At 41.6% G+C, this 130,297-nt stretch overlaps 5 protein-coding genes across 15 annotated transcripts in view; 1 reads left to right on the top strand and 4 right to left on the bottom strand.

The window, feature by feature from the left end:
• Window positions 1-9,843: 9,843 nt before the first annotated feature.
• On the bottom strand, window positions 9,844-27,178 carry STYK1 (serine/threonine/tyrosine kinase 1). 3 transcript variants are annotated; one of them, XM_029963978.1, is made up of 11 exons: window positions 27,139-27,178; window positions 21,651-21,969; window positions 16,676-16,780; window positions 15,677-15,823; window positions 14,635-14,883; window positions 14,159-14,340; window positions 12,865-12,948; window positions 12,393-12,601; window positions 12,219-12,259; window positions 11,228-11,324; window positions 9,844-10,420 (listed from the first exon to the last, which is right to left on the bottom strand). In XM_029963978.1, the coding sequence occupies exons 3-11, from the start codon at window positions 16,740-16,742 to the stop codon at window positions 10,216-10,218; spliced, it is 1,281 nt and encodes a 426-aa protein (XP_029819838.1). In that variant the 5' UTR covers window positions 16,743-16,780; window positions 21,651-21,969; window positions 27,139-27,178; the 3' UTR covers window positions 9,844-10,215. The 3 variants fall into 3 exon arrangements, with proteins under 3 accessions (XP_029819838.1, XP_017939192.1, XP_017939194.1); XM_018083703.2 differs by having other exon boundaries at window positions 21,651-21,916; window positions 27,139-27,175; XM_018083705.2 differs by lacking the exon at window positions 27,139-27,178 and adding an exon at window positions 19,447-19,571 and having other exon boundaries at window positions 21,651-23,294.
• A 237-nt stretch (window positions 27,179-27,415) lies between these two features.
• SYCE3 (synaptonemal complex central element protein 3) lies at window positions 27,416-30,276 on the top strand. 3 transcript variants are annotated; one of them, XM_008930822.2, is made up of 3 exons: window positions 27,416-27,586; window positions 28,268-28,376; window positions 29,480-30,276. In XM_008930822.2, the coding sequence occupies exons 2-3, from the start codon at window positions 28,268-28,270 to the stop codon at window positions 29,638-29,640; spliced, it is 270 nt and encodes an 89-aa protein (XP_008929070.1). In that variant the 5' UTR covers window positions 27,416-27,586; the 3' UTR covers window positions 29,641-30,276. The 3 variants fall into 3 exon arrangements, with proteins under 3 accessions (XP_008929070.1, XP_017939123.1, XP_017939122.1); XM_018083634.2 differs by having other exon boundaries at window positions 27,416-27,769; XM_018083633.1 differs by lacking the exon at window positions 27,416-27,586 and adding an exon at window positions 27,843-27,947.
• Window positions 30,277-33,651: 3,375 nt separating this feature from the next.
• YBX3 (Y-box binding protein 3) lies at window positions 33,652-52,529 on the bottom strand. Of its 2 annotated transcripts, none has more exons than XM_018083631.1 (9): window positions 52,472-52,529; window positions 48,005-48,068; window positions 46,340-46,373; window positions 42,010-42,099; window positions 41,246-41,368; window positions 37,622-37,719; window positions 35,836-36,007; window positions 34,639-34,739; window positions 33,652-34,214 (listed from the first exon to the last, which is right to left on the bottom strand). In XM_018083631.1, the coding sequence occupies exons 1-8, from the start codon at window positions 52,512-52,514 to the stop codon at window positions 34,674-34,676; spliced, it is 690 nt and encodes a 229-aa protein (XP_017939120.1). In that variant the 5' UTR covers window positions 52,515-52,529; the 3' UTR covers window positions 33,652-34,214; window positions 34,639-34,673. The 2 variants fall into 2 exon arrangements, with proteins under 2 accessions (XP_017939120.1, XP_017939121.1); XM_018083632.1 differs by having other exon boundaries at window positions 37,622-37,716.
• A 12,140-nt stretch (window positions 52,530-64,669) lies between these two features.
• On the bottom strand, window positions 64,670-101,834 carry PACSIN2 (protein kinase C and casein kinase substrate in neurons 2). 5 transcript variants are annotated; one of them, XM_018083667.2, is made up of 12 exons: window positions 101,742-101,834; window positions 85,643-85,753; window positions 77,480-77,636; window positions 76,537-76,772; window positions 75,739-75,894; window positions 74,571-74,746; window positions 74,014-74,134; window positions 73,076-73,081; window positions 72,022-72,146; window positions 71,164-71,277; window positions 69,982-70,178; window positions 64,670-66,516 (listed from the first exon to the last, which is right to left on the bottom strand). In XM_018083667.2, the coding sequence occupies exons 2-12, from the start codon at window positions 85,700-85,702 to the stop codon at window positions 66,404-66,406; spliced, it is 1,461 nt and encodes a 486-aa protein (XP_017939156.2). In that variant the 5' UTR covers window positions 85,703-85,753; window positions 101,742-101,834; the 3' UTR covers window positions 64,670-66,403. The 5 variants fall into 5 exon arrangements, with proteins under 5 accessions (XP_017939156.2, XP_017939155.2, XP_017939158.2 ...); XM_018083666.2 differs by having other exon boundaries at window positions 71,164-71,280; window positions 101,742-101,833; XM_018083669.2 differs by lacking the exon at window positions 71,164-71,277 and having other exon boundaries at window positions 101,742-101,833.
• Window positions 101,835-115,588: 13,754 nt separating this feature from the next.
• Window positions 115,589-130,297, bottom strand: part of TTLL1 (tubulin tyrosine ligase like 1) — a 14,896-nt gene continuing 187 nt past the window's right edge. The window contains exons 2-10 of one of the 2 annotated variants that reach the window (XM_018083694.3): window positions 128,476-128,611; window positions 127,009-127,217; window positions 125,075-125,255; window positions 123,791-123,925; window positions 123,540-123,648; window positions 121,098-121,241; window positions 119,175-119,261; window positions 118,112-118,275; window positions 115,589-116,738 (exon numbers count right to left, since the gene is read on the bottom strand). In XM_018083694.3, coding sequence (XP_017939183.1) covers window positions 116,609-116,738; window positions 118,112-118,275; window positions 119,175-119,261; window positions 121,098-121,241; window positions 123,540-123,648; window positions 123,791-123,925; window positions 125,075-125,255; window positions 127,009-127,217; window positions 128,476-128,588 — 1,272 coding nt within the window. In that variant the 5' untranslated portion in view covers window positions 128,589-128,611 and the 3' untranslated portion in view covers window positions 115,589-116,608. The remainder of the gene's footprint in view (window positions 116,739-118,111; window positions 118,276-119,174; window positions 119,262-121,097; window positions 121,242-123,539; window positions 123,649-123,790; window positions 123,926-125,074; window positions 125,256-127,008; window positions 127,218-128,475; window positions 128,612-130,297) is intronic. The other variant, XM_018083693.3, reaches the window with a different exon arrangement.

The following is a 130,297-nucleotide window of genomic DNA, read 5'->3' as shown; positions in this document are numbered from 1 at the left end:
GAGCCAAAAAAGGCAGGAGTCAAGCTGCAATGCACTATGTAAGAATGTACATAAAAATGATTGAGGGGATGGTAATATAGGTTAGAATCTGAAATAAGTATTGTTCCATTTTCCAGTGGTTGTTCAGAGGTAACGTTGGAATATTTCAGCTTTCACTCACAGTTCATTTGTTCCTGGGGGCATATAACAGAAAATGAGCAGTGACAGGTCTGATCACAGTCTGCATTTTATTACTTCACACTTACATAATAAGTTCTATATGCCAGTCTCTGTTCTTTCAAAAATACTGATCTATTCAGACTTCCAGTGGCCCAGTGCGGTAGTTCTTGTTTTCTCCAGTCTGCTGCTGGGGAAATGGAGGTGCAGAGATGTGGACTGACTTGCCCCAAGGCCATACAATGAAACAGAGTCAGGACAAAAAAAAATAGCCTTGTCCTCCTGATCCTCAGCACTTTTAATAACAAGCTTATACTCTTTACAAAGTAAAATTTGAGTTGTGGATCCTGTATATTCATATTATCTTTAATTAATGAAAGAACCCCCTGATCATCTCTGGGGAGAGACTGTTGTAACATTTTGATATTCTGCCACTTGTAGCCTGGAAAAGCTCTGATTTCTTTGCCAAAACCAGCAACAATAAGGTGGTCCCTGCTCCTGACATACTGACAGGAAAACACTGCTGAATTGTCTTTGAGCAGCAGCTCCCTCCAAAGCTCATTGTTTCATTTATCAGTGCCTTCTTTCTCTGGAACAAAAAAAAAAAAATCACAGTGCAAGCCTGGAAAAAGTGCTTTTTCTTCTTGTCATTTGCCTTTTTTTTGGATTTTCTGGCAACTTAAAAGTACTTAGCATCTGCTCTCCTGTTTTATTATGAACAGGTTTCATAAAATTTGCAAACTTTTGGCTGTTCCAGAAGGCAGAATCAGGTGGATGTTTGGACTGATTTCCGAGCTCCTGAAAAATCACAGAGCTGCTAAGGCAGGTTCCTATTTTGACATGTTCTTTTATTGTAATATTCTCATACTTTCCCAGAAAGCAGAAAACACACACAAACATGGTTTCCCATGTGGAATAAACTGCAATTCGATGGAGTGCCCTGACACTTCTCTTTGACTCAGGGGTTGCGGGTCCGTTGCTCCCACAACTTGGACATTTTCTCTGCTTCCTGCAGCTGCTATTGGGGTTGTCCAGACTACAAAGCTACAAAAATCTCCTCTCTAGCAGCATATTTCTCAAACAAAATAATGAAGAAACAATTATAAAAGGAAAGTAAGCTGTTGCTCCAACAGATTTAAGAAAGAGCCCCAGCCACAAAAGGGAGGAGACGTGAGGAGACACATGAAAGAAGTCATTGCTGGGGACATCCACTGAACCTGAGCTGGGGGGAGAGGAAAAAACCTGTTTACCTAAATATTTGTTAAATTGTTTTGGGTTTTATTCCCTCAGTGTCCGAGTCATTAACCAAAAGTTTGCACTAGTTGGCAATAAATTGAATAAAACTCCCCAAGTCAAGGCTGCTTTGGCCATGACAAGGCCCTTAATCCTCCTGGGCAAAGTGTCCAAGGCTGCCTGGTGGCACAGCTTGTTCGGGCAGCAGTTCCAGGTCATCATCAGCCTTCTGTGTGGTGGGGTCCCTTCCCTCAGGAGGGGGCTGACTGCTGTCTGACATGGCCAGGAAGTCACAAATTACTTCGTTTTCAGGTCAGCCAAGGCTGCTTTAAATTTAGATTTAATATGTTAATTAATGGTCTCTTCTGGCTACAATTTGGGGATAGTGTGTTTTCTGTGGAATTTTGTACTGCCTCTTAAAAAGTACAGAAAAAGAGATGGGGTGAACTAGAGTGAGACAGAAAACCCCCAGTTATTCTGGTTTTCCACTTTTAGATAATTTTATTATAAGCATTTTCTATTAAAAACTCATGTTTCAGTCAAAGAACCCAAATAGCCACTGCTAATGTAACATATTTATTTGTCTGCCTGATGTGGGGTGTAGGAGTTGTGAATCTCAATAATAATAATAATAATAATAATAATATTTATTATTAACAAGTTATTATGTCTTAATAAATTGTTGTTTATTAATAAATTATCATTTGTTAATACATTAATGTTTATTGATAAATTATTATATGGATTTATTAGTAGTAGTCTGTATAAAGATGACTCTTCCACACTTTGGAGATTCACAACTCCTACACCCCATAAATATATCCATATATAATCATAATTATTATATTAAATTATTAGGTATTAGTATTTTATTTATTAACATATATATTATTATCATTATTATTATTATATATTGTTGTATTTTGTTATTTGTATATTTGTTGTATTACTGTTAAATTTATTTATTACTAATATATTTTAACTATAAATAATAATAATAGTAATAGCAAAATAATTATAAAGGACCCAAGACATTAAGTAGGACCCTACATTAACTGGATTCACTGCTATGAAATTTAGAGTCTGTAATCCTCAAAATACTTGGGAATCTCTTCTGCCAAGCTTGTGCTTTATTAGTAAATATGATTCAATTCAACTTTTTGTACAAAAATATATTAATAGATTTCATAATTATCTCATTTCATTGTCATTTGAAAAGAAAAAACAGAACAACAGAATTAATTAGCAGGTCTGACTCACTTATGTACTTTATTTGATGACAACTGACAAGATTCTAATAAAGAAGTAATGAAAAAAAATTAAAAGGGAATTTAAATGAATTAAAAATATAAAAATACCAGTCTGCAGAAATAGCATATTTAATTGGGACTTTATTTCAAACATATTACTTAATTAGTAGTTGATTACTGTTGCAAAGCATATTTTAAAGGTTCAAAGTGCTCAGAACTGCCAGGTCTGACAGAACAGTGCTCATCCACATCTGCTCCTGTGGGAGGTTGATAATCCAGGGCTACTTTACACATATGATATTTCCTTCTGCTTTCCAAACTAGCTGGATAAAATAACACCTATACTCAGCAGTCCTCAGCTGAAAGTTCCACCCCAAACCAGAATACTGGAATTAATGGATATTTCACCCTTCTCATACCCCAAACGCTGGCAATACTGAAGTCTTTTATTTCCCAGCAGAAAATCTTCAAAGTTCAGTGACAAAATTCCTTTCTTGACTTGGGGGGAGTCGAAATGAACCCAGGAAAGCTTTGTGTTGGTTGTCCCTCCTCCACTTCCCATTTCAGGCATCATCAGTCTGGCACACGATGCTGAGAGGTGATTTTAGGCTGGGCAGATTGAAAGAATATTAAGTAAGGCTGCTACTTCTTTCCTTTTTTTTTTTTTTTTTTTTTGCTGTCTGTGGACCCAGCTGGGAAATAATGCAAGATTTGGAAATGAAGCTGGAAACTAGACAGAAAAAACCCCCATGTTCTAATATTTCCTAACATGTCCTACGGGCCAGCAAGGCAGCAGATGGGAGACACTTGTCTGGGTCTGACATGTGTCACTATGTCAGGGTGTTCACAACCTTGTCCACTGAAAACTGCTGAAAAATAAATCAGATTATTATAACAGATGGCTGTTAATAGCTCCTGAGAGCATCCTCCCCCACATTTCCAAGCAAGTGCCCTCCACTGGACATGTCCACACAGCATTAAGTGTCCCAGACCACAGGGAAAAGTTCCCCACTGCCTTTGTGATTAATATTATTAGAGTAAAAGTAAAAATTCTTTTAAAATAACTGCATTATTTAACCTTTTTTTCCCCTCAGGTTTGGTTTTTTTCTTTCCTGGCACTGTGTATGCAATGCTTTCAAATTGTATAAAATACCATCAGAAAAAAAATCATGCTTTTAATCCTTTATCACACTGAAGGCAGAGTGGAACAGAAAGTTAACAGGGTTTTCACCAAGACAAAAAGCTCAATAATCAGGGGAGGCTGTCAGGTGGCAAAATGCTTGAATGGGCATTGTAAAAATATATGAGGGTTTAGATGTCAGTCTTGCAAAATTACAAACAACAGGCAAGGCATTTTAAACAGGAGAGTGCTCCTCAGAGGCTGAAACAACACCCCAGGTGAAAAGAATTTAAAAGCCAAGGATCCTGCCTGGTTTACTTCACATTCTGCCAGGAAGAAACACAGAAAATAACAGTATTTATTGAAGTATTTGGAGCACCTCTGCTGTTTGTCTCACATGCTGTGTTAGTTTTTTGTAACTCAGAGCTATTAAAGAAAACTAATGAACAAAAACAGGTAGCTTTGCAAAGTGTTTATTAACACTTTGAGTCCTGCAATGGAGTACTGGAAGAAAAAGAGGAATGAAAATAAGCTTCCAAGGGCAAAATCTTCAAGGGAGATGGACCCAAATCCATAAAGGTAAATACAGCACCCTGCACAGAAATAATTACCACAGAAGACGGAATTTGTGATCAAATTATTATAATCCAAAGCAATTTGCAACAAGAAAACCAAACCAGCATTTATTAACATTTGGAAAGCAAAATTACTGGATATCAAACTGTAAGCCACAGAAGACTTCAAAATTAATTTTCATGACATCACCAAATGAGCAATTTAAAGTTTTGCAAATTTTCTTCTTAAATCCACGTTTTTTGGAAACACAAATGCAAGGAATTCACTGCCTTAGCTGAGAATTTGGGCTGGAATTGCACAAGTCATCCTTGGGTTTTGTATTTTTTATGTGTTTTCCCTCAGAGCCGATGGAAAAATGTCCCATAAACAGCTGTAAAAACCCCCCAAAATAAGCCAAAGTGTGGGAATCCTAAAGCTGCCACATCTTCAGCCTCTGTTTTAAATGAGCCTCCTGGACAAATCCTCCAGGTTTTGTTCCACTGGGGGGGAGGTTTTGAATATAAATTATTCATTTACATAATTTTTGTGGATCTCAGTGTGTTTTTCAGGGTCAGTTTTGCCTTATGATGGGGAAAGGGGATGTGACAGCCCCCAGCTCCCCACGTGAGCCGAGATTCCCACTCTGGGACAGCAAAATTCCTGTTACTAAAATGTGACAAATCCCTCCACAGTTTTGATTTTTTTTTTTTTTTTACTGATATGTACATTTTTTCCTCTACTGATCATGTAAAATATCTGAGCAAATTAAGAATTTTGTACGACCCTTGGCCACTTTTGTATGTCTCCTTATTTAAAGGTAGGACACGGAGTCTTTTGATGTGATTTGGACCTTAAACATCAGGTTTACACTGGTATTTTATGCCTTAAATTACACTGGTCTTTTTACACTGGTAGAAACTTATCAATGGCCCAAAGGATTGGTTAGAAAAGGCTTCACCAAACCAAGATACATGTGGGATAACCCAGAAAGAGAAACAGGAATATCTCAGTTCTTACAGCAGCCCAAATGCAGCAGATTCCACCTGAGAGCTCAAAGCACATTAGAGGACAGTGCAGCTGCTCCTGTCACCCGAAATGTGTGAAACTCCACCTGGAGTTGTTTTAATTTGTGTTCAGATTCACAGCTGCCTCTCTACAAAATCAGATTCCATGGCCAAGTCCTGTTCCTGCATCACGGGAGGGCAGCCGTGGTGAGACCGGGCAGTGCTGCCACACAACGTGAACTGCAGGGAAATGAGGGCAAACACTGCAGGCTGTGGGGTTTTGTCACACGTTGTTTTATATCAGAAACCCTACTAGCATCCTTTATGAACCCGTGTGAAGCAAAGACAGCCCCAACCCTGGAAGAAGGGGGGTTTTTTGACACCCATTTGGTCTGATGTGTGAGAAACTCCCCCTGCTGAGGTGAGAGGCTGCTGCACTCAGGCAGGACTGATCCAGAAGGTCAGGAGGCCACCTGGGAGCAGCTCTGGCAACAGGGGCTGCTCTAGCCAAGGGCAAAATATGCAGTGGTGGCAGCAGGGGAAAGCAAAACCGGGTCTAAAGCACTGGTGGGAAGCTGGAAATGAGCTTGCAAGGGGAACGAGCTTCTAACTTCTGATGGCTAAAACATGTTTGTGTGGAGCTGTGGACGTGGGAACGGGAGAGCAACAGCTCTAAAGTGAAACACAAAGCTACAGAAGTAGAGACCAGTCACTAGTGGGGCTCCACAGGGCTCCAGGAATGGCTGGAGCTGTGTCAGGCAGGTTTAGGTTGAATATTAGGAAAAGGTTCTTCCCCCAGAGGCTGGTTGGGCACTGCCCAGGCTCCCCAGGGCAGTGGGCACAGCCCCAAGGCTGCCAGAGCTCCAGGAGGGTTTGGACAATGCTCTGAGGGACAGGGTGTGACTCCTGGGGTTGTCTTGGGCAGGTCCAGGAGTTGGACTCGATTTTTGTGGGTCAATTCCAACTCAGGGCATTCTGTGACTATGATTCTATGAATTAAAATGCCTCTTGCAGAAGTGGGTAACAGTGGGGGCTGTTTAAAAACAAGGCAAGAGGAAAACCTCAGGCCACCTCCTCCTTTTAGCATAGAAAGACCTGTTAAGGAATTCTATAAATATGAGCCCAATTAATGTGAAAAAAATAGCATTTTTTGTGCCTTGGAGAGTTGGGGGGGATGTTTGTGAATTATTGATATTGCTTGGTGGTGCAACACCTGCAATAAATAAAACCACAAGCTGTAGGAGGTAGCATAAGCAAACACACTCTCACATCCTCATGCCTAAATCACAGCCCTCACCAAAAAGCCATTCTGTGAGTGCAGAAGAGGGAGTACTGCAGTACCTCTCTTCTGGGTGTTTAAGTGGGAATCCTTTGCTACTTGAAGCAGGAAAAAAGATTTTAGAGATCAAAAGGACTCTTAAAAAGTTCATTTGTGGTTTCAGGAAATTCCAACATGGTGAAGCCAAATCACACCATGAATATTCAATATCTGTGCATCCTGTCTGTTGTCACTTTTTGGACCATAACCTTTTTTCCCCTCTCTGCCTGTTCTGGACAGGACTTTCCTCACCTTCAGGAGATCTACTGGTGCTCATCAGCCTGTCACTGATGATCAGATGGCTGAAGAAAGGTGGCAGAGATAAACCTTGATCTGTAATGAAAGGCACACCACATTCGAGAAAAACAGTGAAACAATCCACTGTTTTCCAGTCTCCAAGCCTTTACAAGCAGGTACATTAAATACTGGTCTAATAAATACTCAAATGCATGTCATTTATATGCTGTGGTGTTAACTGCTCCTAATATAATAGATATATAATTTCAATATAATAATTAAAAGTTTGCATTTTTCATGGGAACAAAATATTCCAATTAAACAAATAAAACAAGGGCTGGCATTGAAAAGCCATGATTCTCCACACAACATCTGTGAAAAAAATGTCACCAGGCCCTCAGTGGATTCACTAAGGAGGAATTCATGAGTCTACACTGATGCTAAAAATGTAGCTGCACGAATGGAGACTGCTCTGTGGAAAAAAACTTCTATATAGACTACTTTAATTAGCATGAAGTGTGGTTAAACTAGGGCAACTCCACATGTATAATTCCTTTCATGCCACTGTAAAACTTAATCTGGTTTAGATTCACTCACTTCCAAACCAACCTTGGGAAAAGACAGTCAGCTCAGAATAAGAATGAGACTGAGAATGAGGCCACTTTATTGAAGGGAAATTAAATTAGACCTTTTCATAGAGCAGGAAAATGTCTTTCTGTGGACAAATTCATGAGCAGGCTCTTGGCACAGATTTGCTTTCAGGGGAAACCAAAGCAGATCTTTTGTTGGAGGCTGTGAGGTGCTCAGCATCCTGAATTCCCATGGATTCCCTTGATCAGAGCTTTGACAAGAGAAACAAAATATGAGCATTTGTGTAAAGCAGGACTTTGCTTTCTGTGCTCTGAGAACAGGGCTGTGTTTGTTACCTTTAGCTCTCTGTTTGACAGGGTTTATTCACCAGCTCTGCAGCAGCAGTTCTGGCATCATGTTACCTGTCTGAAACACCTTTCACAGCAGAGACCTTTGAGAATATCCCATTCTTGGGGTCTGAACCAATTAAATGCTTTTTTTTAATGAATAGTTTATTCACCTAAATGACAGGTAACTGTGAATTTGACCTAAATTTACCAGGCAGCTTTGAATCTGTTTTCAAGTGAGGGGAGAGAAGAAGATGTTTAATTTTAGCATTTGGAAAAGAAGATGTTTCCATTCTTTATATCTGATTTACACCACCAGTGGTTTATGGACATCAAGGTGGCAACACCATAAGAGAAGTCAGAAAGGTAACTGAGCCCTCTTTGGTGGACTTTGCAATGTACAGTGGTGATATACGTGGACTTTGCAATGTCCCAGTGTTTAGTGGTCATATAGATGCTGTAGGAACTCACATGACATTTATTTCTGGATGGAAACACAGTTTCTTACAAAGCCTAAGTGATACAGAAAAAACAACCATGTCATTCATGTTACTTTGCATTCAAAACAGAAAACTTCTTAACATTGTTTTTAGAAGACCAATAAATTTTGATGGAAACCAGGTTTCTTTTTACAGCTATATAGGTTTAATATCTAAAGTGGTGGTTGAAGATTTCCTTCAGGATAAACATTCCCATTTTGCAGAGAAATCATTTAGCTTTTTCACACCTTAAATCCTACATGGCTCATACACCTAATTTTGGTCTCATGGGATGCTGCAGGTCTGCAACTGGTTCTGGAATTATCAGGGATTCAACTACATGAAATACTGAAAACCAATTAATATAACCAACTGCAAGCAGCCTTTTGTAGGTCTCTGTGCCCTTCAACTTCAAACAAGAGCCATTGGAGGGATACTGAGTGAACACTGAATCCACTCCACACGGAATGCTAAAATGATTCCTTTAAAGTGCATTTACTCTTTTTTCACAAGAACCTGTAATGCTCAAAGCACCAAAACAATGAGAGAAGAAAACCTTAAGGCACTGTCAACTTAGAAACCACAAACAGCAGAGGGGAGAAGAGGAAATTTGTTTCACAGGCTGATTCTGCTTCTTTTGGAATGAAGGCAAAATGCTCACAACTTCAAGTACCTCCAATTTTTTACCAAGTCTGCATGCCCATTAAAATCAATGATCAAATATTGTCAGATATGAAGGGCTTTGCTCGGTTTTGTTGTTGCTGTTGGTTTTGTTTGGGGTTTTTTTGTTTGTTTGGGGGTTTGCTTGTTTGTTTTAACACAGTACCCACTCTCCCATGGGAGTATAAAGCACTGGAGAGATCCCAGACATTTACTGAACACTTCCCCAGCACATTCCCCAACACATCTACTTCCCTGAATGCCCAACTGACGCATTTCCTGGGACAGAAAGGAAAGACTTCCAGAAACCTCAAATGGGTTGAGTCTGGCTGAATTTCGGGTGCCCCTCCAGCCACTCCCTGACTCCCTCCTCTCAACTGGACAGGGGAGGGAAAATCCAACAAAAAAGGTTCATAGGTCAAGCTAAGGGAGAGATCACTCACCGATTACCACTATGGGCAAAGTAGACTCGACTTGGGGGAAATTAATCTATTGCTAATCAAATTCGGGTAGGATAATGAGAAATAAAACCAAATCTTAAGGCACCTTCCCTCACCTCTCCCTCGTTCCCAGGCTCAGCTTCACTCCCGGTTTCTCTGCCTCCTCCTGTCCAGCAGGGGGACCAGGAATGGGGGTTGTGGTCAGTCCATCACACGGTGTCTCTGCTGCTCCTTCCTCTTCACGGGGAGGACTCCTCATACTCTTTCCCTGCTCCAGTGTGGGGTCCTCCAGGAACTTCTCCAGCCTGAGCCCTTCCCTCGGGCAGCAGTTCTTCACGAGCTGCTCCAGCACGGGTCCCTTTCCACAGGGTGCAGTCCTTCTCCAGAGTGGGCTCCTCTCCCCACAGCTCCCTCCCAGGTCTCTGCTCCAGCCCAGGCTTCCCACGGGGTCACAGCCTCCCTCAGGCATCCAGTGTGGGCTCCTCCAAGGGCTGCAGGTGGAATCTCTTCTCACAGAAGTCACCCCTGTAGTCCACCCCATAACCAAATCCTTGCCACACAAACCTAATACACTCCTTTAACTCCAGCTTCTCATTACATTTTCTACAGCTCCCTAAACACAGTTATCTCCCAAATGACCACTGGCAGAATGATATCAACACGTTGATTTAATAACAATGCTAATAGCTTGTTGTGTCTGGCCTGGAGGAGAGATTTGAGATATATAAACACGTCTGAAAAACAAAGGGATCCCTTCCAACACACACACCTCATGCTGAGCTTGCAAAATATTTAGGAAGGGAAAACTCAAGTGACTTCTCCTTCACCAGCACGTGGAAGGGCCCTTCAGAGGATGGTGTATTCCCTCACTACACTGTGCACATCAACACCAGCAACATCAGCATAGAGTTCAGGCACCACTGGCTCAGGCACCTGCAGAACTGTGTGGCCATTGCTGCTCTTCAGAGCTGTTTTCAGGGACCAGAGGAGCTGTGCTGGAGAAGGCCTGTTAGCTGCATCCCACTGCCAGCAGGACTTCATGATGCTGTACCTGTAAGATGGAGAAGCAGGGAAAACACTGGGAATGAGAAGCAAGTTTTACCACAGTCAAGTCATCTCATATTTAAAACGTCCAGAGAACTCCCCCTTTTCCTCCTCCATGTGAAGTTCTTTCAGTGACCCTTCTCCTCCTGCCAAATCCTTAGTTTGAATGGGTTCTTTAATCATCAGTATCAGTGATACACCAAATTCAGCTTCTCACACCATAGAGAGTCACATCTGTACTAAGATTTTCATAGGCAGCCACATAATAATGCATGGGTGTGCAGTTGTTTGCCAGGATGTCTACTGGGATTGTGGGAAATGGGAAGAATATCGTCTGGCATCCACTTTTGAAACAGCATGATGGATGAAAAAACTCTGAATATTAAAAGAAATTATGTCTTCATACAAGGAAATGTGCCTTAGATCTTCCCTGTGGATGCTGTGCTCATTTCAGGGAATATCCCACTACTTAGAGGAGAAAGATTACTCCAGAGTAGTCCTGCACCTTGCAAGGCAGCAGTGGAGCAACAAAATGCAAAGAACAAGTATGATTTTCACAAGAAGGAAGCAGAAACAAGTGGGATTTTCAAAAGAAGGAAACAAAAACAAGTGTCATTTTCAAAAGAAGAAAAGAAAGGTTTTGGCCATCAAGGGTTTATGCAGCAGAACCCAGTGAGGAGATGTGGCAGACATTAGAACAAGTCTCAGCTTAGTCCAGACTTAGAGATTTGGGGTAAGATCTGGTTTTCCATGTCTCACTTCCATTTAGCTCTGCAGATCTCCTGTTCAATCACCCACAAAGCAAGGGGCTTACATGGCTTGCTGGCAGAGTGAGGGCTGCTTCATGATGTTCTGTCTCTGCAGGTGTGATAAGATGTCAGGAGGTGGCACCTCAGGATACGGTGGAGCACCTGGAAGGACAAAAGGAGTAACAGTAGAACTCAGTGGCAATGGTTGCAGATAACAGCTGCTGTGCAAGCTCCTGTGCAACAGAAGGATCATGTCATCTGGATAACATGACCTCAGAAGAAAGGCTGAAAGAAACTGCAGCTATTTAAGCTTAACAAGCCAAGATGAGAGACAGAGATATTTGATTTCAAGTATAGGGAGAATATTCCACAAGGAGGATGGGAAAACAACAATCTTCCATGTTCATGATGGGTGAAACACATAAACAACAAGTTACACTTCACCAGAAAAAAAAATTCTAGTTCATACAATAGAAAAAATTTCTTGTCAGGGGGATGAAGTACTAGAATAGAATATTTCACCTGTTCTGAAAGACTTCTAAGAGAAAACAGAAGGTAAAGTGACACAGTATAGCTGATCCCATTAAGGGGAAGATGGCTGGATGAACTCAATGTGTTCTGGCCTCTCACAGCCTGTTTTCCTCTGATAAGAAAACATTTTCCTCTTATAAATAACATGTAGAGAAACTTCCTTTGTTGAAAGTGAAATGTTTTGGAGGAATGTGCTGCCTTGGGTAAGTCTGTTGGGATTTTGACTTACATGATTTTGAACTGACTTTTTCAGTTGTTGTTCTGAAACAACAACTTCGATATGGAAAATGAAAATCCAGACAATGAAAATCCCTTCCCTACTAAGATCCAGGTTTTTTTCCCTGTCACAATTCACATTGACAGAAAGCCTGAAAGGAATTGTCAAGACTTTGCAAGTTGGAAAAAAAACCAGGGTGCTTATTTAAGTGGCCCAACCTTACATGCTGAAATCTGAGATTTTGGGTTCTTGTTAATTTGCTGCTTCCTTAAAAAAATTTTTTTTTAATTATCACAAAATCTCCTTACCTAATGTAATCATTTCATACAGTAGAATTCCAAAAGACCACCTGCAAGGGAAGAAAACAAAGCAATGTGGAGCATTATGCTGTGACTGGATACGCCTTTGGGACATGAAAATGATACATAAAGGAGTGAAAGAGACAGGTCTGACAGACTTCTAGTCCAAAAATTAATCCCTACACGTCTGCCTTGATGCTGGGGGGCTTCCTCAGGAGCCTCTCTGGGGCCTGCCACTTGACTGGCACACCCCGTGTGACCGAGGGGGCACCACGAGCGTGGGTTTCATAGGCCAGACCCAAACCACAGAGCTTGGCAGAGAAGTTGGGATGGAGGAGGACATTCCTGGCAGCAATATCACCATGGAACAGCTTCTTCTCTTCAAGGTAAGCCTGGGAAGTTGGAAAAGAAAGAAAACCATGATCATTTCAAAAGGAAATTTAGTTGATATAAATTTTCACTCAGTTCAAGCTTGTCTTCCACGCTGTGGAGTAAAAGAGGGACATACTCACCAACCTCATGCAAGCACAGTGGGCTCTGCTTTAACAAAGCACACATTCTCAGTGCTTAGGCCAATAAGGCTTAGGCACTGTGAAGATTTGTGTTGCAATCAAGCAAGAAGGAAAAAAAATGCAGTAAATGGGAGCAGACTTACCAGGGCTGCTGCAACCTGCTGTCCAACTTCATAAACTTGCCTCTCAGTGAGGTCATAGGGGATCCCATCCATTGCCATTACATCCTAGAGACAAATTTGTTTGGTTCCAACAAGTGACATAGCAGTAGGATAGTGGGGAATGCTTCCTTCTCATCTCATAAAACGAGTACTATCTAATCTTATGCTCCCACATGTAATTTCACAGTTGGTCATAAATTGACTGAAATGCAGAATCCCAGGATGTGCTGAGTTGGAAGGGATCCCTCAGGATCACCAAGTCCAATCCTGGCCCTGCACAGGACATCCCAGCAATGCCTGAGAGCATTGTCCAAACATCTCTTGAACTTAGACAGCCTTGGTGCTGTGCCCACTGCCCTGGGGAGCCTGTTCAGTGCCCAACCACCCTCTGTGTGAAAAACTTTTCCTGATATCCAATCTAAACCTCCCCTGATATCTGGGTTGTTTTTTTTTTCAGCTTGAGTTAACATTTCCAATGGGCTGCATATTTTCATACTATCAGATCTCATACTTTCAGATTTTCATTCCTCATCAGCAATGGGTAGATATGGAGCCATCATTTACATATGTGAAACTAAGATTGCTTTTCCACCTGTGCATCATTTCATTTTTAGCCATGCTGAATTTCATTTGTTCTTTTTATTGGTCAGTCTCTCAATCTGGGAATATCCTTCTGCAATTCCTCTGGGTCAGCCTTTACTGGCTGGAATCATCAGCAACCATCATCACCTCACTGTCATCCCATTTTCTAGGTTATTAATACATGCAACAATCAGCACCAGGTCCTAGACAGTTGAGCTCCCTCCAGTGAAAGTACCAACCTTTCACTCTTATATTCTACTTCTTGCCTTTTAACCAATTAGTTATTATTTAATGACCTTCTCCCTGGTGTTGTAACTGCTGTTTCCTTAAAAGCATTTGGAGTGGGACATTATTTCAAACTTCGCAAATTCAGGCACCTGTATCAATTCTCACTCTAATTCCAGTGCCTGCTCTACCCTTCAAGGAGGTCCAATGGTCTGCAAAGCTGGACTTGGCTTTACAGAACTGTGTCAGCTTCTCCAAACTACAGAATCTCAATAGAGGAACCCTCAAATTCTATTCTAGTTTAGACCTGGGTGGAATTTCTCTGGGGGATGGAAATAGTTTGGACTGATAGAGAGGGATGCATGGAGAGATGAAAAGAGTCATCTCTGACTTATGGACTATGACTTAGGGATAAATATGCACCTAAGGAATTTAAGAAGCTGTTCTGTCATCACTTCTTTTGACTCACCTTCCGACACATCCACAGAAACGTCAGCAGGTCACCAAGAGACACATCTTCCATGATCATATACAGTGGGAGTTTGTCTACACAACATCCAACCAGCTCAACCAGGTTCTCATGATGGCCAAGATCTTGATGGAATTTAATCCTCCCCAGGAAATCTTTTACTTCCTGGGGACTGCCCAGGCCTGAAGGAACAAACCCAAACAAACAGAACAAATGAAAAGTACAACAAACAAACCAAACCCCCACACAAAACCCAAACAACAACGAAAACAAACAGCAGCAGCAAAGAACAGGGTGAGTAGCTTAAAATCAAGATGGTCAGGAATCTTTAATCCTACCAAGACATTCCCACAAAAACACCATTCTGACTGGCTGACATGATACTGAACACAGCTTGTTCTTGCCCAGTACTGATGGCAAAGTTCTTCCCAGCATCAGAGATCTGTCCCACGGGGGATCCTGACCACGTGCCTCACCTTGTAAGGCTTTCAGCACCACAGTCCTAGTCTTCCCAGAGCTCCCAGTTTCCAGCTGTGCTCTGTAGATGCTCCCACGGCCACCGTGTTTTATCAGCTGGAAGGTGCCTGGCAGGAGTTTCTCTCGTGGTATCTGCAGCTCCTTCAGAGTCAGGGATGCAGATTTTAGCAGGCTCTCCACAGATGTCTCACTCAGCTGCATGCAGCCATTCTCTGCTGAGCAGAATTCCTGCTGGTTCTTTGTCTTCACTGACAAAAGCAAATACAGATGATGCACAAAAACAGGAAGATGAACTCTTGCAAAAGGTGGCAATGCTCACCCTTCTATCCTCTTTAATTTTTGCTCCATAGAGTTTTGGAAATCAGGACAAAGTAAGGAACTGTTATTGTACCTTACTTACCCTGGCGCCTGAAAAGGAGAAAGAATTTATCTCCCATTCTATGATGAAAGGCAGAATTAGTCTGGAAATTTCTTCTATATTTAACTACATAAACTTTCTAGATCAGACACATTTGTACTTCATTCCTCTGTGCTCAAGCAATGACCCTTTTCTTTTATTACCAGCTCTGAAAGGGACATGCACGGGGTGTTCCCACAAAGGCCTTATCTTTATTCTCAATTATTTCCCTTAATATGGGCTTAAGAGGCCTCTACATACCCAAAATCAGTTCAAAACTGTATATTCATTTCCACACAGCAACACTTTGCACCAACAAAGCTTTCCTTACCCCCTCAAGAGTTCATATTGTCTCCATAAGAAGTGGGAGAAAGCAGCTTGAAATTGCATTTCTTAAATGACAGCACGGAAAATGGATTAACTAGATGTGATCTACATCAAAATTACTGCCATTCATAATTAATTATGTAAAACCCTCCTTGCAGTAGCCTCTAGAAGGCTGTTAATAAATACACCTCCCAGCTCTCACGTGTATGTTAAACAGCCTATATGACATGGTGCTTTAGATTTCCTCAGACCCATCTATACTGCTGCTATCCATACTCTGGTCCAACCAACCTCTGGTTGAAAGCCCTGGTTTTTACCTTGGGTTCCAGATGGTGGGGGGGGTTGCTCCTGCTTTGCTCTCAAGCCTCGACAGTGGAGCCAAAGGATCACAGTGAGCACGATGACAAAAGCCCCCACGAGGAGAACTGGGACAACGATCACCTCAGGTTGATATTCACGCACAACTGCCAGCAGGGAGAGCACATGGAAAGCCAAGGAATAAGTGGTGACAATCCATCTCAGTGACTTTCAACCCCAAGAGCACGTGTTCCAACCTCTGCTCCTTGGAAGAGCAGCTGGACACTGTTAGTGCTGCCACCCCCTTGTTCAAAACTGCCTGGAATCCCTTATTTAGATGCCTGAATGGAATTGTACCCATTCGTAAGCACCATCCACCACTGAAAGAGAACCAGCACTGGCAGAGGGACAGCAGGGAGTGGGAAGGGCTGGACATTGCTAAGCCATCACAAAAACACACGCAGCTCCAGCTCCAGCTCCTTCCATTAAAATTACACGGAGCATTTTAAAGGAAACAGGGTGTGGGCACCTGCTTTGGGGTTTGACTGGAAGACGTTGCAGATAAAAAGGCTTGTGAAGGGAACTATCTTAGGTCCCCAGATTTTGAGGTGGTGCTATTTTTGCACAGGCCAAGACCATATTTCAGTTCCCAAAGATGCCAGAAAGTCATGAAATCAAAATCTCCCAAAACTGGCCCTTTGGGAAACTGCAGGGAACCTTTAATGACTATTGCATGTCTAATTCAAATTAGACAAATGGCCAAAATGATGTGAGATGAATCCTGCCACAAAGGCTGCACCCCCATAAAAGTTTCTCCCCTGAGACACAATGAAAGCTCAATCCCAGCTTTCTGTGTGGGCTGGGAGGCAGGTGGAGGAGGGGAAAGGACTTGGTCCACTTTTTAGCAAAGGTGGACTCCCTGCTCAGCATGTGAAAGCTTTGCTATTATAAAGGTTAATAAGCTTTATTATTAAACTATTAATAAGCTTTATTATTACAAAGGAATCTGGGAATCTTACCACACAGCTTGTCATTGCTGCTGCATTCCAGGAGCATTCGTGTGAACCTCTTCACATCCCCTGCCATGTTCAGCTACAAGCAAGGAGGTCTCCAACCTCTGCCTTCTGCACAGAGACAAGGAATAATAACAAAATTTATTAGGAGAAAGGATGATTATGAAGCAACAAATGAACTGAATATGCAGCTTTCTACCCCTTATAATAATCTTCACTGAGCACTGAAGCTGTGATAGGGACAGTCTGTGTGGTGCTGCACTGACCATCAGAGGACCTGGACTGCTATTTCTAAATTGCAAAAATTAGTGCAGTGAATAGTTTGATGACTGACAGAAAGGCAAGGCATGTACATATAGTCACTGCTGCTTATAAACACTGCCAAAAATTTAAGACATAACAGCTTCACACACAGTATCCTCCAGAACATTTCACAGGCATTGTGACTTATCCTGCAAGCAATTATTTTGGGCTATGAGTTTAAGGCAATTAACCTCAATGGCAAATGTTAATGACAATATATGGCATTGGTTTTATGGAATTCGGTGATGGAACATTAAACAGAGTTTGTTCTCATGCTTAAAATTAACGAGTGAAATTATGCTGTATCAGTGGCACAACAGAGGCAGTGGACAGAGGAAAATGGAATATATCTGTGCTTTAAGGTATCACAAAAATTCTCTCTCCTTTTTTTATTTAATTGGATTGGATTGATATGCCAGCAAATTCACCTGGTTCCAACCTATAACACATACACACACTTACACACAAATTCTCTCACTCTCACATACACAGAGACAAGAAAGACACATCTGAACAGACACAGAGAAATAGACTTTAGGACCATTAGCCAGCAATCAATGTATAATTTGAGTCATAAACAGTCCAAGCTCCAAGTTTGATTAGAGAAGCCCATTTCCACTCCATGTGTCCCATCATTTTGTAAAGCTCAGGAAGCAGGAACAGAACTTGTTCTCAATAAGATAATTCTGAGGTGCCTTTCAGTGCTGCTTTTCAGGCTGAGACTAAATGAATTCTCACACTTGGGCTTTTTCTGCAGCTTACTGGTCTAACAGTAACATTACTGCAGTTCTTACATTCCTATCCTCACAACAAGAATTGTAACTCAGAAATCCAACTGTAGCTCAGAAATCCACAGAACTCCCATTATACATTTAATACCTTTTGCAGTGTACCAGTAGGGGACACATGAAAGTTATGTGGAACTAACACATGGCAGGAATCACATCAACAGTGCTCAGTTACTTATTTTATTATAAGAAGACAGTTTGTCAGCACCAAGCCAGGATAAAGGGGACAAAAACACCTCAAAAGGTTCAAATTCAGACTTTGCATTAGAGAATTGGTGCAATTGCAAGTAAGAGCCAGCTGGTTCCACTGGGGTTTTTTAGTATTCTTTTACCTACACTGAATGCCACTCCCTGGACTTCACAGCATCACAGAATCATTAAGGTTGCAAAGGACCTCTCAGATCAGCAAGTCAAACAGCCAAGCCAGCACCACCACCATGTTCACCATTAAACCACGTCCTCAAGTGCCACAGCACATGTGGCTTTGAACATTTCCAGTGGTGGGGGCTGCTTAAACCAGTTCAGGAAGCTCAAACATTGAAGGTGAATGCAGCTGAGCTGAATTAAGTGCTCAGTGATGCCAAAAGAAGGGATTACCTCTTCCCTTTGCTTTCTTCTCGCTCCTTGTTTTGCTCCCAGCTGTGCAACTGATAACATGGTAGACTGATCCAAACCACTAACCCAGCAGGAAAAATACACTGTTTCTTTTGCCATGGTGGTTTCCTGCCCTTTTAGTGGTGGTGAATGGCTAATTCATCTGAAGCTGCACTGTGAGACCATTCCCACACAGATCCACAGGCACTGTGTGCCAGCATAACCCTTACTATGATTTATAGAGCCCCCTGGTATATATACATTCCCACTTGTAAACTGTCCCCTTAGCACTGGCAGAAGCATTCACTGGATCAGGAAGGTGATCTGCCCTAAAATAACCTGTTTTCTCTCACATTTTATGGCCTTAAAGTTCTCATCAGGCTCAGTTTATGCTATTTAAAGTGCCAGGACTAAGATTTAAGAAGCCTGAGTGACAAATACTGTGGTGAAGACTGAAAAGAAATAGAAATATCAAGTCTTCCATGTCCATGGAATATGTGGGAACAGACAGCTGGAATGCTGCACACGCAGAAACTGCCTCCTGCTTGCTCCTGCCATGCTCAGGAAAATAAGCTGTACATAATCACAGTAAGTAAGACAGCTTTGCCACTGAACATGTCTGACCTGTGAACTAACAGCAGTTCCCACCATCAGTGCAAACGTGTAAATCCTTGTGCAATGATTAGCTACTCTGTCCAAAGAAACAGCTGGCTAATCTAATATGACAAAAATAAAGGCCAACACTCATTTGGATCTTCATTTAAAATGTTCTATGAGCTGACATGGAATTAATGCAGTTATTTCTCCAGACTTCCTATCCCACATTAACTGCACACCACTTTATTATAAAAGTATTCTTACACTTGTTCTCCATGCACTGATTGTGAGGACCAACTGGAATATAACTAAGGAACAGCTGAGCAGTTCCCCACTTCAGTCCAGCATATTGCCTGACAGATAAAAGACAAAATAAATCCCTTAACCACGATGCTTTCTACTTAATTTCTTGCAGTGGTAGAACTTTACTCCCAAGCTTTTTTCCAGTCACCATTTATTATTTTATTTTATTATTTTCCTCCTCTTTTACATGACCTTTGAACATGGGCACCAGTCAAGGCCCAGGCAACTGCTCTGCACGAGTGCAGTGTCCTCCTGGCTGAAAGGGAATTCCAGGAGCCACCACGTGTGGGCTCAGGACAGCCCAGCAGCTGTGGACACTGAAAGGGAGAGAAGAGGGAGAGGAAAAGCGCCATGGAGAAGCAAACAGAGTGAAACAGAGGTTTCTCCCCTTGCCATGTCCCTCTTTTACTAAAAGCAGCATCCAAAGCAAATAAAAAACAAGTCTGACAGGTTTCAAGACCAACAGCTTGATACAAAAAGCTGTGCATTTGTTAGACCACATATTCTGTCTCTTTGGCCTCCAGAAGACCTGAGGGACTGTTTCCAACAGCCTGGCAGGTCCTGAGACCTTTGCAAGGTTTCCCTGGCCCATGGAGCCATCTCATCTCTCACTGCAAGGCACCTGGGGGTTACCAAGCAGCACCTTCAACTGTGTTGGGGAAATGGGAAAAAACCGGGAAATTCTGACCAGTCGGCCCAGATTATAACACACCAGAGTCACCTCTGTCCTTGTGACCAAGGATTACAAAAATGTGGCTGGCTGTACTGGTTGTACCACTCAGCTACAAAGGTTTAGTTGTATAACTCCCTTTTGAAACAGCTGTAACACCCTGTAAGAAAACAAAGTGTTTCAAAAATCACCTACAGTGACAAAAGGTTTTCTCTTGGTCCAAAATTAGAGGCAGTACTTGAACATCAAACTCAGGCCAGCTGCTACTGAAGAAGCCCAGCAAGGGAGTGAAAGAAAATTAGGCTGACCACTTCTGAAGAGCCAGACCATGGAGAAAACAGCAAATAATGAGGTCCATGCTGCTATTGGAGCAGGTGGATTACTTAGGGCCAACTTGGCTCCTTTTCAATACAGCAGAAAAACTCAGATCACCTCACAAAAATTAATTTATTTGTGCCTTGTAAGGAATTCTAAGTACAGAAATGGAACAGAACCTGAATGGTGATTAAGACAAAAATATTTTTTCCTAATGTAGACACGGCCTATTATGGTTTCTGAAAAATTAACATGTATCTTAATTACACTGCCCCTGAATTAAGACCACAAAAAGTACTTGCTCAAAGGTAATCTGCAAAATAAGTTAAAATAATAATAATAAAAAGAAAAGCTGAGGAATACATTAACCTGAAGCCCTTAGAGTCTGGGATTGAAAAGCCTAGAGGCTAAACTCCCAACAGCACAGTTTTACCTATGACTTCCTTTCGTGAAGTCAAAATCATACATTACTTTTGAAAATGTCTCCTTACAGACTGAACTCTGATTTTGCTGGGAGCTGCTGGTACTAAGCCTGTACCAAACCCTAACACAAACTCAATACAGATATTCTGAGTAACTGTGACAGCAAAAGCTGTGACAGAATATAATAATGAGTTTTTTCTGAAGGATCATGCATACACGTAGCTCTTGTTGTAAAAAACCTGCTGTGTGATAAAAATATTACATAACATCACATTGCTGCTTAATGGCTTAAGAAATGGAAGATTAATCTGCTTTCATAAATTCACAGCCACCTGAAGCTGTGTACACAACTTTAGCTTCACAGTTTCCCAAGTTTTGGATGTTTCTGGGTGGATTTAACATGGATTTTGTTTATAATTTAATTTTTGCTCATGCAAACAGGTAAACATAGGAAAATGTATAGATATCTGCACCACTTTGGATTAGAGTTCACTGCCTCACAATCAAGCACCAGTGATGGAAGTAAAATGCTAATTAGTTCTGAATTCAGCCCTAGGCATGTATTACTCAACCAAACACTGAACATATTTATCCACACATGCATAGCATCACCCTGCACCGTTTCAGTGAACTGAGACTAATTTTATATGAAACTTAATTACTTTGTTAATTTCTTCCTGTTTAAAAAGTGCCCATAAGCTATTTTGTTCAAATCAACCTGCGTGTAGAGGACACACCTCTCTTATTTTTTTCCTCAAACCCCAATACCGTCATGATCACAGAAATTTATAAGTAACTTCAATACAAGGAGTAAGCACATATATATACAGATATACACACATATATATAGTATACACATATATCCACAGGCATCTAGACTTCATGGTACAGCTATATTCTAATCCAGGTCACATTCACGTTACTAAAAGCCTTTTTAAAAAATAAATAGTCATTAACTGCTCCTCCAGAAGTGTTTTCTCTCACTCACCTGGATTGCACCACTTCTCCTGCCCCGCAGGAGTCTTTTCCTGCTGCTGGTTCCCAGTTCGTTCGAGGCCACTCCTAACGAAGCTGATGATTACCTTGGTGTGGTTGTAATTCTTATGACTAAGTTCCTCCTTCACTGATTTTTCTGCCCCAGACCCGCCCAGCTTCAGTTCTTTTCTTCCCAAGGTCTTCTCAGCTGTCTCCCCAGGGATGTCCAACACACAGCTGACAGGCAGGGTCACACTTGCCAAACGGGTCTGCCTGCTCCTGCAGCGGGTACAGAGACAGGCAGAGTCCTCAGGCACCGACCTGGAGTGTGACTGGAAAGGCAGACAAACACGGGTGAAGAGGGAGAGGTTTATTACATTATTATTTAAGGTAATAAAAAGAAATTGGGCGCTTCCAGTCACAGGTTCACGTTCAGAAAAAATGGGTTCTTGGAACAGAAAATCCACATAAAACCCCTAAAGACTCTACGTGCTGAAAAAGCATCAGGGACACAATCTGCAGGTGAAGAAAGAGATAAAAAGGTTAATAACAACAAAACGTGCTACAAGAGGCAGCAGGAACGCTGGCTTTTCTCACATTCTGCCTTGTCCCTTGGTACCCCTCCTGCTCAGGCTGGCCAGGGATTCTGCCAGCATTTTCCAGCCCTGCAGTCAGCTCTGCCCTGCTCTTTCCTCACACCATCCTGAGCTCCCAGACCAGACCAGACAATATTCCTGAACTTGCCCCCTGACTTTTTCCTGCCATGATGCCCTTGGGGTCTGTTGTGCTGTGCTGGTGCCCTCAGCAGCCGTGGGGTGTGATCTTCTCAGCATTTTAGTGCTGGGGACTTTCTTCTGCAAGTCCCAGCTCTTGGCCTGCCCTCCCCTGTCACTGATGAATCCTGTGTGAGGAGTTCCAGATCCCTGAGTCCTGGTTATATGAGTCTACACAAGATTATCTGCTTGCCTACTCCAGGCAGTTGTATTAAAAGAGTAAACAACTGTTGAGAGACAAAGTTCATGTCACAGTCAACAGCAGGATGCAGGTGGCTTTGGGAAGAGGCAGAAGTTGATATGATCTCTGCCAACTGCTTCAGCAAAACTCACCTACTCCTGTTAACACTGGGGCTGCATATAAGAATGTTGTTGTGGGAAAATCTGAGTTGTGGCAGAGTCAATAGCTTTAGATACCAAAAGACAATAGCTAATTTACCCATAAGAGAGACTGCAGATGAATATACTTGTACACCACTACATCCTAAACTTCCCTCTGGCATTATTCCTCCAGCTGGCATTCACTACCCACGTGTGCAAAATGGTGAAAACCAGGAGTAGTTTCTTCATTGCTTGATCTGTCTACAGAAGTGGGCAAAACAGTATTAGTGAAAGTCCTGTGATGTGGACTTCCATCCCCTGAGAAACCAGGAAGGACACCTTCTAGACTGAAAATCATCTTGAGTTCAAAACATCACTGCAGCTGCACAGTGTAGGCTCAGACTCTGGGTTCAGCATTCCTCCCACTCTGGCACTAAGTTGCATTGACTCTCTGCAGTATTTTCTCCATGAGGGAGCAGGGGATCTGTCTTATTCTCCATCAAAAAGTGGCTAAAACACAAAGGACAGTTCCTCATTTAAATGAGTTCTTTACTGAAATGCGTTCCACAGGCATCTTCCCTGGGAGCACCTGGAAAAACTTATCCAGATCCCTGTTTAAAAATATGGTAAATTAAAATCTTCCTCCTTCTTTCAGTTTCTACCCCTCCCCACTGTGGAAGACAGTGTGGGAAGGCAAAGGGTTAATATTCAGGTAAGCATGTGCAAAGCAGCAATCGCTGCTGCTTTTAATTCCCCCCATCGATCTCTCTGTTGTGCTCCCAGTCTGACTGGTTGGATAAGAGATTTTAATGAGTTTAAGATTATGCAGTTCAGAGTTCAGGCCTCGGAATTATATAATCTTCCTTGCTCATCCACAAGCCTCTCCCCCTGTTCAGTGAAGTGACAGAAGTCATTTACTGTGCTGTGAAAAACAAACTTTTCCTGCTGTGGCTTGTATTGCCTGTGCATCCACAAAGAACACACTGCCTGTTTGGCTGCCTCTGTCCTTCTCTCTGCTTTTTCCTTGGACAATTATGATTAAATGCACTGAAAGGCAGCAGACTGACAGCTCTATTAACATACCCATCCTCTTTATCTCCAAGACAGCTATAGCACACCTAGAAACCATCCACACACTGATGGGGTTCTGGGACCAAGCAGCAATTCAACCACAAACCATCCAGTCTTTGTCCTGTGTGAGGGACAGTTAATTAAAATTAGCACAGGGGTGCTAATTTTGCAGTTCAGCTTCCAGAACTAAGCATGCTCCAAGTAACTGCTACTGGACCAGAAAGAAACCAAACTTCAGGTGAAAGGATCCCCTTGTTAAATGTCATCGTGGTGTTTGTTCACTTTTACTTCAGTAGTTTAGAGGCTGTGAGATCTCTCACTTACTTTCACGCTCTAATGTAAGACTTAAAACCGTGGCTTAAACCTGATGGACTGGGACTGATCTTTTGGTCAACCTAAGCCCACAGAGGGGTAGAATCCCAGAAGATAAGGAGCTTTCTCTCTTTCTTTCTTCTTCTTTCTTTCTTTCTTTCTTTTCTTTCTGTCTTTTCTTTCTTTTTTCTTTCTTTCATTTTTCTTTTTTCTTTTTCTCTTTCTTGCTTTTTCTTTCTTTCCTTTCTTTCTTTCTCTCTCTCTCTTCCTCTTTAATTCATCTCTTTCTTTCTCTCTTCCTTTTTATCTTACCCCTTCATCCAAACCACACTGCCATGTGCTTATATAGTATGTCAGGGACTCACATACCAATTTCCAAGCCAAGTGTGTAATTTACTAATAAAATTTAGTGAGTTTTTTTGTGGACCCTCCGACTTTTGTCGTTCCTTTTGACCACAGGCATTTACAAACCTTGGGTGCTCCCTTCCCCTTAAGGGTGGGACATCACAAGAGGCTGAAAGGTTCTGCAAGCCAGCTATTAATCCCTGACTGGGGTAAGAATCAGAACGAATGATCTAAAAGTGAAAACAAAAAAACCTTCCCATCACCATCCCAAGTCTCTGTTCTGCCTCACGAGCTTTGCCTCTCAAGATAGCAGGTCTTCTTAATTGAGAAAAATTAATTAGCCTATTTAATGTCTAAATTTTTTTTATCTTGAAAATGGCAATTCTAGTGTGATTTTCAGTTCATCCCTGCAGTTGTTATTTAACATTTCCAAAGGAGCAAAGCCTAGGAAGGGGTAGGAATTATATGAAAAGAAATAAAGAAAAAAAATAGCTTCTCCATATAAAACTGAAATGACTGAATGATTATGCATCAATTTTCATCAGCCAGGTGAAGGCTCAGTAGTTTGCCAGCACTTCCTCTCTATTCAGGGGTTTGGCACTTTTTTTCTTTCTGTTAAATATATAAATTTTCCTCTTAAGTTGCTTCTCTTCACCACCACATTTCCACACTGTTCATGTTTTTCAGTGATAACCCAACAGCTCTTCCTGGCAAAACCTGACCTCTAATGACCTAAACACCCAGTACCTGTGCCTCAGACAGCTGGCAGTGAGACTGTCTGGGGAAATAAAACACTGTAACAACATAACAAGGATTTTACTCAACTGATTTTGAACCCCAGCAAAACTTTAGCAACAAAATGCTCATAAATTATACAGCATTCATGTAACTTGGGGGAATAAATACTTCATTTTGTTTATTTTGAAGGTGGGTTGTCACCAGTTGGCAGCGAATTGAGTGGTGATTGCAAGAGATGAGCAAGTTTGCTGCATGATAAGAATACTAATATATAAAATAATTTGAAAACAGGACAGAGTTTGCGTTGGTGGATGAAAAAGGAGAACAAGAGACAGCCCAAACCATTTAAGGTTTGGATATTGATCTGGAATGGGACGTGATTTGGGGCATGGACAATTCACGGAAGGTAATTCCTAATATCAGCAAACTCTTCTCAAACTTTGAGTCTTGTTGCTCATTCTCCAGAAAATTTCTAACTTGATTTTGCCTAGTCCTGCAAACACCTTCTCCAATATTTTTTTTTTTAATAAAGGCAAAGATAACAGAATCGTAGAACAGTTTGGGAGGGGGTCTTCAAAGACCATCCAGCTCCAACCCCTCTGCCGTGGGCAGGGACAATTTCCACTATCCATCTGGCCTGACCCTGAACCCTTCCAGGGATGGGGCAGCCACAACTTCCCTGGGCAACCTGTGCCAGGGCCTCACCATCCCCATTGTACAGTACTTCTTCCTTACATCTCATCTAAACCAACTCTCTTCTGCTGTAAAGCTGTCTCTCCTTGTCCTGTCACTGCAGGCCCCAAAGTCTCTCTCCATCATGTTGGCAGGGAGATAATGTTACCAAAAATCCTCGGGAAGAAACTAAACTCTCCAACACTACCTTTTAAGTGTTAGTGAGCCAGGCATTACTTGATTCTGGCCAGAGACATGCAGCGAATCATTCCAGCCACCTGTGTCCCTTTGAAGACTTTTCACATGTTTATACACTTTAGCAAACAAAGAAACTGACGTTTATTGTTTCTAAGTTACACAGTTCTCTTCATTTGATTAGTATTCTATCCTTTCTTGGCTAATTTGATCTGCATTCTTTGGTCCTTCTATCTTCCTCAGACAAGTCTCCAACTCGCGGCTGTAATGTCTTTGTTAATCAACCCCCTCTATATCTTCTGGTTGCTCCAACATGGACCATAAATTTAAGATCCCAGATGTCCAGCCCTCAACTCCCTCAAGCTTTATTTACTGAAGCTCATCAGGGCCAGTCCAGAGAAACTCAAAAGGTTCGGCTGTTTTAAAGATCACACCAACAGGAGCCTGTGGAAAAGAAACCCAGCCACCCGCTACCATGAGCTAAAAATTTAAGAAAATACTTAGGAAAGTTATGTCATTTCCAACAGGGCATCCACAGCTCCTCGCGGCAATCTGCTCCAGTGCCTCACCACCCTCACTGTGAAGTATTTATTATTATCTAACCTAAACAGACCCTAAAACTGCTGCTCCCTGCGCTGCCACTGCAGCCCCCGCTCTGCAGCCTCTCCCCATCACGTAGGCGGGGAGGTAAAGACTCCCTGAGAGGAGAAGTAGGAGAACAGCTTGCAAACTTTAAAGGGACAAGACGCAACTTCTCGGTTGCTTTCACGAAAAACCCCTGAAACCGCAAACAAGCGTCGCCGCGGCTTCGCTGCCCGGCCGTGCCGCGGGGCTGGCGGCGATGTGGGGCGGCTGAGGGGCCGTGACGCGGCTCGGAGCCGGCTGCGCGGCAAGGGGGGCTGGCGGGGCATCGGAGCTGGCACACGGAGCCGCGACACGGAGCCGGGACCGCCCGGGCACGACCGGGAACGGCCGGGCACGGAGCCGGGACACGGCCCGGCAACGGGTCGCCCGGCACGGAGCCGCGGAAACGCCGCACCGCCTCCTTCCCCCGCGGGCCGCCCGCCTCCTCACCCTGTGCTCGTGAAACACAGAATCAGCGCGCCGCGGCGGCAGCGCGACGGGGCGGGCTGATGGGCCCCGTCCGGTCCGCCCCCCGGGTGAGGCGGGGGGCCGCGGCTTCCGCCCGGGCCCGTGAGGTGGCCGGTGGACCGGGGTGGGCCGGGGCTCGTCCCGCGGCTCGTCCCCGGCCTGGCCGGGCGGTCAAAGCGTGCCCGGAGCGTGTGGTAAAGGCGGGGGGTCGCGGTTTGTAAGGTCTCTGGCGTACAGGGCTCGCCATGGGAGCGGTTGTGTGAAGCGGCGCCCGAGCGCCCCAGCGTCTGTGAGGTTTGGCACCGCTTGGAAACGCTGTGGGGCCATTGCAAACAGTCCATTGCGTCCCTCCCACCTTTAGCGGCAATAAAAAAGCAGAAAACACACCCACACACTGAGTTTCTGACAAAAACTGTGCCTGCTATGTGATGTATGTAGTTACTGCAGTGACCCTCTTCCATCTCCTTCGTCACGGTTCCATCCCATCCGTCGGTGGTTTTCAGAGAATTAAATTAAAGCCAATGCTTTGTGTCGCGTTGTCGGCTCTAAAACTACGTTTGTTTTTGCCCCGGGCGTTTTTACGTCCTGAAATTTCACTCCCTACAACCTAAAGGTCAGGAAATCGTAAGCACTTAAACGCGGTGACAGAACTGAAGTGTATTTACTCACCTGGCTGGAGCCTGCAAGGGTGAAATACTGGTTATAAATGGGGATTTTACAACTCACTGAAAATTAGGAATTGCCCCTGGCCAGAGTATCTGGGAGAGAAGCTTGAAGACAACTGTAACGGGGTGACAGAGGGTTTGCTAATGAAGTGTTTGACACAGTGATCCTTGTCATTACTGACACCAAAAATCTTTATTTGGCACAAACAACAGCATATTTGAGTATAATTCTTTCTACTTAAATTAATTTCAAAATGGATGGAAATAATATGCAGCATACAGGTGATGGTCAGTAACTTCAAGGTCAGATTCCTGCTGAATTCACATGTAAATTCAAAATGTATACACCTTTTTTTTTTTTTTAATTTAGTGCAATGTTACTTTCAGCTGTGAAAATAACTCACTTTAGAGTCAAATAAAGTACAAAATTCCTGGTTTCCTTGTAGATGGCTGAAGCAGAACCTCAGGAAGAAAACTGTGAAAACTCAATAGAGATGATGGAGAAGTGCAACAAAGACTTAGAAACACTTCTGGAGGAAATGGAAAAAATAACAGGTAGGTACAGATCCTTATTAAGAATTATACAGATTTGTCTACTAGAGTGAAGACACTGAAGGCTTATTATTTATATTTATTCTGTAAACTTCCTTGAGGTAGAAATGTAAGTGGAAACAATCACCATCAACTAATGCCCTAATGTTCTTAATTGTGAAAAAGCATGTAAATAAAAGTTTCAGGTGGCTCAGAATTAAAAATCAATAGGTAATGGATGCTTAGTTAAAAACAGAAATACTACTAAGGTGTTTAATGTACAAGTATTAAAACTTAGTATGTAAAATGAGACTTAATTCTGAAAAACATTGGGATAGATACATAGCACCTCTCAGGTTTAATTCCTCAGCTACAATAAAGACTCCTCTGCAAATTTAACCTTAGTCCTGTTTATACAGAGAGGACTGCATATTGCTCCCCATGCTCTGCAACATTTCCATCAGAAACTGTGTGCTGCTAACAAGAACTGTTAATTGAACTTTTTGTAAGTAAACAATTCAAGAGTGCCATCACAAACTACAGTCGCTTCTGGGTAAAACAAAAGGGCAAGTATGGCTTAAGTGCTAAAACTGTTTGCTCACCTTTATCAGATATACTCATTATTTCAAAATCAATTTTGCTATTTAAGTTACTCACTATTTGAAGATCAAGATTTCATTGTTTAAGTTGTTATTAAAACCTTTTCTCTCGCTGTTGCAGTCTCTTTGATCTTAGTCTTCCTCACCTAACAGGAGCCTCCTGGCTGTAACTGGTCTGGAGAGAGGACTCCTTATATAATATTCATGTATTTTAAACCAGTCTGTTGAACCTTTCTATTTGATTGCCTGTTTTGTTGTAATTTTTAAGTGAAGTGTGTATTAGTGAAACTATTTCATCATTTACATCACTGTACTTCCGTCATGAAGCACTTTGAGACATTTATAAAGAAGTAATACTGACCAGCCTCCTTAACCTTGAGTATTACTACAGGCAGTTTCCACTTTATTTTGCAGCAAAGCCTTCCCTTACTGATAAATAATTCACATCCTTTTTTTTGTATATTGAATCAGCCACTGCTTTTTTTTAAGTGAAAATCCCTGGCTTAGTGATGTCTGTTGGGTTTGCAGTTCGTGCAGCCTGGATGACCTACGGCATCGTAACCATCCACACCAACCCAGACCTGGCCAGCTCCATGAAGCACCTGGAAGATGCCTTCCTGAGGTGCAAAGAACAGGTGGGGAGGAAGTGGCAAGAGGTGCTAAAGGAATCCAGAGGTGAAGAGGAATAAACTGAATTCTCTCGTGCTGGCAGAGCCTTGGGAAATCGCTCTGTTTATTTGCCAGCCGCGGAGGTTTCACAGCCACTGTGGAAAAGGGATTGGCTTTCACCATGCTAAGAACTCATAAGTAAACATCTAGGGAAGCATTTAATGAGATGACACAGATATATTTATATTATTGAAGGCAAAAGGTAACAGTGTGCTTATTTCTGTGTGGCCCATCAGTGACCCCTGCAGTGTTTGCACACACCATTCACACGCCTTCGGTGCCTTTCCTCCTGGAAGTTCACACTCCTCATCCTCAGTATAACCAGAACTCTCTGAGACCTGAGCACACTGTGGGTGGGGAGCAGGGCTGGTGTAGTGGACCATCCCCATGCCTGTCAAGGAAAACTGAGGAATTACTTACTTTTCCAAATGAAAAACAGGTGACACTCTAGACTGAGTCAGTCGGATGTACGGTTGCCATCCAGGTGTTCAGTTCCAGAGTTTCATTATTCAGGTAGCTCATCTGTAGGTGTTCCATTTTGTTTCACTGGATTTTTAACCATTTCTTTGAACTGGTTTTCCCAGAAAGATTGTTCTTCTCAAACCCTCTGAAGGGTAGCATGACTTAAATGTTTAAGTAAAACTTTTTTACCATTATAGACTGCAGTCTGTGTAGTGGGATTGCTGCAGAAACCAAACCAAGTTATAAAACATGCTTTCCTCTATATGTTCCTACTGTGCAAATATAAAAAAGGACCAAAAAAATTATTTTTTAAGTGGATTGAGAGCACCACCTCGTGGCTTGCAGTTGTACATAAATATTTTATCTGAGATGGAAGTCAGTGCAACAAGTTTTAAGGAGGATCTTCCCTTGCATTCAAATCTGTCTCTTTTAACTAGAAAGTAAGCACCATGTAGCAAGTATCTCCACCTCCCTTAAAGAGGTAATGATTGAAATCCCATCTAAATGATCTATCAAAAGTTTGCTTGATTTTTAGACTATGTATATTTTGAGATGGGTTGATCCCATTTCACACAGAATGTTTATCCACTGAAGTGAAAAATAAGTAATTTTTTTTTTAAATGCTACCAAATATTTCTAGAGGTACAAATGGTAAGGAACAAACTTTGAATTCTGCTCTTGACTTTCCACATAGGTTTCCACTGCCACCAAAGGAGGGCAAACTGGCAGAGCAGCACAAGGAAACTCACTTTGATTCATCTCTGGAGGGTTTTTAATGGCATGTTGTCACTTTGGTACCTTTCACTACATTGCTTTCACTCCGTAATTCTGTATTAAAAAATCATCTCAGAAAGGCTCAAGAAGAATAGCTGTTTTAGCTTTTTGCATAAATTCAAAATTTCAGTGCAGCCATTTTTCCTGAAATGTGATTTCACCCATGGATTGAGTTCTGCTGGTAACTAGAAAAATTCTCCTCAGGGAGTTAAATAGTGGCTAAAGAGGACACATGGCATCTCCCCAGCTATAGAAATAGGGAGAATTTTTATATTCCAGGACAAATACAGGCATGTTGACATACATGCTAGTTAGAGCAGGTTGGTTTAGTGACTGTTTAAGCTCACATGCCAAATTTGGGATACATCCTATGGTTGTGAAATTGCTGGGATTTTACACACAGTTTGTTGTATACACCAACTCTACACAGAATATTTTAAAGGGAGAAGGGCAAGACTCAGAAGAAAACTGTTAACAGCACTTCCAAATCATGGACAAAAATGTGAGTATTGTATAATATAAGTGAAAAGAATTGGCTACACCAACACAATGAGCAGAAAGCACAGAACAGGGACCTTGGAAACCAACTGGCTGTTACAGATACACTGTACAAAGCATATTTTGACTCACCACCAAACTGCTGTACTTAACATATTAAAACAGCACAAGTTTGTAACTTGAGGTGCAGCTCGAGTTGAGTTAGGCTGACACCACTCATTTAAGACTACATGGGGCTCCACACATTTAACCAAATTTTTTGAGAGCAGGTCGCTTTCTGTACTACAGACATGTACTTTACAGCCAATTTTCCTTAAAATTGCTGATTAATTATAAGACCTTCGTGGTCTTAGTAAAGTCACAATTTACAAATCCAAACCGATAGCCAAGCACTGAAGAATGATGATGCATTTTGACATTAGTCAGGAAATAAATGAAGCTCCAAACTCGGCGACAACTTTGGGTAGGTCTTTTCTGTCACATCTTGAAACCTTAAGGTATTGAAGGTAATTATTCATCTCATCAGCTGGTGGTATTAAGTCATCAAGATCGATTTTCTGCTCAGTGCATCACTGTCAAGCTCTAGGACTTCAAATCAAATCACAGGAGCATTGCTCCACTACTGTAAACAGCACAAAAGTTTAAAGTGTAGAATGATTACAATATAGAAGTGGCTCCAAGTAGGTATAAAAGCACGTTAACTACTCTGCAAATTCAAAATCCATGTAGCCAAATGTCTTTTTAAGAAACCAAACACAAACTAAGCACTCATCTGAAATTCTGCTCATAGTCTTGCTTAAGGCACAAAGACACCACAGTTGCCAAGAGAACCAAACCTCATTACTGAGCACCAGCTTCATATTTTTTTCTGCCAAATTCAAGTAACAAGAGCTCAAGTGGCCCAGTAGAGGAACATAATTTATGCCCAGCCCAAGACATCTAAACTGTCATCTTAGTAAGTGCTTGAGTTAAGCCTGTATTGTCATAAGCAGGAATTCAGGGATGAAGTGGGTTATGTCAGTCACTTGCTCCTGTTTTATGCAAAGATTCTTCTTATCACAGAGGCAGGACAGAAATAACAAATAGAACTAGATTCCAGGACACTCCTTGCCTTTTCCCTCCTTTCTCCTTTCATAAAACAACAATGACTAGAGTTAGGTACTTTTGTTAAACTAATTCAATCTGACCTACATTTTTGCAGAGATGAAGAAAATTCTCTTTGGCCTGTCAAATCTCACTTCAGATAAAAAACACCTACTTCTGAACAACTGAAGGCAGTTCAAGTAGTTTTTATGACAAATTCTTCAGTCATGGCTCAGCATTTACAAATACCTTGCACCTGTTTATTATGATGAAATTTCCAACCTCTCCCCAGTCTGCCTGAAATAGATTTCGTTCTGAACAAAACTTTTAACAGGGAGCAAGAACAGGGAAACTAGAAGAGACAAGGACAAAGAGCCAGCCATTTCTCCACTCTCATTTAGTCTTGTATCTGCACAGTTACAGCCTTGCTCAGACCAAGTGTTGTTCAGTGAAGCCTGGACAAAGATTGCCCAGCTAAGAACAGAAAGGGGTGTTTTAGGGAAACAAATACATTATCTAAGGTTTGGCCAACAGCAGCTGCAAGGCAGGAACGTGAGAAGTGGTGGAGTGGGGAGTGAAGGACACGAGATATCTGAAGAAATTCTGCAGCTGGAAGTGGACTGATAACACTTGCAAGGCAGCAGAGTTTTAGGGAGGAACCTTAGAAAAGCACAGACATTATTAGTAAGACAGTAAATTACTTATTAACACAAGATGCCACAGGTACAGAGATTTTACTGGTTTCAAGTAAGGAGGAGTGCAGAGGCCAATAAAACACACTGCCATTGTTCAGGGCAGAAGCCTGGCAGTTACTGGGTGTGTGTCTTTCCTCAGCAGAGGAGTCTCAAACTTTGGATCCTACTGTTTACACAACACAAAAGCCCAGCAAAACAGATGAGGAAAAATATTCCAGGAACTCACTTCACGTCCCATAAACTCCTGCCACAAGATGGTGACAGGAAGATCCAAGCTTTAATGTCATCTGAGCCAGAAGAGCAGAGGGGACAGTGCAGGTTATAGCTCTTGTTGTGTAATTTCTTTGCAGAAGTTGTTTTGGATTGAAGTTTATCCACCTACCCGTGCTCATGTATCACCCAGCATGGTTTTAGACATCAAGACATACCAAAGAGGCAAGTCCCTTTCACACAGAAAGGCTGAAGCAACAAAATAATGGATTGTTTTAGAAGTAAAATTAAAAACCATACTCAAACAGGTTCTTTGAGTAACTGAAATCACTTTTATTTGTGAGGAACGTCACCCAATGCTGCACAGTTTCAAATAGATCTTAACAAGGAAAGCGGAAGTTTCTCCTCCCCACGTCCTGCAGTGATCAGGACTGGCACAGAAAAAAACAACTCATCACACTTGGGAGGTTTAGCACCAGCATCCAATAAAAAAAAAGCATTTTTTGTTTCAATTTTTAGTTCTTTGGTTGCTTTTTTTTCCCTTTTCAGTTTGATACCAAAAGAAAAATTGAAAAATTGAAAAATTCATTACTAGCAAAACAGTGAAATTCTAGGAAAAAAAAAAAAACAAAACCCAAAAAACAAAAGCTCCACAGTTGCTGTTGAAAACTAGGGAGGTTGTTCTTTCTGAACCTCGCTCTCTTTTCTCTCTCATGCATCTCTCTTGTAGGCGTTCCCTGGATCTCAGCTGCTGGTAAGTTTTGTTTCCTTTTGCATTTCCGTAGGTCAAATCTTCGCTCTGGTCATCACTGTTGACAATTTATTGCTTGTGTGTTTCTTTGGTGTTACTTTTGAGCTGTATTTTAGGACACCTGTTGAAGAGCCACATTAAAAAAACTAAATAAAAATGCAGTTTAAGTTTCATTTTCTTGTTGAATTTGGCAAGATGAGTTATAGCAGACAGGATAAGGACAACTGGCTTATCCTGTCCATATGCAGGGTCTTCCTAAAATGAAATATTATTAATTAGCAGCAGATGCTGTAACTATATAGACCAGATAGAGCTTTCTGAAAAAAAATCAGTTATAAAGCAAAACTTACTCTGTGACAAATACAGACACAGAGGAGAGGAGAGAAAGAAGAGAAAAGCAGCAAACTGCTCTTGGTTTGGCTACAGAGCACTCCCAGAACTTATCACAAACATCAGGCCATAAGGGCACGTGGCCAGAGGCCAAGTCCTGGGAATACACACAACTCTGCTTCAGCTGGCAAACAGCAATTATCCATGTTCCTTACCTGAGGGATGGTACAGGTGCCTGGGGAGCCGGGCATCACTCAGCACCACCCTGCTCTGTCACTGGAGCAGGAGTTTCAGCAGGTGGTTCAGTTACCTTTGTCTGAGACACAATAAACCCTGATTAGAGGCAAAGACCAACCTCCAGACCCTTCCTCTATTCAGTGGCACAGCCAGCATAAAGGTTTTAAAGTAATCAAGAAAAATGAATCCCCAGAAAATTAATATCAGTGTATTTCTTGTCATTTTTGTAATTTTTATTTTTGTAATCTTGTAAAGTTAAGTGTGTTTCCTGTAATTATTTCACAGCAGATTCTGTCAGGGGCACACCTCAAGAAGACACAGAATGAGAAAATCTTTCCTTGTTTAGGTAAAATCTGGTTTGCAAACAGTTTCCTGAAATGGTCTGGTCCGAGCAGTTTCAGGAAATGGACCTAGAGCTTTCAAACCCATCTCTTATACTACAGACAGACTGAGGGTTTGAGGAAGCTGGAAAATACAACTGGTTTCTCTGCACTTCAAAAACAGTTGTTACAGCCTGACCTTACAGTCTGACCCCAATTAAGGACTCTCCAGAAGCAATCCCTATCCCACTGCCAGTTCCATTTAAGATAAGCTGCTCATTCTCCAAGAGGGTCAGAAGCAGGCAGGGAAATCAGCACTTCAGAGCTGGTCACACAGCACAGAAACAAAACACTTATCAAAAACTCATATAGGAGAGAGGGTCTTGAGCATTCACCCCACCAGAACCTCAGTCTCTGCCACATAGACTTATAGAATCACAGAATGGTTTGGGTTGGAAGGGCACCTTGAAGATCATCTCGTTTCAATCCATGGCAGGGACACCTCCCACTAGCCCAGGTTGCTCAGAGCCCCATCCAACCTGGCCTTGGACACTTCCAGGGATGGGGCAGCCACAGCTTCTCTGGGCAACCTGTGCCAGGGCCTCACCTCCCCCACAGGGAAGAATTTTTTCCTAATATCCAACCTAAACCTACTCCCTGGCAGTTTGAACCCATTCCCCCATATCCTGTCACTCCAGGCCCTTGGAAATAGTCTTGCCCCATCTTTCCTTCAGGTGGCCACAATCAGGTCACCCTGGAGCCTTCTCTTCTCCAGGCTGAGCAGCCCCAATCCTCCCAGACCTTCCTCCCAGCAGAGCTGCCCCATCCATCCTTCTGGCAGCCTGCTGGCCTTACCTCTTTGCCCTCCTGAGCTGGAGCGCTGGCAGGACGGGGCCGGCGCCGGTAGTTGTAGGGGCGGCGGTAGCCGCGGCGAAGGGGCTGCTGGCCCATGGCGCTGGCCTCGTGGTGGTTCTCCTTGTTCTCGGCCTCCCCGGTGGCTGGGGCAGGGCGTGGGCGAGGGGGCCCTCTGAGGAGGGGCAGAACCAGGTGTTAGGCATGAAAGATACCCAAGAAGGTTAAACTACAGTAATTTTATCCCAGCAAAGCCTTCCATAACCAATTCCACCCTTAAACCATCTCCAGTGTGAGCAAACCATCCCTCTGGGGTTTGACTGGCACAGGGTTGAAGAGGAAAGACAAGCAAGGTGGGTGTCTCTTCACTGCTGAAGATACATCAGCATATCCTACACCAAAGCTGTAGTTATCATTTGAACTGCTGGCTAGGAGAAGGAACAAGCCAGCAGTGGCCACACAGGCTGATTTGCTGTGTTAGCCTTGGTGTGGCTGTATTCCAGCCCAGGCCTAATAATTAATGGTACAACCCTCGGGAACCTCACTTCACCTGTCAGCCACTCCTGGGTCTTTGCCTGCCAGCCTCCCATTGGCTCCCTCACTGGGGATTTCCTGAGCCAGATACACTTTGCCTTTCCAGAGAGATCACAATGCTGTTTTCTTTAGTTATTTCACCAGTCTCCCCCAAGCTCACGGAAGCTTTTAACATCATCAGCATCCTGTGGCATGAAAAAGCTCCAGCAATCTGCTGCTTGCCCAACAACCTGAGCCAGCAACCTGAGCATGAGTCAGCAGAGCACCAGTGCAGCAAAGGCAAAATGGGCCCTGGGCTGCACCCCCAGAGTCAAGAGCAGCAGAGAGATGTGAACAAACCAGATGGAATCTTGAGGTCCCTTCTAACCTTGCCTGTCCTACAGTTCAATGAACCTCACTTTGTTTTTCAGCAGGTCTCCCACTTCCTTCACTTGAAGGCTCCTCATAGCACACTCTTTTATCAGAAGAACAAGAACAATTGTGCCATCCTTTCCATGCTACTCATTACTCCGAGGACCTCTGTAATCCACCTTCATTTGTCTCTTCTCCCAGCCTCTGAGTTCTCAGTCACTTCACTCTTCACACATTTGTTCCCCTTCAATCATTTTATGAGTTTTCTTATTATTATGGAAGTTCTCCAGGCTCTTTAGCACCCCTTTTCTCCAAAGGCTCTAGCAAGACTTAACTCCAATAATCCTGTTTTGTTACCTTCTCCTTTAGGAGTTTCTCAAGGAACACAAAATTTACATCTTAACTGACAGCAATACCCTCCACTAACAAAGGATGTACTACTATATTAGATTACATGCTCCCATGTCAGAGGTAGGACACAACTTCTGCTTTTACTGAATACTGAGGTTTCCTTTGTACCTACAAGTAGCACCAGGGCATAAAACCAAGCTTGTGTGACATGTAGGACTGAGTTCAATGTGCATAAACTACTGTCTGCAGTCCACGAGAAATGTTACAGAGCACACCCTGCCCCAGCAAATGACACGGACCCTGCACCTCATTTCAACTGTGAGAAGCAATGGGATACAATGAATTCTTTGCCCTCCTTTGGCCAGTATGTCTCCAAACAATATATAAGCACATTTAACAAATTCTCCAGTTTCCTCATTTCTGTGGCTCACCTTTCTCCCAGTAATTAAAGTGCTTCTCACTGTCCCTACCATTTGCACAAGTGTCCCTGCTCTTAGAGGGCTGTGTAGGACATACAAGCACCTGAATTCCAAGCAAAGGAAACGGCACCAACCTGCGGTAGCGGGGCCGGTAGGTAGTAGGATTCCTGTGCACTTGCTGAAGTTGTCCTCCTTCTGTGACCCCATCCTTGATTTCTCCCTCAGCACCCTGCTACCAAAGGAAAAGAGACAGTCAAAGATGAATTGTTACCTTATTTGACAGGCAGTGTATTAACTATAGAGCCAAATGATCTGGGTGCCAGTCCAAACCCAGTGTATCAGTAGAGAAACACCTGCACTGGTAAAAAAGAAGCAGCAGATTTTCAAAAGGCTTTAATTTGGGCAAAGAGGAGGGCAACACAAGAGCCAACACTGCTACCCCTGTTCCTCACAGGAACAGACTAAAAAACTACCCGATGATGCCTCCTCCCTGCCTGCCAAAAAAGGCAGAGGTCTTGACAGTTCTCCCTGGTGCACATTCCAGGGTGTTTCGAGACATGGCATTGCACTGTAAGGGGTGAATGTGTTATGGAGGGGCAGCTACTGATCAGGACACTTCCCAGTTTGGAAAGTTAACAGAAAGAAACGTTCTAGAGACCCCTTCTAGCTCCATTCTACACAAAGCCCCGTTCCACAGAGAACTCCCACAAAAACACCGAGAAATCTGAAGGCAGAAATCTGTATTACATCACATCAAATACTCTTCTGCACACTCAATCTTGTCAGCCTTTCAGAGATGCAGTGGTTCTCTCTCCCTTTTAGTTGCTCAAGCTGATAGTGATAAAGCTGTATGTCAGTTTGGTGGGTTTGTGTTTTAAATGCCAGCCATCAGCAACGTCTGTTCTTTAAAGTGTTACCTGATTTGCAGTTCTCAGCGTGCTACTCTTCCCTTTAAAAGAAGGAATTTAACAAGACATCTAGAAACAGAAGTGCATCCTCTGCACCTGATCCAGTAGGAAGCAAAAGCCTCCTGACAGCCTTTAGTAGTCTACATTTGACAGGTTTCCTTCCAATTCTACACCACCATCATATTTTGCTCTATTTTAACCCTGCAGAGGCAGGGAACTTTTCCTTAGATGAAATAACATGATGATAAACATTTTAAAAGCCTGGAGTGCTGTAGGTCATAACAGGAAATCCTGGGGAATTAAATGAACCTCAGTGATCAACCCTGACAATCTTACATAAAATACCCTCCAAATGCATTAATAATTTCAAGTGCAGTTCGTAGCTCTTCGAGTTCTCATAAAGCAGAGACTTGGTCTAGAGCCAGGTGGAATATTTCATGTGCTGTACCCAGAAATAGCTAGACCACCTATTCTCAACAATTTGACAGGGTCAGCTGCTGAGATTAGTATAAAAAATCTGAATTAAATTTAAAAAGCATCAACCAGTCTAATTGTAGGGAGGAGCACTCAACATTTTTCATTAGCTAGAGCTCTCCCATAGCCCTTGACAATCAGCATCACATTCACAGTTCTTTGAAAGGCACTGTTGGATTTTTTTACATGTTTTTACTGGCACAGCCCAAGTCCACTCCTCCCTGCAGAGGGTTGGGCTGGAATCTCAGTTACAAGACTCCATCTCCTGTAGAGATGGAAAGAATGACTAGACCTGAGGAAGCATCACTCGAAAACATTGCAAACCTTTTCCTCTTCATCTTAAGCTGAATACTGTTATATCAATATTTTAAATGGTTTTGGCTTAAACAATCAGCTGAAAACAGAACAGCAAAGCAACTGAATTGCTTAGCCCAGAAGCCCTGATAATTTCCTGCACTTCTATAGCAGCACAAAAATTCAATGAACACATTACATTAATATCACTGTCAATTGATCAGAAGTGAAGTATGGCTCCAGAATAAAACAATTATGCTGTCATAACTCACTGAAACAGGTGTAATTCCACCAGAAAACAGAACCAGGACTTTGAGGTCTTGTTTGACCATATGATAGTAAGTATATGAGATTAATTTATTAGGAAAGTTTCTTGAAAGCATCACCCCATGTCTAGCACACACGTGTTCACTCAGTCTCCTCCACAGAAACCTCCCAACTGAGCCTGTACATTCAAACAAAACATTAGGTCATCCTAAAGGGCAGGTTAAAAATCCTGAAGATTTTTAGTTACAGCAGGCCTGGGTACACTGAAACCTTTTCCTTCAGCTGTGCAGAAAGAGTAAATACACTTTCAGCAAACACAGCTCAAGAGTGCCCAAGAGCTGGAAACACTCTCTCAAGTAGAGAGGCACAACCTCCAATGCCTCTGTTATTGGGGCATTGAATGAAACAGAACTTGCTCCCAATTTTAACAGATAATATCAAATCCAGAGGAGCAGTCCATGCATTGATGGCAAGACACGACTTTCAGAGGGTGCTCAAGCCAAAGGAAGGACCAACAAACCTTATAAGCAATGGGAAACAATGACCACCCAGGTTCATGTCCTTCTGTAAATTATCATTTGTAAGCTTTTAAGGCTGTAATTCTTCCAGAGTCAGTGATCCCAAAGAATGAGCAGTATCCTTTCCATTATAAAATGCCATATGATTGCTAAAGGCATCAGGCACAGGGCACACAACAGCTGAGGTCTGGTACCCACACCAAATCAGCCTGGGGACTCACATATAAGCAAGCCAGAGGAAAACAGGGCAATAATAACAATTTGTTCCCCTTGTGTACATCTTCAAGGACTGGGATCCAAGTGTGAGATGAAAGCCAGGCTTTTAGCTGCCTGAGTTTGCATTAGATAAGAGAACACAGCTCAGCACAAGTACATTGAGGCAGGATTAAAGAAAACACCTAATGATAGCTGGTATAAACAACTAGGCTTTAGGGAAGGATTCAACAACACTTGTTCTGTTTGCCCCTGTGCTGTCAGCTCTGCAAAATGAGAGGAAAGTTATATTGCCTGGGCAGAGCCTTCCACCAGGGCTGTTATACTGGATCATTCACACATTTCTGCAAGTGATGATCAGACTTAACTATTAAAAAAAATATGTTCCAGTTTGTTGGATTGTTCCAGGCACCAATTTAGCAGAAGCACAATGTGGACAGGAGCAGTAACTGCTAGAACCACAGTCATGGTCCTCATGCTTACTTCTTCCTCTGCAAAAACCTGCAGGGAAGATGCTTAGGAAGTCTTGCAGATGTAATGAACAGTGGTGCATAGCTGGTTTAAAGGGGTAAAAAACCCCAAACACCATTATCTTTACACAGAACACTTGTAGGCAGAGGCCTATGAAGGGATGATACAGGGAGGTTTCAGCCAGCTGGTCAAACTACTGCCATGCCATGCAGAAGTGACAAACTTCTAAAATAAATCCCATTGTCCAAGTAAACCATATATAACCATAACTTGGAGGGTTATGAGTAATATAATATGTTTGCTTCAGGTAAAGGGCATGGTGAGCCACTTAGGTCTCAGCCCTTTGTGTTTACTTTTCAAACCAACACCCAAGGAGATGCTTTTAACACATCCTAGAAAAACATGACAAGGAAGGGCTACCAGATACCAAATAAAAGAAAGTATCAGTGTCAACCTCAGCGATGTGCTGGAGGAACCCGGAATGTTACTGAAGAACACTCACAACTCAGTTAATCATTGACAGCTCACTATGTGCCAGTGCTGAAGGTGCAGTTCCCTCTCATGGAGAGCTGCTGAGGAGGTGGGTGACCAGCACTAAAGGAACTGAACTCACACTCCGAGGTGGCCCACGGCGTCGGCCGAAGTAGCCCCGTCGGTAGCGGCGCCGGTCGGCGGCGTAGCGGCTGCCTTCCACAGGGACTCCGTCTGGACCAGTGACATTGGCTGCTTCTGCACCCTGAGAGCACAACACAGTCAGCCAGGGGCTGGGAAAACAACAACCAGCTACAGGGAGAGGATGAAACAGCAAAGAGGCTTTTTGGCCCAAGTTCCAAGCTACAGCGATTCCCTTCTCCCACGGAGCGCAAAAGCAGGTTTGTTATTCCCAACCCCATAACCCAGAGTTATGATCACGAGTTAAGGTCCTAAGATCATATCAGGCTGAGTTTGGAGAGGGAAGCAAGAAGTAACTGATTAAAGACAAAGACATGAAACCCCCATCACCCTCAAAAAATGTTCAAGAAAGTAGAAGTGTAAAGAACTTGGAAGTTCTTACAGTTATTAAACTACCAAACTGCAAACAAACTCTCCAGAGCAATATATGCCTCAGTTAATGATTGCTGGGCAGGCTGCAAGCTTTGAATGCTCTATCAGGTAGAAATTACAAATTCTAGAAGCACTGGCATGTAGTTGAGGTAGAGTTTTGACACATATCTAGAAACACACCTTGATGAAGCCTTTAAAAAACAGCTCTCCCATAGAAAAGCTGTAGGAAATGCCACCTACCCGGGGATTGTCCATCAGACAAAAACCCCAGAGACACAGGCAAGGTTCTGTGTCACTCCCCACTCTGTTGGGCCACACTCCATAATCTCCTACCTTTTCTCCCTCGACCACATCAAATTCCACAGTCTCTCCATCACCAACACTGCGCAGGTACTTCCGGGGGTTGTTTTTCTTTATCGCCGTCTTCAAAGAAAAAAGATGCAAAATCATATATTTTTGTGTGTTACTTACCTTAGAAATTCATAACCACATAGATGAGGGAAGGGCAGCATTCTTCTGCTACAGTCCCAACTCTACACACCAGATCAGTCGCCACACCAAGACAGTTCAAACACACACGTCTCTCATTTTACAGTCCCACCAATACTCAGTCAAAGTTTACTCTTTTCTCACTATTTTTGAGTTTATACATCAGGATCCACTCTGTCCAGTGAGCTAAACATCCAAATCATTACAGTTCATACTGAGTGGTTCATCTCCTGCAAGCTACACCAAGGCAGCTCTAGCAGCAAGCGTGACCTGTGCCTTTTGTTATTAGGACACCTGTAGACCATCTACTGAGAAAAAACCCCAAAATAATAACACTGTTATTAATAATAACATCATTATTAATAATAACACTATTATTAGTTATATTAGAATGCTTTAATACTACTAACAACATGGGTTTGCATCAAAACCTCAGGCTCACGGGAACACTCAAACCTCCTGGCGTGACTTTCAGTCTGTCAACTACAGATGCCTTTTACTCTGTGGAGTATTTCCAGGATTCCACAAAAACTGGTTGGATTCCATAAAAGTAGGCAAGACAAGCCTACTGTCTGTTCATCAGGTAAGGCTTCATCAACTGGGAGAGGTCAGGGGAGAAAACACATGTACTGTACAAGCCAATTTAGTAGCCATTTTTTAACTGAAGTTACGTTGGATTGTTAAAGCCCAATTCACTTTAAGTTTCCTGATCTGGGCATCTTTTGTCAGCAGGAAGAGGGAGGTGCAGAACCAGTAAACAGAAACACATGGAAATACAGGGCATTAATCCAGCTTAAGAAATGGGATGTAGGGCAGAAAGAGAAGAAAGTTGGCATATCTGCAGTACAAGGAAAACAGGCAGAATGCAGCTCAGAGGAGTTGTTACCTGTGTGTGGTAGAATATTCCTTCAGTCAACAACAGCCCAAAAGCATCTCTCACTGAAGGAAAAATCTAATCAGCTTAAAGTTGATCTTGACTAGTTCAGGGAATGTGTTCTCCTTGCTGCTGAACACAATCTCCTCTCTGTTTCAGGCAACAGGCCAGCCTGTCCTTGTAGCCACACCTGTCCCTGTACCCTGCAGCATCCCTGAACGGCTTCAGGAAGAATCTAAGAGTGTACATATTGTTACTACCAAAGCAAAAACAACCCAAGAGGCTGTTTGGGGTTTTTTTATACACAGAAACAGAACGAGCTGTCAAGTGAATTCTTTGGGGAATTATTTTAGCAAGCAGAGACTCACACCATTAGCTCAGACAACTTTGTTTGCTTTCTGCTGACCTTTTAGTGCAACTGCCCCATTTCTAAAAATCACACAGAGGTGTTTGCTTTTCCATAAATGTTATATTGCATAACCTGCCAACAGGAGACAGAGGCTGCTACACTCTAGGCTGGGGCTTGTTTTATAAAGGCAATCAGGACAATTTTGAGTAAATCCTAGAATTCCAAGCAGGAACTATGCAGCTTTACTACTTACAACTTCAGCTGCAGGTAAACACTGCTGAAATAAGCCTCTAACAAGCCTAAGCTCTAAGCTTGATGGAAAGACTTTTACCATGTGTATCCAGAGGGGAGAAAGCACTGTTCTCCCTGTTACTGTTTACCAGCACCCTGCAGGCTCCAGCTCCTCTGATTCAGAAGACAGATGTTTTATATTAACATAGACAGCACTCAACAACAAAGCCTTTCCTTTCCAAAGGGGACACTGATGAACAGGCAGCTACAAGAGTCTTCAGAGCCAGTTCAGGGTTTTGTTTGAGAGAGTTCTTCCCATATGCTCACACCAGCACATCCCATGCACATCCAGGACTGTCACAGTAACAGCCAAAGGTTGTTATAACAGGTACAGGTGCATGATCAACACAGTCCAGTGGAGCGAAGAGAAAGAAAGAGCCTTACAACAGAAGAGATTAACTCCTCCCCACTGCTCGTTGATTCAAACTGTACCTAATTAAACTGGACTTCTCTGGCTGCTGACACTTGGAATGGTGTTAACATTGCAAGGCACTCTCCACCCCACCACGATTGATCCCTGCTGCTCACACCACCTGTAGCTGGCTGACACAGTGGCCCAGACAGCACCCTGCATGAACCAAGCAAGACTGAGCAGGTGAAGAACTGCCCTTCCCAAAAAACACTGCTTGGGTCCCCAGCAAGACAAAGGGTTAACTCAAAGCAAGCCATGCATGCCCTAAAAAGAAAAGCATTTTAATCTGTACTAGGTTTATAAATAGCATCCAATAGCCAGACACCAAGCATTAACCCCCATTCCAATCATGAGATCGGCCTGTTCCCTCCCCACGAGGATGCAGGCAGGGGAGGCAGGGAGGAGGCTGGATCCATTCAACTAGGTCAGCCTTATTCTGAAGGGATTAGGCATGTAATCCAGCCCCTCCCGGCGGCGCGGGGAGGAGGGGCAGAGCCGGCGGGAGCAGGATGTTTGCTCACAGCAGGGATTTGCCTCCCTCGCCGGGCGGCCCCAGCAGCAGCACCGGCCAGGACGGCCCAGGCTCTGGGCCGAGCTCTGCTCAGGAACATCCCACTGCAGAAACATCTCCTCTGCCGTGCTCAGCCCACCCCGAGAGGGCTGGTCGGGTGCAGGCCTGCACATGATGTGGTATTTCTGAACCAAAGCCAGTTTTTCTCTGTGTTCACTCCCAGAGGACTCTCAGCCCCAGGAGATGGAAGTGCCCGCCTCCATCCCCCCTCCACACACCCACCAGGTCACACTTAGGGGAACAGGCCCTACGGGTGAAGGAGACAAAACAGCACAGGGAACAGCAGCTTGCTGTTTGGGTCTCTGCAGGCAGCTTTCCCAAGCAGAACATTGATCCATGTCATCTCTGTCATCAGCACAACAGCCATTTTCCAGGATATCCTCTCACTCTCTCAAAGAGACCTCATTTGTCTTCAAGGTAGTTGTACAGTGCTGCCTATCCAGAGCATGTTTCTGTTACCAGAACTCTTCCCACCCTCCCATCAGAGCACTGATGTCTCAGCATGCTCACAGCACCAGTCCTTTAAGAAAGGAAAATGACCATTAAAAATCAATATATGCATTGACAGCTCTTGCTCTCAAGTCCACCAGCTGAACCAGGAATGTGCACTGTGCACACTTCCCAACATCACCTTCACTCATTGTGGGCACTGGCCTTGCTCCCTCCCAGCTTTATCCAGTTTCAGTCTACACCCTATGACCCAGAGAAACAGTTATCACAGGCTATTTAGTCATGAAGCCACGGGAACTAAACCAACTCTCAGGGTTGACTCAACTAACTATATATGCACCCATCCTCATCCTCTGTGAGCAGCCGAGTACAAGTTTCCTGGTTACATCTGATGGAAATACTGTCACTTATGCCACAGAGAAAGTTCATGCTTTCAAGGATCATGTGAGCCTGCAGACATTTTATGTGGGACGAGCTCTAGGGGCACTATTTCATTTTTTGGTGAATGATGCAAGTGATGCCCAACCAGATCTAAGTCAATAATCAGTTTACACCAGCATGGAGACAGCATCCTCTGTCTTGCCATCATTTGCCTGCAACCTGAGAGTCCCAGGATAAACTTAGAACAGCCTCCTGACAGCTCAAGGAAAGTGAACCAATGACAAGCCTCTGGGCCAGCTCTCCCTGCCTGGGCACACTTGGCACAAGGCCTTCCTCCTCTTCTTCCTGGGAGCAGCTGCCTCGTGCACAACAGCTGATGGCAACACTGGCTGGTCAACAGCCAGACTAGCTCACTTTCTCCCCAATACCAGGGAGGGCAGACAGAACAAACCTGCAAATGAGGAGGGGAGGGAGGAACAAAAGACACAAGGAGCGTGAGAAAATGGCGGGGAGGAGAGAACAAGCACCAAGGTGTTTACAAACAGAGGAGGAGACAACCAAACAAAAACACAAACCACACCAGAAAACTCTCCAAGCACCTTTAGTGCTCAAACTGGAGCAGACAAAAAGAAAGCATGAAGGGTTATAATAACTCTTCAGTCAAACTCCAGAGAGAAGGAAAATATAACCTAATATTTCTCCATGAAAATTCAAACATACACATTCATTCAAGGTATCTGCAGTCAATATTTTAAGAAGCTAGGACAAGGTTGGGTGGCTGTGGCAGGAGTTGCATTAGAAACCTACCATAGTACACAACTCTAAGCACAATCACTGCTGTCTTACCTGATGAACAAACACATCTTCTTTGGTATCATTTCTGTGAACAGAAAACAAGAAGTCGTAAGAGTTTAGGCTAAGAGACTTAAATAGAAATTCCTGGCTTTACAAGTGAAACCCTCCTTCTCTCAGCCTGTAGCACATGCCCTGAATTCCATACATTCTGTCTAAGTCTGTGCTACCAAAACCCTGCTCTGAACTTGTAGGGTCATATGCTTGAGAGCAGAAAGGACTCCCCAGCCTTCAAAAGTGTGAGAGGACAGGGGGAAGTTCTCTGTAATCTTCTGGCAAACGTTCAGTGTTTTGTTTTTGCAGAGGGTACAGTTAATGACTGGACTGCTTGTTTTTCACTATTCTAATTCCTCAAAAACACTTGCACAGGGAATGCAACCTGAGCTGTTACCCCAGAGGTCAAACGAGACTATCAGCAGGACTGACCGCAGCTGTTAACAGAGATCTCCTTTCAGTGAAACTCAAAGCAACCGTGCACAAGAGGTGTTAGGAGAGTCCACGGGAGCAGGACCCAGACATGGATTAGGCCAGACAGTTCAGGTTTCCACGTGCAAAACATGAAGATAAGTCTGAGACCTTGATTCTGTGTTCCCATACAACAAGGGAGAGCCTAAACCCTGCCATCTGTTCATTCCCTCTCCACAAACACAACGGGCAGGTCAAAGAGCTTGGGAAGATAATGCATAATCTAAAACTTGTTGTGCTGGATTGAAGCAATTGCAGGCTTCACTTTAGGAAGACAGCTAACAAGTTATTACACCATAACCAGCTGAAGGCTCTGAAGTCAACTGCTATAAAAGATTTTAAGAGTACTTCCTAGCTCAAACTTTTCCTCTAAGCTTACATAACACTGGCTAGTAACCTCCAGGGACCGAGATCAACACTGCACCAGAACTGAGACAGGGGGTCTTCTCCCCCCTGCTGCACCCTACCCAAATCTACCTGATGTGTAACAGCTCAAGGACTTCCAGAATGAAATAACTTGCCAGGTATGTCTTTTGCAAGAGCTCAGCATGCAGGCGTTTCATTCCTCATAAAGCACACAAGACATTTAAGCCCCTCAACCCCACAGATATTCCAGCCTTAAAAGCCAGAGTTTTCTCCAGTAACTCGGAAGCAGGGGTCCTGGGCACCTAAGGCTGCAGGGTGATCGCTATTACCTACAGCTGTGTGGATTATCAGTGCCACCCAGAGCGTTGTTTGTGTTCAAAGGAGAAGGGGGAAAAAAGGGACAAAAAGAATTTCTAGGAAAGCCAGGCCTGGAAGATCTTCAATGAGGTGCCATCAGAGCATCTCAATGTGTATCCACAGGAGGTGTATTGACCAGTTAACACTTAAACTTTACCCAGAAGTATTTCCCTTCTTCCTGCCGTTTAGAAAACAGCCAGGCAGTCAGGAAAGATTATGCAGCTCATTAAAGGTGCAGTATGAGTAAACAGGAGAAACGGGTAACAGACCAAATCTGTAATGAGTTTGACCCTTTCTGTTTTCTCCCTTTGATTGGGGGGTGGGGTGTTTAAGGAAAAAAGCTTGTTGAGTGCCTGGCCAAAGCTGACCATCAACTGCATGAAGCCAGGAGTCAGGTCCCCAGGTCCCTGTTGCAATTACTAATGCATGGCATGTTATCTGCACCACGAGTCTATCACAATTTAAACATACCTGTTGATAAAGCCGTATCCATTTCTGACATTGAACCACTTGACTGTGCCAAGAACTTTGGTGGCTGGAAAGAAAAAGTTAAAGAATTTAATCTAAAGCATAAGAAAGTACAACAATGTTACAAAAATACTTTTATACTTGCGTGGGAACTCACCACCAGACCTATTCTGTTCTCTTAACAAAGAGAGAGAACATCTCCCAGCTCAGTTTATACTAATGCAGTGGCAAGATACAGTGCTTTAACAGACTGTTCTTCAGCCAAGAGTTTAACACACAGCACAAAGCTCTATTTCCAGAACTGTCCATCCATCCCTTCTCTTTTTGTATTTCTTATCCCAGAAAGGGGCAGCAAAGCTGACAATCCCACAGCAATTCATCAGTTCTCTTTAGCTCAGTAGCCAGACATGAAACACAGCTGAAGAAAGCTGTTTAAAACTGCTTTCTTTCACTTGGAGTTACCCTTCTTTCTTCCCTGGAAATCAGAACTGGCCAAAGCAGCAGTATCAAGTACTATGTCTCTCAAGTGAAAAGGCAGCACATCCCTGTTTTGGCCCAGCTCTTTCTTGCATTGTCAGCATTACTCTAACCAAATAAAGACACCATAAGACTTTTTTTAATATTCCTGCTTCTAGAGATCAGCTGCAAACTGTCCAACTTGATGTTCCCTGACTTCCAGGATCAAGACAAGCTCCTGTCTCAACACTGAAACAGCATCTACTTAGAAGCCATACTGCAGTGTCTTATAGGATCTGGCAAAACCTGTTCCTCCAACTTATAGGAATGTGTGGGAGGAACTCAACAGTGATGGAGGCAGTTCAACCCCTCCTTCCCTCTCAGCAACCGGGTGGACACAACAAACTTGTACTTTTCAGACCTCTTCCAAAAGGAGAGGTTTGGCTTCTACAATTGAACACAGCCTGAGCACAAGTATCTAAGCAATCTATGTAGCACTTACTTGAAAAGGACCCAGTCACCTACAGATGACTGCTTGCTAAAAACCTTACGCCTATGTTTTGGGGGTGGCAGGAACCTAAGAGACAATTAAAGGGAGAACAGTCTAGAGAATCTCCAATTCAGAAGTCCAAGCCACTCTGCTGGAGGCAAGAACTCACTGTAAATTGTCACCTTTATCCTCTCTATGCCTGCATTCTTCCCTAAACGCCCAGACGAGATGACAGAGCCAGACAGACCTTCAGTCCCATGAAGTCTTGCAATTCTCACACACCCCTCTGAACACAGACCTCAAATGAGAATGTTTGACACCAGCACCCATTGCAGTACTGCTGCTGTTATTACTTCCAATAACAGGCCTCTTCTCATCCCATTTTTAGAAGTGAAGATTTTGGTCTCCTTTAATATGCTTTTTAGCAGAAAATGTTCTTAATTAGAAGAAGCAAAGTCATGTTAAGACTGAGACATCGACTAGAAAAAAGGGTTCTGCCCAGTACAAAACATACATTCCCAAGAATTCTTGTTTATAGAGATAAAAAAACTCCTAAGTTTCACTGCCTAACACTGACTCAGTGAGAACCTTCAGCATCAGTATTTATAGGGACATCACTACATACAGATGCTCTCTGCTACCACAACGGCTCTGGCTGCAAGAGCTCACTGCACTAACACAAGAGGAGAAGGAGGGAAGCACAGAAACAGGTGCCAATGGCAGGTTTTAGCTGCTTTAAGAAACAGTGCTAATACCACTGATTCCCTCAACATCATCCTTTCCCTCCCCTGCAAAACAGCTTTGGAATCTGTTGGCCTATTTCAATCAGATTAGGAAGAGGAGGAGAAGCTTAGGAAGCATGGCAAAACCCCTCAGAGGAGTCAGGGAGCCGGGGGAATGAGGGGCAGTCACAATTCACTCTCTGTGTGTCACAGTTTCAGAGCAACTTTTGCACAAGTTGCAAGAAACCGGGGTGAGTACTGGGGAAACACTATTCCCTACAGACATCGGTCTTACAGTATTCCCTGAGTATCACTGTGGGGCCAAAGAACCTCGGACAACAGCACGACTCTGAACATCCACGTGGCCATGGCACAGTCACTGGAAAGCCTGAGCTGTCCCAACAGGGAAGTCGGGCAAGGAGGAGAACAAGCCCAGAGGAAAACACAGCAAGGAGTTAAACTGATGAGTCAGAGAGGGTGGTTGATGCGATGTGATGACGTCTGTCCCACCAGTGAAAGCCCACATATTGCTACAAGATGCTGTACTCTGATGCTATCAGAGGAAACAATCATCAGCCACTCCCACCCGTGACAAAATAACCTTTTAACAAGGAAAGCCAAAGCTTCCTGTGACCAGCAGAACAGAGAGAGTTGAGTAACCCTTATCCCTATTCCTAGAAGTCAGACACTTAGATGCCTTGGGCATTTGCTTCTAAGGAGATCTTTGTAAAAAACTTAAGTGAACATAATTACACCACCATCAAGAGGGACATTTGAGGCGGACTTTAAGCAAGGCCATTTCAATTAGCACTATCAGTGCTATCAGTGATCATTTTCCTCACAATTCCTACTAAAAAGCTTGGTAGGAAAAGGGCCATTGTGCAAAACCATCCCCATGGTGGTTTTCATTTTCCTGCTAGTCCGGGAAAAGTATTTGTGCATTCACTTCCCCCCTACCCCTTCTCAAAGCAAAAGCAACTGGCAGACAAGACAAAAACATTACCAAAAATGAAAAGAGCCATGTTAATGCAAGAAGAAGCCAGACACACCAACAGGTATGGATGTGCTGATTATTGTGCTCTAATTACTGATAAATCAGGTAACAGGAGGAAATCACACAAACCGTGCCTCCAATCTGTTTTGCTAGAATTCTTCTTACCACCACTCCGGAGAAATCCTTTACCTGGCTCCTCTCTGCCGCAGTAAGACCTCAGTCTTTCCCTTCAGAATAGAAGGTGCTGTCATTCTTTAGGGAAGTCTGCGACTATTAGTCAGCTTCAACTTTGCTTTTAAACAGCCTCTTGGAGTCACACAGTTACAAATAGCAGATCCCTAGTTCCACAGATTCAACCCTTGTCCTTTTCAACAGGTTGACCTTATTTAATCACAAATTAAAAAAAACAAAACAAAAAAAAAAACAAAACAAAAAACACGCTTGCTATGCACTGGGTTTGAGAGATGGCAACATGGCATTTTCACAGAGCATGCCGAGTTGGAAGGGACCCACAGGGATCATCGAGCCCAACCCTCAGCCCTGCACGGGACCATACCCAAGAATCACACCATGTGCCCGAGAGTGTCATCCAAAGGCTTCCTGAACTCTGTCAGCCTTGGTGCTGTGACCACTGCCCTGGGGAGCCTGGGTTTTCTGCCTCTTTACTGAAAACAAGTTAGAAATTGGGGAAAAAACAAACAAACAAACAAACAAAAACCAAACAAGCACCGCAAACTCCCAAAAAAGCCCCAAACAAGCACACCCCACTAAACCCGTTCTTTACAGACAGAAAAGTTGTGCCAGGACCTTAACACTAAAGGGAGGCACACAGAGCGTTCCGCAGCAGCCCTTCCGAGCGGGGCAGCGCCGGCAGGTGCCGGGCAGAGGCTCCCCAGGGCTGTCCCTCCCTCGCTGTCCCGGCCGCCGACAGACCCGGCGCCCGCCCGGGCGGGCGAGGGCACGGCCGCCTTCCCTGCGGTGGCAGCGCCGAGCGAGCGCTCCCCGGGCCGGCCCGTATCCCACAGGTCGCGCCGGCAGCTCGGACCTCACCCAGGCACTTTCTTCTCCGACTCGGGCCCGGCCGGTGTGGCGGGGCGGCGGCAGCCCGGGCGCGCCTCGGCCACGCCACAGGCGCGGCCCGCGCGGCGCGCTGCCGGGCTCTTGGCACCGCCGTCCGTGGCGGTGACTCGGGCGCGGCCGGGGGCGGCCGGCGTGGCCCAGTAGCGGATTGGGCCGGCGGCGGCCGGGGCGCTGTGAGTGCCTCGCTGGCAAGCGCTGGTCTCCGCCGCCTCGCTACATTGGGCGGCAGGTGCGGGTGGCGGCGCGGTTGTGAGCTCGAGGCCGCGCTGTGTCTTACTGGCCCCAAGATGCCCGCCGAAGTTTTACACGATCAGCGGGGCCGGCGCCGCACGCGCCGCCGCCCTTCATTAGCCATTTCAAAGGGCCCGCGCCGGCGCGCGGGAGGGGAGCTGCGGCCAGCTGCGCTGCGGGGCGGGCGGCCTTGTGCCACACCGCATGTCCCGACACCGCATGTCCGGACACCGCATGTCCGAACACCGCACCTGTCCACACCGCCACGCAATTGATCGACACCGCATGTCCCGACACCGCATGTCCCGACACCGCACCGCGTGTCCCGACACCGCATGTCCCGACACCGCATCGGGTGTCCCGATATCGCACCGCGTGTCCCGATACCGCACCGCGTGTCCCGACATAACACCACACTGCATGTCCCGACATGACACAACACAACATGACATAATGAATGACACGACGTGCCCCGCTCTGCGCTGGTGCGGCCCCACCTTGAACAGCGTGTGCGGTTTTGGTCACCGCAATATCAGACATGTCACAGAATCCCAGGATGTGCTGAGCTGGGAGGGACCCACAAGGATCATCCGGTCCAACCCTCAGCCCTGCACAGGACCATCCCCAGAGTCACCCCCTGTGCCCCAGAGGATATTCCAACCCTCCTGCGAGCTCTTGGCAGCCTTGGCGGCGGTGCCCAACGCCCTGGGGAGCTCAGGCATTTGCCAACCACCCTCTGGGGGAAGAACCTTTCCCTGAGATCCAACCTGAGCCTGCCCTGACACAACTCCAGCCATTCCCTGGGTGCTGTCCCTGGTCCGCCCAGGGCAGAGCTCAGTCCCTGCCCCTCCTCTGCCCCTGCCCAGGAATTGGAACTGCACTGAGGTCTCCCCTCAGTCTCCTCCAGCTGAACACACCAAGTGCCCTCAGTGTCCTCACACAGCTTCCCATCAAGGCTCTTCCCCATCTCCTCTGCCCTGGTGTGACTCCTGGGAATGGTCCTGTGCAGGGCCAGGAGTTGGACTCTGTGATCCCTGTGGGTCCCTTCCAGCTCAGCATGTTCTGTGATTCTGTGTGTGATCACAGCCCCTTTACATCCACACCCTCTTGGGGGGTTGGAAATTAGATAACTTCTCTAATTTTTTAATGGTCTTAGTTAACCTTTGGATTAGTTGTTTTAATTAATCTCAATTAGGCCTTAAATTGCTTTTAGCCAGCGAATAGCAAAAGAAGTTGTCATAAAGTACTTTTGTGAGAACACAGCTCGGGAAAAGTACTAAAACTGTTAAGTTTTGTTAAAGTTAACCTGGATATGCTTCAATAAACAAAGCCCAGGAGAGAAAGATGTATTGATGAAGCTGGACATCTGGAACACAGGATTTATGGACTACAAGGACCTTCTGCAGAAACCAGCAGATAAGGAAGAAGACTGACAAAGGTGCAGTGTTTGTGTCAGAAAAAGATACTAAAAAGACTAAAGATATGAGCTAATTAGCATAAGCAATGAGAGATTGATAACCAATAGTGGATAGAACACTAATTAATGAAGGGGAATTATGTAACTTAGAACCAATGAACATTAATTTCTTTGTCAAAAATGTATAAATAGGTGAAAAAGTGATGTATTGGTGTCTGTGTGGAGGCAGGATTTTTGTCAGCCACATACACACCCAGCACTGTAAATAAAATAGTGCCTTGCTTTCTGAAACTGAAAAGACAGTGTTAGAGAGTTTTATTTATCCCAAGGATTTCTAAGGTATTTGGAAGCAATTTTTGCTCTCTTTTGCAGTTTACACACACCCCATCCTTATTCCACTTTCCCCCCCACATCACTTTTCTAATTTGCCTCTACTGGTGTCCATCCTTTCCTCCTAGATGGAATTCAGGGGTGTTTTCCACCCAGACAGGCTTCACTACTCCCAGTTCTATTACTTAACCCAATTTCTACAGCCCAGAAATTACTGCTTTTACAGTTCTCCTCGTTGCATCCCACTGTACACGTAAGAAGCAAAAAGAGCTTTTTGTCCCATAGATTTCAATCCTCCACTTATGTTCATTTCATTACTTTGTATCGTTTTCTATTTTCAGAGTACATGAAAATTTCTAAGAGGATTGCTCTTTCAAATGAATTTTGAGAGGAAGGCTTGTTAAGTCAAATGCATAATCAAGACCCTGACGTGCACTTGGTACACCAGATTTACTTTCAGTGAAGTTGTTAGTTAATTTTTCTTCCTCAAGTTAATTTTAGAATTTACTGAAAAACCCATTCAGCAACAACAACAACAAAGGTGTAGTGTACAAGCTGTGGCAATGTACTGGGACAGAAAATTGGCAGTGCCATCTGCCAGCTCCCCTCAGCACCTGGGGATGCATCCCATCAGTGCCTGGGGACTTATGCAGGTCCAACTTGCCTGAGTGTTCCTTGGCTGGATCCTCTTCCACCAAGGCTTTTGTGGTCCAGGAGCCCCTAATTTATCAGTGTGGTTTTGCCTGCCTTCCTGCTTGTCAGGATGGGCAGCTCTTGAGCTTGGAGGAGGTGGTTGCTGAACCAAAACCCATTCCACAAAACATAATAAAGCTGCAAAGTTCAACAAGGAAAAGTTAAGAAATACTAGGAATTAGATTACTTGTACACTTGAAGCTCAGCCCTCTTAAGTGTAGGGATAATTATATATTTCTTAATGAGGTGATCACATATTCCTCTTCCCACAGGATCCTGCCTTTTTTTTTTCTTCAGCAAACGAGCTGGTTTTCAACAGTCCCTTTCATCCTCCTCATTTGATGTGCACTTATTGAATGCATATTATATAACCCTCAGATTAGGTGCAGAATTATTCATTCCCTTCTTTCTTCAGGATCCTGTGAGGCTTTTACCATTCCGTATCCACGGATCACAAGCACTGATGAGGGCATTTTATCCAGCACTGCAACAGCTGGGATTATCATCTCCGTTCTGGCAATGGGGAACAGAGGCAAAAAGGCATTAATGCCACTCTTTTCAAGTATCTGCTGATTATGTGTGGCTGCCTTGAACACACATGGATTTCTTTTCCAGGGAACTTGCTGTTTTCACAGGTTGGGTGGGACATGAGATGCCTGCCTGAGGCTGGGACATGAGGCACAGAATTTCTTATATGGGGCTATTTTATGTCCTATTTTGTTGCAGGGGAGGTGGTTCCTGCAGATCCTGAGTCAGAGGAGAGGCCTTGTAAAAAACCAGCAAGTTCAAGGCAGCCACTCATAATCAGCAGATACCTGAAAACAGTAGCATTAGTGCTGAAAAGATCTTGAAATGTGCTGCTTAAGGCTCAAATACCAAAAGACAGCTCAGAAAAGCTAAAATTCATCATTGTTCCAAATACTTCATTATTTAAACCAACCCCTGTGAATTTGGAGTGCTGGGAACTGGCAAAAGGAGACCATAAGAGTTCTAAATCAGATAAGTGAAATCTATTTGATGATTTATGGATATCAATATAATTTTTGATTTATAAATATCTCTTCGGGGGCCTCAGGCTCTACTGAGAAATCTGAGGGGAAAACAGGGTTCCTGAATATTTTACATGGTAGATGACATTCAAGGTGGCTGCTTTCACCTGCCTGTAACAGGACACACTGATCCAATAAGGGTTCAAAGGGCAGATTGAACTGATTCTGTAATTAGAAAATGTAGTGTTCACCAAAGCATAAACATTTTGCAGACATAAATCGATTCCTGTAATTGTATTTCTTGGAAAAAAACAATAACACCTTTCAATGAGGCAGAAAGGTTCTGTTTTCTGAATTTGAATTTACCTTCCCCTGAAAAAAGTGAGCCAGTTCCTATTAAAGCAAGTCCCATTTCCCTGTTGTATACAGCTGATTTTCCTTAATTTTTCCCAGGAATTTCTGAACTCACAGGAGCATCATCACATGCAGAAATGCTGCTACATTTCCTGCTCCTTCTCTTCCCCATTGATCCAAAAAGCCCTGGTTTGTTTTTGGTTTTGGGTTGGGTTTTTTTTTGCACATAACTCAACATGATAGATCTGTCCTGAAAAGCTAACAGAGAACCAAAAATATTTAAAATGGAGGGGAAAACAAACCTTCCAAGGCCAGTAGAAATGATGCTTTTATCAAAATTGTAGCTCTTAAATGCAGTACACCAAAGATATTTATTCAAGGTTCGACGATGAGGCCATTCAGCCAAGAGTCAGTAGATGGCAGTAGAAGATGAGGAATAAGGAAGATTTAATCTGTAGCTTTTTAACATGTCACAGGGGAAGGGACGGTTGGTATAATTAATGCAATTAAAATGCATTAAAAAGTGGAAATATAAATAATAAAACATCCACTTCGCATTGGAAGCAGTTGGACATTTTTCACAGAAAAATGGCTTCTGACACATGTAAAATTAATTCAAAGTTCTTCAAACTCTAAAGCTTTTTCAGCAGGTAAAACCTCTCAAAGAAAACCCTTCTCCACTGAAAATAGAAGCATTAATTCCACTGAAAAGTTTTCTCAGGGGAAAGCTGTTTAATCACAAGCTACATGTAACACTTAGTGGGAAGAGCATCCTTAGCTGAGTCACCAGCAACCACAAAGACTCCTGGATTTTATATTCTGGGCCTGTCCCTGCTGAGAGTGAGAGATCTCTCATGTCACAACCCCTAGGAGGGTTTAAATTAAACCAGCCTCACACACACTGTGGGAGGCTGAGCTTAATTTAATGGTTTATATCCCAGAGGGATACGTGTTCTCTGAAGAGGCTTCAACAAGAGTCTTTGGTAAGCCCCAGTTTGATCCAATTTGCCCTTGCAGTATCCTTCCTTTCCCTCTCCTTTTCACAACCATCACCACTTTAGAATCATAGAAAAACTTTCCTGGGAGGGTCATGTAGTCCCCCTCCCTGCTTGGAGCAGGGCTGAGTTCAAACTCGGGTGAAGCTGCTCAGATCCTCTTTTAGAGCCGAGGGATCGAATGAAAACCTGCAACTGGGACAACCCAAAAGCTCTGGAATGGCAAGGAAACCCTTTGTGATGGCACCTCCTCAGGCCAGAGCCAGAGGCATTCAGTGACCCCCGTGTGGCCACCACAGGCTCTGTAAAGAACTAACACATGCTCATACAAACCCAGCTGGAGGGAAAGGGACACCAAAGTCATCGGGGTTGGTCTATATTTATGTACATTTATGTTTATGAGTAAACACACTTCAATTGCTGTGCACACAGAGCCATTCAAGTCTTCTCTGCAGGCAAAGTCGGTTTTGTGCTCCCCCACCAAGGTGCAAGAGCCTTATTGACTCATTCCTGGCTTGGGAAGTGGGATGGGGAGGGCAAATGTCACATGTCACAGGGCAGGGGAGGGTTGGTACTAAATCCAATTATCAGAATAATTTACTTCACACAAAATCACTTAAGTTTGCAGTACCTAACTAAAATACATACTTGCTAAAATTTTAAAATAATATAAAATATTTGATTAGATCTGTAATTGATCACAGTTCTTCAAAGTGTCATCTGGGGAACTTACCACCAAAATGCACATAGTATATTATATTTACTTAAACATGGTTTTACATTTAAAGCTGTTTAAAAGCCACAATAAGTCAAACTTCTCTGAAGCTGGTGATGTCTGTAACATGACTAACACAGAATTATTATAATGCATTAAATTTGATACTGTTTGATCTGTAGATCAGAAAAAAAACCCAAGCTTTTATTTTTTTTTTTTTGCTTTTCCTTAAATTCCCACTCATCTGATCACCTTCAAACGAATCAGCCGTGAACTTTAACGAGCTGAATCAAACAATCCAAACATGACTTCTGTGCATGAAGAGAACTGTTCTCAAAGTTACTTAAACACCTCAGATCTAGGCCAGACTAAAAGAGACTTACAGCACAGCCTCAGTGAGCTGTAGAGCTCAAACACTCAAGTTAGCAGTGCCAGGTAGCTTGAGGGCTAACAACATTTTTATATGTACAAAACACACCCTACTTAATAACTGTAATATGTTTGTTGAGTCATCAGGCAACTCTGTGTTAGGTAACACCTAAAGACACACCAAAACCCTCAAAAAAGCTACTTCTCGTGCTATACAAAGTGAAGGAAACTAAGATCAAATTACAGGGGTTAATTTTAAGGCAGTTATTCAGTTTCAACACACTATAATCCACAAATTCAACAGCACATTTATTTAAATGGAATTATTTTCCCAAGCTTGTGTCCCCAGCACAGTGTAAATGTACGTGTCTGCTCTGAGCAGGCAGCCTGTAAGCCCAGGTGCTGCACAGAGAGGTCAGTCCTTCCCAAACTCTACACAGGAACTAGAGAGTTAAAGCAAATTACTAAGATTTTAGTACAGATCCAATATTTGCACTTTCCCGTGTCTGTCTTTCCAAAGCCTTACAAACAAAAGGGGCAAACAGCTCAAGAACACAAGAGACAAGATGTAATAAAACAAGAGGGGGTAAACTCATGGCAGGAACAACTTCAGAACCATCAGATGGACGGGAGAGCTGGGAGATCTGAGCTGCTCACGTTTCTCCCTCTCCCTCCTCTCTGTCTTTGCAGAGCCAAGATGGGTTTTACTGCAGTGAGTTCTCTGTGCCTGAGCTGCCTCTTCCCCTCTGACAGTGGGAATGTTTAATATCAGTCCTTGATATCAGCACCAAATTCCTGTGTACCATCTGATGTGACTACAAGGAGACAGAGACACACCTGAGCAACCACAGGGGCCACATCCACCTGATTAAGGTCATGAGTTCAGCCCAGGGGAACTGTTTGAGACACTCCATCCTCGGGCTTTCCACCCTCACCAGCCACGGGCAGTACTTTTTAATTCTCCTGTGATATAGCAATACAGAAAAAGCACCATAACAGCCTTACAGAGCCACTCAATGTCTTAGACACAGTGCCACTGAATTTCAGGAGCTCAGAAAACACCTTCCCTCTGACTCTCTCTGTTGGAACTAGGACTGTTCCTTGATAAACCTGCTACCCCGTTGCAAATATCAGTTTTAGGATCGCCCTCGCCTCACCTCCACAGACTGAATTATCTCAGGAAATAACCAAAGCTTTGCCCCTGCCTTGCTTAGCAACAGGAGTCACTCACTAGTTATCCTGGCAAAGATCTAAAAGAATTAAAAAAAAAAAGTAAAAAAGTAAAAAAAGGGATGGTCCATCTCCACCAGGGAAAAGGAGCGCTTGTAATTCACTGGCTGCTCTGCATGTTGAGTAAATAAAACAAAACAATCAACAACATCAAAATAAACCCAAACAACAAAAATACACACGCACACAAAAGAAAAACAAACCAGAGAACTTGCTCCCAGGGTGGTGCCCATCAGGCACTGCAGCGTCCTCTGCTTGGTGAGCAGCTGTTACATGCACTGCAGGTCCCTACTCAGACCCAGCAGCAGACCAGCACTGTGAGCCAGACTGACTCCCCTGGGCTGATACTGCTCCTGGCCTCAGTTCTCAGCAGGTTTTCACCCTGACAAAGCCTGTCCAGGGAGCACAGACTCCTTCCCTGGTACCACCACCCACAGCAGGCTGTGCTGTTGTTTTCTTTGCCGTATAACGAATGCAAACTTGTTCAAGAAATATTGGATGTAGCCTCCATATCCTGTTCTCCTCCTAATGGGGACTGCCCAGCCCCAGGGGAGAAGCAAACCAGCCTAAATAAAAGAATAAACCCTGAAAGGTGATGAATTTTTCCAGGGAGTAGAGGTGGGCCACTCGAGCAAGTTTGTGGTTTGAGTGGAGCACAGAAAGAGGGAAGGCACAGAGGGAGACCAGCAGCAAGGGTGGGAAAGGGAACCACAGCTGCTGCTTTGCCAATTATACCTCAGTGTAGCAACATCACATCTTGCCAGTGGTTTCTAAGAAGGTCCAAAATACACATATTTGTATTCCCATGGCACAGAGAACCATTTAAAAATCGCTCCCACGCCAGCTGGTCTGACAAAGACGTACATGGAGGAAGGCTGCTCCCTGTGCATCCTCAGAAACAAGTGCCCTGTATTTTAAGTCCTCTAATCGAGAGCAACTAATTGCCAGCGTGCCAGAGTGTGATGTTGGGTGCTGCTGTTTAGCAAATCAAAAACCACGGGCCCTTATTCACACCAACCCAGAATACAGTTCCAATTTGATATGGAGAGATGATTTAACAAGGAGAATCAGATATTGGAACAGTCTGCCCACAGCAGCTGTGGCAGCTCTGTCCTCAGAGGTTTTCAAAAGCTCCTGGGTCACTCTTGACCCTGGTTTGAGGAGGAGATTGGACTGAAGACATTCTGAGGCCCCTCCTCTCTGAATGGTGCCAGTCCCCCCTTTTCTGCACAGCCATCCTGCAATGGATGGGTTCTTCCTGGGATACTTTGTTGACACACATTTTTTGGGGTGCCAGAACTACCCTGTGAGCTGATGCAGCACAGGCAAATCGTTCCAGTGTTTTCTCCTACTCTCACTTATCCCACTGGCACAACAAAGGTCTTGGGCTCCTGGATCTCACCAGACAACACTGCCAGGACATGTGAACACAAAGGAGGGTAACTGCTCAGGATTATCTCTGGAGAACAGTCTGTTCTCTGGGTCTTTGGCTGATTTGATAACCAGGCACTTGCATCTGCAAGTTGTGTGGAATTTCAGCTTCAGTGGCCACCTGCTGCCTCACAGCTCCTAAATATTTGCTGCCATTCCCAACATTCAGAGCTTTTAGTTCTGTGAAATTCTCTCAGTGCCGTTCTCCAGTTATTAACAAGCCTCCCTCCTAGTTTGCTTTCTCCTCACAGTGCTCCTGAGAAACAGTGGAACACAGGTACAGCCTCAGGTCCTGCTCACCTGGATCTTCATTGCTTTCCCAGGGCCAAAGGTCCCCTTAGAGCCAGAGGAGAAGGGTAAATTCTGCTTGATGCCCTTTGGAAAACCTGGCCACACTAAGCAAAACTAGTCACTGCTCACAGATATATTGTGAAAATATATGTTGCCTCATGAAAGTTGTAGTTTAATAAGTTCCAGGCCAACCTCCCTCTGCCGGTGGTAACAATGCAGTCACACACATGTATAAATAATTCACATGGAAAAAGTCTTCACTAGAAGAGGAATATCAAGCATTCAAATGCCTCTCCCACCATATGGAAATGAAGATTAGTAACTACGTTAAAGAACCAGTTGAAGCCAGTTCAACACTTTTATTTAGTGCTAATGCATTGTTTGCCCTGATAACATCACCGAGCACAACCACTTCAAACACGTGAGGTTTCGTGGAGCTTTCCACTCTTGGAAGTGCCCTGCATCTTAACAACATTGCCAAAAACCTACTGTGCTGGAATTTACCAGCCCATCCATGCACTCAAAGCTCAGTTGTGTTTAAATATGTTGTTTTTATTAGCAATGCACAGGACTTGCAAAGCTGCACCTACACGTAGCATCCACTGCAAACCCCACCTGTGTTGGCCACGTGGCAGCGTTTCATCTCTGCCAGGGCACTCAGATTTCAGAGCTTTCCACACAGGGACTCCAGAAATAAGCCCAGCAATTCACATTTGATACCATTGTTTACCTCACAGGCTCGGAGATTTCACGGGTCATGCCCCAAGGTGATCCAGCTGAGGTAACAAGCGACTTGGATTTTCAATGTCCCTCATAAAAGCCAAAGTAAACTGCCATGAAATAAATGGATCATTTAATCAGTTACTGACTACAGTAATAAAAAGTGGGAGGGCACCAGTTCTGTTCCCAGAGGGATTCAATTCATGCTCGGGCTTGTAGATTTGAATACTTATCTACAGAAAGGGTAAGCAGAAAGGTGGTAGTTTATTGATTACTGAGTTGTTACGATTATAGAAGTGTAAAACAGCTGCAAAAGTATCTTGCAGGGTATTGACTGACCAGATAAAACAAGGAGGGAATTTCAAAGACAAATGCAAAATTAAAAATACAGCCTGAACCTCTCCAGTGGGGTCAGAACTGGCTACTTCTAAAACCTAACACTGCTGATTCTCTTTCTTTTCTCTTATCAGAACTACCTCGTTTAGAAAGAAGTTATTTCATCTGTATGAACAAGTGGGGTGTTCAGCTGCTGCCAAAGGTTCTGAAATTGCTGTTTGTGTCTCAGTTCAAACATACTAAGAAGGGAAAAGTATTGCAGTAGAACGGGGATTGGCTTGTATTCCCTCATTTCAGGAACTGCAGCTCTTCAAAGTGACCACCAGCAATGCTTTCAGCCACAATTAACAAGTTCCCTGTTGTTCTGAGGTGAACCAACAACTTTCTGCCAAATCACAAAGGCTGGAGAAAGATTCTGTAATCTTTTAAATCTTTTAAATCCGTAATTTTTTAAAGCAGATGCAACTTCAGAGGAACAGGAGGTATTGCTGCTGCATGGCCAACCTTCAGTTTACCATTCTGTATTTTAGCCCTTTTCTTGTTTTACACTAAATACACCTAACAAGTGTTATTGTAAAAATCACCCAAATCACATCAGATCAGTCCAAAACCATTTCTTGTCCACTCCTATTTCCCACTCAGTTTTTATGCTTACCTCAAATTGTGAAGCCTACCTGAATTTTTGCTTTGCAGTGTTATGGATAAAGAGACAATTGGAAGAAAGAAGATATTAGAACAAAAAAAAAATCAGCTCAGCCATGGTGAGAACAATATTGTACATCAGACAAACTTCACAGACCCCTCAACAAGAGATTGGTTTATTACACTGAGGGGGTAGGTTTATTTTTGGTATCTTGTATGTGTACAGCAAGTATCTAAAATATCCATATTATAGCTTACTAGTAAATTAAGAGGCAGTTTGGGGAAAGCCTGTTCAAAATTTTGGTGCCAGACTTTCAGCCTCAGAAGCAACAACTTAAGAGGAATTTCAATATTACTGTGCATCAGGAACTGCTCACCTTTGTTTACCCCTCTCTAGTAAAATAGCCTGTTATTTTCCTGAAAAGATTGTCTCCACCTTCAATAGATGAACTCATCAGTGTCATCACTTGCTGGAAATAAATACCAGTATTACACAAAGCACCTAATTTATTGTGATCACTGCAAATATCACTGTAGTGATACCACTGGATTTAACTGCTGTAAAATCCAGCTGGAGGCTGACCACAAGTGGTGTTCTCCAAAAAGGGGAACCAAAAGGGTTATCAAGCACTGGCACAGAATCTTCCTTCAGAAAAGAATTCCCTTCAGAATTTTAAAGGGAGCAGGAGGGACAAGCTGGGGAGAGATTAAATTCTGAGCATCATATTCTCCTTCTGCACCTTGCAAAGGCAGCCCACAGCACAGCAGGCTGTTTTAGCAACCAACAGGCTAAAGCCGCCTCATGGGAACATGAAGAGAAGATGGTGCCAGACCCTTCAAGGAGCACAAGTGAAGTGCAGGAGGAAATGTGAGCAAATCCTGATACATAAAGGGAAAAAAATCCTCAGGGTGAAAGTGATGAACTGCTAAACCAGATTGCTCAGAGAACTGGTGGACTCTTCATCCCTGATGTTCAAAGCTCAGCTGGGCAAGCCCTGAACAACCTGCTTTGCACCTGCCTTGAGGTCTCCTGGCTGGGCTAAGAAACCTCCAGAAGTCCCTTGCCTTCTGAATTTGGCTATGAAAGGTATATACAAACTCTGTATACTAGATAATGAGGTAAGACCCATGTCTTTAAAGCAAACTGCACTGAGTTCACCTGTGCAGGGTGAACAGCAGTGCATTCAAAGCAAAGATGGAACCAGGCATTTTCATTTGACCAAATCCAACTCTTTTTCCCTGAAGTTCTCATAGAAATGAAGCCTAATAAGGGCATCAAGCACTCAAAACAGCCTGTGGTTTGTCAGCAGTCAAGCAGGCCTATCCCAGAGCACATGGCACAGGGTTTTCCAGACAGCTCTGGAATATCCCAGTGAGGGACACTCCACACCCTCTCTGGGCAATCTGTTCAGTGCTTGGTCACTGCACGGGGAAGAAGCTCTTCCTCATGTCCAGGTGGAATTTCCTGGCCATCAGGTTGTGCCCATTGCCCCTTGTTTTACTGCACTGAGGAGGGGGTGGCTCCAGCCTCCTGCTACCCACACCTCCCACTGACAGACAGGGATGGGGGCCCTCTCAGTGTCTCTCCTGGAGGCTGAACAGCCCCAGCTCCCTCAGCTTTCCCTGTAAGGGAGATGCTCCAATCCCTTCCCCACCTCTGTAGCCTCTGCTGGACCCTCCCCAGCAGTTCCCTGCCTCCAACCAGCCCCTGTGCCATGGATTATGACCCTCTGGGATCTGCTGTTCAGCCGGCATTGATGGGGGAGAGGAGATAAAATTCACCACAAACAGTGCCACATTAATCACTGCCAGAAAACTCAGAGAAGGCAGAAAATATTCAATTGAATAGTATTTAAAAAAAAAAAGAAAAGGCTTAGGTGCTCACCCCAGCTACATGAGACTTGACACCACCACAGAAAGCAGCAGCACAGCCCATTCTGCACACCCACAAAAGGCAGTTTTCCTCTTCTTCCACGAAGATTCTGCTGGAATGTTTTGCCAAGAACTCCTGTGCACAGCACCTCCCTGTTTTTGTTGGAGCACAATGCCAGCCTGTCACACTCCTCTGGGTGGCTCTGTCAGACAATGCAGGTTCTGTCACCGGGACGGACCCCAATGCACAGATTGTTTGTTTCAGGAGACTGTTTCCACACACACTGAAATAGCCAAGGGTGCATTCTGTGTATTCAGGAGATTAACAGATTTTATTGTTTTCTAAAATATTTGACAATACAGAGAACCCAGACCAGTAATTCCTGACAACTTCAGTGACCGTCCTGTGGATGAACAGTCATGGTGGCAAGTTTTCCTTGACAGACATGTACAAACATCCACCTCCTAAGCCTGCACACTTTGATTCACTGAAAATGAGGACTAAATATGTCTATAAGCTCAAAAAGCAAAGTCCAAGACTAATAAACAGTGTTTTATAGTTACCTTGAAAAAAGCTTTGTCAGCTTCATTACAGTGTAGCTTCCTAACAGAGCATCTCTACTTACCTGACACTTAGTTTAACACAAATCTGCTGGAATTTTACACCCCAGTTTTAAATGTCACAAATGGCTACTATCTGACACGATTACAGCTGGCCAAGTTGTATCTGCAAATGTAGATTTTTACAGTGTTCTGCTACAATAATCCACATATGGACTAAAGCTACTTTATATTCTGACCCATCCATTTATCCACAAATACTGATTTTGAGTATATTGGTGCGTTTTTACTGTACTTCTGAAAAGTCTAATCACAGGATGCTTTGTCTATTGTACAGTAATGAATATGGCAGGAAAGCAGATTTAAATATACCTATAATTTAAACTCTTAAAACAGTTCTAAATCTTATTGACATCCAAAGGCTTGATAACTAACAGCCATGCTCTTTATACTCTGGAATATCAAATCATATGTACATATACACAACATAGACAGGCTCTTAATAAAAGCATTTAAGTCTATTTTACAGTCTTCTCTCTTCAAGAAAATTAGCCTTCACAGATTTAACATTTCAAATCACCCAAAAATCATTAGCAGTTTAAAGGACCTTTTTTTTTCCTGCAAACATGTGCTGGAAATAGTTACTACTCTGGGGCTTATGCATAATTTATCTTTCTTTTGAATGCCATTTAAGATCCAGATGGAAAACTCTTAGTTCAAGTGTCAACCCACGTGAAGAACATTCATAACAGAGTCCCAACCCATGACACCTGCAGATACCTCTGCTACAAATAACCTTCTGTAACAGATATTTATTAAATACAGTATTTTGTTTTACAACTCCATTTACAACTTCAAGCCATGCTGACGACACAGAGAGATTACTACAACGTGGAAGGAGTTTTCATTCAGTCAGCTGGTGACTAAATCTATGTCATAATTTAAGTATTCATTGATAAATCCAGGCATACAAAAAAGGTGCTTAACTACATGGCATTTAAATAAAAAAATACTGCATCTTTCAGACATTGATAAGAACAAATAAAAAAATTAACTATAATAATCTTTAAAATTCAAGTTGCAAGTTACTGAAGGTCACTTAAAATAACTGATTAAACAAAAGTGAGCACAAGCCACATACCCAGGGTAGGATGAGGCACAAGCATAGAAAATGCAAAAATGTTTAGAATCCACAATGACAGACCATGTGGGAAGAAAAAGCTTAAAAAGTATTTTTCCTATCATAATATTTTTTCCACCTAACCCCTTTTCCTTTACATTGTGCACAAGTTGTGAAAACAATGTCAGATTATTGGTTCAGACTTTTTTGCCTTTAATTCAGCATGATTTCTGTCTCAAGCTCTCGCCTTGTCTTTAAAAATATATACATTCTATACATCATTCAGGTTCCTCTCACTGGAACTAAATACACTGTACAGGCCTGCAGAGCTTTGGGCACACCTCTGTGTTTATTCTGTCCTCTGTCACTGGATGGGTTCTACATAGTTTGCTGGGTATAACCCCACTTGTCCGTTGTCCAGGCGCCCTTTGCACCAACCCTGCTCATCTTCGTTCTCCATCTTAGTTAATTCATCCCCTGGAAAAAAGAAAAGAAAAAGAAGGAAAACTGTTAAGAGACTGTAACATCTTAAGTAACATCAGGAAGATAAATGACAATTACCTACATGTCCAGTTTTATTCCCCTGCCCAACACAGGCCCCAGCAGAAACCTTCCCTTCTTTGCTCCTCATGCTTTTGCTACTTGAGAACAACTATCACTTACAGATTTGCACATGGGATAAGAAAACAGGAAGAAACAAGCTACTTAGAAACTCAAATATTACCTTGATGGCGTTTCAAAAAGATTATGGAATTTTTTTTTAACTTTTGAAGTTATATACTGTGTTATTTCACTGTAAGATCAAAGACTCCCTAATATTTAAAGGTTTGAACAGTCAAAGGTAGTTGGGGATGACACAACTACCTCTGAACTAGAATAATCCTACATTTTTTAACCCTCAACACATGTCAGTGCAAGTGAAACAAATGTTTCATTAGGCTTGCTGTCGATGCATCCTTTTAAGAGCTTATGGGAAATAAGGATGAAAATGCCACAAAAATTAAGTAACTCAAAGTTTGCTCTCAGCAAAAGCTGAAAATGAATGTCCAGACATTTATGAACTATAATACAACTTTGTTTTGACTAATCTTATCTTGTACATCCTCAGGAAATACTCTGGCATTAGAGAGCCTCCAAGATGTTGTATAGGAGCAAATGAACATCCACCTCAGCCAGGTAAAAAAGGCCACACTGAGCAACAATTATTTCCTCATGATCTGTGTCAAGTGGTTTCCCTGGACAAAACTGATTTGTGTTTCACCTTAGTTAGCAACAGGAAATACAGGATGAAGGTATTAACCACTTATTACAGTCCCAAATGGTATAAAGTCTTGGTATCATTTAGGAGGACATGAACCAGCCTAAAGAATGTAAATTCTTTGGCAGAAATTGCCAAGCTTCCTATCAAATCTTCCTAACACATCCATCTTCTACAGCTCCTCTCTTAGATAAAAAAGGTTAAAGCTTCATCTCCTCTGGTTTGTATGTTTACCAGATAACAAAAAGTTATTATGAACCAAAGTTTGGCACTGCTGACTGTACTTGGTTTATGGAGACATTTTTTTCCCACTGCAGAATGAGAGAGTGCACAATTACAAACCTGCCTGTTGCTTCCATGAAATGCACATTAATAAAGAGTGAAATATGTTAATAAAGGGTGAAAGGGTGAAAATAAAACCACACTGACAGTGACACCCCCCACCCAGTGCAGCTGCATTTGTATTTAGGCTTGGGCTTGGAAACTCAGTGATCTTGGAGGTCTAAGAAAATGTTAACACTTTAAAGTGTCATCTGCACAACAGTTACAGTGAAACAACTGCTATGATAAAAACAGAACACACAATAACATGTTCTGACAACATTTACTGTAGATATTTATTCTCAGCCATGGCAGGGCCACAGCAGGGCAAGACAGACATATGGTAGATAGTTTTATATATATGTAATAAAACCTCTCATAAGATATAAATAAAGTTATTCTTCCTCTTTGGAAGCCTTCCACAATTGTTTGCCAAGGGGAAAAAAAAACCAAACACCAAATAAGGTATTCCACTAACAAAAATGAGTTTCATGTATAAAAGTATATTTAATGGACACTATGCAGAGCAGATATTCTACAACACGTATCTAGAAGTGACCACAAAGAACTCTGTAGGCAAATTCTTTGAATACCCAAGGAAATCCCATCTGGGAATATCCATGTACACTTAAACCCATCCCTAAAATGCATTAATCCTCTGTTGACAGCTGCTCAGGAGTCTGGGGATACCTACACAGGAGCACAGGACTGAGGACGTTTTAAACCGGCTCCTACATGACCTGAGGAGTTTTTCCCCTTAGTCTTTAGTTCAGTGCAAATCTATCACACAAACACTTCTGAAAAAAACCCTAAGTTTAATTATAATTCAGAATCTGTAAGGGGATTCATGGGCTAGAATGCCACCCCTTTCCCAGGATACAACCAGGTAATTTGGTGGTGTAATTTACTTGGATGTTCTTCTTTCCAAGGTATTAAGCTAATTTTAAGTTAAATCTACCTACATCTCACAGTTCATACTTCCTGCACTTTATCTGTATTTATGGGTATAAACATTGCATAGTTTTGCCAGTGGAAGACTCCTGCAAACCCTTGGATTGCCACCCTGCTGCTTCACAGGCACAGCACACACATATATTTCCAGAGGATTAACTTGCTTCCCAGCCCTGCTCAGTAAAAGGAGAAGTTAAAGCCTGAGGAATGAAGAATCATTTTGGTTGCTGTGCATTCCACAGATGTTTTGTAACCACTGTGCTTCCATCAGGGCACAACTCAAACCAGTTAATGGCCAAACAAACCCATTCCTCCACTCTGGAAGCCTACAATACTGAAAAGTCAGGTGTGTAGGGGTTTGCCTACTAAACTCTGTAGGGTTGGCACTTCTAGACAGCTAAAAGCAGCAGCTGTTACTGCCACCAAGGAAGAGGAGAGAGGACTTTCAGTTCTGCAGGTCATTTTGTTTAACAGAGGAAGGAATATCCCAAACAGATGCATCCCAACATATTCCAACCAGATCAGGAGTCAGTGCTGCCAAACAGGAGCTACTCAGAAGGACTATTAGGGAGGGAGGAGGGTTAGGCAGGATCCTGTAAGGGGAGCTGTACATTCAGAGAAACAGCTTTAGAAACAACCCAAAAAAGGGGAATAAACTCTCCAACCAGTTTGGGGGGTTAAAAAGCTGACATTCCTTAATTCCAGCACTGGGTGCAGGAGGGATCTCTCCCCCTAAATGCACACCCAGCAGTCTAAAAACCAGGTTATATTCATGAAACTAGCACATCCATTACATTTCTGGAATACTCACTTATATGCTAAATATTTCCATGGATTTATTTGGATATGAGCAGGGGTCTTTTGAGGGTCTCTGGTTCCCCATTCCCTAAATTATCCTGTTATGAATCTCTTCTCCTTGAAAGTATCTCAATTTGTGGACAGGTCAAGATGCACTTTTCTTATCAGCTTTGCTCAGACACCCTGTCTTTGCTCTCAAAACTAAGACATATACTAGTAAACAATAAACTGGGATAGGTAAATACAGGGATTAAGCACCAGCTGGCACAGGATTACCAGTCACCAATGCAGGGAGTCAGCACTATCTGTTACAAGACCACACTAATCTCTGACATGGGTACTAAGCACTATCTCTGCTACAAAATTAGGCATTATTCACTGATATTTTGACAAACACTATGTTGTTAAAGTTAAAAGATTTTCCCAACATCTTCCCTCACTGCTGCACAAACTCCTTTTTAAAGAAATACAACTCCTTCTGTAACACAGGTGAGTTCAGAAAATAAAAGATGAAGAGGAAAAAAAAAATCCCCAGCCTTTCTCCTTTCTGATAAATATTCTGAAAGATACTTTTAATATTAAGTACTGTTGGATAAATAATGTTGTTGACTCACCAGCTTTGAAGCTGAGCTCATCCTGCTCTTGGCCCTCGTAGTCGTAGAGTGCTCGTACTCTCACCTCCATGGCTGGAGAGGTGTCCTCATCAAAGGGATTGGTGTCCCCATTGGCATCAGTGGAAGAGAAGGGATTGTTGGACTCCTCATCAGACCAGTCTGTGGGGTAGCTTTGGTTTTTTTCATAGCTGCTCACGCTGAAAATCAATTTTTCAATTAGTCTTTTCTGCTCTTAAAACAGGAGAGTAGAAATATCACTAAGGTATCAGCCCCCCTAATTAAGCTTAAACTCCACTCTAAGGCCCAGGTTTGAAATTTTCTTTCTGGTCTCTCCTCAACTATCTTTAACTGACAATGCCTCATTAAAAAAACCCAAAAAACCAAACCAAAACAAATCTTATAATACATTTACCAAGGCAGAAAAAGGCAAAATCAACACATATCAAAGACAACCTCCCCACAAACTCAAAATCTTCTCTATCAAGGAATCTACACAATCCATGGGACTATTTACTCTAGAAAGGTGAAATGGTAGTAGATGAGAGGAATTATCTGGTTTAGGATAAGACATTTAAATAGCTTTGCAGAACCTTCCTCCCAAACCTCTATGCACCTCTACAACACTTTTTGCATGGTGCAATCCACCAATAAAGAAACTTGTATTTCTATTGTATTATACTGCAACAAGTCTGTGATTTAAAGGAAAGTTCACTGTCCAGCATGCACATGCCATTTAAGAGAGTGCTGTGTCCTCAGTGTGTAAACTGAAGCAACAGGCAGCTGCTTGAGAAGGTCCTAAACAAAAAAAGAAAGCAACCTTAAAAGCAGATTTATTCAGCAAGAAGACACAGAGTAAAGCCCCAGAAGCAGTTTCACTAGAAAAACACATCAGTTTTAACATTTCATAGGAGGGGTAAAGGAAGGGGGAAAAAGCAACAGCAGTTCTGTTAGCAACTGCCAATAACCCCAGTGGTTTCAGACCAAAGATCAAGGCAACAGATGTGGCATCTGTTAGGAAAGACAAGTTAGGTCACAGTGTTGCTCACACAACTGCTTAAAAACACTTCATGCACTGACCAGCAGAGTGTTAAAGAAACCAAAAATAGGAAACCCTGGACAGAGAAAGTGCAAAATGTGAAAACAATTGAAAAAAAACAAAAACAAAAACGACATTTCACCAACTTTTTGATCTTATTGTCCTCCTTTTCACTGACAGTACTCCCAGTATCTTCTTCATCTTCAAAGGGATTGTAACTTGATTGTACTGACTGCACTGTGTTACTCTGGACACTAAGACTGCTAATTTGGAAAAGAAAAAGCATTATGGTGACCCTATCTGTGGAAGAGCAGAACACTGTCACTGGTGTCCCACTAGGCAGTTTCTTAGCAGACCCCTCCTTCAGCCAAATTTAAAAAAAAAAATAAAGAAAAAGGAAAATAAACAAAACCCCAAACATCCATTGAGTGCAGCATAAAGACCCAAAAAAGCCTGGAAAGTCTCACATTTCCTCCACAATTAGAAATATCCTTCATGGACCATAATTTCTTTTTCCTACTGCCTGCAATAAAAGGCAGTGCAATTTTTCTAGCAAGTTTTATTCCTTTTTTGAGCAGCTGATGTTAAGAGTTTTATATTAATCACATCCAGAATTCTGAAGTGACTGTTTTGCAAGCTAAGATTTCACAGTATAATTGTCTTTTCTAGAGATTTAATCACATCCAGAATTCTGAAGTGACTGTTTTGCAAGCTAAGATTTCACAGTATAATTGTCTTTTCTGGAGATGGGAAGACAGCAAGAGACTACCAGGTTAGCTACAGAAAGTTCACTTTCTCCTGAAGCTTGGCTTCCTTCAATTCCCAATGGACAGAGAACTGTGAAACTGAGAATAATTCCCAAATTAACTTGTGAACTGCAGAGACATCACTAAAAATGCTCACAGATAATTATCATTTGACTGAACAGCGACTTTTTGATGCTGTAGAGCTTAGTATAGATAATAATCTTTGGCAATTAGTCTTTTTAGGCACGAAAAAACTACCTGCTGTGTTTGTTAGGTTGTGAAACTTGGTCTCCTGTCTGATTTATACCAGTTAAAGTCACTCCATCAGAAGCCTTCTTCTTTTCTCTTCTACTGAGGGTACGATTCAGATCTGCAGACCACTCCTATCAAGGAATGCAAAACATGATGGAGACATTTAATTGAACAAGTAATTACCACATTTATATTTCAAACTGAGTTATGGAACAGACATCTATCCATACAAGAGTACCAATAATTATTAAAAAGGTGAGTTAGAGTAAATGTTTCAGTTAGAGAAATCAAAAGAGCTGGTCAGTGCAGCTCTTAAAAAGATGTACTGTGAGGGTTCACAGTTTCAAACAGTGCCAGGACATCTGGCTTTAAAAGGTAAATCTTACATTTAATTTTAAAAAGTGTTATAAGAGAGGGCTTACTTCTCAAGAAGTGCTCCAAGAATGACCTACAAAGAAGTTGCTTTTTAAACTCACTGTGCATCACTTCTCCTGTCCCTAAGATTTGAGCCATGAGGTCCTTCTCTCTAGATTTAGTGACATTTATTGTGCTAAAAAGCCATCTCTCTGAGAGTTAAGGCTCAAATCAACAAATGACAAGACTCATGATGCCACTTGCAGACCCTCTTTGATGTTTTGAGCCATTCAGAGGCAGATGGACAGGCAGGATGAGACTTAAACACAACTCCTACACATCAGGGCAAACCAAGCTGCATATAATGATATAAAAGAGAGAACAAACTGGATGCAAGCAAATTATCCTATGCTGAGACATGTTACCTCTCAGAACCATTAAAGGTAAAAAAAAAAATAAAAATCATACTTTTAACAGGAAATTAAAGTTTTGAGACTTGCTATTACTACTGGGCTTATACAGGTAGCAAAGTCAGCCCAGTTTAAAGTGCTTTCTGGCCAACTCTTCAGAGAGACCTCATTATTTTAACTTTGCAAAACAGACACTGGATTTCTGAGCTACCACAGTTTAAAGACCACTGACCTATGCACATTTGCAGTTTACAATGCAATTTCATAGGCATTTGATCATGACTTTTTTTACTTACGTCATCCTTGTAGCATGTAAATGAGAGAAAACTTGATTAGGAGAACAGCAACAAGAGGGTTTAATTTGTTAATTATAATGCTTGAGAAAAAGGATGGTAATTGCCCCTCACAGAATTAACTCTAGTTCAGCATTTTGGGTAAATTCTGCAGTATTATTATGAGTTTCTTCCTCAAACCTTCTAAAGTTGCTCAATATTTTAAAAACAAGTGACATTTTCCATTATTGTTAATAAGGGAATAGTGAAATAGTTTATTCTTCCGCTCCATTAATTTAATGTCTAGAAATTATTTCAACCAAACCCATGATTCTGGTCAAACTCATTCCAAATCCAGCTATTTGATACCCCAGTACTACGACTCTGCACTGACACATCTTTGCACTTATGTTAACAGAACACTGCTTAGAACAACCCCTTTCTTTTAAAGATGGCATTCAGCAATTAAAATTAAAGGTAGAACTTTTTTTTTTTTTAATATGGCAGCATTGGATTTTAAATGCCAATTTTCAAATTTTGAAGTATTTAGTTCAGACTTTTTCAGAGAGTCTTTGCTGCACTCACTCCTTATTACCTGGTAACAGCAAGGAGATTCAAATTCAAGTCTGACACCAAAGGGAGAAGTAAAACATAAAGGGTAACACATGCAGCTGTCAGAGATGTTACCAATTAAATGATGGCTTATGACTTTATCTTAAAAAATATCACTACAGCTTTCTGGGTTACCCCTTTTCTCTATAAATAGGTGCCCAACATAATCCCCTCCAGAAGCTGGAGGATGAGAATTAAAATTGAAAATTAAAAGAAGAAAACTACTCTGACTTGCAGAAACAAAAAATTCAGTGTTGGAAGCCTGAAGTTACACCAGAAAGGAACATTACAAAAAGCAAAGAGTTAAAAACAGCCAAACCAGTTCTGGGTTTTAGGTACTGTGAGCTTACCTCAAACTGAGGCCAATTCATTGACATCCCTGGACCTTGGTTGGCTCTGAACCACCTCAAGTCTTCAACAGCATCTGCTGATTTGATGTTCTGTTCCAGCTCACGGTAAATATTTTTGTAACTGCAAAACAAATTTGTCTTTGAATTCAGTATAACATTTAGAAACATGGAAAATCCCCTGGTCAGTTTTGTTTGGTTTTTTTTTAATATTTCAAAGTTCACAATAGTATCAAAAAAGAACAACTTACAGCAAGACAGACTTTTACAGCCTGACAGACCTATTAACTGCCTGTAAAAAAGGAAGAGCAGCCCAACAAGTAAACCTGCTGAGAGTTCACAAACCCATAAAATCCTTATTTGCCAGACTTTAGAATTATGACTCTTGTGGCAGTAAAAACAGGATGTACATAGGACTGTATTTAAACTACTGAACACCAACCTTGGAGCTGCTTGAATTTAAAAGCCTTTCTACAGTAGAAACTGGTTTTGTGCTAAGTCCCTGGGACTCTGGATCAAGGCAGAAGTTTTCCCAAGGAGAATTTGCCTTACAGTTTTACCTTGCAACGTTGGACAAGTCAAGGTGCTTCTGGACCTCCAGCAACACTTCCCGGAAGAAACGCAGCCGCTTTTCCTCAAACTGCTGGCACTGCTCAAACACCTGCTCCATGTTCTCCATGTACTGAGGAGTGGCATTATCTAATTCCTTCAGGGATTTCTCATACTTTTCTTTTGTCTGGGGGCAGAAAAACAAACTATTAGCAATGTATTTTATTACAGTCTTATAATACAGACTCATCCATGTAGTAATGGCCAAGAGTTAGAGCAGAACTGCAATCTCTTCTCGTGACCTCTGTACATTAGATCATGATGAGAGTTATCTAAGTCAACTGCAAAACAGTTACAATAAAGCTCTAAAAGCCTCTTCTCTGGTTTTTTAACAGACCATGACAAATGCTGGTGTAATACTAAAGGAAAGAGTAAATCAGAGCAGGCAGTCAAGTTACTGAAGTTCTTTGGAGATCTTTAAAAGTATTGTCTTTCCTCCTTTAGTAATTTACAGTCCACTGTGAGTTGTATCAACTCTTGTAAACATGAATTGCATATGCTGTGAGCTCAGTTAACAGACAGAACCTCAGACTCTGCACTAATTTACAGAAATAGTCCCCACACAGGAATTAAAAGATCCCACCCCATGGAACATCAGCCTTCCAGGCCACAGGACAGCATCCTCAAAGGAAAAAGACATCTCTGAAGAAAAGTCACACTAGAAAAGCCTCTTGGTGGCAGCCTAGTGAAGAGCTGAACCAAACTGGGCAACACAGCAGCATTTATTTAAATTAATTCTATCTTACTTTATAGCAAGTAAGCTTACTTTATTAAAAAAATGCATTCTGCAGTAAGAAGGACAACATATCTAGATGTTATCAGCAAGTCTGAAGCATCTCAAAGCCTCCCAAGCTCAGCTGTCACTAGTAAATGAGTCCTAGAACTTTGCTAGCTTATTGTTCTTAGCTCAGTGCTGAAAGTACTTACATGAAACAGCAGCAACACATTAGTCATTCTTCAGAGGAAAATAATTTGGCAGCAACCCAGGCTTGGGAGAACACTAAATTTTGGTACTGAAGGTGAGCTCCCCTGCTGCTCACAGCACACTCAGGAGGGAAAAAAAAAAAGCTTAAATATGCACAAGCTGGGGGTTAAAAAGTATGCCAGCACACAGGATACCTTTAGCACATCTTGTTTGCTTCTCTCCACTTTGTCCTGTAACTTCTTCAGCTGCTCAGGATTTAGTGCTGGGTCAGCTTTGCTGTTTGTTTCCCTGGAGATGGCCAGTTTCTCCTCCTTGCAGGCTGCATGGTAGGCCTTCTTTGCAGCTTCCACCTACAAAGCAGAGTTAAGTATTTGCATCTGGGACAGCAGACAGCAAACATCAACTACTTTTTAGCCTTAAAATCATGATGCAACGAAAGAAGTGTCAGGTTTTGTTTCAGGATGTTCTTTCTTTCCTGGGGGGGATTTGTTTTTTCCTTTAGGCCAAGGAATCAACACAAGGAAATTATTGCAGCATTCTCTCACCACACAAGGAATGTCACTCATACAGTTTAGAGAAGTGTTGAACAGACTCAACAAAAGGTTTACAGAAAATCCCCAACTGAATGTTTTTCCTCATGCCCACATTCTCCTGCTCCCCTACAAACCTGTTATTTAAGAACAATGTTACGTGACAGGGAAAGAAACCCCCCAAAATACAAACGTATTTCCCCTGCTCATTTCTTTGAGCAACTCATAACTTTCAAATGCAGGAAATCAGATACTGTTTTAAGTGACAGCTTAAATCCCACTTTTTCCAGATTAGGAGAGACCAAAAGAAAAATGCTTATTTTCAGAAGAGGACAGAAAGCAAGAGATCTTTTTGAGAAAGGAGGGTCCAGCAGAGAGAACAGGGAGTTTACTCCCTTATAGAGATTTGATACATTAGTATATCATAACACAGGATATCTAATACATAATCTACTGCTGTACCTCTTTCAGCTTTTTTGCCCAGGGTTTCTGAGCTTTCCTAAATCCATCTTCTGCTTCTTTGGTTTCCTTAAATCCTCCCATCATTTGCTTATGAAAGGCTTCCTTCTGCCAGTTCTTGATTTTTTCAAAATCTTCATTCATCAGTGAACCTTTCACTTCTAGATGTAGTTCACTCACTTTTTCAGCTTCTGACATAAAAGCACACCAAGCCCTTTCTACTGTTCCATACTGTGGGCCTAAACACAACAGAAAGTGTCATTTCTCAGTAACCACCACCCACATGGAACTTATATTCCCAAGAAACTACCTCAAACTATTCACTTATATTCACTTCTAAACAGCAATACTGATGCAAACCTAGAAAAAGGCAACAGGGTTTTTTCATAGGAATTTAGAATATTTCAAAATTTATGCCAGAAAACTGAATATTCGTTCAGTCTGGAGCCCTTCTCCCTGTGCCACAATTCTCAGTATTCCACCTTTGAACTGCCTTCCATTTCTCAACATGCTTTTTGAAGCCCAGGTAACCATGAAAGGACAAACTGTGGCAGAATATATTCAAATATATTAAACTTAGTCTTATTAGATCAATACTAGTCTTTTCCCCACAGCCAGTGACCCCTTATTATTCAGAATCCCTTTTCAAACCGCGTTCTCTACTATTAGTTATCTAGAAACAGTTAGTTTTCTAAAACATACCTCAGTACTGGAGGCAAGATTCATCTGCTTCAGTAAGGAACAAGCAAACTTGCAAAATAGCAGGGCTTTGGTTGGTTTTTTTATCAAGAAAAGCTTGGTCACTTGTCACATTACTGAGCCTCTTGCAAGGACTCCATTATAGGCTAAAAAGTGCAATATTTGTACTTACCAAAACAAGGACATACAGAAACATTTTTTTTTCCATTAGGGAAAGTTTCCAGAGCTCAGAATCAGAAGGAATTACCTTTTTCCACAAGTTGTTTCCACCTTTTAGCCCATTCTGTGAGCTGCTGAGCATAGACCTTCTCTATCCGTGCCCGTTCATGGATACAATTCATGAGGTCATTGCAAAGTCTGTGACCATCATCAATCCTTTTTACTGTCCTCTTGTAATTCCCAACCTGCAAAGAGACCAACACTCAATTCCTGCTTCAAAGCTCTGAAAAGGAGATGAATCTCTAATTAACACAAACACTGTTCAATGAGAGTAAGAAAATCTAGCAGGAATTAATCAGTTATAGCAGAAGGTTAAATTATCTTAAAACCCAACTGCAACAATAAAACAAAGGCCACAAGTTCTCCTGTAAAAAAAAAAGGTTGGTAATTTTGAAAATGAAAATTTTAGAAGTGAAAGTTTTTTTATATTTTTATTAGTCCTGCAATGCAGGAGGATACAGAATGAAGATATGGAGAAAAATGCACACTGTACAATGAGCATCCATTACATAATTAACACTCTCCTTTCATTCTTGTGCACATGGAATAACTAATCTAGATGACTGAAGGGGAAAAAAAAAGCCTCATACTGCTCCCAGAGTAATATTTCCACTGAATTCAAGGTCACTCAGGTTGGCTTTTGTAAACATTAAACAAAACCTAAGAACTGTTAAAAGAACTTGCACAGCCTGTTAAATGTCACAGCCAGTTTCTTATCTGCCCCAAACCACCTGACTGAAAAATAAAGATTAGCAGTGAATGAAACATTCAAATACTCAAAGCATGGTAGTCATTTTTACATTTGAATCATATCTGCTCCACATCTGACACACAGAAGAACATCCAGCTTTTAGGCTGACATTTATTCAGAATTTTGTCAGCAGATGTACATTCTGATGAAAATGGTATATAGGGAAATGCTCTTAAATGGAAAAAAGCTCTTTATTAATTGCTGGGAAAATAAGTGACTGTACTGATAAATACAGATATATGTTGGGACTCCTCATTAAAGCTGGGGAGATAAATAAAATTAAACCCATCAATGACAGGACAAACCCAACTCTTTTAGACAGTGGCCTCAAGGAATTCCTTTGAGGATGTTTTTTGGGTTGGATTAGATCCATTTCAACAGATCAAGGAAGTTCAGGCAGCACCTAAGTAAAGCATTAGTTGGCAGTCACTGATTTGTGTAAACCCTGTAAAGAACTGCACACAATAATTGAAGATAAGAAGGTCCCAGCATCACAAAGCAGCTGACACCAAAAATCAGGATGGTCAGTGCATCCATGTCAACAGATTGCATTATTAACAAGAAAGCATGAAAAATAACCTCTCCTTTTCAGGAGAAATAAAAACTGAGAACAGGCAGTTTCAAACACTGTTCCCTTACAAACACAATATACATAGGTAATCAAAACATTAAGGACATGAAGTACCTCCAAGAATACTTCCTAAAGCCTTTGTAATGGAAGACAAATCCAGATTACTCCAGCTGTAGGTCCACAGTCAAAAAACAGGTTATGTTGACTTGGCACAACTACTGAGGCCTTGTATTAGCATCAATTTGTGTCTCCTGTTATGTGCCCAGGGATTTATGACTCCAGCACCAACATTTCCTTCCATAAATTCTCACTATTTAATTAGCATTTTAAATGCTAATATTGAAGGAGAGCTGGCTGCCTTGTGGGGTATTTAATCCTTTCATTTTGCATTGTCTGAGCCAACTCTAACCCCGTGGTAACATCCAGCACTTGGCCAAATTCCAGGCAGGTATTCAGAGAAGTGAATTATCTCACCTATTATGGTCTGTCTGCTATTATTGCACCTTTAAAGAGCTGCCTGCAGATAATTCACAGATAATTCACTCCACAGGGGGACTGAAGGAACTAAGCATCCCAGGTTAGAACCAGTATAAAGGGGAATCAGGCCTGCAATACCAGAAAATAACCTACTATTGCAAAGAAAGCCTTTTACACTAATATTTGCCCTCTGAGGAATGCCAGAATTTTGGAGATAGAACGTTTTTCTGTGTCCCATGACAGAGAACATAAGTTATGTAACTTGGCATGTAACATTTTAAATACCTAGTGGAATAACCAAGCAAAAAAACCCTGCATTTTAAGTTGTGGACACTGCAATGACACATTTCTGAGAAGTGGAATGTGCAGCCTGTCACTGCTGCAGGCAGAGTGAGAGGTAGGAGAACACAAGGTCTTTAAACCACAGTAAAAGGAAAAGAATTCCAGTCTTTATGTGGCCAAGGAACTACCAAGTTAATTATAGATAAGTTAAAACAATTAAATTAAAAACCTACAAACACATTAAAGACACCCTGAATCAGAGAAACAATACATTGTTTTATTCAAGACTATTTTCTCCAGTTTCTGGGGTAGAAGGCAAACATTCTGCAAGACTTCCCCCTTCCCCTTCATGAGAAGTATTTGAGCTAAAGCAAAAATGACAAATTCTTTTATTAGTAGCAACTGAGCAGGAACAAAACCAAACAAAGAAATCCTGTGTTTCTTTGTTTCTGTCAGAGCCACATTTACATAATTTTCAGATGCCTTCCAATTTTGCAGATTTCTCCATTAGCCCTGATCAATACATGAAAATATATGATTTTGCTAGTTAGAATAATTTTTGCTACTTAGAATAATTTTCTGATTATTCTGAGCATTGGGTTATTTCCAGTTGAACAGACAGCAGACAACTGAACCTTGAAGCTTCCTTGTCCTACAAATAGGATATTTGTTTCAGGAAGGGAAAGTGCAAGAGTATAAAGCTTCTGACTGTTTCCAGAAGAAAAAGAAATGCTTACAAACTATATCCCCCTTTCATTTTAGCACCAACATTAAATCCATCTGAGAGTTTATTACATGATACCAAACTCAGCTGTTCTTCACCCTTAGTTTGTCAGAAACATTTCAAAAGGAAATAGCCCCAAGAGTTTATTGCTTAAAAATACCACTGTAAGGGTCACTCTTTTGACAGACTCAGTGAGTCACTGAATTCTGTGAAAATTGCGATTCATAGTTTTGTGTCTCTCCCCACCTTTTCTAAGCTGAATTAACCAGTTTCCCCTTTTTCAAAATACTGAGCTTTGCTACTAATAAGCCTTAGTTGATCCTGCAGGTAAGCACTGTAATTGATATGATCTTTAGTGGGAATATTTAAGAGTTTACAACCTCTTTATTTTACAGCACTAAACACAAAGGGAGAGTCTTAAATTATTTAGGCTCCTCTACCTCAATAACAGACTCTTTTTCTTTTTAAAGGCACTTTCACAGAGCAGCATAAAAGCCTATATAGAGTTAAACACCCTCTGCAGGTTTTTCTGGTACACTGAATGAAAAAAACAAGAGTATTTTAATTTGTTGGCAGCCCAGAAGGTCTCAAATGTTCAGCTACTGCTACTCTCCTGGTAGTGAATTCTAGTATACCATGATAATTGTTATAACCACAAATATTTCAGGAGTTGCAAGTGCCTGAAGAAAGATTTGATGTCAACTCCTTTTTCCGCTTATTCATGACAAGTTGGCCTTTATGAACTGGAATAATTTGAAAGATAGTCAGTCTCCACAGGGTAAAACAAGGGTATTTTTAGGGACAAGTACTCATAGGCAGGAAAAAGAATAATAAGCTTTGAGGGTTCACAGTCAAACCCACGCACACTGATGGCCTAACACTACTTCCAGCATTCCATTTAGACCAGGAGTAAAATTTCTTTCCAGCTGCGTCAAAGGGGAAGTTTCCAAACATTCCAACCAACATCTATAACACTGTGTGGTTTTATAAATAAAAAACAATTATCTTGCTGCATAATTAGCACATGCACAGTCCAAGTACCTATGAGCACTAGCTCTGAGTAAGTTTTGCAAGTTTACCCATATGAATTTACAAGAAAAGTCCCAAGGAAGCTCTTAAACCCACAAAACCTACAGCCAAATACACCAGTAAGCAAATACCTGGCAATAGAAATGGAAAACATTATGTTGCTCAATGTTAGGAGGAGATTAAAAAATGCATATGTGACAGGAATCTACTATTGCAGAGCCCAAATATTTTTAAAATGAAAAAAGGCAAACAGGAGCAGTCTGCTCCATCAGCAAAAAGCACTCATTGACAAGGAACTGAAGTCCCTCAACACAGGAACAATTTTCAACATTCAAGAGTGAGTTTTGGGAATTTCTCCCCCAATTTCCCTGCATCCAACACATTTCCCCCCCCTCAAGAGTTGCCTCGTGCAGCCCCTGGCTGACAGCAGCAGGAACGAAGCACAGGACATCAAATTTGACTCACCCACACTACATATGAGATCAACTCCCACTTTCTGAGGTTGAAAACAAAACCTTGTATTGCTGGTGCATTCCCAGAAAATACTTCAGGATGCATTCAGCACTTCCAAAGTCACACCAGGCCCTGTGCTCCAAGGGAATCCCTCCCAGCACTCAAACAATCCCAGTTTAGCAGCTCTCCACAGTGACTATTTGGGGGGGGCAGGAGGTGTTTCCCCAGGGCAGCCAAACAGCCCTGCAGTCACTGGGGCTCCTGTTGCTGAGGGAGCAGAAAACAAGGGAGATAAGGATGCACATCCAGGGTGGGAGTCCCACACAGTCTGTGAGGAACCCACAGCTCATTAAAAACAAGTGATTCCACAGGCTGGGGAGCTGTTCCTTTTGATGTCTTACCTTGCAAGATATGCAGACACTTGCACTTTGATCTCTAGGAGCACTTACTCAGGGGCTTTCTTACCTCCACAGGTAGGTAAGTGAACAACAGCACTGGTCTCATCTTGCCCAAGGCATTTTTAATATGTCCATAACAGTGATTAGCAAGCATAAGGCTGGAGCTTAATAGAAAGCAAATTTTAGGATGCATTTTGGTCATTATTAACATCCCAAATTCTTTCATGTGCATTTCAAAACTGCTCCAGCAGAACAAGGCCAAGAGGTTTGTCCACTGCTTGTGTTTCACTAACTCAATTTTATTTTTGGATGCAGAAAGTAGCAGGAATGATCATGACAAACTGAGATTTGCATTTACAGCAGTCTTGCAAATGCTTAGAGTTCATATTATAGATGAGAAAGAAACGCAAAGGGTTTCAAATTGCACATGGGGTTTGCAAATTTTCCACTTTCCCTTGGAAAACTTAGTGCCACCCTGCTTCAGGGTACCAGCAATGACCTTTGATTACCCAAAGTACATCATCCCTGTCAGCCAAGTAACACAGATGAAGGAATTCCTGCACATCAACAAGATTCCTCAGTCTTTAGAATTTCTGCACCCAGAGAGTTATGACCTTAACCAGACACAACAAGGTACACCGAGGCTTGACAGACAATTAAATAAAGGGAGAAAAGTTTCCATTTCTGAAGTAAATTAAGACATTACTACAACTGAAACTTTGATGAAATCCTTCACTGTTGTTGTGGGAATTACCTTTCAGAAAGTCTTTTCTTATTGTTTTGCAATTCCTTGCTCTCTAAGCAACCTTTATCAAAACATGTACGAAATTCTCTGACTCCTAAAGTACTTTTATTTAGTAAACACCTGGATGAGTTAGAGGAAAAGAAAAGGATTTGTTCTCCTGAAAAGGATTTATCATCCTGCTAGAAGACAAAAAACCTTTAAGTAGTAGCTTGGGGTAACCAAATAGGAAAATAAAACCCCTTCAATTTAATTGTTTAGCATGAAATGGAAATAGTAGCAGCTTTCACAAACATGTATAATTCTGAAAGCCTAATTTTTTCAGTCCTATCAGCTGTTCTGATACAAGATACCACCTCTGCCTAAGCCTTGTCCTCCCAACATATTTTGACTGCTAGGTCTGAGCCATCAGCAAGAACACAAATCCAAACAGCAACTTCTCCCGTTCCCTTTCAACAAGACAACTATTTCCCAGCCACAAATCAGAATCTGATAACATCTATGTTGTAATAAAAAATATTAACCTTTAAACAAAGTTACTATTTGTATTGGATTTCAAGCATTGAGCTTAACTCTCAGTGGCAGTTCCCAAGAAAACAAAGCCTTCTAGAGCCAGAAAACCAACAGAGAACCAAGTGGTTTATTTCCTAAAGACAATGTTATATGAAATTTTCAACAGCAATGACAAAAACTTGGTTCTTAACATTTTATTAAGTACAGTTCTCACAGCTCAATAGAACATCAACTTTCAAGAACTAAAACTGGTTTAGTTTCAAAAGATCTGCACTAGGGAAAAGAGAGTTTTCACAGTCAGTTCTTTAGATGGGTCCCACACCCAGCCACCTCACACTTTCCTAAATGCCTTTCAAGAAAAAGATGGCCTTTGCAGCACACTCCAAAGGTAAATAAATCTGAGCTATTTTGGAGTCTGAGGGAACAAACTCAAAAGTTCACCCTGCCAGGCTGTCTCTTCTGTGCCACGGCCAAGTTTAAATACACTCACTGCTTTCAGCTGTGGCAGTGAAACACAGCAAGGTGGCTTTTAACAAACTGCAAGCTGACTCTGAAAACAAAGAAAAAACCTATGGTGTCAAATATCTTAAAAAACCTCTAACAAAGGAGTGTAGATGACAGTCTGTGGTAACAAAACAACCTCCCAATTGATTAAGAGTTCTTTACTTCTTGTGACCCGAGGCATGAAGGACTCAGCTGGCATTCCAGAGGCACCACATCCTTTCTAATCAAGTCAAAAAAGCCACACTGATCAGAGCTGTTTAGTTATCCCTTTCCAGAAAGATTAAGACTGTAATTCAAAGTTGCAACCTTCAGAGAGAAAACAACCAATTCAGAACATAAGGAAACGGACACGGTTTAGACTAAAATTCAGTCAAATATAATTTGGAAAGATGACTCCAAACCAGAAGCATCACAGAATGATGGAATGGTTTGGGTTGGAAGGGACCTGAATGATCCTGTAGTTCCAACCTCCTGCCATTGCAGTGTGCCATGGGCAGGGACACCTTCCACTATCCCCAGGTTGCTCCAAGCCCCGTCCAACCTGGCCTTGGACACTCCCAGGGATGGGGCAGCCACAGCTTCTCTGGGCAACCTGTGGCCAGGCCTCCCCACCCTCCCAGGGAACAATTTCTCCCCAATATCCAATCTAAACCTCCTCTCTGTCAGTTTGAAGCCATTCCCCATGTCCTGTCACTCCAGGCCCTTGGAAATAGTCTCTCTCCATCTTCCTTGTGGGCTCCCTTCAGGTTCTGGAAGGCCACAATTAGGGCACCCCAAAGCTTCTCTTCTCACAATCCCAGCTCTCCCAGCCTTTCCTCCCAGCAGAGCTGCTCCATCCCTCTGATCACCTTGGTGTCCCTCCTCTGGACTCTCTCCCACAGCTCCATGTCCTTGCTGTGCTGGGCCCCCAGAGTTGGAGGCAGCACTGCAGGGGGGGCAGAGGGGGCATCAATTCCTTCATGAAGGTCCTAATTTAGGCTAATTGCCATTTCTGATCATCCTTTATTGGATTTAATTCACATTTGTCCAAACATCATCATACAGAATTTACAGAATTCCCATTCTCATTCCCTCATCTTTTAAGTTTCCAGACACGATAATTTGGAAGACACCAGCTTGGTACAGGACAGCCAGTCTGAAGTCATGTTCTGCCAAGTACCCAGTGCCAGACACTCATCAAAAAAAAATCCCCTTTGGTCCAGGATTCTTTTTTCCTGAGTGTCTCCTTATTTTATTTTGAAGTACTTCTTCCAAGGAAGCTGCTCAGGAAGTTGCCTCAGCAATGGTGGAAGTTTGTCCTACAAAATACAGCTCACCCAGACAGCACTTACCTCCAATTGTCAGGATTGACACTGACAAACCTTTCTTTTTCCTTTTCTGCTTTATGAAGTTTCTCTTCTATAAAGTTTAAATTGTCATAACATATGAAAGCCTTCGTCAGATTGGGGCAGCACAAATTACTGATATTACAGAGTATTTTATGCTATTTTTTATGCTTTTACATTGGCAAAGGTTCAATTCTGAATTGCACACCCTACCCAAAGGGATGATCCTCAAGTTCTGTGCCCATTAAAAACCTTTGACAGAACCAGGTCAAAAACCTAAAAAGGTAATTTTGACCTATTTCTGCAGATCACAAGAACCAAAGGTGTCTTGTGTTGCAGCTCTCTCCAATGCAAGAGAATCACATTTTCTACAATAAGAATGAAAAATAAAATCAAAATATTGTATAAAACATCTGGATTACCTCCCAGAAGCTGTCACTAGAAACTTCTACTCCAACAGAATCATCATATGAGCCAGACATTTCGAGGTATGAAGAGCTTGTGAGTATTCAGAGCTCAAACACCTTCAGAATCTGTAAAGAAGATTTAAAAATGATTAATGAGCATCATTAATGAAAAGTTGTTACAAAGCTATGAAAAGAGAAATTATGTTGGGCAGCATCATTCCATTTTTTGATATCTAGGGGTGCCAAATAAAAACAAGAGGTGACCACACAGGGCATTTTGCAACAGAGAACTTCCACCACACCAAGTTCTTGGCTCTTATCGTGACATTTGTTGTCCAGAAACCTTTCAATGCATCTGCATTTTGAGTTTAATCCTACAATTTCCTGTTACAACCAGAAGATTGAGCAGAGAGATGCTTGTTCATCAACTATTCCACTTCCAGTGTCTTCCACAAGAGACAATCAAGTGCTCTTTGCTTCTGAAACAAAGACCTGCCCCTGCTTCCTATTCCTTTTCCACTGGAAATCTGTGGTACATAATGAAAACCCCTGGAAATATTTAAGGTCAGAACCACCTGTGTCACATCTGTGACATGTTACCATAGCACGTCATTGGTTTATTTTAGCAAAATGAACAAACAGAAGAACAATCAGCTCCAAATTCTGATCTTTATTAAAAATAAGTCATTACTTTAATAATTCAGGCATTCTCGCTTTTACAGACACAGCTGCAAGGAAGAAAGATATGATTTATCCTCATGGACAAACGTTTATAAATCACTGTGTATAAAAAAAATTAGGGGTACCCCAAGCTGACATTTAAGGTGACATTTAAGATTAGCATCAAAACTGGTATTGAGTCAAAAATTCAGGCACTTTCATCCACAAATGCAATTTGTGGGCTGGAAACCGAGAAGGAGGAAAGAAAGGCAACAGCTCCCTCACAGAACACACACAAATCCAGGTTTAATCTCCACAGATACTTCAAGTTTAGACTGCTCTAAAACTTTATTTATTTTATATATAATTTTACATTTGTTTATTTCTATATATTTATTTCATATTTATTGATACTATATCTATATATATATATATGATATATATATATATCTATATATCTAATTGCCTATAACCACTACCAGGGCTATATATTGGTAAACAGATTTTACCCCCCCCTTGTGGGATGAATACCTTAATTCAGTTTTTCATCCAATTCACTGACATAATGCAACTCTCAAAAGGCTTTAATAACCTTAACTCTGAATACATAAAAACCACTACAGGAACATCAACTGTTAGATTTTTATTTTTAAAAGACAACAAAAAAAAATATAAGAAAGGTTCTGCGAAATAGCAAATAAGATCATAATGAGGCAAATTATTTTTACATGTTATTGCAACAACCCTCAAGTTATGTTATTAGTAATTACAAAAAACCCCCCAGTTTTTCCACCTGTGCTTTTACTGAACCAAAGGGGAAAAGTTAAAACTCTACCCAGTTTTGAGTCTCTGAGCACCACACCTTCACATGGAATGTCTTCTTTCGAGATTAGTTTTGCCCCTTGCAATTTTTACAACACAAAGATCACACTTGCAAGTGGTTTTATATTTTTTCACCTCCTTTCTTAGATAGCTATAAGCAGCATAGGGAGGAAACAAAAGTGCAATAAAGTTGCAACTTGCTGGACAAATTCGTAAGAATAGTTTAAAATTAAACAGCTTTTTCTAGGAGTCTGCTATGCAGTGGTATCTTTAGCTATGATTTCTGGTTATTATTTTATAATATACATATATATATAATATCTCATATATTATAAATAATAACATATATGAGATATTGTAATAATACTATTATTTTATAAGAGTTGTTTAAAGACAACTTGTCAGATCACTGAAAACAGATTCTGATAATTTTATTTTTCCAATTAAGGCAGCCCTGATTACTCTGAACCCAAGGAAGCTACTGAGGCAAGCCTGTGTGCCAGGAATGCCATGCAGAACAAGGGAAGGAACGAGATTCCAAGGGTTGTCAGGAAGGGTTATGGTTGTTTTTCCATAACACACCAAGATATTTTAACCCAGGTTTTTACTGCAGTTTGGAAGAGATCAGGCAGAGTGTAGAGTTCAGCACCTTGGAAAAAGAAACCAATTTAATAATTCATCCACCCTGCTCCCCCAAACCACATGAGCAGTATTTTTCCCCCCCTCCAATCCCAAAAAGGAAAGACAGTGAAACTGTTCTGAAGGAATAACCCAATGCCCACTTACCTTTAACAAAATAGCCCAAATTATACCAGTGCTGGAAATTTAATCTGAAAAGTTACATGGAAAAACTGAAAAAGCTCAAAACAGAGCTTTTCTTAAATGAGGGAACAGGTTGTGGGGAGTGGTTTTTTTCTCTTAAAAAAACCCCCTTTATTCCTCCTCAACTAAAACTACGCAACACAGAGTTATCCCTTTTTTCCATAAAAGCATGAAAACCATCAGCACTCAGGAAATACTGATGGAATGAAGGTTTTTAGAGGCCAAATACTACGCTGTGAGAAAGTATGAGCAAGCGTATTTAGGGAAATATTGTGAAGTCATAGCAACAGCTGGCACAGAAAAGCCACTATTTGTGCAGCCCTACTTAAAAATAAACTGAATTCTGAGATAGGAACATTGACTGGGGTGAGTCATGAAAGAGAATTATTACAGCAGCCAGGCCTTTAGCACATTCTTTCTGTCAGGGTTTGGTCCTCCCCTCCTTCAAGTGGATTTGCAGAGGTTTCACAAGGAAAGTTCATTGAATTTTTTTATTTCCCCTGCAGGGTCTTTCCTTTCACTACAAGAAGTAAATCTATCAACAACTACAGCTGTCATAGAAAATTTAGACCAAGACAACAAGAAAGATTCTCCACAAATAATCACCTGCATCTCACAAGGCTGGGGGTTCTTTGCTCAGTTGGATTGCAGCAGGAAGGAAGAGAAGGCAAAGGTGTAAATCTCATTCTCCTCAAAGGCAGATTAAAGATTTTCACTGGACAGAACCCCCCTCTGCATCCTGCTCTGTGCCCTTTCCTCAGCCAACACAAATGACATTTCATAAATTTAATACTTCTCAGGATATTTTTGCCCCTCGTGTCAAGGAACTTCGGAATATCCATCAAAAACCAAAATATCAATAATTTAATAAATCATCGAGTCCAAAGGCCTTAAAAATAAGTTTTTACCTGTGTCATCAGAAGCAGGTAAAGCACTAAACACGAAGCAGCACAGAGAAAGTCATAAAAGGTCCTAAAAGAAAGTCATAAAAGGTCCCAGTACACATCAGCCACTAGAACTTATAGAGGCTAAAAATAAACCATGAAGTCCAACTGTCAAAAATAACTATATTCTAAACAGCACATAATGTAACAGCCACGGAAATGGGGGTTTCTGGTCCCTGGTTTTTCAGTAATTCTTGTAAATTAGGATACATTGATCTTTGTAACTGAGCAATAAATAAATAAATACGACTTTTTTTTAAAGCTTTCTCTCTGGGAACATTCTAGCTAAAGACCTTGCCCTACAATGTGAAAAGAATTGCTATAAACATCCTGGAGGCTTAACACAGGAGGATTTGGGAAAATATTAACTAATAAGGAGCAAGCAGACCTTCAGATACCACACACAAAACCAGCTGAACAGAATAAGCTGCCTCTGCTCTCAAGAAGTTGAGTTTGATGTTATTACCTTCAAAGTAATTTGCAAAATTCCTTGCTTTGCTCATGTTGAAATACTTGATTTATTATTTTTATTACGTTAGGTGGCAGAGATTAGCACAACACACAACCTGCAAAAATCTGTGCAATAAATGCAGACTTTTAAGATAAAATAATCCAGTGAATCCCAGTGTTTTCAAAGAGGAAGAGGGGAAAGAGTTTAAAGAAATCCTTCAGTTAAACCCCCTCAAGCTTCTAATGAGGGATAACTTTGATGAACTCTCACTGTGAAACAGAGACAGCCTCTAGAAGAGAAAAGCATCTGGTCACATTAGCTTTTAAACTTATTTTTGGAATGACAGGGTTTGTCACCAGGGATGTGACTCATCAGGATCCCAAGTTTCATCACTGGGGAGTGAATTACTGAGGTACAAGGACACAACTGCAATTAGCTGCTCATAAAAACCTTCAGCTATAGGATCCTTCCTTAATCTATCTCCACTGAACTCTCAGGGTTTGTTCCACCCAGAATAGGAAGGAAATGAGACTTCACTGTATAGAAATAAATACATCCCATGCTTTAAGTGCACACTCCTGTGGTTTGCTACCAAGTGTACCTACTGTGAATATGTTGTACCTCATATTCCCTGGCTAAATAAAGCAATTTAGACATGACTTCCTTCCCTATTCTATCCATATATAAGACTTTCCAGCTCCCTCAGGGTTGCAATCCATTTGCTGTTTACATAGAGAGAAAAAAGTGCCATAATTCCTTTAGCAACATTGTGAAACCATGAACCAAAACCTGTTAAAATCACAGCTACTGCACACTGAAAACTCCATAAATTCACAGGACAAGTAACTACAGGAAGAAAGGTCACTTGGATTTACACATTCCAGTGACAGCAAAGAATTCCAGCCCCTGGGTGCAGGGAATAAATGCAGCAAACCACAATTAATCACCACTAAGTGCTGTGGAGTCTTCTAACTGCAATTAGTAGACGTGACTGCGTTTTATTAATAGAGGTCAGGCCTTGGATTTTCAAAGGGGGAGTCTCCAGTCAATGATTTGGGTGAAATTCTTATTTTTCAATCTCTAAAACAGGGAGAATAGCACTCTCTTTCACAGGGATTTAAGAAAATCCCTCAGTCTCCATCAAGAAAACAACTACAGCAACAAATACCAGAGAAAAGGCCATAAAAGGAAATCAAATCACTATTTCCTGGGGAATTCAGCCTGTATGTTAATGGCTGTAACCACTGAAAGTAACACTAATTCACTGCCCTAAATATACAAGTGATGAACACCCTTCAAGCCATAGTTTTAACACACATCATAAGATCACTAAAGAAGTTTAAATTTCCATTATATTTACCACATGTAAAAAACCCCCACTCAACTATAGAGAGAAGACAGTCTCTGAAATTAAACTCTGTATAAAATAAAAGGAATGGGAACACTTATTTTTGGTAATTACACTTTGAATATTTTATTAAAGGAATAAAACTTAAAATTACCAATTAAGCTTGATCACACTGGAATAACACACAGCACAGAAGTGCATCTCAAAGGTGAGACAATGACCCAAACTTTGCAAAAAGACTCTTATCCTGCACATTTTATTTCACATATATACAAGTAAATAAGACAGGACGAGTCATGAGCCACTGTTTCTGTCTGGTTTGACACTGAAAGAAAACAGAACTAAAATTTTTATCCTGCATGTGGCCTGTCAAGCAGAAATTATTATTATTATTATTTTAATTGTGCGATTTTTGTTTTAACCAGGACAGTTATTACTCACCTCCAGAGGCTTTGCAGAGGTTTCTAATTTTAAATTAAATAGACACTGACCACAGGAAATTATTAACACTGCAAAGTACAGGCTCTAAATAGCATAGATACACCAGCCAGGCTGATAAAGTGGTATGTGGAGCTTTAAAATACTTGCATAAACTTAAATTAAACCTTAATATATTCAGATTATACTTCTTGCTTATCTGGAGGTATGAGAGATGAGGCAGTAATCAGAATAAACTACGTGAGGAAAAGAAAATACACAGTTCTGCAGATAAAAATTGCAATTGTATTTATTTTATAACTCTCTCCCCAAGCTGGAAAGGATTGTTAATTTTAAAACCTTTTAGGTCTTTTTGATGAAGGAAAAATCCACATTAACATTTTCTTTGCTGCAGAAAAAAAAAGCACATAAAATTTGGCTTTGGGTAAATTTTACCAGAAAACCACCTGAAGAACTCAGGACCATTTGTCACTTAAAGTAACTCTAAAAAACACTCTTTGATTTTTCAAATCAGACCTTTCCATTTTTTTAGCTTTGACTGATTAAAATGATAAAGTGCAGGAAAAACTTCGGTTTAATTACAAGTGTTCACCCTTTTCTAATGCTCACTTTTGTAGTGCCTGTGACATCACCCACTAATTCACCAGTCCTGGCAGAGTCTCCTAAAATGAAGTGAACCTTAATATTCCTAAATAAGAATTAACCTTAATATTCCTAAATAAACATTAACCTTAATATTCCTAAATAAAAATTAACCTTAATATTCCTAAATAAAAATTAACCTTAATATTCCTAAATAAAAATTAACCTTAATATTCCTAAATAAAAATGAGATAAATATGCCTTTGGGTTTGTTTCAAAGAAGCACGAAGGGGGCACAAAACCCCTTGAAACTTGCAAATTAAACTTGGTAAGCATTTAGTTAGAAAGAAATTTTAAGTGCCCAGATACTTAAAAAATAAATAACTGCTCCTTTACCAAGTGGAATTAGATGGCCATAATGGAAATTTATCTCAGTAAAACATCAAGGGAAACACCTCAAGCATACACACTGGATATTTAGTTTAAGTAGAATTTTACAGCAGTGCAAAAACAAGGGTAATACTGATGTGTTCTCCAGGAGAGAAACCATGAACCAGCGTTTCCAGGTGCACTGACAAAGCAGATGCAGAGAAAAGGGACTGTTCTAAAATGGCATAAAATTAAGGAGCCAAACAGAACATTACAAGAAGCACTGCCTCAGATATCACAGCCTACTTATCTGACCACACAAATCATGAACACTGATCTACTTGGCAAAAAAAAAAAAAGTCCATAAAAGCACATAAATAAAAAATAATACAATGACCATTCTAGAAATAGATGTTTTAGACAGCAGGCTGTTTGGTCCCAGAACCCTCATTTCCAACATGATAAACACTCTCAAACAAACATTGCAAAACACCACATTCCCTCGGCCAAAAAAGCTTTTATATCAGCTATGCCACAGTACAGGACATTTCTGGTAGGAAAAAAAGCAACTGGGAGAGTTCTTTGCAAAGCCATTCCATATTCTGTTTGCAAAACACTCACCTGAAAGGGCAAGCCTTAATAAATTGGTTTGGTTTTTTTTTTCCACATATGAAGCTCAGCAAGGCACGGAAAATTGTGGTACCTGCACGCCATGGCCTGACCTCCCCTTCCACAAACACAATTCTCTCATCAGGCTGGACCTCAGCACTTCCTGGGGGCTGAGGAAAACCTTGCAGCTCAAACTAATATCATTTTTTTTCTCCCCACACACACACTGCAGCACTCCAAACAACCCAAGGGTTTCCAGTCCCACCATGGTTCTGTACAGCCAAATATTCAGCTTTATAGGTAATGGAGTATCCTGTAAGGTGAATATTCAGGTTTATTATGTGAAAGACCATGTGAAGCCCATGGTAAAGGTTATGATTGTTGCTCCTACAACTAGTGGAGAAGAGTGGTTTTAAATCTCTCAGTGAGACGTGGAGGCACACTTTGCAGACTTAGGAAACAGCTGGGTTGTTTCACAGGCAAAAGCTGTATTTTTCCACCTCAGGAAATACGGGGCTGTGATACTAATTAATGAAATATTGATGTGGGTTGAACAGAAGCAAGTCTAAACCCTTCAATTAAGGTGAAACAGGGTTTTCTTCCTGCATTTGAAGGTTAAATTGAGGAGCTGCTGTTCTGTACTTCAGGAGAGAACCAATTCACAGACCTCATTTGAGCCAAATTCAGCCCTGTCCTTAACACCAACTAATTTCCAAAGCCTAAAGCTCTCTTAGAAACTGTAAATCTGTGCATTAGCAACATCTCAGCAAACTCTACCTTCCACTCTATCTTTTCTGACCATGGATAAAGTAAGAGAAAGTACAAAAAAACCAGACCTTCCTATATAATGTCTCAGGAAGAAACTGCTGAGGATGAGAGAGGAGAAGACTCCCAGAACCAGCAAAATAACTCAAGTCTCTCACACCACAATGCACTCATTAAAAAAACCCAAAACTTACATTGTACTTCATATAAAGAGCACAGAGACATTCCATTTCCACAGAGAACCCCTTGGAGCTGAGGGGATTATTCTCCACGAGGCAAAGTCAGCAATTTTCTGGGATAGCTCCTCACCTATAAAATCAGGAATTATTTGCTGGCACGGCTTTTGTTCAAGGGGCAGCCAAAGCTGGTACAGAACTGTGTAAATTCTTGCTAAAGCATTAATTAAATGACCACTTCCATAACTGTTGGCTGTGAAAAAGCTCTCAACAGTAGTTTCCATTATTATCAATTCTTTCTGCAGTCATTACCCCCTCCCTGCCACAGCCCTGCAGGCAAAAAGTGGGTCAAATCATCCTGCAACATTCCTCAACTCCCAAAATACATTCAAGGGTAATTTAGTATTTGGGGAAAGCACCATCAATGTAAAAATAACTAATGAAGACAGCCTTGCAAACTAAAAGCAACATTTCCAGCTGTGATCATCATCAGATAAACTTTATACATCATTTCAGAGGGGTCATTCTGGAACTGATACAAAATTTATGGACAGTTCATAAATATGGAAAGAAAACAACCAGAGCCACACTTAACTTCAATTGTCTTTCTTTTCCAGTAAGTTAAATAAGCAATTATTCATTTAGGAACAATGAAAGATCTGTTCAAGTGTTTCAAAATCAATGCCATACTGTAACACAAGAAAAAAATCATGTGACAGTATTTCATATTTCAGATTAAACAAGATTAATTCAGATTTTAAAGCAAACTGAATCCAGCTCCTAAGGAACTATTAGGAAAATTAAACTGTGCTTGTGTTGAAGCTGGGGAGAAGGTTACTCAACACTTAGTTTCATTAACATGGTTACAGAGAAAAGAAACTCTTGAGTTCTGTTTAAACAGATTTTCAGCTCAGTGAATCCGAGCTAAACTTTAGCCAGGACCTCTCCTGTTTCTGGGCAATTTAATTTTCTGCTCCTGAAATGATAATTACTGCAACAAAGCCAGAAGACCTGTACTTACAACTCAGTAATCTACACAACATGGGCTGCTGACCCAGCAGAGTTAAACATTCCCTAGAAACATTTAATTAATTTTTTTGGTAATAAATATAATGAACTGGCTCCTTATACCAAACTCACTGGTCTAAGCTACCTGGAAGTGCCACTCTTAGATATTATGGTGAGAGATCATATTTTATGGCCTTCCTTGTACCATAATTTGACAAGCAAAGACAGAAATGGTTTTTTATTTGGTTGGTTTTTTAAACATAGCCAGTACATTTAAACCTACTTTAATGCAATTGAAAAATCTAAAGCTTTCAGTGTGGTGCTTTGAAAGAGGCATATGAGAGCCAGGTTAGGCAAGAGAGAAGGTGAAAGTCTTCCTTTGCTTCTGGAAGGTTTCACTAATCTCATTAAGGGTTCAGAACAGAAAGCCCAGCAGAGCAGCCACTCTGCCTGATGGTTTTCACAGACCTGGGAACACATTATGTGCCCAAACACACAAATCACTCAAATGCAGAATCCCTAAATGTGAAATAAGTGTTTCATTTGGTGAACTAACCTCAGAAAGACTTGGGGTTTTTATTTTACCCTTCTCTAGCTTTTCAGGAAAAGGAAAGCTTTTTATACCATTTAATGCCATTTGCAATTAATGCTTGACTGAAGTACAAGTAGGTCAGCCATGTGTTCTACAACCTAAATGGGACTGAAGTTCAAGGAAACTGGGACAAGAGGCCCCACGAGCCGACAGTTCTTCCCCTCACAATTACCATTGTATTTCTGCAGTTAATAAACGTGCCATCACTGATTGCAGAGCATTTAAACAGCTGGAACCTGCACCTTGGCAAGAGTCAAAAGGCAGAAAAAATAAAAGAAAGGGAGATAATCCGAAGTTCAGTTTAGTGCCCTCTCGAGAGCAGAGTCTGAAAAACCCTACTGTTGAAAATTTAAGTATGCAAGACTATTTTTAATATATATATGGTCCAAAGTGTTAGTAAAAGCAGTAATACAAACTGCCTTTCCTTGAGTAACTTCAGCATTTTAAATGGTTACACAAGGATTCTCAAAACCAGGATCAACTGCTACTAAAGGCAGAATTATAACACCTTTTTTGCTTCCTGAATTTAATTTATGTGTGATAGTCATAACAGCTGAGGAGAGCAGGCCCAAATAGCTCCAGAACAGAGCGATCACATTTCTTAGAGCCATTTAATTTATTGCAAATCACTCTACACGTGGCAATCAAAGTGAAAAACTGCACAACGTGAGACTCCACAAAGTCTGGGGTCATTACATTCAAATGCAGCATCACCTGTTATATGAAAATAAACTTCAGTTGGTATTTTTGCACGATGCAAAAATAAAATGCAACCAAATCGTCCTGGAATCACGATATCAAACTTGCACACACTCAAAAGGAACGGCTTCAGCCAGATTTCTAACGGGTGCTTCGTGCATATAAACCATACAGATGTGGTTTATACACCACAAACAAAAACCCAGCCACTACAGAGGTTTTGTGCCACCAGCCTAAAAAAGAAAAGGGCTGATGAGTTCAACAGCTGCAAGATGAAAGCTTCAATTATGCAGAAATACCTTAAAAGTTGAACTGAAAATAAGATTTCTGCTTCCCCAAGAATAAGAAAACCAAGTCATGTGCTTGCTCAGTGAATAATAAATTCCACATTTCACTGTCTTTATCATATCAGTGGAAAGAATAAAATAGATATGTAAGATCTTGAAATATTCAGGAAAAGAAGGCTTAGACAAATAAAGAAGAAAATGAATGACAGCGAAGAAAACATGACAAAAATGGCCCATAAAAAAAGGATGTTATTTATAATATTTACAAGCCACATATACAGATATTTTTCATAATCATGTCACAGTTCAAGCCAAGAACATTTCAGCAGAGAACAGGCATTTTTCATTTCTGGTTCTGAAGGCTTAAAGCTTTAATGGAGCCATCTGATATGAACAGAACCAGAAAAAGCAGGCCTGGCCCTAGAAAATCTGCTAAAGCTCAGAGCACACAAAAGAACAACAATCAAAAGTATTTTTAAAATATTCTTTGGAGTATTTACTGAGGCTATTTCAGAACATGCTCCTTCTTATGTGTTTCAGGCATAAGCATAATTTAAAAAAGGAACTGGATGATGCATCAGTCACCCCAAAAAAATGAAAACAGGTATTACACTCAAAACAGTTGTATTTTACCACATCTAAAAAACCACATTAGTAAAGAATGTGCTATATAGAGTATTCAAGAGTTAAATAACCTTGACTCCTTCAACAATGTGCATTTATTCTGCACCTTGTAATTTATGAAACTGAAAATGAAATGTCCAACTCTTGACACCTTCAAACAAATTGCCTTCCCTTTCCCCTCATAAAATTTGAATATTCAGTATATTTCATAGGAAGAGAAAATGCTTTATTACCTACTTTATACTTGTCATAATGTCTTAAAAACCGTGGCTATAATTCCAAGTGAAAATGCCAATTTGCAAACAAAGAAGGCTGATGTTTATTGATCCTGTCATGGACTGGGAACACTTTGGCACTGGAAACTTTTGGCTGTGTTTGAGTCTGACAATCCATGAGCTTCACCTGTGACAGAGCACAGTCCACAAGGCTTTGTCTGTCACCAGGAAAAATCCAATTCAATCAAAAATTATTCCAGCAGGAAAAATCCCCCCATTAACAGAAAATACAGGTCAGATCTGTTTGCATCTCTAATGGCAGATTTTAGTTGGGAAGTCACCACAATAACTGTTCCATCCTGGTGTAACTACCTGCTTCTTATCATACCACCATACTTTTATTGTCACATCAAAGAGGTCTGTCCTCTTTATTTCCCCCTCAGCACTTGCATTATCATCTCATTCCAGTCACACAATTATTAACTCTGCAATTATCTGACCTTGTGCTTAATGCTGCTCTGAGAGCAGGAGGAATCCAGGGCTGCAATTCCCAATCACAGCAATGAGCAGGGCCCAAAGGCACTGGAGAGGGGATGGGAGAGGGAAAAAAGGGGTGAAAAAGGGGGGAAGAAGAAAAGGGGGGAAGAAGAAAAGGGGGGAAGAAGAAAAAGGGGGGAAAAGAAAAGGGGGAAAAAGAAAAGGGGGAAAAAGAAAGGGGGAAAAAAAGAAAAAAAAGGGGGAAAAAAGAAAAGGGGGGAAAAAAGAAGGGGGAAAAAGAAAAAGGGGGGAAAAAGAAAAGGGGGGAAAAAGAAAAAGGGGGGAAAAAGAAAAGGGGGGAAAAAGAAAAGGGGGGAAAAGAAAAGGGGGGAAAAGAAAAGGGGGGAAAAAAGAAAAGGGGGGAAAAAGAAAAGGGGGGAAAAAGAAAAAGGGGGGAAAAGAAAAGGGGGGAAAAAGAAAAGGGGGAAAAAGAAAAGGGGGAAAAAGAAAAGGGGGAAAAGAAAAGGGGAAAAAAGAAAAAAGGGGGGAAAAAGAAAGGGGGGAAAAAGAAAAAGGGGGGAAAAAGAAAAGGGGAAAAAGAAGGGGAAAAAGAAACAGGGGGGAAAAAGAAAAGGGGAAAAAAGAAAAGGGGGAAAAAGAAAAGGGGGGAAAAGAAAAGGGGGGAAAAAAGAAAAGGGGGGAAAAAGAAAAGGGGGGAAAAAAGAAAAGGGGGGAAAAAGAAAAGGGGGAAAAAAGAAAAGGGGGAAAAAGAAAAGGGGGGAAAAAAGAAAAGGGGGGAAAGAAAAGGGGGGAAAAAAGAAGGGGGGAAAAAAAAGAAAAGGGGAAAAAGAAAAGGGGGGAAAAAAGAATAAAGGGGGGAAAAAGAAAAGGGGGGAAAAAGAAAAGGGGGGGAAAAAGAAAAGGGGGGAAAAAGAAAAAGGGGGGAAAAGAAAAGGGGGAAAAAGAAAAGGGGGGAAAAGAAAAAAAGGGGGGAAAAAGAAAAGGGGGGAAAGAAAAGGGGGAAAAAGAAAAGGGGGGAAAAAAGAAAAGGGGGGAAAGAAAAGGGGGGAAAAGAAAAGGGGGGGGAAGAAAAAGGGGGGGGGAAGAAGGGGGGGAAGAAAAGGGGGAAGAAGAAAAGGGGGGAAGAAGAAAAGGGGGGAAGAAGAAAAGGGGGGAAGAAGAAAAGGGGGGAAGAAGAAAAGGGGGGAAGAAGAAAAGGGGGGAAGAAGAAAAGGGGGGGAGAAGAAAAGGGGGGGAGAAGAAAAGGGGGGGAGAAGAAAAGGGGGGGAGAAGAAAGGGGGGAGAAAAAAGGGGGGAGAAGAAAAAGGGGGGGGGAAAAAAAAGAAAAAAAGGAAAAAAGGGGGGAGAAGAAAGGGGAGAAGAAAAAGGGGAGAAAGAAAAGGGGGGAGAAGAAAAGGGGGAAAAGAAAGGGGAAAAAGAAAAGGGGGGAAAAGAAAAAGGGGGGAAAAAGAAGGGGGGGGAAAAGAAAAAGGGGGACAAAGAAAAAAGGGGGAAAAGAAAAGGGGGAAAAGAAAAGAAGGGGGAAAAAGAGGGGGGAAAAAGAAAAACGGGGGGAAAAGAAGAAAGGGGGAAAAGAGGAAAAAGGGGGGAGAAAAAAAGGGAGGGGGAAAGATATTAAAGAGGGGGAAGAAAAGGAAAAGGGGGGAAAGGCAAAGAGTCTATCTAGAGAGGGTGGGAAAAGAGAACGAAGGGGGCGGGGAGGTGAATAAAAAAGAAAAGGGGGGGCAGTGAGGGGGGGAAAGAGAAAAGGGGAAAAGAAAAGGGGGGGGAGCAAAGAAAGGGGGAGAAAAGGAGGGGAAAAAGAAACGGGGGGGAAAGAGAAAAGGGGGGAAGAAAAGATGAAGACCTCCTCATCTAAAATTTCATGACACAAAGGTAATCAGAATAAAAAGGCGTCATACAGAAAAAGGCTCTTTTCAGCATCGATGAGATAACAAATACACTCGATTTGGCTCAAACAAAGAGGGGCCACAAGGAACAAGCCAGCCAGGGGGGGGGGGGGGGGGGGGGGTGGGGGGGTGGCGGAGGGGGGGGGGGGGGGGGGAGGGGGGAGAAAATATATTCAGTGATTTCAGGATCTGGATGCAAGTTACTAAGTGAATCTTCAGCAGCTTAACACAGATAATCAGGAATTCTGTATCAAGTCTGAAATTCTAGGAAACATCAGAAGAAATTCAATAACAAATTGTGAAGTGAATTTTCAAGCAGGTAACTTCTTGAATATTTAAGCTTTAGATAAAACTTCCAATTATTCCATTTTCATTTGATGCATTTGACGTGTCTGTGTCAAATCCTGACTTGTACTTGTCTTTCACCCAAAATGATATTTTTTTTACTTAAACCAGAAAAATAACTGGGAAACAAGATATAAAAATGTCTTTTTAAGCTTATGTAGTTACATTTCCAGCACCTCTTTCAGTATTCACAGCTACATAAAGCAGTGAAGCACTTGAAATTGGGTGATGGTGGATAAATGGAAGATGTGAGTTACATTCCATCTTTTTTGGGGGCAGATACTACACATAAATTGAGATTTTTCACAGTACTCCAAATTTAAAACTTGCATCCTGATTCTGATGTAAATGCTTAGGTGCAATATTTTTTAATCTTAAGCTTTTAATCCTAAATTTAAATTTGTTTCATTTTAAATTAATTTTTAGAAAATCTATTAAATTAAATTAAAAATAATGAAATTAAATTAAATTTTAAAATTAATTTAAGTTTTAAAAATTCTTTGCACATTCCAATAATTCTCACGAGCCACTTCAGCTGCATAACTAAAGCAGCTCCAATTTAATTCATTCTGGAAGGCACTGCAGAGATTCCTGGAGGATTGCAACAAGAGCTGACCAAGCAATTTAACAATAGCAGGAGTCTTAAATGGCTTATTTCTCCCCATTTGCAGGGTTGAACAGTGCACAAGCCAACTGCTATTGCATGACAGAGAGTGTTTCACAAGATTTTTATTAAAGCTTTCTTTCTGAGATCACAGAACTTTGTTCTCTAGCTATTCACTGCAGTAAGAAAATCCAAGGATTCCCGTGACACATTTTCCCTTGGCAAACTCAAAACACATTTTGAGAAGCGTATTTATAAAATCTTCAGCTTTTCATGGTATTTTTTCCTACCTAATCAACTGCATTCCAGTGAGTATCCTACCTAAATTAGATACTTGACACATCCCTGAAAATTTATAACGTTTTTATGGGATTTTTAACTCCAAAACTGAACTACCAACATCATTCACAACTCAGATAAATAATATCAAAAGGTATTATACTGGGACAGCGTTATTTACCAAAAAAAAAGTAGTATTTTATGCATATTTATGAAATAAACACTGGAAGCACAAAAAAACCCATAAAATGTGCACAATGAAAATACCTTTAGATGTGTTGGAAAACATGAAAACCTGCTCATCTCTTTCCATATTTCCCTGCTTTGCAGTGAAACCCCTTTCAGCATAAAACCTGCTAAAATGATTACTGCAAACCCAGTAATTTTGCTCAGCAGCACAGTCATTACACGCTAAATTTAGCCCCATTTTGCCTTAATTACAATTACACAAAATGTCTCTGCAATACCTAAGAACAAGTAGGAACAAAGGTGCTTCCTATGTGGCCTCTGGCAGGAGAGGGGAGGAGGGATAAAGGGGAATCTCCTGTTCCAGTTCTAGTTTCTCCACAATGAAGAACCCCAGATAACTGGAGAATACATCGTATTTTTTCAGCCTGATCACAGCCTGAAGCAAAGAAACCTATAGGTTGTCTTGCAGAACCCAAAATAAATTCAGAATCAAGGCATGCTATTTGCTTTATCTCTTTGTGTTTCTCAGTTACTGGACTTGACAATGATCAACATTTGCACCACGCAGATTTTATTCACGATACTCACACCACCCACAGGGTTTACATCCTACCAGGAATTATGGAATAGCCACTAAACCAAGTGCTAAAAATACAGTCATTTGATACAGACTAAACCCACATGTTGCTCTCTGATACAGGGACACTACAAGCAAAGCAGCTGCTTTTATATTACTTTGGACAAAGGATTTCTTAGCCAAATTCAAACCAATTTTAAGATCAAATATAATTTCAAATAATTTTTTTAGGTTCACCTGCAGATCCTTTAAAACTACGTGGACTATCTTTTAATCTCCTCAAATTTGTGTTTACGAAGATAAATAATAAATTGGGTCCCACCTCAATAACAGACAAGACATTCATGATATCCAGTGAAGGGAGCAATTAAACAAAGAACAGCACAAAATGTCCTGCAATAGTGTTCTGTCTGCTCAAATGTTCTCTGCTGGCCAATCTGAGCACCTGCTTCAAAAAAAAAAACAAACATCAGGTGGAATAGTACTTTACTGAGAAAAGCCAAGGAAGCAGATCGGGCTTAGAAAAGTAACAGAAGAATCCAGTTAATTCGACTTCTAGAATTCCACTAATTCTAAAAAAAAAAGGGAGGGGAAAAAAAGGAAAAAAAGGAAGGGGAAAAAAAAGAAAAAACAACAACAACAAAAAGAAAAACCAAACCCAAACAGGTTACAGTAAGTAGCTTTTCCAATCTACGAAATAAGAGAGCTGGCATGGGTTTTGTGTAGACCCAGATTTTACCCTGGGGAGAAAAAAATAGTAACATTCTAAAAACACACTTGATTCTTTCCACAAATTTTGAAAGTTAAGTATTGGACTGGAATTCAAAGCTATTTCTTCAAAACTTGGTTTAATGACAATGTGCTACCAGATTAATTTAAACATTCTGCTAGGAGGTTCAAGACATTATTTAACACTCAATTTTTTCTATAAAAACAGTATTTCACTACATAAGAATAATTATCAGCATCATACCTTAGAAACACGTACAAGTGAGTATTCTAAAAGTTAAAAGACAAGGACTTTTGGCTCCTTTCTACTTGGAACTTGTTCAACTTTAAAAACGCTTTCAACTGTCTTCTGGTCCTTCCACACTAAAATATTTTAAGCAAAAATTCAAGAAAAAACCAGCAAGTTCACCTTTAAATTTATGAATTTAAGATGATTTGATACTTATTATTCATTCACCCGTGCATTTAAAATTGGTAAAAATCAAGGACCATAAATTTAAGCACATCTTCAATTGGCTCAACTATAAAGAGTTTGAGGGTAGAGTCTCGAGTCAGTAAGTTGTCTTTGAGCAGCTCATGTAGCACAACTTCAGCTGCCAGGATGAGCAACAGTTTATGTATAAATTGTATTTATACACACTCCATTTTCCTTACTTTATTACATCCTGATTATCACTGGCGAGTAGAAGTCACACAAACAAACTTCCGAGCTGGTTTAACAAGTTACAAGATGTTTTGCTAACACAAGGAATAAGCAAGTGCACAGACAACACACAAAGTCTGAGACCCTGAAAAGACAGGCAAAAAGGTATTTTCACTGTTAATGTGCAAGCACATAAGTGAGAGATTAAATTTTTGCCTTTGGGAACATAAATCCAGCCCGTTTAGTACCACTGAAATTCACTGCACGTGTCCCACGACTGAGGAGTTTGTGTGGGGTTATAATGTAGGCAGAGAGGACTAAGTGACCAAGAAAGGAGTGGTGACACTTCTGCAATAATATTTGAAATATTAGCTGCTTTAAGGAACACTGGCACTCCCCAGACATTCTGGAACATCTTCCAAGGGCTCTAACTGGTATCTCACAGAGACCACCAATACACTCCCGACAACACAGAGCTCTCAGCTGCTCCTGCAGCTGCTGCTGCTTGAAGGAAAGTGTCACATTATCATGGAATCCTTTAGTCCCACTGATGGGTGTTCCACGCTTCACTTCCCAGCTCTGACACTGGTGTGGAATTTTAACATCCAATACAGTGACAACGTCCTAACACCGTGTTCGACACGAAGGCATTTAACATATTATCAATATTATCACAGATTTATCATTTCTCCCAACAAGAAAGCAGCACTGCTCCACTCAGCAGGGATCCAGGGATCTGTCAATTTGCCAGGAAAGCCTCTATTAAGGCAGAGGATGGGAGCCATAAGTCAAACTACAGAGATGTCCTGTTTGTCCTATGACTCATGGCAGATCATTTATTGAAATCTGTACTACACATTACAGGACACATTAAGCACATTCACCCTGCACCCTTTATTTAACCTGTTAAGTCAGAAATTAGGAAAACAACAAACACACAAGCTTATTATATTCTTTGTCATGTTCTTTTCACTTCATAGTCTGCACCTATGTCACATCTATAAGTTTTACATCAAGAGATTACATAAAATGCAGCATTTGTTGCAGTAAAACTTTGGAAGAAGTATTTAATAATATGATTTGAGAGACTGTTCTTGTCCCCACCATTTTTGCTGTTGTATTGTACTCAGGTTTGTCATTCACCAGCTTAGAGTATGTGATAAAAGGCACAGAAGGTTGTTTAAAATATTTGGTCTGGAGATGCCTTGGAATTAATTCTTAACTCAAAGCAGAGTCCAAAAAAGGGTTAACAACATGCACTGACCCAAAGCCAAACAATGCAAGATACAGGTTTCCATTATTACCAAAATATTTACAATACCTTCTGTACACCAGAGCAGCTTTTAAATATTTGCATGTTGTAAAAGTTGAACCAAACCAGGTTATTTGAAGCCTGAGAGACGTTTTCTTTTTGCTTCAGAACCCATTGCTGTGCAGAGTTGCAACAGCCAGGCCACTTCTACTCCTATTTACTAATTAGGGCTGGTACTTTCTCAAATATTGACACATCCTGTCCACCAAGGATCACAGGGCTCTACCCACACACACCAGCTCAGCAGAATCACCCACACTCCAAGGACCAACCTTATCAGAGAAATCTGGACTGTTCCCTTCCCCAGAAAAAGGCACCTTGGCTAACACATAAAGGAACAACATCAAAGTCTCATGACACAACTGTAGATCCCAGAATACAACAGAATTTACCATCAGCTCCAGGTTATTCCTCTCAACCCCAGTGGGTCAATCAGCCAGGTAACATTCATATTAAATATGCCATTTATTCAACCACAGACTCAGAATCCTTAAGTGGGTTTATGTCAGTACAGTTACATCACAGTTATTTCCTGCTTTCTTCCTTTTCATCTCCTGGGAACAATCCATCATTACATTAAGTCAAGCCAAAAATCAGTAACTGGGGTTAGGTTGAAAGGAACAATGTCACTTCTTGAAGTTCTGGGGATTAAGACAGAACTGGAATTAAATCCTGTGTTACAAAGAAGTTGTTAATCTCACAGACTGCTCTTCAGTTCAAGCATTAGAGACTTCATTCCAGGCAACAAGTAAGTCATTAAATCTTGGTATTTTTTTAAAAAGCAGACATTCCAAGAACCAAAAAGACACTAATGTATCAGCTTACATGCATGTTTAAACAACTCTGTTAAAGAAAAAAACCCAACCAACCCTTCCATCTGCATCTGCCATTCTTCTGGCTCATTGGATGAGAAGATGCACTTTTTCCAGGACCTGCTACTCCCACAGTGAGAAAACCATTCACCAACTCAGAACAGAAAGCTCAGTTAGCTACTTTTACTAGCTTTTCACCTTTTTTTTTAAATTACCTTGTAGCTACTTTGTGTTACTCCCACAGTTTCATACAAGCACAGGCAATTTTTGACTAAGCATTTTACCCTCTTCCAGTTCCTGCAACAAGCACAGAAATTTCCTGTACCACTTCAAGTTGCAGGAGCCTTCAGCTCATTTTAAGCACAGCCAGGGAAGCACAGAATGGACAGATGGACATCTTTAAGCAAGTGGCTCACTCAGCTTTAGAGGAGGAGAAGGCACACATATGTTGTACAGACAGACCACGAGAACAAAACTTCTCATGCCTAACCCTAAATCATCCAAACACGTCAAAGAACAGGTTCAAAATACTGACTTTCAGACCAACATTCAAGTGCCTTGACACAACAAAAGAAAGCAGACATCTACCCATTAGAAGAAATATATCATCTGGGTGTTTTCTGAAGGTATTGTTTAAAAACACTCGTAGATCACAACGATCACAGTCAGAAAGCCACGTCACTATGATTGTACTTCAAAGGCATACAAAAGAACAAGTAGAAATATATATATATCACCACGTATTACCTAATATACCACAAAGTAAAATCAAGCTTTTCTTGCAGAGATGACTTGTGGAATGGAGAAGCTTTCTCATTACCCTGTGTCAGTTTAAAAAAAAAAGTGAAAGAACACTTAAGGCCATCCACACAGACTCACACAGCAAACACCAAGCCTAGCAATCATAAATGCCATCTAATTTGTCAGCTCAATAGTAATTACTGCACCCACTTGCAGCACACCCTCTTTAAAATGAGAGAAAAAAAATCAATAAAAAAAATCCCAAACAGCTTTGCCTATCAACCCTTAATAAACTATTTAATCATTTGTGCTTTCTTTCAACACCGATATTGTTGCTCGATGTGTGGTATTGCAGTTCAAACCCCAGGGCAGTTTTTATTGTTTATTCTGCTGTGGCACTGCACAACATGCAGACCTGAGCCAAAAAAAATCGACCCCAGATCTGTAAATTACTTACTTGGACAGAGAACAGCAGCTGCACTCCTGCTCACCATACCCAAGCTGTGGTAGCTTATGATCAGAGACCTCCAAAATGATGCTGCACTGTGCTAAACAGACATACACACTACTTTTCACAGCCATAACTGGAAGAATATAACTATTACCTTTGAAGGCAAAATGCAAGTTTGACAAAACACCATTTCAGGCAGGTACAGGTATAGAACAGTCAGCACAGTAGCCCTCGGTGTTAATAACCTTAACAGTGAAGAAAGCAATTAAGGAGTTTTGCCCATCTGAAATACAGCTGGCAAACTGTTCGAGGTGCCTCCCACCTTTAAGGCATCATGTCCTGTGTGTTCTCCCTGCCCAAGGAAGCAACAAAGCAGTGTTTTTATATTAGTCGCGTGTCACAGACACACGAGAATGATCCTTTTGTTGCACTAAAACCCAGTTGTTTACATAATGCAGTCTTCACTATGACTATATATAATGCACTATCATTGTTTCAACTTTTAAAAGCAGTGGGAAGGTTTTGTCTTTAGAAAAGCGCTGAACAAATGCTGGAATTAGATCCCAATTAGCAGAAGGGGATCCTCCCCCCACAAGAGCAAGAGAAAACAGTCTCATGGCAACCTTTTAAGTCTTTTGGAGGCTGTAGAACACAACAGAAGAAAATCAAAGTAACACATCCAAAGGCTCATTTTTCACCCCAGTCTGGGTCAGGCGGAAAGGATCAAACTTAAACAAACAGGTGCAGCAGTGCACTGGTTTTCAATTATCCTCACTATTTAATAAGTAATCTGAGGGTTCAAAACTGCAAGGTTACATTTAGTTTCCAAAGGTTCAGCTTGCAAAGGGCAGCAGTGCATCTTCCTTTGCTGAGAGGGCAAAAGGGTGAGGGCTCAGCAGGATGAATCTCTCAGAGTAGTGAATCTCTCAGCTCCTGAGTCAGCCCAGCCCGGGACAGCCAGGCAGCTGGTACAGACCCACACAGCCAGCACTGTACAGACCCTGTCCTTCCCCGACCAGGTAGCCCCGCTGCACATAAAGGGACGTCTGTCTCTCACATAGCTTCGGGAGATGAGGAGATTCTTTCCACGAGCCAAAAAAGGGAAAGTCCAGAAAGAAGGCGGCAACGGCAGGACCACGAAGCCTGGCTTAGCTGGACAGTCAGAGGGGTGTGAGCCGCTTAAAACATCACTGTCCCCCTGCAAACACCTCCGCCCACCAGCCCAGCACTGTCACCTACCAATGGGTGATTTCACCACCCAGGGACTTCACCGCCGGCAGGAAAAACCCACCCGCCCGAGTGCAGGGGCTCCATCCTCGCCCCTCTCCCTGCGCCCCCCTCCCAACGCCGGCGCCGTCCGAGGGGGTCACTAAACTTTGGCAAGCGCCGAGCTCTGCCCTCCTACAGGAACGAGCCAGTGGTCGTCATCCCCCGCCGGCCCAGCCCCTTGCCCCTTGCCCCGCCGGGCAAGGAGAGCTTCACCTTCCCCGCGCCCTCCGCGACGGCAGCGCCGGCCCGCCGCCGGAAACCCCGCCGCGAGGTCCCGGGGCTCCTCGCGGCCCGGCGCGGCCCGACCGGACCCACTGCCCGCGTGGATTCGCAAACCCCCGGCACTGCACCTCTCGACAAGGCTCCAGCCTCACCTGCAGCGCCGGGGAAAGCTGCCTGTGGCGCTGTGCCCGGGCGGGATCGCGGGAGATAGGGGCGGTGTGACCAGGACGGCGGAGAGCGCCGGGCGGACGCGGCCGGCCCCAGCGCTGCGCTCCGGCCCCGCTCCCGCTCCGCTTCGATCCGCTCGCTCGGCGCCGCCGCCGCGACTGCCGCCCCCGCCCGCCCCCGCGCCGCGCGCCCCGCCCCCCGCCGTCCCATTTGGGCTGAGCGCGCTCGGCGGCCGCGGGGCGATCCATGGCCTCCCTGCGGCTGTCAATCAACGCCGCTTCCTTTAGAAAAGGGGATGGGGGCGGGGTGAAGGGGCGGTGGTGTGGCCGCGCGCCCGCGGTCCGATGATGTGCGCGTTCGCTGAGGCTGTGGGCGAAACCAATTTTCCGGCGAGGGGACTGACACTGCGGTGAACACCCTCGGGATGGGGGATCGGACACTGTCGGGCGACACCTCGGGATGGGGGATCGGACACTGTGGGGACACCTCGGTGGCATGGGGGATCGGAACACTGTGGGGGACACCTCCGGGATGGGGGATCCGGACACTGTGGGGGACACCTCGGGATGGGGGATTCGACACTGTGAGGACACCTCGGGATGGCAGGGACTCTGGTCTGTCCTGGGGATGGAGGGACTCAGGTTCCTTCTCCTCGGGATGGGGGATCAGACACTGTGGGGACACCTGGGGATGGAGGGACTCCGGTCTCTCCTCGGGATGGAGGGACTCCGGTCTCTCCTCGGGATGGAGGGACTCTGGTCTCTCCTCGGGATGGGGGATCAGACACTGTGGGGACACCTGGGGATGGAGGGACTCCGGTCTCCTCGGGGGGACACATCCAGGTGTGTCCCCGCAGGACACCTCGGGGTCATCTCGAGGGGCTCCGGCCACCTCAGGGGTCACCTCGGGGAGGGGAGGGACACATCCAGGTGTGTCCGTGCAGGACACCGCTGGCAGGAGCCCCGCGGGACGTGGTGGGGATATTTGTTTTAGGCAGGACTGTTTGAAGTTCCAGGCAGGAGCCACCGCGGTGACCTTGTGCCGTCCCTTCAAAGCCTCCGCCTTCTCCTCTCCTGTTCCCGCTGTTTCGCTGCCATCTGCCCTTCCCAGCCCCGCCGTGCCTCCGGCGCTGTCCCCCGGGACAGCCCGGTTTGAGGACAGCACGGTGGGCAGGGCTGGAGCACAGTCCTGAGAGCCCTTTCCTCTTGGCCACGGTTCTCATGCCAGAAGGATCCTGCATAGGATCAGGATCGGCGCCAAGCCTTCCTGTACTCTTTCACTTAGCCTGTGACTCATTAACTTAAGGAGCTTTAAGTTCACTGGGAACTTAGATTAGCTCTGTAGGACTGTGAGACCACAGCACTGGGATAAATTTTACCTCCTGGTAAAAAAAAAAAAAGTCCTTCAAATATGGGTTTGAGTTAATTGCAATTAACAATCGCTGCGAAATTTGGTCAGGTTGGTTAAGCTGCGTAAGGTTGAACATGATTTCTCCCTCCCCTAATCTCCTGTTCTTCTCTCTCTCCCGTGTTGGAAGTCCACAGTTCACGTTTGAGAGGAGAAACCTGGAAATTTATTGTTTTTTCTTTCACTCCTGACCACAGCTGCACTTCACTTTTCCCCACTGCCTTATGAAACGTGAGATCAAGCTTTGCACAACCCAGCATTATACAGGAGATGACAAGGGACACGTCCAGTCGTAAATCCAGCCCTTTCTGTACGGAATCACGCTTCCGTTTCGCCTGGAGCACTGTCAAAGCTGGGAATTCTCCCTGCCAGAACGCTTAAAGACTTTCCTCAACATCAAAACAGCCATTCATCTCTTTGTATGGTCAAATAATGCTCCAACTTGTTCCAAGATCGAAGGAGCAGCACAGGAATTCAGTGTAAATCACAGCTCTCCCTGCTAGGACTGAGTTCATCCTCCCAGGAAAGGGAATTCCAGCTTGGCAGAGGACAGGACTTAAACCAGCATCGACTTTGTTAGGCCAGTGTGCTGCTCACATGTTTTATATAGGTATTTTATATACATAGATAGATATATATAGATATCTTATATCTATATATACATAGATAACGTATAATTATACATATTACATTATCATATGTGCATATAAATGGTATATAATTTATTAATGTATTTACATACATTTCGATGTGTTTCCATATATATCTACTTACTATATATATTTACTATACTTTATATATATATGTTATATATATATATTATATATATGTATGTAATATAAATGTATGTATGTATGTAATATATATACACACACAAATATAAGTACAGCCCTTGTGTCACAGCATGTTATTTTGGGAGTCTTCTTCGTATGGAACTTGAACTGCCTTCCAAGGGAATGGAGGGTGATCAGAAATTAGGGGTTCACACAACATTTTTTATACTAACAACTGGATTCGGATTTTAATACAACTTGAGATAATGATTTTCCAGTTTTTCACTTAAACATCTTCATAAATCAATTAGCAACTGCTATGAAACATATTTATAAATGCTATGAAATTATAATTTTGAAGATAAAGAGGTAAAGGCAGGACTATTAATTGGAAAAAAAAGCTGCTGAATATTCTTTTCTGCTTGCAAGATTTACCTATCCTTTTTTTTTTTTACACTTAGCTGAAAAGTGCTTAGACACCTTTGGAAGCCAATCAAGATGATAACCACTATCAGAATTTTAAAAACACATTTTTAACTGTCAGGTTTTTGCCCCTTTTCCAAGTGTACCACTTGACACAATTTTTAGAGTCATCTTAGGGCACTTTTTGGATCAACACTACTGCTCCTCCTGTGAATTTGGCTGCATTGAGGTTACTACACATGGTGTAGTAATTTGACTTCATGACTTATAGTAACACAGTTTAATGTATGTCTAAATATATACAGGGCTTGAGGCCACATGCACTGAATAAATACATATATGCACTGGAAGAACTGCTTGGGGAAATATACCTCAGTGCTTAATAAAGTCCTATTTCTTTCAATTTATAACATGTAAAGTAACTTTATGTATATTCAAACACTTCAGCTTTTCTTGTAGTGAATTAAAAGAGATTAGTGGTCTCATTATATCTATCATCAGTGATGCAAGCTCCCAGTATGATGACACTATTATGATGTCATAAATAATTTACTGATGGAGTGAGTCACACTGTAACATATTAATCACTTTTATTTTTGTATTTTTATATTTCCCTCAATATTAAAAATATTAAACTATTAAAATGTCATCATTAAATAATTAAAATATTAAATCAGAATATTAAAATGCACTTCCAGTTCTACTAAAAATATGACATCCTGAGAAAGCTTATCTTAATCTTTTTCTTAGAAGAACAGCTGACAGTCTCTCCAGCTCTGGTGGGCATTTGATTCAGACTGTTAGGAACAGGACAGGAAGTTTCTGGGGGAAAAAAAAAAATCCTCTCTTATTTTAGATAAGTATCCCACGGTTATTTTTACTTTTAACACAATCTATTTTTAAATATGTTTCTTGTTTCTTCTGCTGTCCTCAGAAATTCCATGTGTCCTTTCAGGCATGAGTACTTTCTCTGTAAGGAAATTCTGTCTCTTGGCTTCACCCAGAACAAATTTTATTTGTGTTTCTTGACTGTTGCAATAACATTTCAGCATTCTCTCCAAAATGTTTCCCTCTTGCTGAGGAAGTCCACGTGTCATATATCTTTGTTTACAACTTTAAACGTAAATTTAAATCCTGAACCATGTTTGGATTGGAAATGTAATGCCATTAGTGACTATATAAGCCAGCCAATGACAAAGAATTAGAGATTATGAAACTTAATTGCACTCAAATCAAGCAATTTCACTGTTTCACTGCCCAGCTTTCACTGGGAATGAACCCTTCAAAGACAAGACGTGTTCCTGTCTGAAATATTCTTTATTATCTCCTCGTTTTTCATATCGCTGTTTTTAACGAGTTTCATACTCTCCAAAACTTTATCTTTCACAGCATGATTATGTCAGGTGTGAATGTGCTTTTAATAGGCATAAAATGTGAGAACAATTAAGGCAGAGAAGACTCTTTGTCACTGGTAAAGGTATCCATGTCATCACAACAACTGGGAAAGTTGTGGCTATGGGCTGCTCTCTGTGGAGAGCTTTGCCTGAGCTCTGATGGCAACTTAAAAAAGGTGGAAAAAACATCCAGCCCAGCACACGCAACTTCCTGCCATTCAGTACAAACAATCAGTTTTTCCAAGATGCTCACTTCTGTTCCTATTTCCTCTGAATAATCGAATTTTTAACAAAACTGTGGCCACAGGCACAGCTTTTCTTGGCTGTGCACGTTCCTTTTCTTTCTAAAACTACTTCAGAAACAGCAGCAGCTTACGGTGAGAGGGTAAAGCCCTTCCTCTCCTGCAGATAAATGAGCTCTGCCTGACACGTCCTGCTGCTGAAATGCAGGGCTATACATCTTCTGTGAAATGTCCATTGTTTTGCTAAGTGTACAGCAGGAAGTGAAGCAGGAGACAGGGACATTTCAGGCAGAAGTCCCATTGTAAAGCCAACAGCAGCAAAGTGGCTTTAGGGATAACACTGTTTCTTTTCTACTAATGAAGTTCCTAAAGCCACATAAAGAAGCCATTCTGTGGCAATCTTATTCATTCCTTCCATGTCAAAGAATTAATAGGGAGAAAGGTTAGTGCCCAGGAAGCAAAGCCCCCTATTCAAGCCCAGCACTGAGCTCCTTCCACACTGCTGCCATTATCACAGCTCCCCGTGGCCCTTTGGAGCTGTCTGTTTAACTCTCACACAATGCTGTCCTTATGCCAGCCATCACTCCAGCAGACCAGCAACAGCATTTTGAGCCTCAGACACATTGATTTTAGCTCTGCCCAGCAAGTTATTGCCCCAGCCCAAGTCAGAACTTATCAGTTTCGTTATTTCTGATTTACTTCGCTCCCCTGAAAGCCAAAGCAGCATTTCTGTCCCACAGTCAGATACATTTGGATAGCTGGCCCAAGGCCACAGTGAGTTAGTCAGCACCGAGAGCTTGTTGCTTGCAGATTTAAACCCACTTAAGCCCTCTCAGTCAGAGGTAAACCTGGCTTTAATCTTTTGGAAAACTGGGCAAAAAGAGCTACTTTACCTTTGAATGAGAGCATCCCCACGAGGTTTATCAGCTTTTATTACACTTGTAAGCCCCACACCTTCAGTGAATCCCCCTCCACATGCCTCCAGTGGAGAACACCATCCCCTCAGCCCCAGCTGATGGCAGAGCATCCCCCAGGCTCCTACCAGTCTGTACCACTAGTTCTGTCCCATTGCAGCAGCAGATTTCCTTCAAGGAGTGAAAAGTTTTAAGAATTTATCCCTCAGTAAACAATTAAAAGTTTTCTTTCCAGTTTCTCTTCTTCCTCACTGGATTTTCACCTTGACCTTTCAAGACCAGGTACAAACCAGCATCTCACAGGGTGATATCCACATACCACCCTCCTCCTCCTCCTATTAGCTAAGACTACTTTTGTTTCCTTGTCATCTTCCTTTTCAGAGTCTCCAGACAAGCACAAGAGCAAACACCCATTCCAGCTACCATAGACCCTTTTCCTTATTCAATTATTCCCTTATTCCATTATTTCCTTATTAAAAAAAAAATTACTTATTGAAAAAATTTCCTTAATCAAAAACTTCCCTCATTCAAAAATTTCCTTACTCAAATCCCTTCAGTGAATCACTGTATTTTTCAACAAGTCTTACACAGAAAAAAAAAACCAAAACCAAACCCAGACATTATGTAGCAACACAGCTTCCTAATTTTGAGTTTCTCAAGAACATTTCACTCACATGAGGCCTCAAGTTCTGCATAGAAAAGGAAGCATTTCTGATCAGAAATCCAACCTTAGTATTCTAGAATTTCATGTTATTTCAGTTTTGCTCCTTGAAACTCCCATTGCAAACAGAGGTTCTTCATGTACTGGAACTGAAAATACAGTCAGGCCTTCAAACTTCAACCTCTGCAAAAAGCCTGTTGGAAAAGGAAGTGGGGAGAAAGCAGCCTGATTTATATCATCAGTGGCCTGTTGCTTTTAAAAAGAAAGTGGAATGAGATCAGGAAGAGATCAGGTCACTGCATGTGCTCTTTGAAGGGAGTGCTGCATTACCAAATTCATGTTTGGGCCAGCAAGATAAATTAGTAGTAACACACTGGTTGGAGATATAACTGTAAAATGTGGTATCAACATTTAAAATCTAAACTCTGGCTCTGAGATTAGGTACTACATAGTCAAAGTTTCATATCACTTTGGTTTTTTTTTTTCCTTTTTTCCCCCAAGTTAGTAATATTTTAATGTTTTTATTTTGAGGTAGTAATGATAATTTACTAGATATTTTAGAGAGATATTTCATCCTCAAGGGCTTGAAATATGCTTTCTCAACACTGCAGTGGCCAGAGAGAACAATTTGCGTGTTCAGAACTGACAGCTCTGCTACAAAAATATTTTCCACATAAAATATTGCTCTGCAACTACTATATTTGAATTAAATACATCTGCTACACACTGGGACAGAAATCTTTATTCTTTGAAAGCAAAGCCAAGAATTCCAGCCCTGACTTCTGAAAAACTGTCATCATGTTAAATCAGTGGAAGAGAGGCTTTATTACACTGAATACTGAGGGTGCAAGCCCAAGTGAGTTCACCTTACCAAGCCATTAGAACCCCCCTGAACAATTAAATAAGAATATTCCATATCAGTAATACCACAGGCAGTGCCATTACTATTCTGTCTTGGCAGTGTCTGTGTTCTGCAGGCCCTGACTGAACTCACTGTAATAACACAACACAGGGTTACCACCTGACAAACTAGTTTGAAAGAACAAGATTATTTAGATCAGGACCAAGATTATTACCATCAGTGAAATTACATCTGAAAGTATCCCCTGGATTAAGTCTCCAAAGCCTTCCACAGCAATAAATCCTAGTTTTGCTTTCACTTTAAGCCTTCCCAAAAGCGAGACTGAAAGTCACTGCAGCTCAGTTGGTATGTTATGAGTATAAAATCCTATTTACTACAGTCTCATAGTTCCTAAGGCTGCCACTACTTCCCACTTTACCCCTGACAGGCAGTTGGGGGTAAAACTGGAAACATCTGCCCACTAAATATCATGTAATTAAAACAACACTGCTGATGATTAACACATCTACTTACCTGTCAAGGTTCAAATATGCAAGCAGGAGTCACAGTTAGGAACTAAAAAAAACCAACCAAACAACAAAAAAAAAGCAACCCAACCAAAAAAACCCCCCAAAAAAACAAAAGAAGAAAAACCCAATAAAAAACCCTAAGCAAAACCAGAAGATCCCAACCCCAAAAATATGTGAGACCTGGAATTTAGATGAGCTTTACTACCCTGCAGGGATCATCTTTTCTTAGCCTTATTTCAAGAGCCAACTAGAATGTGCTTTTGCAGAGGCCAGTGAGAAGACTGGAGTCTGATGAATCAGCTGGATTTTGGTCTTTAATGGAACATTATGAAGACCAATGAAGACCAAGATTACACTTGGAGTGACTCAGTCCCCATATTCCATTCTTCATTGCAAGGATGAATCCCAGCCTATGTGTAAGGGTGTTACTGGTGAGCCCAGCCCACATCTGCCCTCTGCCCTGTGTTCAGACTGAAGAGTCATCAGCACCAATTGTCCCAAAGACCACAGTTTCCTGCCCTCTGCTAGAAGGACCTTCAATAGCAAGCAAAGAGGTCTGTTTTATGTGCTCAAGAAACTAAAAACTTTGGGGAGAGGTCAAATTTATGGCTCCATGGACATTTACAACTCTCAGCAATCACAGATCCAACTAGTTTATTTATCTGCTCTGCTGCTAGAAGAACTGAAACACCCATTTTTATCTTTTGCTCTATGCTTTGGCAGCTAATCAACACAACTGTTGTTATCAAAGCTACCAGAAATAGCTCGCCATGTGCAACAGTATTTTCGTTAGAGCACACATAAAATACATAAAAAATATACAGATATTTGACTTATATACATGCATAAATACACTAAGAGGTTCTGGTGCAAATAAAGATTTACCATCAGCTTCAAGCAATGAGATTTATCACAGTATGTGGTTGTTCTGTCTGTTTTTCCACGGACGTGCATCATCTCAAAACAAACATTAATGGCTAGTGAAATAATCAATATACCATCCACATACCATTGAAACACTCCCTCAGTCCACCAAGCTTTCTACCTTCAAACAATTAGAAGCTCAGAACACTTAAAGGAAATAAAAACCCCCAACCCTCAGCATATAAAGAGCTCCTTTCCAATTTCTTAATCATTAGCTGCATTGACTGACATTAGCCTCAAGTGCATGTATTCCCAGTTTTTTCTATTTGCTCTTCTTTTACTACAAGAATCTGAACCACCATCATGACAATGTTAACACTTACCTCTCTCACCCTTTTAGAGAATCCACAGCTTATTTATTACAGGGAGCTGCTGGAGGAAATAAATAATACCCAGCACAGCAAAGAGTTTCTTTCAGAATGCATATTTGGAGTTGCCACCTTTATACAGGAAGTTCTTAATCAGTACCAAGAGAATATCAGTTTATACAAATTATATAAATATTATTATATATACATACACACTATACATATATTGTTGTAATAACAATCAAGCCAGTGTTCACCTAGTAAAGTTCCTGGGTTTTGAATGTTTGTTTCACTTCTTTTCAAAGGCTGTTTTGTCTCCTTTAGTATTTCCTACACGCAGGGCAGCAAAACACAGGCACCTGTTGTAAAACTGCTGTTTTATTCGTGATATCCTCCTACCAGGAGTGCAGCTGTTTTTCCTGTTATCACTTCCAGGTGGTCAGGACAGGCTTTCCTAAATCCCTTGCACGACTTCCTTTGGCTCCAGCGGATTGCCCAGCGCGACCCCTCGGGTCCCGCTCGGGCCCATCACTCTGTGCCATCTCCTCATCATACCTGGAAATGAGACAAGTTCAGTGCCTGCTCCTGCTGCACAGGCAAAAGCAAGTCCTCTCTATTCTATTTTTATATTCTATTTTGCTTAATGTCTAGCCCTGAAACTGAACACAAGCTGTCCCACACACAGCTTTGTGCCTGCGTGGTATGACATGCACCTCTGATTCTATGAAATACACGTGATTTTACAACACAGACCATCTGAAATACCTTGAGCTGCGTTTTGAAAGAAACACAAACCATCTGGCAGCTTTAGTTAAAACTCCTGAGCTTGTGAAATTTTGTGCTTGTGAAATTTCCCATGTACTTCTGCAGGTCTCTGTGGTTAAGCAGAACACGAGGCTGCTGCCAGTTAAATAAAGTCTTAAGCTGTTGCTTCAAAGGGAGGATTTTTAGCTGCAGTGTTAAAAACCCCACCTTTGCATCAGAGAGTGAGAAGGGAAAGAATGAGGTGAACTGAGCAACCATGTGATTAAATTAAATGCATTTGACAACATGGATTTGGCAACACTTCACCACAGTGATGAGTAGTTCTTTAAATAGCTAAGCCTTTACAATACCTAAAATATTTTTAATAAACCTATATAATTTTTAATATATCTGTGTAATACCTTTTCATATATCTATATAAAATACCTTTTAAACATCTTATAATATCCCTTTAATATCTATGGCCTCAGATAATTCTATATACTGAGTTATCTAAGTATACTGAGTTATATACTTACCTAAGTATATAACTCAGTATACACTGACCTCTCAGCTGCTATGCAAATTCCAAGCAGAATTTAGCTATAGATTGTAATTAACAAAAGATAATACTATAATATTGTGTAGGACAATCAAAATATATATACTTAGTTACACTATTTTATGGATATTCACTGCTACCATGTATGTAACTCATTTCTCTCCTTATAATACAGATGGAGGAATTTAAAAAGTATCTGACAAATTTATTTATTGTTACATCCATGAATTACAGGAGTCAAGAAGCACTACTTCTGTGAACTGGGACAAAATTTGCATGAAATAACTATTTTATCTATTTAACTACCATCTATTACCCTCAATACAATTACAGTCCTACACATGGAGAAGACAAACATTCTCTTTCTGTCCCTCAAATCTGGCTGCTGGAAGCTCAGAAGGTGCAATCAGGGGCTTATCAGACAACATTCTCTCTGGACATGAGGTGAGACAACTCCTCCCACCTCCAATGTCACCGTTGCAGCTCCAAAGACATGAAGTGGTACTTAATGCCTATTTTTCCCTCCAGAATGAAGTTCACCTTCTCTCTTTGGTCTACATTACACATGAAAAGAAGAGTGAGGGGACAGAAAACCACAATATAAAACACTGACAAAACTTACAAGACTTCATAATTGCCAAGGACCTCCTTTGGTGGAGATTTATTCCATTTACAGTCAGGAATCTCCCCGTTAGGCACAGCAATGTTGAGGGTGTCATTAATCAGATTATACTTCAGGATCCGATCATTAGCAGTGCTGGAAGTGAGGGAAGGGGAAGCATTGACCTACAAAGGACAAAAATAAAGCCAGCATCAATCTTTTGGGTGGTATAAAGTTCTCCAAAGTGCATCTGTGATGACTGTGTGTTCTACAGGGGAAGACTCAAAGCACATCTCAGTTCCTCAGACACTGGAAGGAATCCCCCCACTGGGAATTTCTCTTTTTACTTAAAAAGGAAAGTACCACACCACTGCAGTGTCAGCCTGGAGATTTTTATTCAGATGAGATCACTAGGGTGAATCAGACAAGACAGAGATTTTTTTTTTTAAACTAAGTTTACATGGTTACAAACCCCATAAATTTCAGTACTTAAAATCTGCCCAGTTCACTGTTACACACAGAAACCCAGGGGTCTCTTCTAAGTAAACAGCTTTTATTTAAGTTCTTAATCTGAGCTCTCCCCTGTTGGTTGGAGCAGGGTGCTAATAAAGCCAAGGCTGTGGGTTTGATCCCTGTCTGGGCCATTCCCCTAAGAGCTGGACTTGATGATACTTGTGGGTCCCTTCCAACTCAGAATATTCTGTGATTCTGTGAAATTTTGAGCTGGAAAAACACATCCATGCTCTGTTTGAAGCACTACACTGACAGCATCTAAAACTTAAAATTTAATGTTAAAAAAACTTCATTTGATGTTATGCTCCATCAAGCCAATGCCAATTTTACAGCTACACTATCTAACTGCTAACATTCTTAAGTCCAAATGTATTGATGCACTGGATTTAAAAAACAGAAACACCAATTTGGTCATCACATGGCCCATTGCACTTTCCATCATTTTTCTTAATCCACTAATGAAAGAACAAAAAACATTGTTTAAAAAGAGGAAAGACTATACTGAAATCTACTTAGTTTTTTTCCTGTGAAATGAGAAGGGAGTTTTTTCCTGTATTTCATGCAACTTTACCTCAATTAGCCAGGGTTTCAGCTTGTCATCAATGATAATATCATACCCATAGCACTCAAAGCAGTGTTTATCATTATTCATTACAGGCTAAAAAAAAAAAGGAAAAGACAAAAATATGCATTAAAATCAACAATTCAGTAAGTAACCTGATTACACACTTAGTTTGCTACAATGTGATGACATTGTGAATCTTCTACACTGGTTTTCAGTGCTGTAACTGATATAAGCTGATATAAGACAGAGGACCAACAAATCACATGCTTAATCATTCTCAACACTTTTTCTTTTCTCTTCTCTTTAAAGGTTCTGCTAACATTGGTTTAAATCCCTTTTTTTCTCCCAACTACTAAGTCCAGGATTGCCTTCTTTTTCCCCAAGCTGTAAGCAAATGTTTCAATACTAATGATTGCACTGATGCCAAGTATGAAGTTACATTAACTTTCCATTATGTTTCCAATGTAAAAATAAGTGTTTGCATATTTTGCAAAAGCAGTAACAACATTTAAAGCCTGCACACATCAGGAGAAAACAGGAACTTTGAAAATTTACAGCTTCGCAAATTCTTTAAAATTTAGGAAAATAAGACTCATTCAAAAACATTTCTTTTATCCTACTGCTGCAACTATGAAGAGACTTTAGGTCAAGCAATTCCAAGATGCCTTTTTAAATTATAATTAGCTCAAGCCAACTATAACCCCAAAGCCAGGAGAGACCAAGGAACAAGTCGTGCTTGGCTGATCCTCTAGAGAATCAGGAGCTTTCCAGCACCTGCTCAACATTTGCAGTGGGCACAGTAAGACTCTTCTTCTATGCAAATCTCATCAGATCTTTTAGAGAAACCTTAGTAACAGGTTAGGGAGATGTTTTCCCCAAAACAAATAATGAGAGCTTTTCAGTTCTTCAGGGACTGAAAGAGGGAAGGAGGAACAAGCATCTCATTACATCTGCCATTGTCAAAAAGTCAGAGGACCAACAAATTTCATGCTCAGTCACTCTCAGCACCTTTTCTCTTCTCTTCTAAGGTTCTGCTATCATTGGATTTAATCCCTTTTGCTCTCCCAACTGTTTCCAAATAGGATTGCCCAGCAGAGGCCAAGTTAAGCCGAGCTTCCCCACCTCCCACTGCTCCTTGCTGTGTGACCTTGTCCCTCCTCCTCGTGCTGAGTCTGGTGTTCTGCTCCTTCCATGACTCAGCTCATTGCACTGGCAGGACACTAAACCCATCAATAAAGCAAGGGAGTAATTTGTCAGAGAGCTGACTCAGCTCACAGCAGTGCCAGGACCAACCCAAAACAGAGGACAAGACAATGCACTTGGGAACAGGAGAGTCCTTGGCACCCCTGGGCTCTTCAGTTACCCCAGGTGACCCCCAGAGCAATACCTGCTCTCTGAAGTTATCACAGGATGTTACCCAAACACCACAAAGTCACTCAAGCAGGGGACTGGTTGTTTCTTCTATCTTTTTTTTTTTAATAAAAGTTCATTATAACTACGTGACTTGCGTATAAAAGAGGTGAAAGTAGGTTATGTAACTCTGATGAACTAATAGCCTGAGGTTTTCTCTGCTGAATTGTCCTCCAGAGGTATTTTTTTCCTTGACACATTTGTTATTGCTGCAATGACATCACACATCTTGGCAGAACTTAATCCTATTCACAAGGGCAGCATCAAGTCATATTAAATAGTTCACAAAGCCCTCCAGGAAAGAGATTTACCCACTCCTTCAAACACAGGCAGATAGCTCACCCACCCAAGATTCTCAGAGAAATCAAGAGAAGACAGCACTGCAGAAATCAGCACCAACACCATCACTCAAACAGCAGCAGACACACTGGGGGATTTTGCTGGCAAACTCCCTTTGGTGGCTCTGAGAAGCCTGCAGCCCTAGTGCTGAGCTGGCAGCAGTGCAGGGACAGTACTCACCGCCACAGCCTTCAGGGACTGCACAATTATCCAGTGGATTTCATCAAATAACTTGTTGGTGACTTCTTTTCCACGGGTGCTCTCCAGGTACAGCCTTAAGTTACTCACTGTCCACTTCCCCCCATGGATGTGGTTGTAATCATCCTGAAGAGTGTAAGGAGTTCATTCAGTCTAAGCCTTTGAAGTGGCTCAGCAGGTTTTTTTTTCATTCACACAAAAAGTCCACTCTTATAGCTACATGAAAGTATTGCTCTAAAAAGAAACTTGGCAAATTGTTCTTGCAGCTTTACTTTGAACTGCCTTCTGCAGAGACAACTGTTTTTATTATATATGCTGATATCTCACATTGCAAATCAAGTAACAAATCTTTCTTAGAATTAAAAAACAACGGGTACTTTGACAGTTTTAGAGGAAGACATGATTTAAGATTTAGAAATGTAAGTCTTAAAATGTGAAAGGAAAGAATTGAATGTTTTCCTCCTCTGGGGAAAAGGGAGAAACAATTAAGGGAGCAATAGCTAAATTTCACTGAAGTTGGCTGTTTTTAAATGCAGCACTTGAAAGTGCTTGTCTGTGTTTATTCATTTAAAATAGGACTTGTCTGTTCCCCACAAGGCAAACATGGTCTCTTCTTAACAGACTTCTTAACTGACAACAGTTACATTCAAGAAGACAGGGAAATAAATGACACCCAAATTGTTTTTAAAAGTTAATTTTTCAAATAATTCAGTACAAAATCCCTGCTGTTACTGAAAGTGGACAGGGAAAAACAGGAGGACACCTTATATTTGTCTTTTCAGAGGCTGTCAGGGCTCTGCATTATTTCTCTTTAAATGCAAAGACCAGTGCAAAGAGAGAGTGTTCACACTGATGGAAAGACACACGTTCAGCCCTCAGGTAACTCCCAGGAAAACTGCTTTGCTCCTTTATAAAGGTTCTCCTCAGATCATTTCATTGCACAATCACAGTTGTTTAATCAAAGACATTAAAACAATGTAGGATATTGCAGGCTACACAGGAGATCACTGAGTGAAAATAATTAAGCATAAGAATTATTGCTGCTTTGCTTGTATTGCACATGCAGTGAATAATGACTTAGAACTGTATTTTCCAGTAGAAATATCACAATGGGTATTCTGACTTACCCTCCTTCCTTAATTTTACCCTTTCCCTCTCCCAGTACTGATTTGCACCCTTTTCAAATCAGGGATGTTTTCACATGAGCTTGTAGGGTACAAACACACTGGAAGTCTGTGGTTCACACAAGGCTTAGAGTGGAGATTAACAGCCAGAACTTAGAAGAGTTTTTCCAGACCTCATCATAATTCTGACAAATTACTCAACAGTTCAAATTAGGTAGAATTTTAGAAGACTAAAACTGTACAGGCTAAGTGCCTCCCAAGTTACAGGCACATATAAAACAGAAGAACAAACAGGATGGCTTTACATTAAACTTCTCTTATGCCTGTCTGCAAAACTCAACAGATATCAGGGGTTTACAATTTAGGAAAAGCTTTTCAAATATTCTAGCAACGATTCCACATTTTTAGGCTGCTCCTTCCATACCCATTCCTGTTCATTATTCTCTCAAAATGACCTCACCACCACTTTCACTGCTGCTTTTATTGGGGAAAAACTTTGAAGGCCATTCTCTGACGGGAAGAGAAGATGGAAGGGCGCATAATAACAAGAGAGGCAACATATCACATGCCTCACCTCTTCACTGCTACTGAGAACAGCACCAGGATTTATTCTCTGAGTTGTGTGGGACCTACTTTCATACCATAACTAATTCTCAGTGTGCCCTGGCAGACCACGATGTGTTTAAAGCACTTCCCAAATCAGCACCTGAGCAACGAAATGTTTGCAGCACCGACAAAAACGCCACGTCACCCCTGACCCAGCAGCCCTTCCTCCCCACTGCTGAACCTCAGCCCACTGGGACACAGGGATGTGCTGCCAGAGCTACTGTGTTTCCAGGTGGTTTATGAGTATCAGTGGCAAATCCCAGGACAGAACTGTTGTGCAGGCAGAACTCCATCTCTGTCCAGGCAAGAGGAAGCCACCAGCTGGCCAGGCAGCACGCAGAGATCAGGAAGGAGATATTAAAGCACTGCTGTAAAGCACAAACCCACATGAACCAAGCACCATTAATTTCATTGCTCAATCCCTAAGTGAGCATATTAACATTTAAATGGAAAGAGACTGGAAGCACACCCTTGCTCTCAACTGCTGAGCATATCACAGCCTATTACAGAGCTGCAACTCATTATCTTGCACACTTTTGATCTCCAGTCTTCCGAAATTTATTTATTTGTAGGTGCAAGTTGAGGCACTTTAGTTGCAAGGTCACGAAAAATACAACAAAACCTTTTAATTCCAAGTTTCTGGGGCAATTTAAGAGATCAGTCTTGCTACAAAAGAGTACCTAAGAACACTTACCCCGTGTTTCTGAATGGCAACATTTGTGAGATGTACAAACATGTTGTCCAATTCACTGGTGCTTGGGGTGTATTTTACTGTGCAAAACCGGCAAAATCCAAGTTTATACCTTGAAAAAAAATCATTAAAATGTGTTAAAGCCCAACAATTACCACCTGCCTGTTAAAACTTCTTTTCAGCAAGAAGCCCAACATTATTTTGACTGCTTCAGGCACTGTCCCAAAACAAAATACAAATGTATACAAACTTACATGTAACACCGCAGAGGACGGTAGGTAGATACTAAAACATACAGACGGAGGTCAAACTTCTTTCCCCCAATAAGCAAGGGATTGTTGATGTAGAGTGAAATCACATAGGCTTCTTTGGAAGACTGGGACACGAACCTGAAAAACACAAGTCATGTTTGCAATACAATCCAGTAAGTCTTTTTTTTTTTCTTCTTTAGAAGTATTCTGTAAATTTTTGAATTGGCTGAAATCTTGCATCTTTTGCCAAGACAACGTGTAAAATTGTGGTGGTTGACAACACACACTTGGCATCAGGCACTAAACACCAAAAATGCTGGTGTAGATATATATATGTATAAAAGTTAATGTGTGTATATATGTGTATGTGTGCATACATATATATATATCTCAAAAAGTTGGTGTATATATATATGTATATAAAAATAAAATTGACCCATATGAATTAACCATTTAAACCTAGTTTTGAAGTTAACACTGTAGCTGACCAAGCCATTCCAAATGCAGCTCTACAAGCCAGTCTTTTCCTCAGAGAGGATTTAGAGCTTGGCATGGTTCAGACAAGCAAAGGGCACACAGTACATTACCTTCCTTATTCAAGGTCTTACACCACCAGAATATCTGCATTTATGCTTGGTGTGCAACTGCAAACCACTGTGAAAAGCTGAGGTAACTTTCAGACTGTGACATTCCTCAGATTCCAAGTCCAACAGGGAAACAAATACTCAAGTGGTATTCAGCCAGTCACTTGATCACAGGAACAAAACTTAACATTAGTTGTGTGATCAAAACTTCTCCTAGTAGAGAAGAGCATAGATTGCTAAACTGTTTCATCAACATGAGGTGTATTATTTTCTGTTCCAAAAGGACAATGTATTTACTTCATATAAATCCATTATTCCTTCGTACTAACTTAGAAAGTGATTTAATACATATTAAATAATTACTGAAATTGCTGAGAGGAAGATTTTTCTCTTGCTTCCTGTTATTTAATACTATGAAGCAGAACAATTTATTTCTGTGCAGTTTTCCCTCCCACCCCCAACACTGAGAGCATTTTTATAAAGAATAGTTACTTGTACAGTTCTCTGCACCTCCTCATGCCAAAACAAGTCCTGCTGAAGGAGGAAGCCAGATAACAACTGAGATTAAATGCAAACCTAAGTATATAATGACAAAGCAACAACAATCATGGAATACTTTTCCCATGCATCAGACAATCAGTGTTGATGTGGTTCACCTGATTACAGAAAATACAATGAAGGCTTTAAGGTTTTAAGAACTTACGAAGATGTTTTGCTGTCTCGAGACCATTTTTTAATCTGGGAGAGCTTATTGATTAGAAATATCCCTTTCCCTTGGGCTTTGCCACAAGGTTTCATGATCCATGTGCTGGAGGGATTCTTCCTGAATTCTTCAACAAAGAGATTATAATCGGCAGGAAGCATAAAAGTCACAGGAACAAAATCTGAGTTAAGGGGGGAAAAGAGAAAGGTGCACAATTAAGGACAGTATATCTGATAAGGTTATTGACACATAGAGATGGGGGAAAAAAGGTTCTGTCTTTTAAATTTTCCAGTCTGACATGACCCACCTTCATTAGGACTCACATTGCTTTTTATCCCATTTAAATTCTACTTTTTTACTTAAACAATTGCAAAATATTATATGATGCCACCTTCATATTAACAGATTCTAATTCAGGTTAATCAGTTTTCTTCTTCTGTTTATATGCTGTGAAATTAAAGTACTAGATATCATTTCAGCTTAATCAAAATTTCACCATTCCATTAACCAACTTATCCTCTCCTGGGCAGGCAAAAACGTGAATGTTGATGTTGCCTCCTCTCTGGATGTGGAATTTTAATTTCCATGTAACCCCCACGAGTTATTCTTATTTTATCCCACAATCAGTTTTACCATGATTACTGAAACCTACAGAAAAGCACTTTTCCCTTTTTGCTATCAGATTATCTTCACTTCCATCCATAAAGAACTGCTTCTTTCTTACATGGATATGAAGAGTTTTCATTTCACTTTCCCAAGATGTAAAGCAACTCCACACATTCCCATCTGTTTCACTTTGATGCTTTCTGACCCCCAAACCAACTCTCCTCATTCCTGATTTATTCTTGGTTTAGTTTGGGGGTTCTTGGTTGTTTTTTGTTTGTTTTTTTTTTTTAGTCTGGCTTTCTTTTTATTTTGTTGGGTTTTTTCTTTGTTCTCAAACTTCTCCCAAATTTCTCCTCTGAAGTGTTTGTTCATTCAGTTCAGTCCAGAGCCCTTCTGCAAAAGTTTATTTTAGTTTTTGCTCCAGTATAAGATTTTCAGATAATGGTTTTTCACTTTTGAATTAAAGAAACTGCAACCCTGTATCATATGAAGTACCAGGGCCCTTTGGTTCCACCACTAATTTTACTGCAAAGTACCTCAATCCTGCAATTTTCCCTCTTCAAAATAATTTTAAAACCCCAAAAATGAATCAAACCCAACAAAAATCCAACCCATCCATCCTCTAGACTCCCACACACCCCCACAGTAATCCTAGCCACAAATCTAGTTCTGCACCCTCACATTTAAAAATAATAATTTCACTACCACTTCACCCAATGTTGCTTCAGATAATGCTGCACTATTAAGCTCAGTGTTTTTAAGGACCTTATTACTTACAAAAACTAAGCCTAAAAATTAAAACAAAACTAAATTCCATGCATCCAAACTGAATTTGTGCTTCTCCTTGAGTAGTAACACTGTGGAGGAAGTGTGGCTTAGTGCTGTGGGAATACAACAGGGAATCAAGGAAATGTTCAATCTTTATTCCTGCTTTGTCTCTACTTCAACAAGTTCCCTCTATTCCTCTCAATTTGTCAAATATTATCCTTCAAAGCAAGGTTTGTGAAAAGCTTTGAAAATACAGTATTTCCTAGGAAACATTCACTGCTACTGTTTGAATCACTTTCCCTATTCCTGTGTTTCCTCGTGCTCCAGGTTTGAGGGGAGGGAAAAGGGGATGATGCAGAGGGAAGGGTGTTGGGTTTGCAGAAAACAGCAAACAATTTTAGGACAAAGTGCACTTTTTTTTTTTTCCACTGACAGAAACAGATAATTTCAAGGTAGTCACTTCAATGTTCTAACACTCCAGAGGTTCAGAAAAGCTGGATCAATTCCAGGTTATTGACTATGTAAAAAAAATACGAACTCTGACAATGAGAACAACGCACCCAAATAAATGTATTTCCCATTTTCATCTTTTTCTGCAAGAGGACTTCCTTCTTTCTCAAGCTCTTTCCTGTATCTCTTGATATTCTTTACCATCAGATCTTTCCTGGTCAGCTCATAGTGGTTTGGGAAGTGATTGACAATCTGGTCATCAGAGAGGCGGTATCCAGTTTCCACACTGAAAACATTCCTGATGGTTTGCACGCTCATCCTGAAAGCAAGGACAGGCACCCAATTATTTCTCCCAAGAAACACAACCCAGGAGGACAAAGCAGAAATGGTTTTGCTCCAATTTCTTCATTTTTTCTTTCTCTTGTTCCTCTTTATAGTATAGTATTTTGCTGCAGTGCCAGTCCAACATATCCTGAAATTCTATTTGCAAAGCAAATTAAATCCAGCTGGAGGTTTTATCAGTCCCTCTACTACTCCCGAAAGTGAGGACAGGAAGATGACAAACTGCCCCTACTGGACTCTCTGGCTTGTTGATAGTCAGGTCAAGCCCCAGCAGGGCCTAAAAATGACTGAAGTGCCCCCAGATGCTACAGAAGCCTAGGACAAAATCATCAAATCAGTTATCTCCCACATTTTCCACAGAGGATAGGAGTAGGGACATAGATGCCAAGAATTTTCAGTCTTAGATGTCTCACAGTGAAAATTTAAGAATATTCCCTGAACACCATCAACCTGAAACATTATCATTTCAGAAAGGAAAAAAAAACCCAAAACAACCAGTCACACAACAACTTCCATGAGTGTTCCCCCACTCCCCCCAACTGCATTCCAAAGGCATGGGCAGATTAGTACCAGATTCCTGCCCATTTAAATAAGTGGTTCACAACAGGAACATTTGGCAGCACAAACTGCCATTCTGCTGTATTTGAAAGGGACATTATAAATTGTTTGGTTTATCTAAAGAGTGCTGTTTCTGCCAATTAACAGATTACTGCATTGTAGGACAGCATTTAGTGGTCTTATATCAGATAAATACCAAATAAGAAGGCAGATTATTTACTCCCCTCCTTTCAGCAGAATCTTGATTTAATTTCACATTCACTCTCAGGATTGAAATGTTGAAAAATCAGTCTGCACATAAATCATTATCATGAAGGAGAAGGACAGTACAAGGTATTTATTATTAAATAATAAAGTGGACTCTGGTTACAGGGCAAGCCTCCATAACATGGGCAAACCAGTATTTTATTGTATATTGCAACTGTGTACTCTTGGGTTATTTTGCTCATGTTGTGTCGTCAGAAAATGTTGGGAAAAGATACATTCAAAGACTCCCCTGAAGCCACAAATTCCCTCCAACTGAAAAGGAAAAATTCTGCTTACTGCAGACAAAAAATCAGTTCTAATTTCTGCACCTTTCATTGTTCAATATGTATTTTGCTTTATTATTTATGGTATTGACATAAGACACTAAAATGCTTCACAAAGTTAGAAACTGGCATTTGTAACGTACTTACCAATAAAAATTCCAGTCCTCGTTTTCTGCCACTTGAATCCACCCTCTTTTCTCAAAGTTGTTTATTAGAACAGATTTTTCTATGTCAGTCACCCACTTCACTTTTCCTGCCATTATCCCAAAGCAGGATCAACCTGTTGGTAAAGAAACATTTAGGGATGCGAAGCTGAAAATAGGGGGGAGGACACAGGAAAGTCAGAGCAGAACAGGCACATAGAAACCACTTCCACATAGATATGTTAATTTAAAAATCAAGAGAAACAGTACCTCAGGTTCAGAGTGAAACCCTGCATTTCTCAACAGGACAACTGCACACAAGGACAGGAGTTACAGGGACCTGGAAGCTGATCTCGTTAAACCCTGGCGGCAGGATTTCCCCGAACCTGAGCAGTGTTTCTGAGCTGCCTTTCAGCTCCTGACACCAGGGGTCACTTTCCACACGGGATCTCACCGGCCCGGAGCAGCCTTTTGTCAGGATCGCTGGATCATTCTGGCCGTGCTTCACAGAAATCTGCTGCAGGGCAATCCTAATTCCGAAGGAAATCTCTTGGAGCCAAAGGCAGACTCTCTCCCCAGAACAAAAACCATGCAAAGGAGTGGGATTATCACACAAACACACACACACACACACACTTAACACCATCTACTGCCTCTTCCACAGACGATTTTCCACTGAAAAGAAAATTAAAACATAAAATCACCTTTGCTAAGTGTTGCAATTTAATTAGTGCAAGTGAGTAATGAATGTAAGGAATGTAATTTCTGCAAGTAAGACACTGGACTGGAATTCAAGGGGTTTTCAGTTTCCAGGACTCTATATGGAGATGTACAATTCCCAGCAAGCACAGGCCCCTACAGTTCCTTTCTTTCTAGGAGGTATAACCCATTATATAGTGCTCCCCCACAGACTATTTATACAGACAAATCCCACAGGGCAGAAATGTTTACTATTAAACTCCGATTTTACAGAGTTTCAGACACATTTATTTTTATTCCTGTTGGCAAACTGATTTGAAATCAAGCTTAGACAGAAAAGAGCACATGAAGGCTCTGGGTCTGTGTTTTTGTGTGTGCTCAGTTCTGCAAGGTCATGATCTCTCCCTGGGCCTTCCAGATACCACCAAAACAAAAGGAAATGGAACAAAGGGATTCCTTTATTTGTACTGAAGTGTGTAGGATCCACCATCAGTGACTCACTAGTGCCACACACCACCTCGTCGTGGTTTTAAAAGCTCAGGGATCAGCAACACCTGCTACACATCCTATGGCAAGGAACCCTGAGAGATTCCATGTCCTGATCCAGCAAGTGGATTCTGTGGTAGCAGGGAGAAGTTATGTTGACTCCCAGAGGCTGCACTGTGCTTGATTTCAGAAGCCAGAAACAATCCAGCAGAAGATTCACACACAGGAAGGCTAAACATTGAAGATAACTTCCACCAGAAATAAAAAAGAAAAATCACAAGTTTGCCATTCTTTTCCTGTTTTGGGAAATTTAGGCCTTACAGATCCCTCCTGCTACAGGAGGACTAAAAGGATAACAATACAAACAGCAGACTGAGAATTCCTCCTTAGTTTCTGCAGATAGTTTGGTCATCTCAGATTGATGCTTAAGGGGCCTGTGAATAAAATCTTCCACCAACAAACCCACCAACAAAGGCGCACAAAGAAATAACATATTAAGTCGTGGCAAAATCTTTCTTATTTTCAGCGGTATAATTTTAACAAGCATAGTTTTCTGCAGGAATCCTCTGATCTGCAAACTAGGTATTCCAGATAACCAGGTCATCACCACCAGAAGCCAGTTGTGCTGATGGCAGACTTAC

This window comes from Manacus vitellinus, unplaced genomic scaffold (assembly GCF_001715985.3).
Source record: "Manacus vitellinus isolate BGI_N305 unplaced genomic scaffold, ASM171598v3 scaffold_66_pilon, whole genome shotgun sequence".
NCBI classification, from domain to species: domain Eukaryota; kingdom Metazoa; phylum Chordata; class Aves; order Passeriformes; family Pipridae; genus Manacus; species Manacus vitellinus.
Note: the sequence above shows the minus strand (reverse complement) of the source record. Positions and strands in the feature narration are given on the sequence as shown.

Coding starts and splice junctions, on each gene's coding strand:
- PACSIN2 (XM_018083666.2), bottom strand. CDS start 85,702: ATGTCTGGCTCATATGATGATTCTGTTGGAGTAGAAGTTTCTAGTGAC. Junction 74,747..75,738: donor GCAAACAAGATGTGCTAAAG/GTATCCTGTGTG, acceptor TTCTGCCCCCAG/ACAAAAGAAAAGTATGAGAA. Junction 70,179..71,163: donor GAGGACAATAAGATCAAAAA/GTTGGTGAAATG, acceptor ATTGATTTTCAG/CGTGAGCAGCTATGAAAAAA.
- STYK1 (XM_029963978.1), bottom strand. CDS start 16,742: ATGGCAGGGGATGTGAAGAGGTTCACACGAATGCTCCTGGAATGCAGC. Junction 15,824..16,675: donor CAGCAATGACAAGCTGTGTG/GTAAGATTCCCA, acceptor CCCTGCTGGCAG/TTGTGCGTGAATATCAACCT. Junction 12,260..12,392: donor CCCAGCATCAAGGCAGACGT/GTAGGGATTAAT, acceptor CTTCCCTTGCAG/GTGGTCTTTTGGAATTCTAC.
- YBX3 (XM_018083631.1), bottom strand. CDS start 52,514: ATGTCTGATATTGCGGTGACCAAAACCGCACACGCTGTTCAAG. Junction 46,374..48,004: donor GGATACGGCTTTATCAACAG/GTATGTTTAAAT, acceptor TTCTGTTCACAG/AAATGATACCAAAGAAGATG. Junction 42,100..46,339: donor AAGATGTGTTTGTTCATCAG/GTAAGACAGCAG, acceptor TTTTCTTTGAAG/ACGGCGATAAAGAAAAACAA.
- SYCE3 (XM_008930822.2), top strand. CDS start 28,268: ATGGCTGAAGCAGAACCTCAGGAAGAAAACTGTGAAAACTCAATAGAG. Junction 28,377..29,479: donor GGAAATGGAAAAAATAACAG/GTAGGTACAGAT, acceptor TTGGGTTTGCAG/TTCGTGCAGCCTGGATGACC.